This window comes from Ischnura elegans, chromosome 4 (genome assembly GCF_921293095.1).
Source record: "Ischnura elegans chromosome 4, ioIscEleg1.1, whole genome shotgun sequence".
NCBI lineage: Eukaryota > Metazoa > Arthropoda > Insecta > Odonata > Coenagrionidae > Ischnura > Ischnura elegans.
Window position 1 is genome coordinate 6,155,020 of NC_060249.1, and position 144,179 is coordinate 6,299,198.

At 39.3% G+C, this 144,179-nt stretch overlaps 1 protein-coding gene and 1 long non-coding RNA gene across 2 annotated transcripts; both read left to right on the plus strand.

Moving 5' to 3' along the window:
- Nucleotides 1-2,281: 2,281 nt before the first annotated feature.
- Nucleotides 2,282-60,163, plus strand: LOC124157024 (alpha-soluble NSF attachment protein). Its single transcript, XM_046531490.1, has 5 exons — nt 2,282-2,493; nt 10,202-10,398; nt 18,351-18,649; nt 49,100-49,273; nt 56,687-60,163. The coding sequence occupies exons 1-5, from the start codon at nt 2,402-2,404 to the stop codon at nt 56,834-56,836; spliced, it is 912 nt and encodes a 303-aa protein (XP_046387446.1). The 5' UTR covers nt 2,282-2,401; the 3' UTR covers nt 56,837-60,163.
- A 33,271-nt stretch (nt 60,164-93,434) lies between these two features.
- Nucleotides 93,435-94,438, plus strand: LOC124158280. The gene is made up of 2 exons (XR_006864753.1): nt 93,435-93,916; nt 94,349-94,438. It is a non-coding gene; the product is annotated as an uncharacterized LOC124158280 (long non-coding RNA).
- Nucleotides 94,439-144,179: the final 49,741 nt, after the last annotated feature.

The window sequence follows — 144,179 nt, forward strand, 5'->3', positions numbered from 1 at the left end:
CAATTATTTTTTAAAAACAATTTATGACATTTTTTAGATATTTTTCATGATGCGTAAGAAAAGAGGATGCGAATTCGAAGATCATCTAAGAAGTGAATCTCATTTTATCAAAAAAATCCAGAAGCGATTACTTTGTCAAATGTTTGAAACGTAACGTATAATTTTCTATTTTTCGCAGCAGTAGGAATGATATTTTGAAGCACTTGGAGACGCAAGGGCATAAAAGATATTTAAATACTCCTGCATCTTCCTCCAAAGTACAGAAATTTGTAGTAAAAACAATTTATGGAGACGAAGAAAAGAAACTGGCATTAGTAGGATGTCTTTCCATGCCATTTTTCACAGTCATTCCTTCAGATATAAGGCCTGTACATCACAATAGTTATCAAATCGGTTTTCGCAGCGCACATGATACATAATGCCTTTCAAACAGCTGCTAATTTGTTGCCCGCAGATGTGGAAAATGTTGTGTATATTTTTATTTCTACATTACACTGTGCGTGTTCAAATGCTGAGAGAATTTTGTGAAACTGAAGTCGAATTTCAGAAAATACTTGGTTACTGTAAAACGCGTTACCGATATCATAAATCACGTTAAAAATTTCTGTAGTAACTGAAAAGATTATTTAGAAGAGTGGAAGCTATATTAAAATTATATTGAACATTTTAATTGGATTACATTAAAACATAAACTATATTGGAATGATGTTTTAAAATCATTCGATCATTGTGATAAAATTTTCCATATAATAATATTTCCAAAAATGATCTAATTAATGAGGTATCATTATTAAAAAATATATTGGTTAGAAATGGGTGAAATCTTGGGCATCAGCACAAATCTTGATGGAGTACAAATGGTTATAAATATTTCATCAATTGATACGAAGCATATTCCATGCAAAAGTGCAATAAATTTAAGGAATATTCTTTGCCCTTACCATAAGCTAATGCTGCGACGCAACACGCTTTTTCTACTGTAAATGAAGTGTGTGCATCAGAAAAATCACCATCAATTGTTGAGACTTTGAATGCAATTCAATGTGGGAAATATAACTAAATAAATTCGTGTGAACAATTTCATGACCTTTTCCTCAAAAGAAATTAAGGAAAAAATCAAATATAAGAAATATGCCAAAGAAAAAATATACTTAGCTTAATTTTTAATGCGTCATATTTGTAAATTGTCAGTGTGTTTACATTTAAAAAATATATATTAAAATACTATTTTTGTGTTGTGAACATTCTTTTTATTGAAACCATTTCTGCGGTTGGATGGTTGACTAGCACAATGGGGTAGTTTCCTTCACAGAAAACGAAAGGCATTGATTGCGATTCGTTACCCAACATTAGTGTATTCATAATATACAAATTATTTGGTTTTAGAAACACCGGTTTAAACGAATGGCAATGGTCAATTTTATCCTCATTTAAAAAAGGCCAGATTGGCGCCCATGGGATGCCACTCCACGTGACGTCACAGGGACCTAGTTTCTACGAGTAGATAGGAGTTTAACATCGTCTGAGGTTACCAATGCATGCATGGGGCACAGAGCTCAGGGAAACATGTCTTAATAATCGCCAATTAAAACTGGCTAAAGTCGGAAAGTTTCCTTCGCTTGATAAGGTATTAATAATCCTTGTTTAAGCCAAGCGCTACTTGCTAGCAGGGTACTCTGCTACCTCACGACATAACCTATCCACCAAAACCTGTCGGAAAGTTTTCCTCGTTTTTAAGGTATTAATAATCCTTATTTAAGCGAAGCACTACCAGCTAGCATGGTGCTCTGCTACCTGCTAGCAGCCAGCATCGCAGCGGTGCACAATACCCTCGCCCCAAGGTCACCTCACACAGTGGATGCGGGAACCAGAACGACGTCACATGGAGTTTTCCCAGCATTCATACTTAGCTGTCGTGTTTTCGCGCGCTTGAAAATTTTCACTTTTCATCGCGAAAAATAGATATTGTAGTGATATTTTTTCAAATTATAAAACCCTAATACAGAGTAAATTTTTAGATACTTCTGCTTCAGTAGGTCTTATTCACCAGACCAATTTATTAAAATTAATGATTTATGGCCCATACAGCACATTCTCTCCCCGATTTGCTTCCGAACAACCGCAGCGATCGCGGTTAGTTCCACAGTCCCCCTAGTGGTAGCGTATCTGTTCCCCGAGTCGTGAAGCGTCGTCCCAGGCAACACACCCGAGCATGAAATCAGCAACCAATATATAAGGATCGTGGTAGTCGCATTGCTGTCATGTTTCATTTGTCGATTTTGCCTGTAGGTGGCAGGTCAGTGCAGCGAATTCACCGCCTCTGTTGAGTAACAGTCGTAACAATTTGTCAATAAGGAATTAGATCAAGTTTCTGGGACGTAATTAAAAATTTCCTTCAGAAATGGCTGATAACGAGCATAAAGCCATGCAATTAATGGCTGAGGCAGAGAAGAAGCTCCATTCTTCCAAAGGTTTTTTTGGGTCTCTCTTTGGGTTAGTAGAAACATATTAAATATTTATTTGCACGCAAGGTTCTTGGTTTTTGCTCTCATGACATTGTAAATAATTCATCTAGCTAGTCTTCAATTCGAAAGTTAGCTATTTCGAGTTAATAGTGCGTTACGTTGTTCATTAATAATGTATTCTGTCAGCTATCTGTTCCCTCTACTATTATTCCACACATGATCTGAGTCATTACATATTGGTGGTCATGGGGTATTTGTCATTTTGTCTCTGCTTAAAAGTTCAGGATGATTTAAGTGTAGATTGTATCCTCAAGTATTCCGTTTGAGCATGAATTGTTTCTACGTTTACCATCCATGGAAATCAGTCAACTGCTTAAATGGTATTTAGCTGGAATCTCTAACTAACAGCGGCCGAAGTACACGATCGTTTTTTACGTGTGCGTTCATAGCCAGAGTTAGAAATGGGTTTCACCGTAAATTTCTCCATCTTTTAATGAAAGTGTTCGGTCGTGACATATTACGTCTAAGAACCCCTAGGGTCCATTCCACTTCAACTCAACCAATGCCACACGACGTGTGATGTTCACTATCATAGATAAAGATTCTTATTTCCTTTATTCCAGTTGCATCCATCGTTAAGAAAAATGAACAATACTTCGCCCCATATACCACTGCATCCGACTTTTTGAGTATTTTTATGTACCAAGCCACAGCAGGAAATTCTGCTCCTTGGTTCGATCGACCATTTTTGCATTACATACTATGAAAACGAAAGTTACCATCACCAGTATCCGTGAGTTCACACACAGTAGTGAACTCACGGATATTATTGTGTGACGACTTTATGGTACAAAAATCAAGTTAATATCATTGTCGTGTGTTTTTCATGTGTTACTAACATTCGAACAAGGGGTCATTCCATGTCAAATCATCACAGCTCCCTTCCCGACCTTCTCAGATTTTCTTGACATTTGGTAGGAAGTTAAAGCACATGAAATTGTACCCGTACACAAAATTTTAGCCCTCAGAGATGCACGAAATTCATACAGCAGGGTTGCAAACATAACTGAACAAACAAAATTTTCCCTTGCGTCCTAGATTTAAAATACCGATTTTTTATTCCTAGGTCACACCTTAAATATTATTGGGAATAAATATGTAAACCAGTTACATCATTCTACCTTAGCTATAAATTTCATTTTGGGATGGCTTTGGGAACAGGAGTACAAATTCATCATGAAAACATCATACTTCACATTTAATGGAAAAACTTAGCATTTATGTATAGACATTGGCAGATAGAAGAATAAAATTTTAATGCTCTATACAACACTAACAAAAATATAAAATCAAAAACTAGTAAGTCTTCTTAAGTGCTTCTTCTGAACCCATTGTGTTTGAAGCTGTTATTGTGTAAGTTTGTCCAGTCGCAGTATGTGGATCGACCTTAGCAAGAACTTGTTCACTTGGAATATTAAGAATTTCTGTCTGGTGAGGATACACATGTGATGGTGATGACCCTTTGGGAGGTAGGAACTGACCAAAACTTCCTGTGAGGCTACATTCACTCTCATGACACAACCTAAGCACCGCATACCACCATAGACGCAAGTCAAAAAAACTTTAATTTCTTCAAGAGACATTTTTTTAGGAATATTTGTTTCATGCACTTCACTGGTCGTTTCTGTTGAACACTTCTTTATTATTAATTCATTACTTGTTCATGGAATGAAATGTTTGAGTTCCAGGTATTGGTCTTTCTTCTTCATGTCAAGTGTGTAACTTCCTCCCATTTTCCATTATTTCCTGTTGACACACATAAATGAAGTTTATATTCTTAATATTGTCTGTTGCCCAGACAAACAATAGGGTAGTTTCCTTCATCAAAGAAAACAAAATGCATTGATTGTGATTCGTTACCCACCATTAGTGTATTCATAATATACAAATTATTTGGTTTTAGAAATACCGGTTTAGACGAATGGCAATGGTCAATTTTATCCTCATTTGAAAAAGGCCAGATTGGCGCCCATGGGATGCCACTCCACGTGACGTCACAGGGACCTAGTTTCTATTCGAGTAGATAGGAGTTTAACATCGTCAGAGGTTACCAATGCATGCATGAGGCACAGAGCTCAGGGAAACATGTCTTAATAATCACTTATTAAAACTGGCTAAGGTCAGAAAGTTTCCTTCGTTTGATAGGGTATTAATAATCCTTATTTAAGCCAAGCGCTACCAGCTAGCATGGTACTCAGCTACCTGCTAGCATCCTGCAACGTATCAGTGCTCAGAGCCTCGCCCCAAGGTCACCTCACTTGCAGCAGCGGGAAGCAGAACGACCAAGGTTCCTTTTTAACCTTGAAAACCTTAAAACCGTGAATAAGCCGTGAATTTCGTATACTGTGAAAAAACCTGGAAAAAGCCGTGAATTTCGTCATAAAACCTTAAAAATATGTCAATCTTTAATTTATTGTTGTTAATGTCAACATGCCATTCTTGTCCCATTTTACTGCTTTGTCATAAGTCTTGGGATCATGTGCACATAGGGGGAAAGTAGTATAAAGTTCATAAACTTCAAATCTCTTGGATTTAGGAATTTGTGTTCTTTCCTTTCCTTGATACAAATTTTCCTCTTCCTTGTCTTCAATTTCAGATTCCACAGGCTGTTCCTTTTCATGACTTTTGTCTTCACATATTGTGTCCTCATTTTCCTCTTCTTGACCTTTGAATAATATATTGCTTCCATTAAAGTGCTCATCCCCAGAAACTACTATTTCATTGGTCACAGGATCCCACAGTCTATAGCCACATGGATGATACCCAACCATTCTGACTTCTCTTGCTCGAGTTTCTATTTTGTCACATTTGGGTTGCTTGTATGCCCATGCCTTGGACCCAAATATTCTCAATTTTTCAATATCTAGTCTGCCAAGATATATTTTACCTGGAATTTGTCTATTAAGTGCACTAGTGGGTGATCGGTTAAGTTGATATGCAGCACACCTAATTGCTTCTCCCCATAGTGCTTTCGGAAGGTTTGTTTCTGCTAGAAGGGTCCTAACTTTGTCTTGGAGCGTTCGGTTCAACCTTTCTGCAACGCCATTGATTTGAGGAGAGTAATTTAGGGTGTACTGTAACCTAATTCCCTTTTGTGTGCAAAAATCTGTCAGTTCATTTGAATGATACTCGCCTCCATAATCACATCTTATTTTGCTCACACATTCACCTCGTACAGTCTCCAGCTGCCGTATAAAGTTCATTAAATTGACAGAAGCTTCTGACTTGGATTTTAGTAGAAACACTACACACAAATGAGAAAAGTCATGTATGGTAGAATCTCTCACCATTATCTGTTGGTGGATTCACATATCCTCCTACATCGCTGGGTAGCAGTTCACCAATTCTGCGAAATCTTGGATGCCGTTCTGGCTTAAATGGAATTCTAGTTGCTTTTCCTCTCATACACGGACTGCATACTTTCTCACTGTATCGTAGATTCATCATTCGAAGACCCCTTCTATTAATACGGCCTAGTCTATTGTGCCATAAGTCTTTCACTTTAATTGACGGGGAGTATCAACTGGTGTCGAGAAATCTTGATGGTGCGAGACTTCTCTGGTCTCGTTAATACTCTCGATCCAGGCAAGACTCTCACCGTGCCGAGTCTCGTGCCGAGTCTCGTCCCGATGGTGTTGAGAAATTAAAGTCTCATCTCGCATGCGAGTTGAGACTCGAACACAGCACTAGTCATTTGACCCATTTTCAGAATTCAAATTAATTTTTCTCTTATTAAAATTGTTTTTTTTTTTAATTTTGAAACTTTTCACTTCCTGTACTGCACTGTAAAGCACTGAGTAAATGTTAAAATGGCATCTGTTGTATGACATTTTACTTTTCACAATATTGAACAACGCACAACTTAGAGCTCAGCGCAGAGAGCGAGAGCCCTTCCTCACTCTGTGAGCGTCGAAAGAAGAGTGACCTTAACATATTCACTGGGAGCATTGACTAGCCTCATGTAATAATTATGTAAACGTATCTATGTATATGCATCTTAGGAAATAACAGTGCATCAAGTCTAACATTCTTCCTTTAATGATTGGTGGTTTTCTGCAGCTCCAAGATTTCTAGTTTTGGGAATCTAAGTAACCCAATGGAAGGGGTTACACTGCCAAATATTAGGCTTTATTTATAAAGCAGTGGGTGTAAGAAAGTCTCTCACCAAATTTTACCATTGAGCGCTGAATAATTTCGCCCCTGGAAGAGTTTGAAGTTTCAACTTGAATTCCGCACCAAAAACGTATTTCTTGGGCGACGCCATATTGATGACGTGTGAACCTCATGATATCCGCATTGCTTGCATAAGGAGTGCATTATCATAGGCGTTATTTCGAGCATAAATAAATGGTAGATGAAACAGAGAATTTTTAATGAGTGGGAGGAAACCTAACGTGTACTGTTGTGTACCTAATGTGAATCTACCTCTCGTTAAACACAAGAAAAGTATTTTTTTGTTGTGCCAAATGACCCAGACCGAGGAAGGCGGTGGTATGACGCTGTACGGAGACAGCATACTCCTTCAGAGATGGGCTGTTATAGAATTTGTGAGGGCCATTGTAATGTATGTCTCTTCTGCTTCTCAATGGGATTTAGTTTCCATTACTCCTTTTGTTGTCTTTGGCCACTCATCGCAAAATTTCGTATGTGCTTAAATACATACACGCTCAACAGGAAATTTTACTTTTTAATTGCAAATATATCATTATGTTGGATTTAATGATTATTTTTTGTGCATTCACTACATATTTTCCCCGGTTTTCACTCTTTGTTTCTATCTTGCACATTAAAAGCCTACTACTGTAACGAAAAGGGTCTTTGACGCTAACCTGGTGTTGTGTCAAATAGTACAAAGTAATATATCATAATCACAAATTTGTACTACAGGAAATACTACGATATCGTATTACTTACAACAAGCAGAAATAAGCACATTTGAGTTATGGTGCTGCCAGATTTATAAATAGAAGCACAAATAGTAAACAATAAATTTTATTTTTTTTTAACTTTTCTAATCTTACAACAAAACAGAGAAACCAAAGGCAAATGCGTACTGAATGAATACTAGAAAATAGTTTGAACTATCATCAACGAAAAAGAATAAGTGTCAAATTATACAATGTACAGTGGAACCTCGTTAAAGCGAGTACGGGCTATAGCGAGACCCCCGCTATTACGAGAGATAGCCGATGCACCGTCAATTGACCCTATAATAAGCGTGTTAAAAAATTCGTTTTTACGAGACCCTTTCGGCGTTGGCTCTCGCCATAGCGAGGGTTTCACCGCCGGAAGACTTTCATCAAGACTCCTTAACCTCTGTAATTGCTAGCGATCTGTTAGAAATGAAGTTAATGGAGTGCTCAGTCTCAAATTTATTTGGTAAACTGTCGTTCGATAAATATAATGATGACGAAACAATGCTTTGCATGATTTTTATTCAGTGCGGCGCTTATAAATTGTTTGAATAGTTAGTCGTAATTTGAGTAAGGAAATTTAGTGATGCAAAAAAACATCGCCTTTCGTCCGGATTTATGCTTACGTTTATCGGATAGATGTTTATCTGTCGCCGCACATTTCCTGTTCCTGTATATCTGTTCGCAACAGCTATATTGGCTATTATATGCTCCACCTCCGGTAAAGCGACAATTCGCTATAGCGAGTGTTTATTAGCGCACCGTGGGGTGTCGTTATATCGAGGTTTCACTGTAATGTGTGACTCCTTTCGCCAAACTTCAAACTGGACGTTAATGCTGATGTCAGGATTTTATCCACCATTTTTTTCTTAATTAAAAAAAATTGCATTTGCTTCAATGAAAGCATATTAGCAATGGCAGTGAAATTACGAATACAAAAAACCTGTAAACAAGAAAGAAAACGAGAGAACAAGCTGAAAAAAAATATGAAAGGCAGTCCCGATCCTTAAGCCTTCACTAGCGCAGCTCAAATCGATGGCCACTTGGCCGCCTCGGTAACATAAAATTACTCAAAAAATAAGTATCATAAAAAGTTAGAGTGAAAACCGGTTCAAGTATGCAGTAAGTGCTAACGAAATAATCATTACATCCTGCATAAATAGAAGCAAAATGATACTTCTGCAGTATAAATTAATTTATCCCTTTGAGTGAATATATTTATATATTCACACACAAGCAGAATGTTAGTGGAGCATAGCAGAAAACTACGAAAGGAGTATAGGATACTAAATTTCCTTTAGAAGCATAATTGGTGCCACAAACTGTCCTAAAACTTTTGAAAGTGACTGTACATGTAACTCACATGTAAATATAAGGGAACTAATGGATATTTTCATGTAAAAATCCCCATCTCTGAGTTCCTCCGTCATTTTGATGACAACTGTTTACCATTTTTTATAGTACGAAACTGACTTGAAGAATTATCAGGAGCACAGTTGACCAAAGCGAGGCCTCTGCTTTAAAAATGCTGTTCCAACTAAAGTTGAATGCTAATCCTAAAAGAAACAGAGAGAACCCCGAGCTTCCTCACTTCAGAGAGCAAGAAAACAGCTATAACTATAGCATTAAAAAAAATTGATTTCATAGTTTACATCCGGAAACTAAAAACCATTAATATCTAAAGGATTTTACGATGGTATGTCCACAAATTAAAGCATCCACTATAATTGCCATGATTACTGTCTCCCTCAAAACTGTAAAAATTTCATCTTAAGAAGTTTCATTTCAATTAAATGATTCATTTTGGGACAAAAAAATTGTTCAGAGCCTTGGTTGGTAATGTCAATACATTTCGAGAATCAGCCAGAAGATAATTAACGTTTTGTTTCACCATGATGATATACTTTTGGCCACTATTTCCACGAACCCAATGTGTTTACGGCTTCTTCAAGAGTTACTTCCGTGGCATTCATGAGGTTCACACGTCACACGACGTCAGCCAATAGAAATACGTTTCGCGTCGTGGGCGTGGCCAAAGCTCCTAGCAGACTTATGAAGCCACTTATCTCAGTTAAAAATCGAATTTGAGCTCTGAAATTTGGCATGTGTGTTTTTCATTCATATCTTTTTGGTTTAAAATAACTAAATCCAATTTCTAATTTTGAGTGTTCCCTCCTATTATACAGAAGTTTTCCTTCCTTTATTGACTAGGTGAAAATTTTCAATTGGACTTTTCTCCTGTTTTGGTGTGAAGGGACCATATGGGGGAGGTATTTGTGGAGGGACTTTAGTAAATAGTTTGAAGGAATGAACATGGGATAAATAGGTCTTGTACTCTTCCCCCTTCTTTTTACAGTATTTTTTCCTGAAGGAAATTATAAAATGTTGCTGTTCAGGAAGCTGCAATTATTAAATGTGATTCAGATAAGCATACATTGATATTTTGGAGGACATATAGGCAACTAGGAATAGGTATTGACCCTGTTATTTTTCATGTGATTGTTAATATGTAATACAGAAGTGAATGAAATCCTCAGTTGGGTGCTGGTAGTATGTTTATTTTATGGGGTATTTTCTTTAAGCTGTCTTAGACTCCTCTTTTATTGGTGCCCTATAAATGGATGCTGCAAAAGTGTCATGTCAGTGTGTTGGTTTTGCCTGTCTTTTGAAATCCTCCCATTCTGCATTGTCAGAAGTCCATTTGTATAACAAGGTGGGCTGCACAATTGTCTTATTGGCTGTATGCGTTATACACTCACGCAGGGGCTCAGCCAAAGTGGAGGATGCCATCGAGTGCTATCAGCGGGCTGCCAACACGTTCAAGATGGGCAAGAAATGGGCAGCTGCTGGCAATGCCTTCTGCGAAGCTGCTGCCTTGCACGCCAAGGCTGGTTCGCGGCATGATGCTGCCACGTCGTATGTGGATGCAGCCAACTGCTACAAGAAGTCGGATCCCAATGGTTAGCATTGCATTGGAGCTCACCACTCTCCAAATCCAAGTATCTTTTTGTAGCCTTGGCCAAAGTGGAAGGGATGTTGGGGAAGGTTGCCGAGTTGTGACTCTCCCATTTCAGATGACAGCACATGTGTAGTATGGGGCATTCTGTCACTCTAAGGCATGTAAACTTAGTGAGTTTACTGGCACTGTGTTGTCTAACCTTCCCGTTACTCTTCTAAATCTATACTATACACTCAGGGTTCCAGTGGGAAATGGGCCACTCCTTGTGTGTATTTTGGGTGCAGGACTTGAAATAAGAGCAAACACCTACTTTTAATCCTTACCTAATTGAGTGTGTCATGTATGCACTTTTGGAAGTTCCCTCCCAAGTGTGTCTCTCTCCCCCTGCTCTCATTGGCTACTGATGACAAGGTGTGGGCTCGCACTAAGGGCACCTGTCTGTACTTGCTTTTGCCTCATGCCCTCACTCACAAAAACATATTTGGAGCAGAGTGTAGTCATTCCATGTTTATTCTATGATATGTAAATGTGAAGGTTTGCTTCATATCATTGTTTGGTGGTGATCAGGATGTGCCCTCTTCATGCATCTTGTCTCCTCTGTGTGTGCCGTAATCCATTTGTGGACATTCGTGCTTGATTCACTTAATTACCCTGTTTTCATGCTTAATTTTTAGAAATAGATCTTTTTTGTGGTCATAGTCTCATGTTTTTTTACATTTGAGTCATTCTTTGTCAGCCACAGCCACTTACTCAGATTTTGATGAGACTTTGTATTTCTCATCCTTTGATGTGGTCATGAAACAGTGTAAAAATTTTCTTCGATCTTTTTTTAATTTCATTTTCACAGCCATTAGAAGTTGGACTAAAACTGCTGTTTATGAAAGACTTTGGTCCGTGGGTGCACTTATATCTCAAGAGGAAAGTAAATTGTCCCATTTCATCCAATTCCTATGAAACTATGCTGATTTATCAAAGAAAGCACAAAGGCTTTATAAATTAATTGAAAAACATCCTCAGAGACATTGAAAAATTTCTAAACCATCATTTCTGAAAATAATTTTGAAAACTTGGTTGAAAATATGGTTCTATAAAACTTCAAACATTAACAAGAGGCAATGTGTTTATCTAGCTAATGTTTTTCCATTAATATTTAAGTTATCACTTCTACTTTTAAGAATATAATTTGGCTTTTTGCCTGCTTTGATAGAAAAAAATGTTATAAGCAAAAATATCCGCTTCTCACGATTCTGATTGTGTTTCTTAGACCTTCCACTAAGTATAACAAATTATATGTTACATTATAGTTTTCTTTTTTCAAAAAATTTTCTCGGCATGAAGCAAGTAATATATTTTCAGCATAAAATTTTCTAGTCATCTAAGACATTAGGGTTTATATAAAGTTCTATAAATCTGAAGAAATTTTTCAATTAATCCTTGAAATCCTCATGCTTTCTGTAATAATCATGCACGTGTTGTCTGGCAGCAAACCTCAATTGAGTGTTGCAGTGTTTATCTCTCAATGAAATGGAAAATATCACTCTGCCAAGGCAATTCAGTTTGAACTCATATTATTGAAATGCATTCTCTGTGTTTGCTTTTGAAATGAGGTCACGTGGCACGAATAGGAATCTTGTTTTGTTTGTATAATTCTTAATTTTTTTTGAACCTTTTGTCATATGACAATTTTAACCACTCATCTGAGTATGATGAGAATAGTGATCATGTCTATTTTTAATCAATATTTTTACCACATTTTTACTTTGATACTAAACAATTTCAATCCCTTTTGGTAACCTTTATTTTAATATCCCTGTCTAACATGGGATTTATTGTGTTTGTCTCATAAATCACTTGCCTTGTATCTCAACCCTAAATTTGTGTTGCAGGTTGCATTGATGCTGCACCAGTGTTAGGGCTGGAAGCTGTCCTACTGTTTGGTTTTAATAGAAACATGTCTTCTTTCGCCTAAATAATGACCATAAATTGACCTAATACAATCAAAACCTTACTGAAAGTGGCCAAACATACTTGAGTACATGTTTCCTAGAGTCCTGCATTCTCTGTCAAATTGCAAACTGGTGGGAAACTGGCTGACTAAGCAACAAAAATCTGTCTAAGGTGTGATTCGAACACATATCTGGTACTGTCACGCCTTCAATTCACACTTTTGCAAGGGATCCAGTCGGCAGCCAGTTGGGCAGTTAGCAGAGAATGCACGGCTCTGATATTTCCTGGTACAAATTGTGCCTTTGAAGAGGGGAAGTAATTGAACAACATATCAAAAAATGTGTCACAAAAAACTTTATTCACATGAACGTAATGCAAATAAAAGAAACTTACTTTCCAAAAATAACAACTTTCTAATTGGAATCTTAAATGCACTCTTTCTAGCTGGATACATATGGTAACAAAATAGTAAAATACATTAAATATATCATTTGTTGAGTGATAAATATACACCCATGTCTCGTATAGCGCAAGGGATGCGTTCCTTGGGGTCTTTGCGCTGTACGAATTTGCGTTATACGAGAGCGTTTTAACATTGGGAAGATAGGGATGCGTTCCTGGTGGCACAGGTCTTGGATATTGAATTTCCTCTAAAACATATATATTCCCATAAATAGCCTTAGAAAACATAATTTATATAACTGTTTATAGTTTAAAATATCTTTAAAGATAGTATGCAAGCTTTCCAATACTTTTATTCACGTTAAAAAAATTCTTATGTGCTTTTGAAATTCGCTCCTATCGTGCGGGTGGGCTAACATCTGCTATCTCAGGGGTTCGTAATGCATTGCCGGCAGTTGACGATTTTTCAGACCAGTCTAAAAACAACTATTGTGTGTCACCCAGGCCCTTTTGTCGCTCATTGAAATAACAAGAAAATGCTACTTTGAACGCCATTTCATAGCTAGTGGAGTTTATGAATGTTAAATCATTTTAATTTGAAGTCCTACGAGTCATTAGCAGCTACGTGAAACAGTCTTTAAATGCCCTGAAACCTGACCCAGGTTTTCCTTCCCTGAAAATGAATGAACGAGAATGCATTCTTTTCCAAAAGAATATCGTCTCGTCAACACTAAAAACTAGTCGAGGGGGAAAGGAGCCACTTTCAGTCACAGCTTGGAGTTCATCAGAAAATGTTGCGGTGACTGCGTTATCGACACTTGCAGATTCACCTGATATCGCCGCACTGAAAATACCTGCTTGCCGTTTAAATACTGGAACCAACCGGAGCTTTCACTAAATGTCTCTGAGCGATTGTCACTCTCGTCTTTTTGTACTGATTCACTATGAACTTTCCGTATGTGTAGACCGCATGGTTAAAGTTGGTGCAGCTGAGGTCACTGATGTTTTAACTTCGTATTTATTCAGAATAAGGCATCGTGCGTTTAAACTTCCGCGCAATATTGCTTTGACGCTCTCCATTTTCAAAGCAATTGACCTCTTTCAATTTTTCTTCTAGGCTTATGGTTTTACTTGATAAATTCTCGATTTTTCTACCCGCATTCCTATTTTTTGCCATTTTCTCTTGGATTTTACTCTGTATGGCTCTATCGAAATCACCCTCTACTGCTGAACTGTATTCCTGAGACGCAGAGGGCCTACGACTGCGGGGAGGGAACGAAGCCATTGTGTTTGAGACTCTATAGCCGACCCTTTTACGTGTTGATGCCATTCATACGCAACTCGGCCACCGCTCCATTTCTCCCCCGTGAAAATCCGATGACCTTGACGGCTTTAGCGTAGACCCTCTACCTGGAAGTCAATCGCCCGATAACCTATGACGGTAAAAATTACGTCTCAAACAGTATTGCTTAAAAAAAACTCATTTCCACTAGCCCCACGCTTAATTAATGATCTAAATTAACTATTATCACTCTGCTCAGGAGACAAGATAAATTACTTCGGTAGGCCGGCTATCTGGACCTAATGACAAGCAATACTTTTGGCCATTGCACAGCAACGGATTTCGATTAATAATAAACAAAAAAGAAGATTTGAGGCAAGCAATAATATTAATATGCGTAAAATGATAGCAATTTTGTGTGTACTTAGCGCAAGTTCACGTTTTATCATGAGAGCGTTTAAGATTTGTGATTAGGCTTCACTGCGTTGCAATGTTTCCCCGAGGAACGAATTTGCGCTATATCGAAATTGCGCTAATCGAAATTGCGCTATACGAGACATGGGTGTATTAGTAATTCCTGTAATTCTCCCAACATCAACTTCTCTGCCTCCATTGAATCGAGGCCATATTTTGTCTTTAAATCAGGGTTCACGGCTGTAGTGGGGACTTCTTGGGGATTAAAAACTGAAATCTTTTCAAATACCTATTTTTCTGCTTCGGTCTTTTACCATAAGAGAACTAAGTTTGGTTGATGCCTTTTAAGCCATCTGCATAAGTATTGACTTTACAGCAGCTGGTTTAGAGGTTGTCATGTTTTGCAGATGTAATAAGTGGTTTTATCGAAAAAGGTACTCTTAGGCCCCTTTCAGACGTGACGGCTTTTCGCCGGCCGCCGTCCACGGCACAATGCCTTTAAATAACCATAGTTAGCAATGGGTGTCTTCAGACGAGTCGAATCACGCCGTGGACGACACGACGCCGTGGACGGCCGCCGTGGACGGCCGCCGTGGTATCCACGTCTCCCATTTCAATCCGGCCCGGCGTACGCCGTCCACGGCGTGAAATAAACACTGTGGTGTATTGGACTGTTCAGACGCGTCGACTTATGCCGTCCGCCGCGTAGTTCTATAGAATTCAGAGTAGCGTGATCGGCGAAGAAATGCGGACATGAATAATATTTCATCGTTCCCATATTTTAAATTGTGTTTTTGAGCGAGATGGGAGATTTTATAGTGGACGTTGACACTTTTCTACCAAATCCAAGTCATGCAAGTACGTGTGCGATATGTCCAACAGCTATCAACCTATCTAGAGCTAATCATTTATTTAAATGGAGAAATAGAGAAAAAAGGCTAAAATTTGTGTATTCTATTAAGTAAATAATAAGACTAACGATGTACGGAAAAATAGTTACATGACTTTATGTACATATCAATTGTAAATTACACCGAGTCTAGACATTCCATACGATCGGGGAGCTGCCGCGGACTGCGCGCGCAGCAAAAACATCGATTTTTATTTTTAGTTGATTCTAATGGTCGTATTTGATTTCTTTTGATGGACACTCTAAAACGTTTGATGTAATTTAATGTAAATATCTTGAGATAGCACGGTGATCCTTTTCTTATAATCACAAATAAACACAAAATTTCGACGAAAAACAGTCACAGAAAACAATTTGTATCGTATCGACGATAAATATCGATAATTATAACGAAGAAATTAGGTTATATGAAATGTAAATTGAAGGTGGCACTAAATAAATTATATCTTATATGTAATTAACTTGCAAAAAATTCACTTTCCAACGTCCGTCTAGCACGGTATTCCCCGTGGACAGCTGAAAGCTCCGAACTGTGCCGCACGTTCGAAAAATCGATCTTAATTTCGGCGTCGCGGGTGGTCGCTTTCTCCTTTTGGTATCACTCTCTATAGGTTTTGTTGCATATGTGATGTAAATATCTCGAGGTAACTCGGTGATCCTTTTTTTATAATCCTACATGGACATAAAAGTGGAGCCTGAGGAAAAGAGGAGCCTAGTAATTTAAACTTTTTTAAAGGAACTCTACCAAGCATGCATAACCTCAAGGATGGGGAAACAGTTAACTACCAAATCGAGGTATTGAACATTCTGGAGAGGATACAGCAATTGCGAGCAGTTTCTTCTCCTCTAGCAGGATCAATTCATTCTCCGACATCACTTAATTCTACGCCGTCAAACCAGTCAACTTATTCTGTGAGAGAAGTGGTATAGTGTTTTGGGATTTGGAATGCAGCGAAAGGTTTCAACTTTATCAATATTTTATGTATTTTGTAAAAATTCTTTTTTTTTTTCTTCCTGTTTGATTTTTTTAATTATTTGAAAGCACTGGAAAGAATTTCTGATAGATAATGTTTTGAGAAGTAAACAATAAAAAATTCTAAAATCGGACTGAATGAAAAAATCACTATGATGCACTCCCCAGCTCACATGAAAGTGTTAAGATCCATTACATTATCTTTCTTTAGTAATGAAATTTTATGTTTCCTTAAATAATGCTTAAATAAATAATTTTAAAAAGAAATTAAATAATAATAACCTATCAAATGAGTTACTCATTGGCTAATTACAGATTTCATATTTGTATCGAGGTTCCCTAACCTAAATTTTATATATAAGCAGCATAGGTAAAATTTATATCAGCAGTAAAGATAAAAATAATAATTTATATTATTATTTTAAAATTCGCTCCTATTCATGATAACGACTCAAGAACTGTTGAATAAATGTCGCTGATGGCCGTGCCGATTGCTTGCCGTACTGTTCTCTGTATTTAACGGCGCGCCGCGCCGTGAACGGCGACCGGCGGAAAGTCGTCTCGTTTGAAAGCTGCCTGAATTTCACGGCGCGGTGCCGTGGACGGCGGCCGGCAAAAAGCCGTTGCGTCTGAAAGGGGCCTTATGAATATTCTGGAGACTCTTTCGAGACGGTGGAGTTCTCTCCTAAGCATGAATTGAGGACTGAGCTCCATGAAACTCTTTGGTCCCCTCTGCATGGATCATTTATGCTGGACATTTGTTAGAAATGGTATTGCGGATAATCACACACTCTCAACGCCAACTTTTTTCAATCCTTTCTAGTGGGAACTCCGCATTATCTTGGTCTCCAAGGGTAGTTGGTCTCCCTCCTTTCGTGGTTTATAACCCTACCAGCGGCATTGGTTCACTGTCAACTCATGCTTTGTTTATATTAATGAGCTATTCGGATGATTGTTGCTTGCACGTAAATTGCAGACTTCTAATTGAATTCCTCGTTTTATTCTGAGAATTTTCAAATTTTGAACGAATCTCTATCGTCTGTATTAACGAATTTAATGCATTAACAATTTCCATGTTAATTTTTATACTTAAAGAAAGGTATATATAAGTTAATATATATGGTAGAATTAGGTTTAAAAATTGTAAACACTGAGTTATGTCAATATAATCTTGAATCCCATATTCTTCATTATTTGTTACCAAAACGGGATTAGTTGCAGTGATTTATTCTCCATGTGTAATTGTCTCCAAATTCAGCCTGAACTTTTGCAAAATTTTATAAACTTTAGGGTGCAAGTGGGAATGGTTAATACTATTCAATTTTGAAAAATATTTTGGATCTGAGACCCTCAGAAACGTTCAAAACTTTCCTGCACAGGGCAAATTTGATCCTGTAAAAGAAGTAATTTTTTGGCCAACCCTAATACACAGTCCTCAAGGATGTCAAGCAGTGAGGTTTTCAGTGGTTCAAAACAATGAGTGTATTTATAAATAACTCATAGGCTAAATCAACATCAAAAGAGTCAAGGACTTCATAGCAGGATTCCTTAGATAGTGATTGGCAAAAGTCCTTAGGGCTGAAAAAACGCCTAAGCCCATATACGTGTAGGCTTGTCAAAAGTTGAAGCATTGGGGATTTTATATTCATCACTTAAGGATAGGTGGTCAGAAAGACCAGAGTACATCGTTCTACAAAAAATATCACTGTTCCTAGCCTCATCAGTGAAACGTAAAGTTAAGAAGGGAGGGAGGAGAGGGGCTTAAGCTTATGAGGCATTTGGTGGGAAACGTTTAGACTGGAAGTTTGGAATGCCCTCTCCTGCCAAGCAACTCGTGAGGTCTCTCTTTGGTACTGGTGGAGATGGCTTCAAATGCTTGGACAGAAAGAAACATTGATGTAAGGGTTGTTTATTGGATGCATTATGGTTCATGGTAGGGTGGGATTTTTATAGGTGGTGGAGTGAATGAATGTGGAAGTCCTCTTGTTGTGTGCTCGTCTCAAGTGATGTCTCCCTGTACTGCAGATGCTGTGACTTGTCTGCTCAAGGCGATTGAGATCTACACAGACATGGGGCGCTTCACGCTTGCAGCCAAGCATCACCAGTCCATTGCCGAGCTGTATGAGGGGGGCGACTGTGGTGCTGGTGGGGGAACTGGCGGCAACAATGCTGACCTTGACCGCGCCATCTCTCACTACGAACAGGCTGCAGATTACTTTCGAGGGGAGGAGAGCAACTCATCGGCTAACAAGTGCTTGCTCAAGGTTGCACAGTATGCGGCCCAGTTGGAGAAGTATGAGAAGGCTGTGCAGATCTATGAGCAGGTGAGTGGGGACATTGACACAATTGGCTCTCTCTTGTACTCTCCCTTCCTTTCTCTCATTATGTCAATTAAATCAGAATCCATTCCTTGTGGCTTGTATCCCACACTAGGATGGTCCTTGTACTCGATTTGTGATTTTCTTATGGGACACCCCTTTAATTTATGCCAATTGGTGTAAAAACGTGGCTATAAGAAGGCACTTGTATTTTTCAACTGATTACTCCTCGTAACTATCATGCTGCACCTAGAGTATTTCCCAATTGTTACCAGTGGTTCACACAGTGAGACAGAGGGACCCAAAAGTGAGTACCCAAGCGGCACCACCTCGCTTCAATACTCAAAGTTCCCGAGTCCACTTCATTCAGCGTTAGTCCTTTTTTTCACCAAAATGTATTCTTATGGGATACCTTCTGGACACAGTTTAAATTTATTTATCTAAATAAATTAAACAATGAACTAGAGATGGGTCAGTTCCGGTTCCAGGTTCTCAGTTCTGCCAGTTCTTGGCCTGTGGAAGCGGTATTGAGAACCAATTGCATAAAGTTGGTACTTTGGAACGTGCGTGCAACAGTGTATGGCGCGATATTCAAAGTATTCAAGGTTGTACCTTTAGCGTAATTATTCGAGATCTCGAATATTGAATACTTTCTAGTATTCGAGGTATTCGAGTATTCGCGGATGCTATTCTTACATCTCTTATAAAACCCCATTCTAATCATTAAGACCCTAAAACCTGAAAAAAATGGCGGGTCCTCATTTAGTGTTTTTCCACATTTAATGTTTTTTTTAAATTTTGTCCCCCCTGAAAAACTTAAAATCAGGATTCTACTGTATTGGGTTTGCTTAAACTTTTTTCAAACTCTTTCAAAATAATATTTTGAATCGTATTGAATATAAACATATTATGATGGCATTCCTCCATGCTTAATAAAAACCTTTCAATTACGTTCAATGCATCCTCAACCTCTTTTTTGGTGGGAACTGTAACTGATTCCTCATTATCAATATCTTCCTCTAAATCCATCTCTTCCGGCATCCTGCAATATACATCTCCTTCACCACTTTCTTCCCACTCATTTGGTGAATGTATGAATAAATCACTATCAACTATTTCTGACAACATAGTCTTCAAATGTTGAATTTGTATCAACTATTTTATTGATTTTATTCCACTCTGTAGGTTCATTCTCAAATATCTCACTTTCCTCCTGTCTACCATCCAAAGCTTCAGCCTTGATGAAGCATTTCTCAAAAACTGAGGGTACTATTTCCTTCCACGAAAGGCACAGCCTGTTCATCTGTGTCTGAAGGATGTTCCATGAGCACTAGCACTAATGTCATTTTCACTATCCACTCTCCATATCAAATAAATCACTAGCTATTTTCGGTAATGCCTTTTGACCAAAGAAATAATTCCCTGGTCTAAGGGTTGTAATTTACTAGTAGTGTTTGGAGGGAAGTACAGTGGAACCTCGGTCTGTCGTTTTTCAGGGGGATGGATGAAAAGAACGATGAATGCGGGAAAACGATCAATGCGGGAATGGTTGTCCGGGTTGCTGACAACGAGATTTCAGCTGATTACAGGAATATTATTACTTTATCGAAACACTTACGTCATATTGTTGATTTGACTTATCTCTCTTTCTAAAATCCTAAAGGAACAAGCCGCCTTGCTAAAAAATGTTTGCACTCCACTCGGAATTTTCACGGCTTATATGCATTTCTGTCTGATGTAAAAATTCTTATCCATCAAATGCCATTTCAAGTACGCGTATCTACGAGAGAAATGTGCATGTTATGCCTCAAACAACTGATTTCGCCGTCGCAGTGATTGGTTATGAAATGGATCAAGAAGGCCAAAAATAGTTTATTATTTGAAATGTTCCTTTCTAGCAATTAAATTTTTAATATGATTGAGGCAATGTGGCGTTAATCGTCAGCGGCACGCCCACCTGATCCTCGGCTTCATCGCACTCCTTGTTTTCACCAGGGATCTCGCTCTACCCCCACCCCTGCCGTCATGTGCTACCGGACATACCGAGGCGTTCTGCAATATTCACGCATTCTAGCCCGGATTCTTTTCTTCATCATCAATTATTTTCAGTCCATCTTTTAAAGTTCTCACTTGTGTCTTCGGAAGGGCCATGGTCCGAAGACGAATAAGAATAAAACTAATAAAAATGAAACCGGACTCCATATGGACCCATTCAATATTGAACCTACACGGAAAACACTCGCTAGTTTTAAGTCAACCCACCCTGGAAAGTACGGAACCACTCATACGAGGTGAAGTTCGGCACTAATGCTATCGCGTACGGCGTAGGCAGAGCTTACTGCAGAGGGTGAAGCATGACCATATGACAGCGCAATGAAATTTTTTATCCAATAGAGAAGGCAACTTACCCACTCATTTCTAACAATAAGTAGCGTAGCTCTAGATGAGCAGATGAATTCAGATTGCTAGTCGAGAGAAACAAAATATCCTGAGAAGATATCGCTTCGTTAGCAACTCAGACAAGTGAAACTTGTAGCATAACTCGTAAATTGTAACCAGACGCCCTGTTTTCGAAAAAAAATCGCTTCAACTGCCGTGAAGCTCACTATCAGCTGCGAGGATATCGTTATTCGCCAGAAATCACCATCGTATTATTCCAACTGTTTCCTTGCTTAAAATGCTTAAATAACGTTAGAAATACGTCGTGTTTGGTATCAATCTTTACTGAATTACGTGCATATCATCAATATCTCAATATAATAAAAGTATAATACCAATTGCCGAAATTCATTTTTAGTTACCTTTTGGGCTAATTGGTGATTCATGCAGCATTTGACCTCCACCTTTGAAGCGAGTCGGCTAAAAAAAAGTCAGCGGTCGAGAGAGGGGGAGGCATGAAAAAGGTTTCTTTTGCTCTCGAGTAACTTGATATTTTCTTTCGAAGCTAAGGTCGTCGTAATACGATCCCTGCTCGAGATGGGACCTTTTTTTTATTTCGGAGAAGAAGAAAGCTTCAACCGGGGGGGGAGGCGAGTGCTGAATGGAGGGGGATACCGGATCTTGGGAAATGCGCTAATGTAACTATCCCACGGCACTCTGATTCTCCCTATCGCATTTCAATCTCCTGGGGAAGATTCAAACTATGTGTCTGTTATTATTAGCCATAAATAACACGTTGTAAACACTTCGTCTCATTTTTATCAAACGATGAATGTGGGAAAATTATTCGACGGGACCGCGATCTCCAAACGATCAATGCGGGAAAACGATACTTCGGGGAACGATAGATGCGGGAAAAAATTACATTGTCTTTATGGAACTTAATTTGGGACCAGGAGCGGCGAACGATGAATGCGGGAAAACGATGAATGCGGGAAAACGATGAATGCGGGAACGATAAATCGGGGTTCCACTGTACACTAGTTTTATATTTCTTAACATAATTCCTTGATCCTCATATTTCACTGCCCGAGTTTTTTTATTTGTGCAGCCTAGATATACAATTTCTTCTGTTTTTCCTCGGTTGTTTAAAATAGATGTCAGGGTGAATGATGGTATTCCAAAGGTCACTGCTACATCTTTCTTCTGCCTGCCCTCGTCGATGGCTCAGAAAATTGCCTATTAAGTGGTAATGTCAAGCAGCCGCCTTCTTTTATTTGTCGAATCCATCATCAGCCTATAATTAACGAAGTAATTTTCGTATGTTTTCATATTTTAAGGAAAATAATTGAAAATATTCTTATAATATCTTTTTATTATTCTTATAACATGTGACTTTTTTAATATTATAAAAAAATAAATAAACACGTGACTACTACAAAAATTAGACAAGAAATTGAGCGTAATTTTGAAAATTTTGTTGAATTCCCTCCGTCCAAAATACAATGCACGTGGAGTTCCAAAGAAAAACTTTGTCGAGGGCACACAGAAATGCTAGGTCTGCGAAACGACGTGATTTCCCGGTGAGAATGCTGGGGAGCTACAATAGAATGCAGCGGCGATGGTAAAAAATTTCATTGCCACACCACGTATCAGCTAATTAGCTGTCTCCTTCACCTAGTATTGTTGTGCATAGAGTGATGTTTGTTCATTATTGCTAGAAATGGACGTCCCGGACTCCTGATGTAAGAGTCAGATTTCGTGGCATAAATACGCAGGCAAGATATATGACTGTTGCTAAGCACAATAAATTGTAAACTACAATCGTTCACGGAAGCATCGAAAAAATTTCCGAGGCGGTAGTAAGAAAGTGCTACACAGGGAAACATGGGAACGAAATAATTGCAAAGCTTAATTTGTTTAATTTCAAGTCGTGGTAAATTCATGAAATATTTTCATTTTAGAAGCGGACGTAGCAATATGGTCGAGTAATTCTGTCTCGATGGATGGGAGTGAAGTTAGTTGAAAAATTCCCGCTGGCAAGGGATTATCGGCTGCGCTAGTCACCTCTTTTATTAATTGTACATAGTATGTGAGAACCTTTTGGAAAATTAAGCCATAAAAAGCAGGAGGTGAGCGCTATCACACGATTGTTACCATTGATGGTTCGAGATAAAACGATGTGTGATACAATCACTTAAAATGATTAGGATAGTTGGATACCTTTTTTTTATGCACTGTTAGGTAAGTTCTCATATGGAAAAAAATGGCCCTAACCATTTCTTGGGGGTGTCTCCTTGGTGTGATAGGTAGAGATTTTATGAGATAAAGAGGTTCACTACACATGTAGAGGTTTTTCTGTATATTTACATGTAAATCTGACGGAACCAGAGGGTTGATACGAAGCATGGAGGTTTACGATTTAAAGAGGTTCACTACATAGAGGTTTTACTGTAATAAGTCTCGTGTAGCCTAGCATTAAAAAGTGCAAATATCCTGATGCTTTTGCATAATTTTAATTTTTTTTAAACATGTTTGAAAAAATCGAAAAAGTGTAAAACTCATCCGTGGATAATATAAGCTGCAGCTGGATGATCGGGAGTCTTCTGTACATACTTCGTAACCTAGCAACCAGAACTTTGATAGTTTTCCCCAATCGGCCGGAGTTGAGATCCAAATGATCGTTAAAAGGTAATAAAAAAGTATTTCATAGACACAGGAATAAGTTCCAAGTACTACTTATGCTGTATTTACTCTACTTCCTGTTTTGAACTGCAAAAATGAATCGAAATTTTATGTTTTGCGTTGACATGCAGCAAACGTTGTGGGCATCACAATAGCAAATATTGAGTTTACCTCTCCAAAATCCTCTCCTCGCATAATCGTTATTTTTCCCTGTGGTTTAATTGTAATTAGCATTTATTCAGGTGAAAGCCACCTTCCTTTATATTTAATTTCACATTGGGCAGACTAATGGTCACGTTTCTAGGTTGGTTTACAAAGTGAAATGAGTGATATAGTAAACTCTTGATTTTACAAAGCAGAATATTATGAAATTTTCGATAATATGAAGTGAAATTGTGGTCCTAGATAAAAGTCTCTGCTAAATACATGGCGCTATTTGATAGTATGAAGTTTTGATAATACGAAATGCTTTGAAATTTCGAACATCGGGCTCGTTCCTTAGGAGAAAATGGCATTCCTTCATATAAACTACGGCAAAAAACTTGTCAATAAAACAAGTTATTCTGGTGAAAGCAGCCAAAAAATCAGTGCTTCTGACTGTGGTGCATCAAACTGTGAAATCTCAAATGATAGTGCAACTTTGGAGGGAAAGGGTTCGACTAAAAACTTACGGTAGGAATGGAGGAGAAGTAGGAGTTCAGTAAAAATATTGTGGCTGACACAATTTCCCCATTTACGTGCTTACTTGTAAACATCGCGTTGACAATATTTCGTAGATTAACATGCAAAAGGAAGGTCGCACGGGGTATTTCTTACACTCCTACTTAACCCATTTCTGCCAAAGGTTTGAAAAATGCAAATTTTAACCTGATTTTTACATATTGTACATAGAAAATGCTTAGGAAAACAATATCTCAAAGAAAAAACAATGTATCTCATGCCAATTATTAATTACGAGGTGTTCCAAAAATCGAACACTAGGCAAATCGACTACTATGGCGTACTCATTGGTAACATGCAAAAAATTTGAATCAGACTTTTATTAACTCACTGTTAAGAATGATATCCAGGTGAACACTTTACAGGCAAGGATGTATTGCAATTTTTACATTGAAAAGTGGTATTTTTGTGACATTGGACACATCTAGTTTACTTTCCCTGCTTTACGTTCTATTAGATTCATGCCGTCATGATGTGAGTCAAGTTTATGATTCATAGATGGTCTCCCTTTCCCACCAGGCTCAGCAGTCTGACCATGGTGACTGGCCATACGGCGACGAAATTCTAAAAGATCCATTGTTTCACATAGTTTATTTTATGCAATTGCCAAAGATTTTGTGAAGCCAGCTCAAAGCAGAATAACCGGAGGGCTCGAGTACCATTTATTTCCACGGATTGATGTTTGATACTTGTCAATATTTTCATTAGCTCGGTCCACTCCTCCCATATACTGATTATAGACCTTGATTACATTTGGCTGAGTAACATGTATCTTTTTTTTTCTGCGTTTGAGAATAATGACTGACTGTTGCAAAGGATTGACACCAGCACTAGAAGATGCAACAGTCACAACACTGTTATCATTCCATCAACAAACAATATTACCTTTCCCATCAATTCGGTAATCAAATGTGCCCCTATCTTTTTTCTTTAGGGTAGCATCAGATAGTAAAGGTGGTTTGTCTACGCGATCTTTTCTCACTGTGCCTGATGGCCCATTGAATGAAGTTTATCAAGGAGTGCAATGCTTGTGAAAAAGTTATCGAACACAAAATGGTATTTACCAGGATGCTGCGTTGTGAGTGCCTCAGTGAATTGCGAAACAACTGAAGCACCTAGACCATGTTATTGGGATTGAGTGTTGCTTGATAAGGCTGAAACCAGCAAATGAAGCCTAGAATTGGACCACACCAGAATTTATACCCAAACCGAAAAGGCTTACCTCCAATGAACTGTTTGCACCTGTGACGACCAAAATAGGGAATCATGGCCTCATCAAAGCAGAAGTGTATTTCATTTGGTACAAATATCATACGTCTGTCATTCAGATGCTAAAGTAGAGGTTGCAGCTTGGAAAACTTGCCAATGTGGTTCAAGTTAGAATTGTCAGCAAAATGCAAATTTGAAAATATTGTTTCAAATCGGCCACGTCTCATTGCACCACCAACTAGAGAATAATGAGAATCTGGTCTTTGCTCCCAAAACAAACATCGTCTCAGAACAGAGACGTAACCACTCAGGAAAATTATTCCCAAAAAACACCGACAGTCAGTTCAAGGTTCACTTCAATATCTAGAAAGAGTTTTTAATAATCTGTTGGGGTTTTCATTTTCGTGGTTTGTTCTTCTGAAACTCTACATCCTACTGGTGGGACAGTTAGATCGGCTTTCTTCCATTTTCAAACAACTTTGTTTACCTTTTTCCTTTTAGCAAGGAAGTTGAGGTGAAGCAGAAGCCGATGCACCGTAATTTTCAGTAGTTTCACCATCCAGTATAAGCAAAAGGTCAGCATTATCAAAGTTCTCGTCAGAAGAACCATGAGTGAGATGAGCAAACGCGCATAGCAATGAACCGTGAAGATCATTAATTGTTCCACATCTATTTGCTTACTTGACTTAAAATTAAAGTAAATATTTCGGTTCGCCTGAATGCACACATAATAGTAGTGGATTTGCCTAGTGTTCCAAAAATTGAACACTGTTAAATAAAAGCTTATAACTAAAACAAAAGACGTTGTTTCAAAATTTTCTTCATTAAGCACTATAGGTTATCAATTGCTGAACATGCAGGGAAAAATTTACAACATTTGGGCATAATGGCAAATAGTTATTAATATAACAATATAGGTCAGATCTCAGAAAAACTGCCTTGAAAATAAAGACTGATATTTCTCAACACACTGGCTGTGATGGGTTGGCAAAGCTGACTAAATCTTTGCACCCCATAATACAATACATATATGTATCTTTATAAAGAGGTACAGAAAGAAAAACCGTGGCATATTGGTTTATCATGAGTCGTAGTCATTAGACTCGCTGCACTGCGCGCGCTCGTTAAGCGCGCGCTCCGCCCCTTAAAAACCCCAGTTCCAGCTTCGCCGTCTACATTTGTGATCGTTCGAAGAATTTTAGTTTGAATAATCTCACCTCAGCTTCGCCGGCCAGGGGGTAGGGAAGCGCCCTACTCATTCCTCGGAATGACTTCGCCGTTCCTCGTTGAGAGGCGGCTTCGCCGCCCAGGGGTTGAGTGTGCCCCCCGGGGCTACCCCGCTTAATACTCGAAATGGCTTCGCCGTTTCTCGTCTGGGGTCGGCATAGCCACCCAGAGGGCGAGGGCATTTCGGAACTTTTTCACCGTTATTCGTTTAAGGGGCGGCTTCGCCGCCCAGGGGTGGATGGAGCCCACAGCGGCTGCGCCGCTTGAACATCGGGGTGGCTTCGCCCCCCGGGGGTTACTGAAGCTCCCCCTCGCCTACGCCAGTTACTCCTCGGAACGTCTTCTCCGCCTTGGGGATGAAGAGCCTCCCGCGGCTACTCCGCTTAGTCCTCATAAATGGTCTTCTCCACCGAGAGGGGTGCCCAGGGGGATTCGGGGTTTCAATGTGTTGTACATGCGGTCACCAATCTTCCTCAGTGATTATGTAGCGATGATTGTAAAGGGTAGTGCAATGCGGCGTAATAGTTGCGACAAGTACGGATAAAAGAAGACTTAATGGGAAGTATTTCATTTTTTGCAGGGGGTTCCAACGGAATACCGGGGGTTTTATACTTATGTTAAACCAGTGGTCACAAATCGTTCTCATAAATTCCGTGCTCATAAGTCCTCGGGATCTGAAATAGAGGCGGAATTCTGACGATTCTTTTACCCGGAGAGGCGATTTATTAGAATTTTTTGGGAGGTTTCACGGGGTTATTGGGGGTTTTAATAAGTAGTAGTGGCTCCGGCTAAATTGGGACGAAAACTACTCGGAAAGGCGAACTTAAAAATTTAATTTTTTTTCGGCGAGGTTCCAGGAGGTGATCGGGGGTTTTCTGGTATTTTTTCCCGAATGGTTTACGGTGGCCCGCCTTCACCAAACATTCTGGATCTAGAGCTCAGAGGGGACGGGTAGTGCGGCGTAATGTTTTCGAGAAGTTCAAAATTGGAGACTTAAAGGGACATTTTACATTTGGGGGGATTTCAGGAGATACCGGGGGTTTATATGTGTGTACTCCTGGCGGTCACCATCCGTTCACATAAATTCCGTGTTGATGAGTCGTTGGGGTAGTACGGAAATAGTCACGGAAAGTACCCAAAAAGGTAGAATTATATGCAAAATTTTATTTTTTGGGGGGTGTATGTGGGTTTACCGGGGGTTTATAGGTTTTTACATCCAGGGGTTATCAATCGTCCACATCAATTCCGTAGCGATGAGTGGTAAGGATTGGAAATGCGGCGGAATTGTGACGAAAAGTACCCGAAAAGGCTACTTATATGCAAATTATAATTTTTTAGGGGTTTTCAGGGGGTTTAAAAATAACGATGTTATATGGTCACATCCATTTGCTATCAAATCTAAGAGAAGTTGCCCCTATGACATCCATATTTCGAGAGTAAAAAAATAAAATGTAAATCTCTCCCCGGAAAAAATTAGTAGTGCCCGCCATTTTTATTTTTTCGCGGTTATATCCATTTAATTTTTTATTAAATATTTATTTTTTCTGAAAGATAATGCATAGCTGTATGTAACTACAAAGTTTGAAAGGAATCGGTGAGGTATAAATTGACAAAATCCTATGTTTATCTTTTTGAAATCGTAATTTGCGGCGATTTTCGGAATATTTTATTTTTTTCTGAGTAACCAAGGACGACGAAAGAAAATTGTTACCAAATTTTCGTAGACGATGTTATGAACATGTATAATAATAATTTTCGTTGTCCAAATCATAAAATTAGGCCGACGGCAGTGGAAAATATTAAATATTTTCGGAGAAATAGATATTTGGACGCCTTTTTCAAAGCGTTTTAGTTGGAAATTAACTTAAAAAATTACATAAGTAGGTGGCGACATTTATGGGCTTTCATAATATACAACAACGGTCCGTGTGACGGAAATGTATCGCCTGTATAACGATAAATAGTAAACGAACTCCCGGGAAAAAATGGGAAGTGTCCGCCATTTTTTATTTTTTGCTGGTTTATCGATGGCAATATTGTAAAAAGGTTTAAATTTTCTGAAACAAAATGCATAGTTTTATGTAAATACAAAGCTTTAACGAAATCGGTCGCGTAAAACTGGACGAAATCTTGTGTTTATCTTTTGGAAATTGTACTTTTTGGTGATTTTTGGCATATTTTAATTTTTTTCTCGGCAACCAATGGTGACAAAACAAATTGTTGCCAAGGTTAAATGGAGAATCATGTAAGCATATATAATAATCATTTTCCTTGTGCAACACCCAAAATTAGGTCGATGGCAGCGGAAAGTATGAAAATGTTTCCGAAAAATCAATTTTTGCACGCCATTTTTGCGACGTTTGACTTAAAAATTAACTTACACCAATACATTAGTACATGGCAGTACATTGGCTTTCTAATTGTACAACAACGATCCGTGTAACACAAACGGTTTGCGCGCAGTAAAATAAAAACCAAAAGACGGTCCCCGAAAAAGGGCGATTTCGGCCATTTTGTCGTCCTAGCGACGACACGTGGCGGAAACTTCCGGTTTTCGGATTTTTCCTCCGAATCATTTCGGGTTCCCCGCACGAGTGCCAAATTTCAGCTCTCCAACATGTCTAGAAGTGGTCTAGAGTTTGTATCCATGAGTGGCTGTATTTAGTATAACGTGATGGGGCGAATTCGCCGCCCGAGGGTTCTCGGAGGTTTTCCGCGCCTCTGACTCCTCGGAATGTCTCCGTCGTTCCTGGAGCGGGGGGAGCTTCGCCGCCACGGTTTTCACTCCTCACAGAGCAATGCGTACTACCAGCTATCCCACATTGTTTACAAAGGCTGCCAGGGGATAATGTGGCAGATGTAGACGCATGCTAGCTTTGATTGTGGCATTTTAGCTTATGACGATGTTTTGAAGGCGGTGCGGGGGGTTTCCAAGGGTTTTTATGAGTGTAGTGACTACGGTCACAATCGTCTAAGGAAATCCTTAGCGATGATTCATAGGAGAACGGAATTACTGCTAAAATACGCGAAAACAACATAGAAACATGCTATTTACGGAGAAAAATAATTTTTTCACTGGTCTTCGAGGTAGCCACGTGAAATTTCTAGGGGTTTTCCTGCATAACATTTGTTTGCCTACCTACAATAAAAATTCCAGCTCTCTTGCTTTAGGGGTACAATGAATTTTCCCCTATTACTCACATATAGATTACATATTCTCTGTTCTCCACATAGCGGTGCATAGGCGCTGTAATAAGGCATTACTCACGCGACTTTCGTGGCCGTACCTTATGAGGAAGTGGTTTAAAAAAATCGCATTTAGGTGTCAATGCGCCAGGACTTTCAATGTGCCACTACTATTTCGTTAAGAAATATACATTTAAAAATTTGAAGTTTTATTGCGGGTGTGTAAATGGGCATGACGAACATAACGAGTATATAAAGCCGACACAATTCCCATTCGGAATCAATAAAAACGATACAACTGGGAGGAATGGTGCACGAAATGTACGACTTCTTATGTAATTTATATTTTTTGGGGGACTTAAAGTGCTTTTTCCGTATAACGCGGCATCGTTTACCTTCGATAAAAATTTCGACTCTGTAGCTGTGGTGCAAGCATGGTTTTTGACGGTGTCACCCGTTCAAATTAAATATTCTGCGTTCTCCTGGTAGCGGCACGTAGGGGCACGAGAAAGACGTCACTCACGTTAATTTGGTGTCCGTACTGTTCGGGGAGTGGCAAAAAAAAAATCCGAAAAATTTGAAATCGTGTGTTGAGGGATGCAAACTTCACGGCGGATGTGTTGTAAGTTACCAAACGTTGTAGGAGTCGCAATTTCAATGGAAATACATAATCGTTAATTACTCGAAATTCATTGAACTTATGGATATGAAAAGATAGCCAAAAAATTAAGGAAAAAATCTAGTATTTTGCATTGAATGGAATTGGTCCTACGATTATTGCAAATTGCTGAAAAAAAATCCCAAAATGAGCCCATAAGAAAAGCATTGGAAATTTTAAAAGGTTAAAAAAAATACTTAAAATCAAAATATTGCAAAGAAAACCACACCAAAAGTAGTATGAAAATAGCGACTTTGGGACAAGGTCAAATTAAACGTTCCCTTTCACTCCCAGTGAATTCCAGACACGTGCCGAGCCCATAGCTTCTCCCACTCGAGTTGGATATGTTCCCATTGGTAGTTAGCAAGATCTCCTCATACGTGGAGGTAACGTGAATCGTATTTCCCCGTCTCGGCATCGGAAATAACCGAAATAATACCTCTAACTACTTTGTTATTGAACATTTTGAAAATAAATGCTTTTCAATGAGAAAACGGGGACAATCCAAAGTCACTTCCGCGTAGCAACCGCGGGGAAAGGCGTCTCGCTGTACAAGTCCCCATTAGACGCACGTACCGAGGTCGCCTCCGCCCTAAACATGATCATACGCATTTCAAAACTTGGTTTTCAAACATAGCTACTGTCGACATAAGAAGTCAATAGAAATTGGGAGGACCACCTCAGAGAGTGAATTGGTGGGTGCCAACCTGAGTCCATATTCTTTTGGCAATATTTTTTAGAAGTCCATGCAAATGTAAGATCATTAAAACCGATTAAATTGATCCGAGAGCTTCAAAACACCTTACAAGGGAAATTCTGTCAACTAGCATTAATCCCTGATATTTTTCTCGAAAATACCCTTTTCAGGGTATTTAAGGGTATTCAGGGTAAGGGAAATTTAATTTTGTCCTGACACCCCCTATGTACCCCTTAAGGGGTCGATCAGGGCGGGGGGTATTCACTACTACGTAGTGAGTAAATTCCCCAAGTTTCAGACCGATTGGACCTACGGATTTGGCCCTATGACCAAAAAACCCGAAAATTTCGGGAATTTTGCTCAATAACTCCTTTATTTAAAGAGATAAAAATATAGTTTAAATTGGAAAGTTGTTCAGTAAGTAACTGGTCATCCATTGCGTGTATTGTTTAACACCTTACACTTCGGGTGTGACCCCTACACTCTGGGGGTAGGGCATGAGGATAAAACTTAAACCTCAATATCTTTCTTATTTGAAGTGATAAATGAAAACTGTAAACGGCAAAAGTGATTTAGTTTAACTGTCCTTCGAATACACTAATCAAAATTTCTCCGACTCCCAAGGATTCAGGGTCAGGGTAACCATGTACCCTAATTTGTAGAGTTAGCATTTTGACAATAAGTATCGAACTTGTTCATCTTTCAACTTTATATACGATAAATTAATTTATTTTTCATAATTCCCTCTTAAAGTGCCCAAAAATCGATTTCAAATGGAGTTTGGCCTTCGAAAATTTTTCTCGTTTGGGGGAAACTTATAAAACCTTAAATATCTTCCACATTTGAATAGATAAAGTTTTGCTTTAAACGGCATAGCTGTAAGCATTTTATCATCCTTCGAATGCAATCATCAAATTTTCTAAGACTCAGTCAGGGTCCAAAGTAAGGGTACTAGGGTATCCAATTTGAAGAGTTAGCGTTTTGACCGTTATTACAAAAAATGTTTCTCCTTCAACGTTATACACGAATCACTGATTATCTTTTACGAATTCAACCCGTAACTCTCAAAAAGTGAATGAGGTTTCTGGCGCATGACGTCACAGCGTCATTTACCTTAAATATCTTCCACATTTGAATAGATAAATTTTTGCTTTAAACTGCATAGCTGTTAGCATTTTATTATCCTTCGAATGCAATCTTCAAATTTCCTTATACTGATTCAGGGTCCATAGTAACTGTACTAGGGTATCCAATTTGAAGAGTTAGCGTTTTGACAGTTATTACAGAAAATGTTCCTCCTTTGTCGTAATATACGAGTCACTGATTATTTTTTACGTATTCAACCGGTAAGCCTCCAAAGCTGCATGCCGAAGCTGGCACATGACGTCACAGCAGCATTTAACTTTAATATCTTCCACATTTCAATAGATAAATGTATGATTTAAACGGCATAGCTCTTAGCATTTTATTATCTCTCGGATGAAACAATTAAATTTTCTCAGACCCTTGAGGCTCCATTGCCAGGGTGCAAGGGTACCCCTATTTCACGATATATCGTTTTGGCGTTTGTGTTAACATTTCTGTTCTCTAACATTAATACTTTCTATTCTAATATTCCAAATTAGTGTTGAATTTTTCACTGTTTTTTAAAATCGAAAGTTCATCTCCATCCTCCTAATGCAATTTGTAACATAATTCAGGGTTATTGTTCTGGGTAAATAAATTAAAAAAGAAATAATACATTTTTCATTCCATTTGTAATGTTTTTATTAATTTACATACACAAAAATTTTCATCCCCGTTTAAGTTGTAAAAACATACTCCCCCTTCAGTCATCCTTAACATCCGGGGATAGTATAGATTTCTCTCTCCCCCATCATATTTAATTAGGGTCAACAACCCCTCTCCGTATCGGGTACTATCCTCTCCATCCGATACTTCACCCATCCTCCAACTCTTACTTCTTGAGGAAGGTGAACACCTCCAGTACATCTTGTAGTCTTCTCCTTAATAATCACTGCCAGAATAAATGGATAGAAAAAATATCAGATATTTGATAAATTAGATACATTATCATATATTTCACAACGAAAAAGAAATAAACCCTTTTAAATGAGTAGGAAAAGCTTGCCGTGTTGGTGAGGGTATGGGGTGGCGGTCGTGTAAGAGGTGCTGGTCGTGGTAGTAGGGGGTGATTCCCATCCTTCCATAACAAAAGGAAGCGAATAAATTAACATCATAATGAACAATGAGATTTAAGAACTCCGATTCTTTCCTCCGTGATCTGTAATATATTTTTTGAATAAGCAGATCTCATCAATTATTTCATTGATTATTATAGCAATAAATTATACTTTTCTTCCTCCCAACTCGTGAAATTCCGTATATTTCACTCATAATCAACTTAAAGTTGAATCTCAACGTTTACAACACTCATAAATAACACTTTTCACCCATTTCCACGAAACACCACATGGAAACGGTAGATTACATTTCTTCTTCTTTATTTTAGGTATTCTAGTTGACATTTTTTCCATTTCCTTTCCTTTCTTATTTCTGCAACTTTTTCTAGTGAGATTTAGGGGTAGGGTTAGGGGTAGGGGTAGTCTAAAAGTCGGAAAAGATGTTAAAAATTGACAACACCTCAAAATAAAACAGAAGCATTACTAATAACTAGAGATACGTGTAAATAGCACTTTCATTTTAATTTTATAGCACCTTCAATTATAGTTAATAGCATTGAGTAGCGTCTATCTTTTTCTTTTTTCATTATACATTATCAGTAGATGACGACAAAGTGCGGTGAAACACGGTTATTTGAAAAATACGGAACAGTTTTAATAATGCGTTGAAAAAAATTAATTAAGGAATAAGATTTATACTAAATTATCTCACCCCCGGTGAACTTCGTACCACCTGATAATCAATGAACGGTTTCAAAACACCAGTTCTAAATCAAGAACGGTTCTACTGATTTTAATAATTTTTGAATTATTATAAAAATACTAGTAAAAATGTGCACTCAAGAAAACTACAAGAATAAGTATTACAATGGCTTGTTAGAAAGACATTTTTATTTATTCTATCTATGTTGGGTAGACGGGAGACTTAACTTGCCCGCTCTTGGGACAAGCTTACATAACGCTAGACCGATGCTTGATTGACGTAACAATCTCGTGAATCGGCCCTAAGGAAGAACATTAATATGTTATGACTTATGGCGCGTTATAGTTTTAACTCGGTTAGGTAAAGTGCACCGCGTAAATCTACCCCATGTGCAAACGTACCTCTGTCTACCCTACACATTCGGGTCTATTCCATTGAGCCAGGCACCTTCCGATATACAAGGCAAAACACAAAATGTCATCATCGTATACAGTGCAACCTCGATATAACGACACCCCACGGTGCAATAATAAACACTCGCTATAGCGAATTGTCGCTTTAACGGAGGTGGAGCAAATAATAGCCAATATACCTGTTGCGAACAGATATACAGGAACAGGAGTGGTGCGGCGACATATAAACATCTATCCGATAAATGTAAGCATAAATCCAGACGAAAGGCGATTTTTTTGCATCACTAAATTTCCTTACTCAAACAACGACTAACTATTCAAACAATTTATAAGCGCCGCACTGAATAAAAATCATGGAAAGCATTGTTTCGTCAATCATTATGCCAATGCACAACCGACGAAGTCATTTTTCTATGCACTTAATTAGTTCATTTACGTGATCATTCTATTATTTTGGTATTTTCCACTGAAAATTCAAAAATTAACTGATAAAACAGTATCGCGGTTATTTAATGCCTCAAAGGTTTCCATTGGTGTGTGTTTATTGTTTCTGTACGTTAAGCGGCAGTGAAGTGTAATAACGCATTACATTTGTTTCTGCAGGCGAAAACGGTGGCATGTTGTATAACGTTCCCGCCTTGGAAGACTTTTTCTATCAGATAATGTAATATCTTCTTCATCTACGGTAAAAAGTATGCTAAGCCTGAAAAATGACGTGATTAAAATTGCCGTTGTTGAAAAAGTTTCTTTTTGAGTGTTACGCTCGCGACGTTTTTGAAATGATACACCGAGTTTACTACGGCACTGCAAACGAGAGTTAGTTGTTCTGTGAGTTCTTCCAGCGGCCACCAGGGGATGCTCGGCTACCCACGTGACAGAAGAAAGCGCCAGTACGTCTCCGACCACTGACCCGGATAGTTCACCCTTGTAAATCCGCAACGGAGAATAAATACGTCCATCTGGACAATTCATGCTGAGTATCATTGCTTCGTACATCCTACATCATCGCTAAGGCGTACTACATTTAGAGGCATCATTGCAAGAAATACCTCATACTGCAAGGGTTTTGTCGGGGAGTTGTATGTAAAAAAAAGTTCCGTTTCGTCTATGTTATATGACGCGGGGAATACTTCTAAAGATACTTATGATCGGAGTCCTTTCTTCATCGACTTCGGGTTTACACCACAGGCATCACCAGCAATTATGAGGGGAGATTGGGTGCTTTGCATTAGTATAATCAACCTTCCGAACTCTTGAAATTCTCGATTCGCAATCTATCCCTGAAATACTCCGCTTTAGTCTTAGGCATAGCCCCTTTCTCAGGAGTTCCCGCAGATTGGAGTGGGCAAAACCACCCGAACAAAGCTCCTTATAACTCTTCATCGTCTGCATTCCTTGGGCGCTTTTGTTTTTTTAAATTGTGAAGAGCGAATAGGAAGATAAATTAATTTCGACACTCTCATATTACTCCTTTATTTTTATTTTCTGGCTTAGACGTGTTTGGTGTTTTTTTGGCCATGGTGACTGCCATTAAATGCTTTCTATTCACGCAACTCACGGACGTGCGGGTATGCTGCCGTGTGCTTTCTGCCGCCTGAGAAACAAAAGAAGATGAAGCATTCGCGAATGCTAATGCCACAATATTTTCACCAAAATTAACTACTTATTTATCGAACGACAGTTTACCACATAAATTTGAGACTGAGCACTCCATTAACTTCATTTCTAACAGATCGCTAGCAATTACAGAGGTTAAGGAGTCTTGATGAAAGTCTTCCGGCGGTGAAACCCTCGCTATGGCGAGAGCCAACACCATAAGGGTGTCGTAAAAACGAATTTTTTAACACGCTTATTATAGGGTCAATTGACGGTGCATCGGCTATCTCTCGTTATAGCGGGAGTGTCGCTATAGCCCGTACTCGTTTTAACGAGGTTCCACTGTAGATCGCTAACGATCTTTGGTAGCGTTTTTAATAACCGTAGTCAAGGTGACAGTCTGAAAAAAAACATTCTCAGGAAGAAAGGTAAAGAGGGAGAAATGCTTCTATATTCCAATTGGTGAACTCGCCGATTTTTGCGCCTTTTAGACGGAAGCGTGCGAAAATGGGCTGGCGGGGGCGGTGATTAAGCCTGTATGGTCTAGTTTGAGTCTCATTCAATTAGCAGTAAGAGCCGGTAGAGCATTTCCATAGAGCTCGTGACTAAATTTACGAATTTTACCATCGAAAAGACAAATTTGCTGATTAAACATCGTAAAAGTCCAGTCATGGCGCCTATGTCGCATTTATTCACGTGCATCGCATCAATATCGCATTTATCACATTAGCAATTTTTACGTATCACTACAAATAACTTATTGGTCATGAAGCACACTCGTTGGTTCAGACAGGAGATACCCATTTCCTCTCGTTTCTCATTGTTCTCTAAGCTCTCATGCTTTCACTTATTCTGTTTTTATTTTGCTAACTATGTCAACAAATTGAAGTATTTTCTCAGTTATCATTAGGATACATCTATGCTGGTAATCACTTATTTATTCGAAAAGTCAATGGTTTTCATTCAAAAAGTAAGCACAATCTTCTACCATAATCAACGTATTTTAATGCGCATCATCCTAATGAGATTTTTTTATTTTGATATTTCGTACAGATAATTTTCGATCACAATTTTTGTTACGTATCTCCAGCTTAATTTAGCTAATTCCACAAGCAATATAAGTGTCTGCATTTGCTCCTTCGGAATATAATAGGGATTTCCTAGTAGCACTTTTTGATCTTGATTCGAGTTGAAAATTACTCAAGAGTATCGAGTCGAGTCGAGTATGATGATTTCTGAACCAGGCAATACAGCAATGCATACTACAATATATTCTACTCCAATTTTCTATGATGAATGTCTAGTCTAATGTAAGAAGGAAAATATAATGAGGATCATTGATGGTTATTGTCAGAAGTAGGAGATGAATGAAAACCAATGTCTCTTCAACAGCTCCATAGAGAAAATTGAAATTAATTAACCCCAAGTAATATGTCGACCATTTAAGTCGTATATGTATGCAAACTACAAGGGAGAGTATATAGTAATTTCCACAGCTATAATAAAGATTACATACTACGTCTATGAATCATGTAATATTTGGCCCTTTCACATTCTCAAGCAGAAAAACCAATTATTCTAGGCTAATGTTTTAAAAAACTTGAAAAATCGGCCTCAGTTACCGAGCCTCAGAGTTCCGCAGTGTGTAGCTCCGCCTTGACGCGCGATTGAAAAATCGCTCTTATTTCCTTCGTCGCAAACTTTTTTTTCCAAGATTTCTAATTAGTATTCTTTATAAATCTCTACTTTATATTGTGATTCAAATTTTCCGAGTTATATTTTTTGTAAGCGAAAGATAATGTCTACGTTATGTCAAATTTCACGTGAAAAACGGGTCGGCCATTTTGCATTGTAAAAGCAGACAGATGAGAGCCAAAATCTTCAAAAGTCATTGAAAGTATAGGCAAAGCACCAGGTCAAATGAATATTGCATTTTTTATTCCATAAAACTCATACCCGTGCAAAACCACCAGGATAAATTCAAAGATTTTTCAGGAAAAACGATATCTCGCGTGGCATTGAAAAATTGGTCATGTTTGGGCCACTGTATCTCACTAAAGGGTCATATTTATGTAGAATGGCATATAAATCTACATCTGGTAATGATTTATGAGTATTTACGCTAATTTCCATGTCTTGATCCCCAAAAAGGTCATTTTGGACTTTATTCCAGCTTTTTCCGATTTCGGACCAGTGTGCTCTGTGCAGGAACTCTGAGACCGGGTAGGAAGACGATCGGCCGCCGCGGCTGGCGTAAAGGTATTCGGTGCCCACGTCGACAAATGTATTCGGCAAGCTGAAACTACCAGGCCAAGGCATTAGAATGACTTATCGGCTTTAAAAACTGCATTATTACATGAGTTTCATGATAGCGCTTCGTTCAAACTGGAGGAAAAATATCAATAAAGTTCAAAGCTCATGCCCTAGAGACATAGGAGTAGGAATAATTAACATATTTGAGTAATTATCGAGGATTCTGACTATGGAAAACATAAGTGACTTTTATTCATCTAATCAATGAACAGGTAACATAATTTTTTTGTAGTTTATATATTTCAAGCCGTCATGAATCATATGTTGATATCTGCACTGCTTGGTTTCTTTTCTTCAATCAAATTAAATAATTATCTCCAAACTTCTTTGCAATACTCTGTGATTAGAATTGTTTTGGTTAATATTGTTGTGTCCGTAGACGTCCAGTCGCTCTCGTTGCGGCTCGTGAGAGAACAGGATGCATTCCAAGTGTAAAAGGACGAGTATTCTGCTCCACAATTGTCAGTTTTTGGTCCAAAGCCGAATCTTAACCTACGGAGCACTAGCCTCCCAGTGAACTAGAGAGAGAGAGACTAACTCAGACGGTTATAAATTCGTTAAGTGCTTTGACGTCTTGACCCTGATTTCTCCCAAGCTCCTCCGGTTGTAGCCCGGACGGTCCACAACCCCGATTTTCAGGGTCCTGTCCTGATCGTCGTAGGGATGCGACAATATTTTATTCCAATAGATCAGCATTTCTTAGAAAAACAAACTTCCATCACGGTGAAATGCAGGTAGGTAATTTACAGTACATATTACTGTAATGAAGTTTATTATGAAGAATACTTAGATAGTTTATCTTCAGCGTTTAATTGCAGGCTATGTTTTATTCACGGAGCCTTGATATTGAAATTTTCACTTTAACCAATTTGTTATACTTGTAGTAACTTGAGTGTTTTTAAACCAAAGCTCCTAAGGCACATACCATTCTTATCATTGGAATAAATGGAATTAAAAGTAACGGCGATTTGGATATATCGGTGAAAACTAACGCCATCTATTACTATGTATCCGAACAAGGTCGTTATCTTCAATCGCTTCGTGCAATGTGATTGGTTGGATATTTCACCATCCCCTCCAGGACCAACATCCTATTATTGCCGAGCATAAATGAAGGGGTAAAGGCTAGAACTCCATCAGTGTGTGGTCCAAGGCGTCGCTGATGTGACATCTTCTTGCATACGGTGATAAACAATCATCAAAAACAAGCTATACTATTTGGTTTGGAATCCTACGGTACACTTTGCAAATGGAGTGAAAAATATTTGCATTCAGGAAGTATCGGAAAATCAGTAAAATGAAAAAATATTCAAATTTAGCAAAAATGCCAAATGCCAAAGTGTACCGTAGGATTCCACTGGCTACTATTTGGTTTCCAAACTGGTTACTACTATTATTACCAAACAGAGCACACTGGTCCGAAATCGGAAAAAGCTGGAATAAAGTCCAAAATGACCTTTTTGGGGATCGAGACATGGAAATTAGCGTAAATACTCATAAATCATTACCAGATGTAGATTTATATGCCATTCTACATAAATATGACCCTTTAGTGAGATACAGTGGCCCAAACATGACCAATTTTTCAATGCCACGCGAGATATCGTTTTTCCTGAAAAATCTTTGAATTTATCCTGGTGGTTTTGCACGGGTATGAGTTTTATGGAATAAAAAATGCACTATTCATTTGACCTGGTGCTTTGCCTATACTTTCAATGACTTTTGAAGATTTTGGCTCTCATCTGTCTGCTTTTACAATGCAAAATGGCCGACCCGTTTTTCACGTGAAATTTGACATAACGTAGACATTATCTTTCACTTACGAAAAATATAACTCGGAAAATTTGAATCACAATATAAAGTAGAGATTTATAAAGAATACTAATTAGAAATCTTGGAAAAAAAAGTTTGCGACGAAGGAAATAAGAGCGATTTTTCAATCGCGCGTCAAGGCGGAGCTACACACTGCGGAACTCTGAGGCTCGGTAACTGAGGCCGATTTTTCAAGTTTTTTAAAACATTAGCCTAGAATAATTGGTTTTTCTGCTTGAGAATGTGAAAGGGCCAAATATTACATGATTCATAGACGTAGTATGTAATCTTTATTATAGCTGTGGAAATTACTATATACTCTCCCTTGTAGTTTGGATACATATACGACTTAAATGGTCGACATATTACTTGGGGTTAATTAATTTCAATTTTCTCTATGGAGCTGTTGAAGAGACATTGGTTTTCATTCATCTCCTACTTCTGACAATAACCATCAATGATGCTCATTATATTTTCCTTCTTACATTAGACTAGACATTCATCATAGAAAATTGGAGTAGAATATATTGTAGTATGCTTTGCTGTATTGCCTGGTTCAGAAATGATCATACTAGACTCGACTCGATTCGATACTCGCTAGTAATTTTCAACTCGACTCGAGATCAAAAAGTGCTACTTGCACATCACTATTATATTCCGAAGGAGCAAATGCAGACTAAGGAGCCTGTGACAGGTATATGGTCAAGATACAGTGATGCATTTGGAAAAGTACCCAAAGTCACCATAGCAAACACTGTTGAAGCTGAAGTGGAAGCTTATTTATCAGAGATGAATGCACCACCAAATTCCTTCCCTGGGAAATACTGGAAGACTTGTATCTCCTACCCAAGGCTGAAAGTATTAGCGAAGAGGTTTCTTGCCATACTACTATCCCCTGTGTTCAGTGAAAGACATTTATTTCTGCAGGAAAAATATGTTAAGTAAAATGCAACAGGCTTTATGCTGACAGAGGGAAGATGCTTTGCTTTCTGAGGAAAAATTTAAAGTCTGTAAAAGGTGACTAAATTTGAGAGACATTATTGATAATGATAAGATATCATCAATAAAAGATAGATATTAAAGGAGATACTTTTATTTTAAATTTAAACATGAGTGCTAATATTCTAAAGTAATACCTATCATGTAACAACACTTTTCAGGTATATTCAGTTTTGAAATTTAGCTATTATATTTTAATTACATAGTGATGATATGAAAGATGCTTTTGTCAACTGACTCTTTCACAGTGTAATATTTTTTTAAGTGGTTTTCTTGTTGCCTGGAATTCAGTGATATTTTTCTTGGAGCCTATGGCATCAGAATCGATGGAATTGGTATCAGTAGAATCGGATTCGAAATCTCAGAATCGGGATCAGAATCGATAAAATTCTGGAATCGACCCATCACTAGTTTTCACATACCATTATGTATTCCCTTCACTGCAGGTGCTTGAGATGGGTGGCACTCCCCTTTCGAGATTATTTTTCGACGGTGTATTAGGGTGTCTCTTGACGTGCACCACTGGGCACTGAGGGGGTACGGAGATGAAGCGATGGGTGATAGTAAGATTTAGTCGGTCCGCTTGTAAGAACTAGGAATAGCTTTTTTGGGAGTGCCATCAGCACATAAAAAAGATTGGGAAGAGATGAGGAAAGATTTTGCTGACAAGTGTCCTTTTTGGGTCATTGGGGTAGACACTCCGGTGCCGAAATAAAAATTGATGTAGAAACAGAAATAATCAAGCCATAACTTCCTCATTACTATCTTCTGGACTCAAGCCAATAAATTATTTTTCAATATGATGTAACCGAGTTAAAAACTAATACATACATAAAAACTGGAAATAATAGTATTTGCAAGCAAACATCTCACGAGTAATCTTCATTTAGGCCACGTATCGCTGTTCTTACTACGAATATTCTGCGAAAATCTGAAAATAATGTAAATTTTTACCGCAATAATAATATTTTTTCATTTGGTGCATAATAATATCAATTCAAGTAAACCATTCAATAACATGTATTGCTAGGAATAGATTTGCAGCATCTATGCCCCTTATTACGTACCCCATTACTGAAAGCAATGACGACGTTTTCTTTCTAATTGCACGTGGGGAAGACTAATTCCATCGTGCTTGGAAATGTCTAGTTACTTCTTATTTATGTATGAGCCCTGGTCTATTGCAAGAAGGAATCACATGACATGAAAAAAATATTATATTTACCCAAAACAAATTCAATACAATCGAAATGATGACCATTTTTAAATTATATATTATATACAACTACGTACGTCATGTATGTTTTACCAATGTAGGAAATACGTCTCTCACAAATTTTATAGCAATATATTTAACCTATAATACTATTTACAATATATGATACTAAAATATATACAATTCTGGTGATGGTTTTCCGGGTTTACACCGCGTTGATACATGTTTTGCGGACGACAGTTTCGGGCGCGTTCCAGCTCCCGTCTTCGGGTCCAAACTTTGTTCTTTGGACCCGAAGACGGGAGCTGGAACGCGCCCGAAACTGTCGTCCGCAAAACATGTATCAACGCGGTGTAAACCCGGAAAACCATCACCAAATAACTAACCGCGGAAGCCTCCGTAATAATTATATACAATTCTATTCATGCCTTCTTTTGAAAGTAAGAAAAAAGCTCGGGATAGAGTAGAGGGGACCTAGCAGCCAATGTAGATATCTGCGGTCTCTTCCCTACGCCCTTGCACCGCAATAGTGCAATACTTGCACCATTAATACTTCTTTCTGCCACCTTCCTCCTGGATGAGTTCAGGGAAGTGAGATTGAGATATTGATGGTAAAAGTGGCTTGGGATAGGGAATGTAGGATGGAAGAATAAAGGATCTAATGACAGAAAGATGGAATTTGTAAAGGGAAATCTTTGCGGTGGTTTCACGATAAATGAAAAATCGTGCATAGCTTTCGGGAAGGAATTATTAGGGAATCAATGGAGGAGTGAAATGAATCTATAAGGGACGGATTTTTTTAGAGGAAATACCGTATAAGCTTGTGTAAGAGGCGCACACGTGTAAGAGGCGCACCCCTATTTTGAGGATCGAAGCTAAAAAGAAAAAACATTTTTTTTATCCTATCGTGCGGTGTTGCAGACGTATGCCTGGAATTTCGACAGTTATCGAAATGTCCTCTTTCAGTACTATTTGAAAGAGGAAATTTTGATAACTGCGGCGGCATAAGAGGGAGTAGAAAGAGTTCCGATCCTCTCTTTGCATACGCCATCGCTCTACGTTGCTTGTCCTACTCACGAACAATTTTGTTTAAAAGCTCTCGCAGGAGTATTGCAATAGAATTGCAGCCGTGGAAAATTTTAAGGCAAAACACGACAGGCAAATGGCATGAGCTTTCCCAAGAGATTGAACAACAATCGGGGCAATCTCAGCGCCGTAGGCTAATAACCACGTCGTAGATTTAAGGCCCCTTGCACACGCACCGATTTTGGACGGCCGGTAAAATATCGGCCGTCCACATTCCAATAGTGAACAATGGGAGAGCATTGGAGCTTGCACACGTACCGACCACACGCCGGCACCGGCAAAATGCCGGTTAGCTGCCGGCTATTGTCACTGTGGATCGCCGACGCCGGCTCAAAAACTTAGCAACGTATCGTTTGACCGGTAAAAATCCGGCGTGTGTGCAAGCATCGCTTCGCCGGTAAAATATCGGCCAATATTTTACCGGCCGACCAAAATCGGTGTGTGTGCAAGGGGCCTAACGGAACTACACTCGGCTCTCCATCAGCTAATGCCTCTGCCGTTTTTTTCCTTTCCGAGACTACACAGGAAAATATCAAGTTAAAGGGGAACAATGGAAACGTGTTTCATCCCTAACCCATTCCACCAACTGACCTTTTACCTCGGTCTACCAGGTTCAATTCCCCGAGTTTCTGAAGGTCAAATGCTACGTGAATCACCTTCTGAGCTCGAAGATATCTCAATATCTTTCAGCAATGGTATGACACGCACGAGGTTCTAAAAAGAATTAGACCTAACGCGACGTATATCTGACAGCATTTAAGTTTTTTGAGCTCTAATTGATTGACACAAAGATTTATAGCTAAAATAAGGCTACTAATATTCAACATAGTCCAAACAGCACAATTTCAGAAGAAACAAGCGTAGCATAAGTGCATTCAAACAAGACGAAACGGACTGGAAACTCAGGCAACGCAAACTGCGTATATCACATTGCTGTGCCTTCGCCCCTTCGCTTTAAAGGCAACGACGTCACATGCAAGATCGGACGTGTTCTTCCCTTGCTCCTTCGCTCGTAGCTTTAAATACGGAGGGGAGGGAGCCCTCTTCCCCTCGACCTCTCCTTCAGCGCTCTTCACTTATAAGCATTTCCGATTTCTTCTATCCACCATTAAGTCCAACAATGAGCACACTCGTTCGAATGTTTTCAACCGCAGGTTGTGACACCAATATTACTATATGCAGTATAAATGCCGCGGGATGCCCACTCGTGGCAATAAATTTAGCGCGCGCTCCGGAGCGAATCATCCCGCGCGATCTTTTCAATGTTCACCTCTGGGGTACCGACGTGACGGCGCGATGCTTGCAAGAAATTCAAACAGGAGCATTTTAAAAATACATCACTTAGGGAGAAACTCCCCTGCCTGCCGCTTGATTTTGACCCAGGGTTTCAGATGACTGACTCACGCTGAAAACCAAGGCCACTCAGTTCCCCTTGAACTTGCAACCGGTGAAGGGGAGGGGGGGAAGGTAAGAAGTTTGTGTAAGAGGCGCACCCCCATTTTCGGCTGCAATATCTGGGAAAAAAGGTGCGCCTCTTACACGCGCTTATACGGTACTCAGGCTCTGAATCGTTTGGGACAGTGTTCGGTGAAAAATAAAGGACTTGAAGAATGCTAAATAATCAATCACGACTCATGTATTTCTGAAAGCAAAGCAGGTCAAACAAGATATCAATGCATTATTCGGATATATAGTTTATAGGAATACTTCCCTTGTGAAATAAAAGAGGAAGGTAAAAAACCTATTCATAGGTCAATTGTTTCCAATTCCTTACCTTTTCTTTTGGAGATTATAAGAAAGTATGTCTGTATACGAAAGAGGGTGTCAGGGAAAAGAAGACGCAAAAAACACTTGGGTCCTTGGAAGGGGGTGGAGTGGTAAGAGCTAGGTTTTCTATGAAAGTGATATTTTGAGGGGTCACCGAAATACTGGTTCAGCACAAAAAACCTTGGGATGGAGAAGGACTGACGGTATAGTTAGAGGGTTCATGGAAAGAATAGGGCAAAGGGGATGGGCCAGGGATTGACATAAAGGGATCGGGCGTAGAAGGAGGCAACGGAGTATCTGACTGTGAGGGTTCATCCTCCTCTCCACCCTCCTCCTCGCTAGTTTCTAATTCGAAGTCTTCAGAGAATGCCGGATCCTGCTATCTTCCAGGAGCTCCCACTATTCCTCCTTTGTGTACATTTGCCTAGAGAAGGCAGAGAGCTAAGAAGGAAATGTTTGTGTCCTTGGGGAGGTTTCCTCCGTCGACGTTGATGGCTGCAGGTCCTGATGTGAGGTCAAAGACAGCTTGTCATTGGCAGAGGCTGATGAATAGGGAATTTCACCTCTTTCAGGCGGCATCGACTACCAACCAGCATGCAAAATTTTCCGTTTTACTCCTCGCTTCCGTACTATTTGCAATAAATACATTCCATATTTTTGTAAAAAATTCTGATAAATAACAGGATCAAAATAAACACTCTCGGTGAAATAGGCCAAAGCTGAAATGCTACTAACAGCTTTACTGATGTAAAACTATCTATAGGAAAATATTTACAATGGTGAGACTAAGAATTGAGAGCACCCATAAGCCATTGATTTCACAGTTATCGAGAAAATAACAGCATTTTTATGAAGCAACTCCTTAGAATCACTTCTTCGCCAAGCCATGGGATAATGTGCAAACAGTTATTTGCAGTTATATCAAGAATGTTTATAGGTGCATAATATACATATATCAACAATAAATGTTATAAATAAATTACACTTTTTCCATAAATGACTTTCTTCACTCTCATAATATTGCTGCTTGACGATCCCCTCACTGCTTATGAGTTGCACTGGCAAACAAAGGAAGGGTGCAAAAGTTTGAGATATGTTACATTGCATAAATAAAATGTAATGGCAGTTTCAAATGTACATTAAAGTTTAACTGATCACAATACTTCATGTATTATTTGAATAAAACTTATTAACATCAGACAATAAAGGTTCGAAAAATACTAGACTCGCAAGAAGAAAAAAGGAATGATGGAAAAAAATATTTATATTCTTGCTAAACATTATAAAAACGGAATATAAAATTAATAAACACACCTAATTAAGTTTCAGATAGTAAATACATATAATTTTTAAAATAAAACTCGAATTAAATTTGTCATGCTCACGCATTAATAGAAAGAAATAAAAATAATAGCATGCAATACAGGGGGAAAATGAATGGAAATTGGCTTACCATAAGATAAAAGAAAAAAATTTCCACCGATCCTCCCAGGTAAGTTTGCTTGAAACGGTCTTCACAAATGAGCTGCTACATCCCTGCTGAGCAACTTAGGAGTGCAAAAGGTCATAATAGAGCTGAACCGAGCTCTTACAGAGGGCTGGAACCCTTGGGGTATGCATGACATTATATCACGTCATGCCGCGCTCAAGGTGTTAAGCAACATTGTGAGTAGGACAAGCATTGCAGTGCAACGGCGTATGCGAAGAGAGGATCGGATCTCTTTCTACTCCCTTTATAGGACGCTGCATTCATGGAAGCATTGATTGAAAATTTTGGATTCAGATTGAATTTCTTCAATGAATTTGGATCCGAAATATTAGGTGAAGGGTATTTGATCCCAAGTATCCGATGTGACCATCCCTAGTAAGCATCATAAGGTTAAGACTACAAGTGAATACCTCTGATAATCATACATATCATGTAAATTTACCTTAAAAATTAAATTATTAAAATTAAATTATTAGTATTGAAAGTGGAAATTTTGATAACTGTCGAAAGTACAGGGAAACGTCTGCAACACTGTGCGATAGGATTAAAAGAAATGCCACAAAATTTTTTTTCTGCAGCTGTGATGCTCAAAATAAGGTGCATCTCTTACAAGTGTTTATACGGAAGAACCTTTCTTTTATGATTGTAATATCATGCTGAACTTGTAAAAGTTGTACAATAATTTTCTCATGGGCCACAAGGCCCACGAAATAAACGAATTTATTATTATTATATCTTTAGAACCCCATCAGAGAGAGCCATGAAACGCAGGCAAAGGGTGTGAAATGCTGAAAATGGAAATTTCTGAGCGTTGAATGCATTTTGCGGTGGACAAATTTCGTACTTCCTCCCACTTATTGTTTATTATGCATGCAGTGCGTGTGAAATGTGGTCAGTGATATTGTTGATTGTTAGAGGCAGTTTATGGGCTGCTGCACTCTGCCCTCCAGAAAGACATTCCTACATCCAAATGGCTCTCATGGAAATAGTCAAATTTAGGTTGTGTTCCAAAGTCCAACTTTCAAGTTTACTTTCTGAATTGTCAAGCATGCATGTGCTACTAGACGTAGCAATGATTGCATACCTAGTGGTGAGAATTTCTCAAGAATGATCGAATGCTTTGATATGTGAATGTCAGTGGCTGAACCCTTACAGTTGACTAACTAACCACTTATTTGGTTGTTACTTGCAGATTTTAAGCAATTTGCTTGGCTAACCAATTCATGATGTGATTGGTAGTGTATTTTGAGAACACACTACACATCACAATGTGGCACAAGCAGTAGAAATACAGTGTCTCCCAAAAAGAATGACCAGATTTTAAATAAGACCATTTATTAGGAAGAAGGGCTTAACATCAACATATTGTATACTAAATTACTCACAAAAGACAAAAGTTTATAAAAAGCCATCATAGAAGTTCAATATGTCCGTCATTGGCTGCGCGGACGACATCTAGCCGTTAGCTGAATTCATCCCAAACTGAGCGTAAGGTGTCTTCTGTCACTGAAGCTACAGCAGCTGATATTCTTGTTTTTAGTTCATTAATGCCACGAGGTAAGGGAGGAACGTAAACACACTGTTTAACATTTCCCAAAAGGAAAAAATCGAATGGTGTTATGTCAGGGGACCTAGGAGGCCAAGAGTGTAAAGGTTGGTCTCGCGATCCTGTACGTCATCTTCAGTGAGACTGGCTGCACCTTATTGTTAGACCTAATTGTTAGACCAATGGTCTAAGGGTTGCACGCTCCACATCAGCGCTCGTAGTGACATTCAGCGGATTTTTCTAAAACTCTAAACAAAGCCAATAATATTGTTTCGCTTGCCTAGTGATATTTGTTTCAATATTATTACAAGTTAAAATTGGGTCATTCTTTTTGGGACACACTGTATAAGTATCCAATTATTGGATTAATTAGTAATACCCACATCAAAATATGTCATCTCTAAATTGTCTCATTTATTTGATGCATTTGGTTTTGATCTAGTGTTTTGGTTGGAATTGGATGTTGCTAGTGTGCTGGGGTGTGAACCAACTCTTCTTGCCTCATAATTGTTGGATGTGATTCGATATGGTAATAAACACTTGACTGAAGTTACATTATCTCTCTTGCTCAGGTGGCCTCTTCATCACTGGAGAACTCATTGCTCAAGTACAGTGCACGCGAGTACTTCTTCCGTGCTGCCCTCTGCCACCTCTGCATTGATTTGGTGAATGCTCAGCAGGCAGTTCAGAGATATCAGGACCTCTATCCTGCATTTCAAGACTCCAGGGAGTGCAAGCTGTTGAAGGTAAGGGCTATTCTCTTAAGGTTCATGATTATATAATACGTATTTGTCTTCATAAGTTATTATTGGAAGTCAGCCTGTGTCATTGGTTTTAAAAATCAACCAATGTTTCTTGCACAATAATTAGCAATTTTTATTTTTCATTGCATCAGGGTGTGAGTGAGTATATACACCCATGTCTCGTATAGCGCAATTTCGATTAGCGCAATTTCGGTATAGCGCAAATTCGTTCCTCGGGAAACATTGCAATGCAGTGTAGCCTAATCAAAAATCTTAAGCGCTCTCGTGATAAAACGTGAACTTGCTCTAAGTACACACGAAATTTCTATCATTTTACGCATACAAATATTATTCCTTGCCTCAAATCTTCTTTTTTGTTTATAGATTAATCGAAATCCATTGCTGTGCAATGGCAAAAAGGATTACTCGTCATTGGGTCCAGATAGCTGGCCTACCGAAGTAATTTATCTCGTCTCCTTAACAGAATGAGTTAATTTAGATCATTAATTAAGCGTGGGGCTAGTGGAAATGAGTTTTTTTAAGCAATACTGGTTGGGACGTAATTTTTGCCGTCATAGGTTATCAGGCGATTGACTTCTAGGTAGAGGGTCTACGCTAAAGCCTTCAAGGTCATCGGTATTCACGGGGGAGAAATGGAGTGGTGGCCGAGTTGCGCATGAAGAGCACCAACATATAAGAGGGTCCCCTATAGAGTCTCAAACACAATAGCTTTGTTCCCTCCCCGCAGTCGTAGGCCCTTTGCGTCTCAAGAACACAGTTCAGCAGTAGAAGGTGATTTCGATAGAGCCATGCAGAGTAAAAACCAAGAGAAAATGGCAAAAAATAGGAATGCGGGTAGAAAAATCAAGAATTTATCAAGAAAAACCATAAACGTAGAAGAGAATTTGATGTAGGTCAATGGCTTTGAAAATGGAGAACGTCAAAGTGTTACTGCTCGGAAGTTTAAATGCACGAAGCCTTATTCTGAATAAAGACGAAGTTAAAACATCAGTGACCTCAGCCGCACCAACTTCAACCAAGCGGTCTACACATACGGAAAGTTCATAGTGAATCAGTACAAAAAGACGATAGTGGCAATCGCTCCGAGACATTTAGTGAAAGCTCCGGTTGGTTCCAGAATTTAAACGGCAAGCAGGTATTTTCAGTGCGGCGATATCAGGTGAATCTGCAAGTGTTGATAGCTCGGTCACCACAACATTTTCTGATGAACTTCAAGCTGTGATTGAAAGTGGCTCCTTTCCCCCTCAACTAGTTTTTAGTGTTGACGAGACGATATTCTATTGGAAAAGAATGCTCGTTCATTCATTTTCAGGGAAGGAAAACCTGGGAAGGCTTCAAGACATTTAAAGACTGTTTCACGTAGCCGCTAATGACTCGGAGGACTTCAAATTAAAATGATTTATCATTCATAAACTCCGCTAGCTATGAAATGGCATTCAAAGTAGCATTTTCTTGTTATTTCAATGAGCGACAAAAGGGCCTGGGTGACACACAATAGTTGTTTTTAGACTGGTCTGAAAAATCGTCAACTGCCGGCAATGCATTACGAACCCCTGAGATAGCTGATGTTAGCCCACCCGCACGACAGGATGGAATTTCAAAAGCACATAAGAATTTTTTTTAACGTGAATAAAAGTCTTTGAATGCGTGCATACTATCTTTAAAGATGTTTTAAACTATAAAAAATTATATAAATAATGTTTTCTAAGGCTAATTATGGGAATATGTATGTTATGGAGGAAATTCAATGCCCAAGACCTATGCTACCAGGAACGCATCCCTATCTTCCCAATGTTAAAGCGCTCTCGTATAACGCAAATTCGTATAGCGCAAAGACCCCAAGGAAAGCATCCCTTGCGCTTTACGAGACATGGGTGTATACAAACAAGCGAACAGTGCTTGAAAAAGTTTTAAATCTCCACAGAACTTCATCTACATAGTTTTCTTCTGATGTAATTGATTTATTGGCAATTCAAGATGTTTGTCCATTAAAGTAAGGTCAAATATTTATCCATTAAAATGTGTATATTTAGCTTCCAATTAGGCATCTTCTCCGCCAATCCATATGTCACGACCAATAGCAATGAGATCAGCACCTTTTACCACGTCTAGTGTGGTGAAGAATATGGTTTGTGGGCAAGTTGAGAATCATTGGTCTGGTTCGCCATTGCATCAAATGATAAATCTTCATGCTATGAGCCATTTCTTCAGTCTTGGGGTAACTTAAAGTCACGCCTGGCCATGCAATGCACTGCCTTTGGAAGGAGTGTATTTGAGAATATTCTTTCAATGATTTAGATTACTTTTATACAATTCAAATTTTGAATTTTAACTGTTTCTGAGTGAAGGTAATACACTTTTAGAGATTATGTAATAACGTGTAAAAATCAAAGTTCACTAAGTCGTACCATGTGAAAAAAAAACTCGATTAAATATTACTTCTTCCCATACAGCAACTCTATAAATTCTCCAGTGTCCTGAAAACATGAAATATAATTTTTTAGCTAATAAGGATAAACAAATTAATTAAAACATAAATTAAAAAATTAAAACATCCTTATAATCGGATGGTTCTTTTTCAATCAGTGCTAATACCAAATAGGTTTGTCGGTAATTCTCTGATCGCCTGATATATAATGGCATACAGTGAATAACGAATAAGTCTTTTCTGGATGCTTATTTAAGGATGGCCTTTACATGCACTATGATCTCGTTTCTCACAAGGTATTCTATTTACATTTTAAAATGTAAACATGTAAGTTCCCGAAGGCCAAGGAAGCTGAGGGTCCTTTCAGCATTCACCCTATCTTTCGGTCCTTGATAGAAATTGACCTGATGGCCACAACGCTTATCTTTGGTAGTCTCTTCCGTTTCCCCTACTTACAATGCATATTCGTCCCCCCTGGAACATTCTTGCGTTCCTATTTGCTCTCTTCGTCAGAGATCTGAAGTCACAGTTTACTATGAAATAATTTCCTTAGGTGAAATTTTCTGTGTGTTTATCCATTCATTAGATACGTGAATGACCAGTGATTTATTTTCTTTTGCACACACAGTGGAAGCCCAGTTTTGCGAGTATGGCATTTTACGAGAATCACATTTTTGCAAGTGATAGTCTTTGTACCACCAAATGGCCTATGTTATGTACATGTAAAATAAATCTGATTTAGTGAGGTCAAAAAGTTCCTTCCACTGTGTACACTCGGTTTTATGACAGATATTTCTCTAGGGCAATGCACCGCTGACCAAGCATTAACTATTATGTTTTGTATTATCTGTTTATTACTTGAGTACGCTCTGCACACGTTTAATGTTTTCAGAGCATTCTTCGGCGATCAAAAAATACAAGAACGGGAGTAAAATCACCGAAACTGGGGGAATTATTATTTTATAAAATTGAAAATCCCCCTTCTTTCTTTAAATATGTTCATACTCAATTATATTGTGCCTGTTAATGACTCTCTGCCAGTTTAACTTCGTTAAATACCATGGAAACAAAAGAAAAACTGTAATCTAAACGTTCTTTTCTATTCAGACTTCCTTCTTCCATTAACTCCTTCGCCAAATGTGTTCCAAATTTTGCTCCTTTTTTTGTCATCCCTCATCCATCTTGCACCCTCACTATCGTAATTTTCCCCCTATTCCTCCCGCCACCCCATGAAATCTACTATTCTTTGTTATTTATTAGTAAATACTGTTGAATATATTTTTTTGTTCATTATTGGTTACGTTGCTTAATATTATTATATTGTTTCTCCTGTTGTTGTGAGTCCTCTGTAATTGGCCTTGTGCTGTTTTTGGACTGGATTAAATAAATGAATAGAAACGATTATGAGACTTAGATGGGTTTATTCAACTCCTTTGGATACAACGAGTGCTTGGTTTTGCAAGGAATTTCCGAGGGATTATGAGCACAGGTAAAACCCGGCTTCTACTGTATATTTATGAACAAGTTGGTACATATAAGGAACTTACCTCTTCTCTTACCCTTTGCTTCATTATAGTGCGAGGTTATTTTTGGTTGTCCATTCTGCATTCTGAATGATGCATTGTGGAAAGAAGTACATATTTACCTATAAAAATCAAAGCACCTGTTAAGTATTCAAGCAGCAACCAAAACAAAGAGCTAAAATTCCATTTCTGAGTGCATAGCAAAATAGTTGTTACCATGAAAATAGTATGTATACCGTCAGTCAACATAAAAACATAAGAGCTTTCTCATGATGCACTTAGTTTTGAAATTGAATGTGTGGTCTTTGAGATACAGTAAAACTTCGATTTTACGCACTTTGATTTTACATCAAGTCTCGTTTTTACGCAGCGACATTCAATTCCGGCCGGAAAGCATAGGGAAATGCAATGGTGAAACTTCGATTTTACATCTTTTCTTGATTTTACGCAGTTTTTCGATTTAACGCAGCATAATCCCTGCCCCAAAGAGGCCGCTAATCTTGATTTTACGCAGTTGTCTTTCGACTTGTTTTGAAAATCTCAACGAGCAATATGAAGTTAGGTTATTTATTCGTCTCAATGAGTTGCAAAAATGAATATAGGAACGGATGAAATGACATCGTGCTGTTGAGCGTGAAACTAAAAATATCGCGAATCTAATTATTGCTTCCCCCTGTGCCCTCTCAGTAATATTTCAGGCTCCTATACGAACACGAATGTCGCTCTTAGATCAAATTCGCAGCATGTATTGTCTCATTCCGCAGGCTAACCTCACAATTGCGGTACAAATGGAGGCGAGGGAAAGGTGCTTGCACGGTGCACTTATCAGAACTGACTCAACTTGTATCTCATTGTCGGTGGGTTTAGATTAAGCACAGTTGGCACTTGAATAGCTATTAGCTTAACTCCACTAGGTGGCAAGCGTTTATTTTTAACGGAGTTTATGCCCTCGGAGAATAACTCCTGTCCTCAATCGTCATGTTATCATTGAAGTCTAATTCAAGACGTGAGTGATAAGGCAGTCCCTTTATACTAAAAAATGGCTTAGCACCATTAAATCGAAATACAAAAAGTGTCCGGTGTTGTTATCAGATATGGCATTAGCCAGGTTGTAATGATAGGCTCCAAAGGGACCAGGACTTAACCTCCCATCTGCTGAACAGAGTGGTGCACTGGAAGTGCCCTCCACATTACACTCAAGTAGGGATAGGGCCATCTCTGATAAGTTTCTGCTACTGCCAGGACTTGAACCCAGGCCCACAGGGTGTAAACCCTTTGTGATATATGTATTAGCGAAATTTTGCTCCCTGTTAATGGGGTTAATTTGGATGACTATCCTCAGATACCTCATTTCTTCAATCTCCAATCTTTGTCTGCAGGTGGTTAAAGGGATATCCTGAAAACTGCTTTTAATGAGAATATTTATTAAAATCAGCTTCTCTGCGAGCATTTAGTACATATCACCATTCCAAAATTTCTCGTGGGTAAAAGAAGTAATCTTAGTGCCAGAAATGCTAGCAATTCAACCGTGTTGTTCAACCATGGGAAACATTGTTCAGGAATGCAACGTTGTTTCTCTAAAGATAACACGTCATCTGTGGTGTTGCTTGTGAATAATTAAGATTATTAGGCTTCATTTTTTTTGCCTCCAAATGAGTAATTGAATCGGGGAAACATATATCTGACGCAATTGAAGAGGATTTCATGCTCGTTTACCATAAAACCTCACATATGAGACTTTTTCTGGTTCCGGATCTGGCTTAAAACTGTACAAAAGTGTATGTCTAAGCCTTCTAAAAATAAGGAGCAAGTGTTATCCTGAAAACTATACTCCTCCTCAATACCAACCCTTGATTTTACACACTTTGATTTTACTCAGTGCTCATATTTCGGTCCCTGCAATTGCGTAAAATCAAAGTTTTACTATATTGGTTTTCAACCTTGGTTGACCAAATTTTGCAACAGATGATAGGGGTCATTGCTGCCATAATGATTTCATTGCTATGGACACTACGTTGATTATTAACAAGTGAGATCGTTGTCCTATGTCATCAAGTGAACTAGAAATCAAGCAACTTGATTTGGAACATGCCTCTTACTGTTGAAGTTCTCGACCAAGGGCTTGGAAGTAAGGACGGCATGCATTGAATGAGAATGGCTTGAGGCTTAGCAGTGGTAGGTGGTCTAGAACAAGCAGTTGAACATGTGAACTGCATTTGTACTATGTCTTCTTGGGTCTCAATCATCCCATTGCGTGTGTTGTCGTCACATAGCCACAGGGTGCTTGATTGGCTGTTGGGCATGGAGTGCCTACGCTCGCTTCCTTCATACTTCTGTTCAACATATGGTTCATTATCCCAAATGGCTGAAGCAGTATATTCCGTCCCTCGGAACGAATAGGCTAGAGGCTGGCAGTCAATTCCAGCAAAGAGGGACCACCCATCGCACTATGAATACAAGCAGGTGCAATTGTCAGTCAGTCACTATCTCATTCCCTAAATGGCCAGAATGGCATTGGATGAATTGGCATACTTAAGACCTGAAATTACAATTTATGGAAAGAATTTGGTAGATAGAAGGGAAAGTTAAGTAGTGATGAAAACTGTATTTTCACCATTCAGCCAAAACATTGCTATTTTTTAACTTATAATTTCATTGTGGGAATATGATACCTGTGGCTCAAAAAGTGTTTTTACCACATCTCTGATTTTTTAAGAATGTCATGTGTGAATGGCCTCTAGCAAATGCAGTAGAATTTTGTAATTTTTGTATTAGAACCAAAACTTATTCCTTAAAAAAGGCTCTGCTCTATTTTCTATTGAAAGACTTTCAGGAAAGTGTTGTTTACACCTGGTATTAATGTTATTGATAAATATTAGAATTAAATGTACAAAATATTTGCTTTTCATTGGTGATGAGTCCTGTGTGGAGGTTTAATTCCTGGCAAGCATAGACTTGACAGCAACCTAGCAGTGTCTCTTCATCCTCAGGCTAGCTACCTTTGGTGCACTTCTCCTGGGTAGAAATTTAATGTACCAGGCAATGGAAGAAAAATACTAGGATGTTGTTTTTTTTCGTCCGAGAGGAGTAGGGTTGTAAGAGAGGTCTAAATTGATTGTGGTCTGATTTGCAGGACTGCCTTCTCTCAGTGCGATTGTTTGGTAATTTTCAAAATTGTTGGTTGCAATAGAGGCTGAAAAATAAAGCAACTGCCTTGACCCACTAGGAGATATGTTGATGACGTCTCAAACTCACGTGGACTTAGCCTGTGCTTCTCAGCTACTGCTTTACACATGGACCTCCCTCATGGTTTGAACTGAAGTGGGCAGCAGCTTTGCTATTCACTTGCATCAGCCATTTTAAATTGTGATGTCAAGTCTTTCCCATTGCATTGCTCATTATTTGAAGGAAATGTGTTGAGTAAGTGATCTTTGTTTTGTTCAGGTGCTGATGGATCATATGGAGGAAGAGGACGTCGAGGCGTTCACGGAAGCGGTGAAGGAGTATGATTCCATCTCGCGGCTGGACCAGTGGTACACCACGATGCTGTTGCGCATCAAGAAGCAAATCAATGACAACTCTGATCTGCGCTGAGCATGCATGGAGGACGCAATGGGATGGGGAGGGTGAGGTGGGGGAGGGAGGGAGTGTTGTATGTAGCAGCTGGTGGCGGCGGCATCATTCCAAGGACACAGTTAATCTAGCAGGACACACACTAGTTCTGTATTGAAGGGTGTGATTAAGAGATATCCTTTGTTTTCCAATATATATTAATTATATAAATACACTCACACACACACACACACACACTCTCTTTAGAAGATTTTATTCTGCAGAAGTTCTTTTGTGTGGTAGCTGCTGTATTCTGCCATGTTGAAGCCTTTTGTGGCTCTTTCTTGTTTTTAAAATTCTCTAGAGAATGCAATGCAAGTAATTTGAGTCCCTCAGAATGCATTTTAAAGGTTAGGTAGCATACATTGGCTGAAGCACTATCCCCCTATCTCTGCCTTGTGATCCTCCTCTGATGTAGTGGTCCTCAAAAGTACCCCCACTGTTATAAGCAAACCTCACCTCTCATTGTCCCAATGGTAATTTACATTTTTGTATAGCTAGCAATACTTCTAGTGAGTTTTCATCTTAAATTTCATGGTGTGGATCTTGTTATGAACTTAAGGACTCTTCCTTGTTTTGATGTATAGTTGATCATTGCGATTAAGAGTTTCCAAGGAGATAGGGGAGTGGAGGGGAGACTCCATTGCCTTGGAAGCTACCAAATGATCACTTTTGTCCATTATTATGGCACACTTTAATTGATTTCACTCTCTTTTCTTGGTTACCACGTATTGTTATATTGTATTTGAAGTGTCACAATTGGGGAGAGTACTGCTGAGAAGGAGTTTGTTATCTTGTAAATAATTATCTATGTGTACATATGCAAGAAATTACTGCTTATAAATATATATATATATATATATGCATATAGTGTGTGCACGTGTGAGTGAATGAGAGGTTGCGTGCTTGTGTGTGGTTTGGGCAGGAGTGAGTTGGGCTGCTTGCCCAGGTGCAACTGCCAAATGGAGTCAGTCTTAAGGTTCTCATTGGGATGGAGGTGGAGACTGAAATAGTGAGGCATGACCTGTTGCCAATTTCAGCGAGAATTCCTTTTCTCTTGGACGTCATTTTCGTTTTATTGTTCCAAGTGTTAAATTATTCTGCTTTCCTTGCTATCCAGCAGGATTGAGCTTTCAAATTTTTGGAATGTTTTTTTATTCAACCTGTATACCTCAAGTGACTACATGTAGTTATTGGTGGAATTCCTTGACAATATCCATTATTGCCTCATATGTTTTGTTACTATGTTTGTATTCATCTAAGAGTTGGTATAATGAAAACTACTTGAATCTAATTTATCTCTTAATTGAAGAAATTGTTGTTAATCATATTACCGGAGAGAAAGCTTATGTTAAATCTCTTTAGCTATACTCAAAGCCGTGAAGATCAGGTTATCGTCTTTAATATTTGTTCTTCATTTTTTGGTGAATCTTATATATAAGAACAAAAGTTAGAAGTCTATCCTGGAATGACATGAATGTGTCTGTGTCTGATTTGAAATGAAAAGGGATCCCGCTGAGTGTATACAATATAGGAAATGTCAAAAGGCCTGAAATCGGACAGTCAGGAGGGAACCAGTATATTGGGAAAATATATAGTAGAACTACAGTGAGGAACTGATGCCATAGAGTGTATGGAATTAGTATGAAACAGTTGTGAGGAGCTGATGTGGGAAGTGAAGGAGAAGGCAAGGGTTGAGTAGCATTGTGAAGAGACCAGCAAAAGTGGTGGGGAGCATGTTGGAATGGTTCAGAGGACAAGCAGCAAATAGGTAATAGGCAATAGGAGAGCACTCTGTTTTGCTGTATGGAATGTAAGGTGCAAACATGTATTGCCATGAAGGGCAAGAAGAACTGTTTGGATTTGGTCCTCATAACTAAAAGCCACGTTCCATATCTGAAACACTTCCACCTGTGTTCCATACCTCAGAACTTCTGACTTTGCAGTCACATACATCATGTATGCATACATACACCTTGGCTCCGTTTCACATGTGACTTCTTTGGTTGGGCACTGCAGATTGGGCCGTTTTATTGATTAGGGTTGTCATTTGGTTACTGTATTGTGTGTGTGAGTGAAATACTGTCATCTGATATTGTGTAGGGTATTTCTTTGTGATTGTGGAGAGTAATTTGAGGAGAGTTATTTTGTCTGAGCAAATGTTTCCGAGGTCACTCGTGTTTGCATAGGTGCCCACTCTTCGTCATTTGTCGCTGCTGCTCCGACGAATGGGAGCAGCTCCTCTTCCATTTGTCTTTTTCTCTCCTCATGCTCAGTGCCAACATGTAGTCCTCCCGGCATTTATCTCTCTTCATTTATCTCTTTTCATTTATTTATAGTAGAGAAAAATGTTTGCATTAAAACGTCTTCATCTCTCACGTGTGCTGCTCTAGCTTATATGTGTGTTCCCCTCAATCAGAAGTGTGAATGATGCGTTGTTTTCCTCCACCACCCTTTCGAATTCTTGTGTGCCCGTGCGCACAAGTCGACGCCTTAGTACCACCTCTTCCTCTGCAAGATGGCGTGTTTTCTCTCTGCAAATTTTCACTGTTACTGTCTAATTTTTATTCATTTGATTTACTGTAGTACCGTGACCAATGTGTTCCATTACAAAAAGTCATCTGGATATGACCGCCTGTTGGATTTTTTTTATCATTTTAGTTCCACATTATTTTCATTTAAATTTTAATAATGCTTGCGCAAAGAGCCAGCTTTTAACCACCTAAAGTAATAAGTAGGGGAAGTAATGAGCAAGATCTCATATTCAGCAAATGAGTTGTCAAAAAATAATTATAATAAACATATACATATATACATATATATACATCTATATTCTTACTTAAGGTCAAAAGTTAACTGGTCATTGGTGTGTATTCATTTCTTTGTTGTTAATGTGCGTTATCATTGATTTCAATGGCTGTGTCTGGAAGAATGTAGTAGTGATCTTCTATTGTGATATGTTCCAAGATAGTGCTAGTTTCTAATCAGATATTGCCTAAGTGTGTGGGTGTATATGCAGTTTGCAAATACATAACTATCTTATCACAAAACAATGATATACCTTGTAGCAATGTTAATATTTGTACGGCATATAATTTCAGAGAGTGAGAGTAGGGCTTAAATATGTAATAATGCGTGCTGGTTGACCATTGGGCAGTGTTGCTTGTCTTCTTTGTTGCTCTTCATTGATTTTATTCCCATTTGTACTGAAATTTGAACCCCATGTTTTGTATGGCTTAGTTCTACTCTAATTATAAATCTCTTATCTGTAATTATAGATGTTCGACCGAATAAAATGTAATTTAAGTACTAATGTTTTATCATCTCTCACTTAACCCATTAGTGCATAGCATCCGATATATCGAATATGCACATTTTTTTTATGGGCTCCAGTTGACTTGCGTTACATTTTAATACTACATATATTAAGTTCAAATGGATGTCTGTCTTTACCGCCCCTATTAATATTTTAGTTGACTCATTTAATTTATTGACTTAAGAAGTATTTATGTGAGACATTGAAAGAATTTTCAGTCGCCTGCACGGGGTAAGTGAATTATTTTCTATTGTAGTATTTTGCTCAATATGTTAATAACTTTTATCTCATTTTTTAGTCAAAAGGTTGATCCTTTTGTTTTCTCAACTATCAAAGTTTTTCGTACTACATATTTTGACTCTGTAATCAACACTGAAAACTGACTGTCTGACATATCGCACTATTATTTAAACTATTTAGGTATTGTAAACATCTAAAAATTGCAGAAATAAGTTAAAATGAGTGTTATAACGCAGAATAATTACTTTCTAAATGAATATTTGACAAAAATACCTTTATGCAATAATGGTTTAATCATATCCCACAACCACAGTATGTTTCTTTTGCTAAAACATACATGGTTTTACTACCATTTTCAGGCAGATTTTTGAATTTTGTTTGCTTTAACATTCTGAAGAAGGCTATTTACACAAATTTTCACTCCTGTTGGAATGGAACTCTAATGAATTGATGCCCATTTAGAATATATGTATATAATAATTGGACTGTGTGTTCGAAGTGTTGAAATGTTTACTGTGGATTGGTTCTGCTTCTTTCTATTATATTTTCAAATAGTGTATTAGAAAAGATAATTATGTATTATTATCTCATTACTCACTTATCTTGTATCATTGCCCCTCCTGATGACTGATTTACAGATTATGTTTGTCTTATTATTATCACTCAGGCTCTGATATAACCAAATAAATTTAATTATTTTATGAAATGTATTGGGCCCAATGTGCAAATAATGATATGTATTTCAAATTAATCACCATTAATAGCTGAAACACTGGCTGACAAACGATGAAATATCTAACTTTAGCGTTAGTGGCTACAATCTTATTCCCTCCTGCTGCTGTCAAAGAATGAAGTGTGGTGGCGTGTGTCGGTTTATAGTAAACCTCACATACGTCTAAAATGCTCATAATTCAATAAATCTGTAGAATCTGTGTTTGAGTGTGCAGTGTCCATCCTAGCAGTGAATTCACGAAAATGCATTATATTTGTGATAAACAGTACACGCCCAATTATCCGGGCTAATGATGGGAGAGGCGGCACGAATAATTGAAAAACACGGATAATCCAACCTTTGCTTATATTTCTTGTGATTTTCATAATTTATGTAAATCAAACAATTTATCATTGCTTACGCACATTGTCTATTATTATTATAGATTGCTTTCCGGAATCGGTAAGGGCTTTGTCCTCCCGACCGCGATCTTTTTCGCGGTGATAACGTGGTTGTACTCGTATTCCTACTGCTACATTTAATACGTGGTTTCCGAAAACCACGCACCCGTGCCTGCGAGGTCACGGGTTCAGAAAAGTGGTTTGCACGAATGCTTCAAAACCACTGCGCGACGTCGGGAATTACACTGACAGGCACCATGCCGACTTTCGCACAAGTTATATCGCCGGGATATAACTGCTGCGGGACGCGGATCCGTAATCACTGAACCCGATCCCGCACTTGGAAAAGAGGAGCACCGAACTTCCGTGAAGGCCACGGGCGCACAATGACGCCATCGCGATTAAGTAGCGGTTGTAGAAGACCAGGAGGAAATGCATTGCATATTTCATAATAGCATACAGTTACATTTCCCCTAAAGTAAGTAAGCTAAGGGAAGAGGCTGATCTCTGTCTTTAACATCAGTTCATAGCTAAGAAAAGTGCAATACATGTGTACTGGGACGCGGCCTAAGCTTCCAAAATGGTCTTTAAAACGCTACGCTAGGCTGATTTTTCGCGGTTTTTATTTTGGTCTCAAGTTCCCAGCTGTTATGGCTGTTTACCGAGAGTTACTTGGCTACTAGTGGTTTCAGTCGATTAAAATTCTCGTTGTGTTCATGGCGTATGTACGGCTTGCTTAAGTGGGGGATGGAACATGGGAGGGGATAAGTGGTATTTAAAAAAAAAACATTCGTTGCACAACCAGGCTTGATTGCGCCGGGAATGTTTTACACGTTGCCATGCAACCAGGGGCGGATCCAGGATTTTTTTCTGGGAGGGGCACAAGCAAGGCCGTATCCAGGATTTTGTTCTGGGTGGGGCACAAGGATACCTCCTGATACAAAACGAACGCAATGATAATGGGACCGAATTAAAAATCTTGCATATTTTTGAGGGTCTGGGGGGGGCACGTGCCCCCGTGCCCCCCCCTGGATCCGCCTATGCATGCAACGGCTTTCGCTCACCTGCCCGAAAATGAAAACATTAGAAGTGATGAATCGTATATCTAATATATTTTACTCTTCTTTGAAAATTGCGTCCTCCTCGCCTTGGTTGCAGGAAAATATTGTTTTGCATACCAGCGAATAACAGAAAACGCATCTGCTAGCTCCGCTCATATCCAGGTGATGGCGATGAAATGAATAAGCAATTAGCAAATTTACGGTCACGGTAGAATTGACCTCGATCGGCGATCTCCCCAATCTAGGCGAGGGTGGCTGGGTTTCATGAGTGACGATGACCCATCGGATGGGGTTCGTTATGTTTAAACTTATTTATCGATGAATGAACAAATTATTGAATTTCTAAGTCATTTTATGTATCTACTTTTAAAAAGGGTATGATGTTAATTTAGAGTGAACATTTGCATAAAAGTCTGCGTATACTGAAGTTTTTATTTCATACATTGAGGCTTACATAAGCCTCAAAAATCACGAATTTGCACCCATTTTTGTACAAATTTTGTGAAAATTCCCCTCCGGACCCCACCCCACTGATTGGCATGATACCCTCCGCTATCCCATTATGTCTTTCCAACTGGACCCCTCAAGTATTTTAAGCCCGGGCCTGAGCGCGATGCGACTGAAATAGAGTTATGACGGAGTTGTATCCAATCAATCACATCACGTGCTGTTTTAAAATAAAATTTACCGTGCAATCACAGTCAGTAAAGGAATGAAATTTTTGGCAAACCTTTAAATTTTTACCACAGGGTAATTACTGTATGCTATGTTCCGTATGATTGAACTAAAAATTTAATTTTTTTTGTACGAACCATTGCAAAGAGTGGCTAAGCCGAGAGGAGAAGAACACCTTCCTTCTACGCAATGCAAGACAATCGGTCGTAATGAAAACGAGGAATCGACGTTCAACTACTCGTGTGAATATAGTCGAAGGTACAGTGGCGGATAAAACTAACGTGAAACTAATTGGCGTGTAATTACGGCTGGCATACGGAAGACGTCCGTCTTCCAAAATTTTGACTCCTAATATAAACAGGAGTTTTCAAACTTCACAAATAAATTTTAATCATATGCGTCGCGGTAGGGCGTGACTGACTCCACTACGAATTGTTCCTCACATTTTTCGAACAATATTTTCATTTACGTCTCACCTAAAATGGAGTTCAATTTCGTCGGGATATTTGTGAACACAACGGACGTTTTGGCCATTGACACTGCTTCAGAGCACAATCGTTCCGGTGGTGTCGTGGGTAAAGTATCATGCTACGGAATAGAAGTTTAATGGATCAAATCTTGGTGACGGGTTATTGAGCGATGCATACCCAATGTGGACATTTTTTCTGATCTGTGAAACTTCGCAAAACGTCGCAAGAGGTCCTCCGGACGATGTCGCATGACTGTTTAGTTCTTAAAAACCTCTTTATTTGCAGAAATTTTACCTTGTATTGCCATCGGGGGAGTGGAATTTGGAGTGTATTTTGACCACCCCTTCCGCGTCGTCCAGCCCCACTTTTAGAGTCCTCCTAACCGGGGGCGCAGCTAGTAATTAAGGCTAGAGGGGGGGGGGGCTTCAGGGGGAACTAATACTGGGGGGCATGGGGGTAAAGTATACCCACCAGGGTAAGCGGGAGGTGCGGGGGCCCTCCCCCAGAAAAAAATTAAGATAAATGGTTCAAAATGGTGAGTTTTACGGCCTTCTGACGGATATTTTATGAATCCTAACACTATTCTATAAGTAATACTAATCCAGCTAAGTAAAATAGATATAACATAAACATTTCTGTGAGCTCTGGGGGGGGGGGGGGGGTTTAACCCCCAAACGCCCCCCCCCTCGCTGCGCCACTGCTCCTAACCAGTGCGGGCGCATGTGCGATGTCGTATCACGGCCTACGCCTCGTCCAGCATTTTAAGGGAAACATTTGTAAGACTCAATCCTCTGCTTTTACTGAGTTCTACTGAACTTGGAGGTATTTTCCTTGGAAATGGAGGAGACAATTCAAAAGAATGCAATGAAAACTACTCCTCCCCCTTCTACTCCAACCTCTCTCCCCCCATAAACCATCAGGTATAGATCCCTACTATAGAAGTCTTTGTTATTCCCATTGAAAAAGTGACCCTTTAACAAAATAAAAATCCCAATTTTTATTTTGATAAAGGGTCATTCTAAGCATCAAGACAATAGATACTGATGACTTAAGAGAAGGTTGACATTGTATTTTTAAGTTAACATTTTTAGTATTAATGACTCTATCTCCGTTAACACATTCATTCAGTGGTTTTATGAATGTGTTAACGGCTAATTTCTTTGCGGATAATTACTGCCAAATCTCATTTGAGTAAACTTCCTACTCTTAGATTCGAAAATACTCAATATCTAACCTGATAAATTCGTATTTTAAATCTTTTTGAAAACCGTAGAGTATGAGAAATGATTGTAATTAAATCGATTAATACTTTATTCTAACTTCTAGTACTTGGTAACGACAAAAATGTGGGAAGTTACGTGATTAAAATCACCAACGGTCTCCCTCCATTAAGTGTGCGAAACACAATTAGCTCCGAGGAACAGGTTGAAATGAATTGGTACAAGAACTTTTCACCTTAAATTATTTGACGACTATTAATAATTAAACATTTATCGCCGAATGGATATCATCCATTTCCTCAATATTTTAATGAGTTTTGAGTGATCGTACCGAACGATTGCTATTTGGAAATCTTATGGCCTAACTTTCTGATTTCACCACTAGCAACGAAAGAAGTTTATCATGCTGTATGATTTACCCGTACAAAACCCCATAAAGAACCCCCCATGAGAACTAAATGGGAATTATGACAAAGGAATGGAAACCAATGGAATGGAATTCAACACTGGAGGAGCGAGAGGCGTATGTCCACGACTTGTGGAATGAATTTCGGTCTGATGTATGTACATGAGAAATTAGAAGGATCAATGTCTAAACGTATTTGGAAAGTTGTGGAGACATCGAGTGATGCTACTAAATATTAACTAACTGAAAAATTGTATAGTCTTACTTATGAAGCACTCATTCTAATACAAAAAAAAATCATAAAGCATAATCACGTGTGAGGGCGAATAAAAAGTTTGATGACATTGGTGTCAGCCATTTTGATTAGAATAGATATATTGACGTTGAAGGACACATTATTTAAAAATCTTTAGTCATTAAAAAATTCAATGTTAACTTATTCTTTAGTCATTTGCATAGAATATGTTAGTTTTAAGAATTCCTCTTTCAAAAAAAAAAAAAAAATGAAAAGAGTATGATTACTTTGGACTCGAACCCTCCCAGAACTTTAGCACAACCACCGCGGTAACGTTGTGGGAGAGAAAAGGTGCTTAGTAAGCGGTGAGTCCAAATAGGCCTAAAGATAGGTAGAAAACTAGCCTAAGAGCTCGAAAAAAAAACACTCCGACGCGCAGTGGGCTGAAAACGAAAAAAGATGGCCAAAACGTCAAAAAAAATTTTTCTTGAACTGGGAAGTTGAAACATCGAATAAATATTCTATATGCATTTTTGTATAACAAGCCCAGGTTATTCTTTTTAGCGAAAAAAATTTAGCGAAAAACGACCACCCTCGTTTATTTCTAGAAATTGCCAACTTTATCTTCATCGGATTTTTTTATCCTACTAACGAAATATTTCATGTCCACCGATATACCCTCCACAGGTTATGCGTTGCACAATTGGGAAAGAAATACTTCCAGTAATTGTATGTTTTTCTAAGGCCTTGGATTAATTAACTTACAAACTTAATCCTCAGTCGTCAAAAGTGAGAATAGCACATAATGCAGTAGACTGTGAACAGGGGTACGTGCAAGGCCGGATTTAGAAACTTTTTCTTGGGGGATTAGAGGGAGCTATAGGGACTGACAGGCAAACGGTTTTCTTATATTTGAGATTAAAAACAACATACACTACAACCAATAGTATGTGAATATATTTATTTTAACACGAAAGGTATTAAAATGAAATTAAATGATTAAGGCTCCGTAATTCACAAAACAAAACGAGTTAAATAATAACTGAATTAAAAATGTTGTACTTTATTTTTTAATGGTTTAGGGGAGAGGGTGCACGTGCCCTCATCCTATATCCGCCTATGGGTACCTACGTGATATGTTAATGAGTACCTCAACTTGGGAAGAGGGAAAATTGAATGGTTCAATGCAACATCTAGGATTGTAGTATGGTAGTTAGAGCGAACCTTTAGACCATGTGAGATCCATCTACTTTTAGGGGATGAATAAATGCCATTCTACCATTCCATCGTGCACATTACTCTACATCCCACCCATCGCCAGTCTACGTCGTCGTGAATCACTTCCCTCATCCCCATGGTACCTGCGAAAACCATCCACCCTTCAATATCTCACGAATCAAGCAACCTCGTTCCACGAAACACTACCCCCACCTCACTACCAGACCGTTGAGAGGCATGAATAGGCCGTCATCCAAAAATCGCGTACTTAGAAAATGCCGTTATGTGCTTATCCCAAGGCCCATGCTCACGTAATACCCAAACCGGGAGAGGTCGTTTTTTTGCCCATCGGCGTGACGCTATTCGGAAGTGAGGGTGGATAAATTATTTGAAACAGCCGTGAGGAGCCGGAGTTAGCTAAGTTGCTTGGTGACAAGGTGAGGAGAGTGTTGAATCTAGATACTTCGGAGTGGTTTCCTTTTTCCGGAAAAGTGAAGTTTTATAACGCATTTCCAATGTTCTTTCAAGCAAGCATAGTTATTAGTGCAGGTAATGCGTTCCAACTATTCGTTGTGCACCGTGAAGAAGTGCATTGCTCTATACGCAGTTGGAAATAATTTCAATTATGAAGGCTGTGCTTGGCATAGTGTTGATAGTGTGATTGATTGTGCATAAGTGTGGAAGCACATTGTGAGAATGGTGTGATGGCGTGTTTCTTCCTACCGTGAGAATTACAGAAGCGGAATAACAACCTCGGCGGTCCAGAATCTTAGAACATGGCTCCCTTCAATTGGAAAGTGGGGAAATAGCAGCTTATCAGAGGTAACTATACAATTTCATCATCGTATTTGAAAACTTATTCTTACCTGGATGTGAGAAGTTTTCGACAAGAAAACGATTAATTTACTCTACGAATAACATTGAAGGGCATTTCAATTTCTTTACGCGATGCGACCATGGTAAAATCGAATGTATCCAATATAAAAGTTTTTCTGAACATAACCTCGGAGATGTGGGGGGAGGGAACCTGTCTGGGCATTTCAGGAATATTCATAAGCGATACTCGAGCTAATAGTTTTGCGAAATTACTTAAGATGAAGGATCGATTAGAGATGGTATTATAATTGGTAGTCTTGTATAAATAAAAGCACAGCAATATGTTTTTCTATTCGAATCTTAAGAGATAATGAATAATATAAAGGAAGTCAGCTGTAAATACGAGTCTTGCTATACTGTCGATTCCGTAAGATGAGGTGACTAAATTTTGCTTTAGAATCAGTGATTAGGGACTCCACGAACTATCGTATTAAAATGTATAAGCATAGACTACGTATCCTTGAGGTGAAGAATTAAAATAATATTTTAGAGAGAGTTGACAAGCTGCTTATTAGCCTCCTTTTAAATTTGATGGCTACCGCCCTTGACAATGTTTTCTTGCAGAACGATATATTCACTTACTATTATTTATGTAACAAACTGTATTTCGGCCCATAAAATGCAACTTGTGCTTAGAATCGTAACGTTAAATTCATTGATGACTCGAATACGCTTACACAACAGCACGCGAGAGTTAGTGGAAAACATCTTCATTAATTCCAAAGGATTATTTAACTATCGTGCCCTAATGTTGCATATAGTCAACCATTACAAGGGTTTTCCGCTGAAATCATAGTCAACCAGATCATGAATAAATTAATTGTTTAATTATTAATAAATGAAAAACGTATTGTGCGCTTGAAGATAACTAGATGAGCCATAAACGGATCGGTTCTCGCTTACTATGATAAAAGTCTGTTCAGAAAACATAATAAAACGTTGAATATTTCAAGAGTAGATTTTTTTCTAGAGCCTACCCATACAGCACAAGCAGTGCGAAACCCGTGTAAAATCGTGATAAAACACGGGTAAAAACTTGTGTGTATCCCGTTTCTACTCGTGTAGAACTAATATCTTAGTAAACCGTGATAACGTGCGAATTAGGACACGACGTACTCTTACTCAATTCTTAATTATTTTTTTTAAACGTTTAAGATACAGCTAGGAAAGGATTGTATGCATACAAATGATCTAAGCTGGACAAGATGTAGAGTGCGAAAAGAAGACGTAAACAAAGCAACACGCGAGGTTAATAAGCTACCATATCCTTATCACGATTAGTATACGATGTTTAATGTAAATTCTATGGATAGCTACTCTATTTATGACACCACAAGCATTTCGATTAGCATGACGCTAGTGCACCTGCCTTTCCGACCTATCTCCACTACCCCCCTAACCTCAGTGTGCCTATTGGAGCACTCCCCCGCAAGAGAGTGCAGAACAACGACCCAATTCTGCCCCAGCGTGTGAGAACCGGGGACTCGGTTAGCCAGGCCACGCCATTGTCTGTGTGGGACGGTGTTCTGAAGTCGAAGCCCTGACCTGCCTTAAGAGTGCAAAAGGCGTGCAATGGTCAGGGGTGTGTGCTTTTGGGGCCCTCAGCCAGGCCGAACCACTGGTCGGTGGCGACTGAGGGGGTCTTTGTGTACCAGCCGAAGTCTTCTCGACCTCCGATCTCCAGATCAAAAAGCCATTCTCTCCGTGCCGGAACAGCGAGTCTTGTTTCCCCGGGCGAGGAGACTCCTTCGGAAAGTGAGTGCGAATGATCGGCTACCGTTGGTCGGACCTCTCAATCGTTCCAAATCCCTGTCCCTATCACGTCGTCTACCGTTGAATCTGCCATGACGCGTCGGTGTCCTGTCTGGAACGTGAGTAACCATCGGATTTCGCGGCTTTATATAGGTTGATAGGGGGCGCCGCTGTGATTTGATTGGGCCTTCCATCTATCTCTGGTGTGTCGTTTTGCATCGTCCAATCACAGAGCTGCAATTTCAAAAATCGATTCCTGGTTTTTCCCAACTGGACGCTTCGAAAAATATTGATGTTCTAGAACGTTCTCAATACGACGAACGAAGAAATTGTTTCCAAATGAATGCCATGGTATGTTTTGTATTACTCATCATTTTTGATGCATACAGTGTGTATTATTTCTTGGCGGCAGCCTTTGATATAATGTGTTAGTTGTAAAAGAGAGGGATTTATGTTCGTTTATCAAATTATAATTTCATATTTGTCGTGCGAAAACATAAGGAAGAATATTAACATCGTTTTCGATGGAATACCTTTGATCAAATTTAAAAAGTTTTTATATGGTTTAGCAATATTTCCAACGATGAGTAGAAATTATTGTATTCATTCTGATGCTGAGCGAATATCTTATAGCTTTTATTGTTTGTTTGTTGTAACAAAGTGAATACCAGATTTAATATTTTAATGAATTCAGCGTGCTTTCATTCTTGGCTGCAGACTATGTAAAGAATGTATTGGTCGGGTATGAGGACGAAATCGGAATTAACTGGTAAGTATCAGGCCCTAGCAGGTGCGGGGCTAGGGGCGAACTTTCAGTGCGGGGCCCTTCAATTGAAATATTTAACTCTATACCCCATCTACGAACGCTAGCATTCATGTCAAGTTCTCCCACTCGTTGTTATCACTCACACGACACAGTACTGTACTGACAAACGCAATTGCACAATAAAAACAACTGCATCATTACTCCTTTTTCATAATATTATTTTTTGTCTAGCACGGACTTAACAATACAGTAACAGTTGAAATTGCGTTTTCAAAACTATCGTATACTTAATTTTTTTTTCACGAACGCGGGCCCCCCCAAAGCGCGGGGCCCGGGGCGGTCGCCCCGGTCACCCCTGATTGGTATGACTATTAAAATAGACGAAGATCTATTAAATTACCCCTTTTTAATTAAATAATCTCTTGCCCTTCTTGCCTTCCACGACAGCTTGCATCCCTCTTCTTGTGTTCATTGTGAGTTTATACATGCGTGAAAGAAAGTTACCTATTTTGTATGTCTCATAATGTGCCCAACTATGTTCTCCCGTCTTCTTCTTAAGGATTTAAAAGACGTCTCATTTCTCCCACTCTTCTTAGCACTCCGTCGGTTCTTACAAAGTCGATCTTTTATATCTTCATCATTCTCCAGTCGCACCACGTTTAGAATGCTTTTACTCTTGACGTCTCTGCTGCTGTCAACGTCAAAGCTTCGCTTCCTTAGAGAAACATGCTCCATATGCAGCATCTGATGAACTGTTTTCTTTCTTCTACGTTTGTATTCTCAGCTGTAAGAAGGTTCTTCTTTTTTTAGTAAGGCACGCAGTACCTCTTCCTCATTACTTACACGGTCGATACAATTTTACTTCGTGTATTGGCCATTTTTCCTAAAGTTTCTGTAAGTGCCAAATGCGATCAAAATTATCACGACTTGAAAAGCCTAAAATGAGGGTTAAAAATGACTCACGATTAATGGTTGAGGAATTGCTAGGTGGGATAAAGTAAATAGTGGTCATATATCTCCTTCGTAACGATTTAAATAATAAAAAGATGAAATACAAAAATACAGCGACATTAATTTGGAAACGATTTTCACGTTCCTTAGTATTGAGAACGTTCTGGAACATCAATTTTTTAGAATCGTTCAGTTGGGAAAAACCAGGAATCGATTTCTTCAATTGCAGCTCTGTGATTGGACGATGCAAAACGATACACCAGAGATAGATGGAAGGACCAATCAAATCAATGCGGCACCTCCTATCAACCTATAAAAAGCCGCGAATTCTGTGGTTTTCTCACGTTCCAGACAGGACACCGACGCGTCATGGCATTATCAACGGCAGAACACGTGATAGGGACAGGAATTTGGAACGATTGAGAGGTCCGACCCACGGTAGCCAATCACTCGCACCCACTTTCCGAAGGAGTCTCCTCGCCCGGGGACACAAGACTCGCTTTTCCGGCCTGGAGAGAATGGCTTCCGATCTGGAGATCGGAGGTCGAGAAGATTCGGCTGGTACACAAATACCCACTCAGTCGCCACCGACCAGTGGTTCGTTGTTTACTAGAGTTTTAATTGAAGTGCTTTTGAATCCGCAATGGCGTGATTGAGGAAATTATACGTAAAGGTCATTGATTCGCGTATTTGTTGGTTTCCGTGGACTTAAGAAACTATACTGACCATCGTACGTAGTTAACTTCACACGAATTCTATTTCTTTCTCAGCACATTTAACTTCAGTTTATTGAATTTTCGATATAATAATGTTTGTGATCGCGAATACAGTTTTAGAGATCGACAATTAACGGTTACCGAATGTAATGCCTTCTTGATATCGCGCGAAACCCACACTAATTATAGTTTGATTTGCCTGTTCAACGTCTTATCATGTTATTTCGCATTCCAATTGTGAGTTAGTTTTTCTCATCGCGTTTTGGATTTCTCGTTTCGTTGGTGACATCGATCATGCGCACTTCGCTCGATCATTTTATGTCTAATAAGATATTAATTATAATATGTTTCGTGGTAATATATAGTCGTGAACCGAGTATTTCACCAAATAGTTAGCACTAACTCTTATGCGATTATCAATGTTTTGGTGAAAGTGGGCGTGGCTATCCTACTTATAGCACTTCCCCATTCCTGCCACTCAACGCTCGGAACCAGTGGTGCCCCCTCCAGATATTTACAACCTCCTTGATTCCAGCAGATCAATCAGGACCTGCCATATAATAACCGACTCTTACAGTTGGAGAGGCCCCGGTTCCGTAGAAGTGTTATCGAACCAGTCCTAGGGTAAGGATTTTCGCCTCTTGAAGGCGGTCGATACATCCGTCTATGGTGCTCAGTTAGGAAAGGGAGTAAGCACCCTCACCGTTAGACCGACAAAATAACCGTTTTATTATGGGTTGGTTATGAGAAAGAAGCAATAGAGGCAAATTTGGGATGGACTTCTCTAAATTTTCTGCCCGACTTTCCTTTATGACTCTGAGGAAGCACCTTAGCCCTGAGGACGAAATCCTTTGGCTCTCGAGTTCCTTCGTTCAGTTACTCAAAACACTGTTCTGCAAAAAAATAGTTAAAAAAATGCCTGGCTACAATTTAGGGTGTTTCTGGCTAATTTTGGGTCGCTGAATTCGAAAATGACCTCCGTTTTTTTTATCACCCTCTATTTTTACGCAACCCCTAAATTGTGGAAAACAACCCCTTATCTAAACTTATCGCTTGTCAAGGGACTTTTACTCATGTTATCTGTTTCTGATCGAAAAAAATGACGTTTTCAGGCTATCAGGGTCAAGAGAGAGACAAACTTGACTGGGGTTGAAAATGGAAAAAAAAACATTAAAATAACAATTTTTCTTCGTTTTTTATGACATATGAATTGGTAGCTAATGGAAAAGTTTTAAAGGGATGAATACACTGTTCACCCCCCCTATTTTGTAAAGGATTAGGTAATATAACATAAAATGTAAGAGGGGGAGGGAGGTATACGAGTAATACCACTCGTTACCCCCCTTCCACTCTAGGAAGTGGAAAAAAGATCTGCCAAAAAAAATCTGAACACAAATTAGATTTGTCAAAATATTATTGTAACAGCGTTTGGGGGTTCATGATTTGACTTCGTTGTCCTCCTTACTTTTAAAGTAAGAGCTGAGACCTTTCGATTAAATACATAGAACGACGTTGGGAAGTATATTGTAAATACATGTGGAAAAATTGGTAAATACACTGTAGAAGTTATTCACCACATGTTTTGACACGCTTGGACACGTTTTAACGTGTCTTCATGTGTCTTGGCAGTCGCACTTGCTGATGTTCATCTATTAAATAAACCAGTGGTCTATTCAGTACGTCACTCTTTCCTGCGTGTCGGGTTATAATCTTCCAAGTTCTTTCTTAATTTTTCTAGCGTGTGTTCGATTTAGCGTGTTATTTTGCGAGCGATAAAGTGTTTTCTCGCGATCAATCAGCGATCCTGCAAAAATAATCCCAATTCATTTTGTAACACCTGTGGAAATTTAGTGTTTAAAGACCAAAGGAAAGCGATGACTGCAATTGGCGAAAATCTTATAAACTGTATTTCGGGTGAAAATTTCTTTCCCGGTTACGTTCTTTTCTGGTCAGTATTAAAACATAGAGAATGGTCGCACTTGCATTTGTACTCGCCACTCTTATTTAGGGGATTATCGATGTCCTTGGAATTCCACAGCCGTCGTCACAGTACGTTAGTAATGTAGAAAATGATCTTATGCGTGTCCTTGTAAGGATGGCTCGTGAGGTTGAATATGTTTGTTCACCAGTTTTATGCATTTGTACACCACGTTAATTTTTGCTGGATCCCAACAAGGAATCAATTGTTGTTAGTTTAAGAGATAGTTGCTTAATCCGCTTTGGTAACCAATTATCACCGCTGTAATATTTTCTTAAGATATTTGCTTTAAATTTTTGAGTTCTCTCTGAAAACTAAAATTAGATGAGGGTGTGTTTGTAATAATGCGATTCAATATGGATTTCAAGCTTCATTTTGCGATTTTTCTTGAAATAAATACGAAATATTCACGAGGCACTTTCGTAGCTTGAGGATAGGCGTCAATCCCTCCGCTGAAATTATTATTATTTTTTTGGACTGCCCACGAAACATCCTCATAGACTGCCACTTTCCCAAGGTATCGTATCCTTTGACACTCCGTTTTTCGGTACATTTACATTTCGCTTACGTCCTATCTGGAATGGAGTTTGTTGTGTTGTTCACGCAATGTGGTCATTTTTTTAGTGTCCAATACTTCGCAGAACCCAACAAGAGGTGCAGAGGATTTCTCTATGGAATTCATTATCGCTTATTTATTTGTTTAAATTCAACTCTTACGTTTTATAATCATTTGTGAAGTTGACACTAGAGTTAATAATGACCACTTTTTCTTTGACGTTGAGTGCTCGTAACATGTGCGATGCATCACGCTGCCTCCTCCCGATTTCAAGTCTTCGAAGTTCGGCAGAATGGAGTGTAAAAACAGAGGTACGAGACACATAAACATAAACTTTTCGACTTTGAATTTTTGTGCACGCTTGTATGTATATCATCCAAAACGTTGAGCAAATGATTGAGTGATTAAGAATTTGGCCTTGCGCTTCAAGTTTCTGACGGAAGCGTATTACACGTAGATAAATATCCATTACTATCAAGGGACTTACGTTATTCTAGAGTCAAAGAAATAGTATGCCTTATCCTGCTGGATATTTAGTTCTTATTTTGAAAACGAAATCTTTTGCAACTATCTATTTAATTATGTTTGGGAATTTTCGCGTCAAATATGCGGAAATAGACAAGTATGTTAATTTGCATATCAAATTTTCACGTCTTTTTATCTCGTTTAGATTTTGATCGTATTAAGTTCTAAATATTTAAAATTCATAGTTTTAGGCGTATTCATGCAATTGAAAAATGACTAATACTGAGGTGCGATAGAGTTTCTTGATTATTCTGTGTATAGTGATTGCTTAATTATTCCATTGCTTCAAAAAAAAATGGATCCGCCGTATGAATGCTAAAACATTAGCAGAAGGAAAATAGAATTAAATCTGTTAAATTATTTATTATTACTACTTGGCATGAAACAATTCAGACACGAGAGAGGAGAAGACATTTACGCGGCCGTACGGTAAAGTATATATGCCGGGTTTGAAAAAGAATGTTAACATCAAAAATCGGGATTGATATTAAAAAAATCCACTGTTCATTCAAGAGGTCATTGATCCATGAATGATTAGGTAACGGCTTTAATTTATATAGAGAATGTATCGGTGCAAAAATATGCATGAGTTCTTCCAAAATCAAATATTAATTTGAATTCTATAAAAACGGAAAACAATTTCTAGAAATAAAATTACTCCTTCCCTATTTACTTAATCATGAAGTCAATTTCCATCATGTTACTTTTCAATAAATTGAATTTTTGTAGTGTTGTTTGATGTATCATTGACGTGGCTTTTTATAAAAATCTTAAATAATATTTTTTTCTGATTTCTATTTAATTTTATGTTATAGGATTTAAGAGACATTTAAAGCTATCCATAGACCCCATTACTGCCATAATATGGCCCGGAACGATCAAACAAGGTGCGATTTAGCCTACTCTTTAGGCTATTAATAATTTTACGTAATGTATTTCAGCATGTATATCTTATTATATCAGTGTTTTCATTTTGATAACTTATTTAGCTAATACATTATGCTTTCTCTTTCCTTTATTGCGCAATTATTTTGTTTAGCTATGCTATAGATTCCACCACTGATCTGTCGGAAAAAATTCGAAAAGCAAAAGGCTGCTTAGAGTACGTCAAAATTAAGTGCTACTACTCAATGCTCCATTAATAATTGGGCATTTCCATGAAAATGTCAACTTTTTCTCTCAAATTAAAATTTAGTTGGGAAATATTTTATTTGGATATATCAACAGTTAAATGATTGAACTTTATGAAATCGGTATTTAATTTGTTCAAATAACTTAGTTACTCATTTGTTGATTGTTGAATTCAAGATGGCAGCCAAGGATTGGTAATGAACTATTTTATCATAGTTTAAAGAGAACTATATATCAACAAAGAAGGGAAGCTGTTTTTTATTGAACTTTTTGTTTTATGTTGTATTGCTTTGGCTACGTTTTAAAACAAACATCACCTTAAATATGCAATGTATAAAGGCTTTAAAATATGTATGTATGTGCAGGTACATAAATGGTAATTCCGTCACAAAAACTCGAAATTGTTTTTATTCTATCACTATTTATTATCAAAGAGGGATAATTTTCCTCCTGGAAAGGTAGGTTCTGACACTCTCTAAGGTTTTAATTTTAGATTCTCTCAAAAATGCTTATTCTAGGCCATATGGCAGCGTGACGGAATTACTGCTATGTGACGGAATTACTGTGTTATATATATATATATATATATATATATATATATATATATATTAATATTTCATGTTATATATTTAAATTTATCATTAGGTTATGTTAGGAAAAGGGATATTTTTTGTAGGTGAACTGTTAAAAATATTTTAAGTGTGGTTTAATATAGTCTCCTTATCTCTACCATGTGAAAATATAGCTTGAAATGGGCAACGTATATAGTAAATGTGCATAAGTAGGCCCTACAATAAGAATCAATGTTTAAATTTCCTTATTGAATCACAGAAATGGAAATTAACCTCTAGAAACTGTCCATAGAATCTTTATCATATCCACTTAATTCTTTCCAGGTAGGAGTGTAATACATAAATATGGCTAAAACACCTGCAGATAGACAGCGTGATAGTAGAAAGAGAAGAAAAGAAGCAGGATTACATGAAGAAATGAAAAAAAAAAGGATAGAGAGAGGAAAAGCAGAATAAAGTAGCAGATGAATAAGAGGCAAATGACAGACCAGAAAGAAAAAAATAGATTAGCTCAACGCCGCTTCAAACAAAAACTGAGAGACAGTGCATTAGAGAAATTAGGAGACTCAAATAGAATATCCACAACCCAACCAAGTTATGAAGCCCAAACCTCTTCCATTTTAATATCTCCATACAACAGTAGGCAAAGTCTAGGAAAAGCTGTAAGCAGAATCAAAAAATGTCTCCCTAAGAGTCCGCGTAAAGTTAACAAAGTTTTGCAATATCTCAACTTACAATATGATGAACCCTCTCCACCTAAGACCCAAAAGGTAACTCATGATGATATTGTAAACATAATTCAGAAATTCTATTTGCAAGATTCAATCAGTTGGATGTGTCCAGGACAGAAAGATTTTGTAATTTCAAGGCAGCCAGATGGCAGCAAAATAAAGCATCAGAAACGGTATATGCTTTTGACATTGAAAGAAGGATACTATCATTCAAGACAACAACATCCGGATCTCAAATGTGGATTTTTGAAGTTCTGTAGCTTGCGTCCTACCTACATAAAATGTTTGACGGATGTACCTCACACGACTTGCACTTGCAAGTATCATGAAAATCTAAGATTTTTGTTGAAGGCCCTGTCAAAGCCAGGAGATGCACAACTCGTTGTACCCACTGAATTCAGACCTTTTCGGATGCTATTTCATGTGACCAAGAGTTAGAATCCTGCATGATAGGTGAATGTGAAGGATGTGCAGTCAAGTTAAGAAACTTCTGTGATTTGTTTGAAAATCCCCAGACTGAAATCAGGTGGTAACAATGGGAGAAAAGAGGAATCAGATATGAAAAAAATATCCATGAGGGTACAATTGAAGATTGTTTGAATGTTCTCGAAAGTCAACTGATTTTTTTCAAAAGGCATACATTCATCAAAAGAAAGCAAAGTTCAGCCTTCAAGGATGCGAAGTTAAATTGCGACAAGGAGACTGCAGTCATTCAAGTTGATTTCGCAGAAAACTTTACCATAATCGGCCAAAATGAAATTCAAGCGGCTCATTGGAACCACCAGCAAGTTACCATCTTCACGGCTTGTATGTGGGCCCAGGATACTTGTCAGTCGTTTGTAATAGTTTCAGATGAATTTACTCATGAAAAATATGCAGTAGATGGTTTTTTGAGATCATTACTTCAAGAACTACGCACCATGCATCCAAGCATCAATAAAGTGAGATGCTTTTCTGATGGGGCAGCAAGCCAGTTCAAGCAGAGGTACTTATTCGAAAGCATTGCTTTTTTACATGAATTGTTTTCTCTACAAGAACTTGAGTGGAATTTCTTTGCTAGTAGTCATGGTAAAATTGCAGTGGATGGAATTGGAGGTGAAATTAAAAGACAAGCAAGACTTGCCATATTATCGGGAAAAGCCAAGATTTCATCAGCCAAGACTTTGTTTGAATACTGTTGTGCAAAAAATGAGGAAATTAAAATATAGTATATTTCAAGTAATGAACTACGGGCCAATAGAAAAGAAAATCAGGAACGATGGGAAAGTATGTCATCTAGCATATTGGGTACCAGAAATACCCATAATGTTGTAGTAGTAGACAGGCATACTGTCTTACTCAAACCTTATACCGAAGCAAAAAACTACACGACATTTCATTTGAGCCATCAGAAATCCATAAAAAATATAATAGGTGTGATATCGCTTTAATGAAGACCTTGGCAGTTGGAACTTATGTATTGGCCAGCTATAGTGGCAAGAAGAAAAAACTTATGTATGTAGCTCAAATAGCTTCAGTATCAAATGACGATACCGATTGTTATGAGGTACTGAGCCTACGCCGAAATGACGGCAAGGGGATGGTGTACATATTTCCGGAGAGAGAAGACAGATGCTGGATTGACAAAATGGACGTCGTTCACCTTGATCATCAGCCTAAACTTCACATGGTTGGAAAGCGCACTAGTTACTTTTTTCATAATGCAGTGAATGGGCAGTAAAATAGAAATTAGTGTTAAAGAATAAAAATATTTTTCACCTTTAACTATTGTTTTATGTCATTACTTGTTATTTGATTATGCAGAAGTTACATTTTTTGTTTTGCCTTTTCATAATTATTGATTGTTAATTCAGAGTTATTAAAAGTTAAATGGTCTTATACTTTGAGTTTGAAACAAGTCTAAACAATTGGTTATTCCGTCATGGTAATTCCGTCACAGTAATTCCGTCAAGGTAATTCCGTCACGGTAATTCCGTCACGTGTTTGTTTTTGACTGTTATATACATATAAATAATTTCTAGTTTTGACAAACTGTGCGATCATAAGCAATGCCTTAAACATTGTTCATAGCCATATTGAAAGTTTTAAAATTCATCTTAGATTCACAGAGTTTGAAGATGTTTGAAGTCTTTACACCTAGCAGGTTGACGTGGGAGTAATTCCGTCACAGGCATACTTTAGACAAATTTAGAAGATATTTGATGATCAATTTCTTTTCTCTACATGATCATCATCTTCATAAAAGACTTTTGACTATGCACAGTGAGAAAGGTTTCAATATTTTATTATTTTACAATTTTATCTAAATATCCTATTGCACAATTCTCTCCAAAGGTAATTCCGTCACGCATGGAATTGCCCAATTATAATTTTATGTTCGAATGGATATCATACACTTCCTCAATATTTTAGTTTTGCGGGCATGTTGGAATGTATATTAGGCCTACTGCTGGTTTTTGTTTTAAGAACATCTACCTCAGTGTATAAAGGGAAATCAAATAACAAATTAATTTTGTTATTCATTGTTCTTCACATTTGTTATTTTTCTCTTTGTTGATGCGCGTGTGGTATTGAGGGCGCCAGCGTGGTAGCGTACCTTCTGAACTGTTGGCACAAATTTTAATTATTTTTTCTATGCCGTGTTCTTAAATATTTTTATTACTGCTAATATGAGCTGTTGATATATTTTTCCATAATTCTAGGATATTTCGGGTAGGAAAAGGTGAAACGGGAGCTGAAAAATGATGAATATAATTGAAAAAATTGCGAAAAAAGGAAAGGATGATGATTTTTAATTCGTTTTTTTTAAATCATTAACGGAAACTAATCCCCCCAAATCTACATCCTTATTATTAATTATTATGTTTTAGAACTTCTCACCTCTCAAAAACCTAGTAAGAAATATAATTGTCAATATAATCCTTTTCATTCATACAAATTATTGCAAAAGTGATGAAAATCAGAGGAAGGCCTGCCCCCCGAAAATGGTGGGTGATGGAGAATAACGGATGTCATATTCGGATTCATGAGGTCATTTTACATAAGAATCAGCAGGAATGGTACCAGGGCTCGATAAAAAATTATTTTTTGCCGTCCAGTGTATCATACACGTTCTCAATATTTTTATAAGTTTTGAAGGATCTTACGAACAATTTCTATTTGGAATTCTTATGGCCTCACCTTCTGATTTCACCAATAGCAGCGAAGGAATAACACCATGCTATATAATGTACTCGTCCAAAACCCCATGGAAAACTTATAGGGAATCATGACAAAGGAATGGCTACCGATTGGGGTTTCAACAATGGAGGAGCTAGAGGCGAATGTCCAGGAATAGTGGAATGCATTTCGGTCTGATCTACAAGAGAAATTAGAAGCATCAATTTCTAAACGTCTTCGGAAGGTTGTGGAGACTGCGAGTGACGCTACTAAATATTAATTTACTGAAAAATTGTATAGTTATTTAGCACTAATTATTCTTATCCCAAAAAATTCATGAAAGGGAAATCACGTGTGAGCGAGAGTAAAAAGTTTGATGACATTGTTGTCATCCATTTCGATTGGGAATGAATATTTTGACATTTATAGAGTCATTATTTTATAAACTTTAGTCGTTAAAAATACCAATATTTACTCTTTCTTTAGTCATCTGCATAGAATATGTTTTTGTTAAAAATTCCTCTTTCAAAAAAATGGAAAAAGAATAATTACTTTGAACTCGAACCTGCCAGAACTTCACCACAACTACAGCGGTGAAGTTGTGGAAGGGAAAAGGCGTTTCGTAAGCGGTGAGTCAAAATATGCCCAAAGATGGGAAGAAATCTCGCCAAGGAGCTCGAAAAAAAAGCACTCCAACGCACAGTGGGTTGAAATCGAAAAAGATACCCAAAACCTCAGAAACAATTTGTTTGAACTGGGAAGTTTAAACATCGATTAAGTATTCTCAATGCATTTTTGTTTAACTTGCCCAATATATTCCTTTCCATGCCCCCATGTTAACGTGGTCAAAGTCGAGCAAATTTATTGAAAAACGACCACCCTCGATTATTTCTTAAAATTGAAACTTTATCTTCTTTTAACGGATTCATTTATTGACAAAATTTATATGATAACATAAGGAGGATTTCTTTGTCTTCCATTTGTATGATTGCTAAAGATTATATTTTATCGTTAATCATGTTGTTAAACATTGACAAAGCTTGGTTTCAGCGAATGGTTTTTACATAAACGCAGAGGAGATACTTCTGACGAGTGACCTAAACCACACCTGTATATGATGCCTCTACAGTGTGAATCTAATGTAAAATTTTACTCATTCTGGAAACCATAAATTTTGCTTGTTTTGTTCGATCGTGGCGGTCGACTCCGGCTGTGGCTGGCGGCGGTGCGCAGTGGTCCCAAAACGAAAAAAGGTGGCCAAAAGACTTTTTTTTACTTTTTAAAAGGAAGGATTTACTTTTAGTAATTACCTGTGTTTCTAAATCGTTCACTCGGCTAACTTACAAACTTAATTCTCAGTCGTCATAAGTGAGAATAGAATGCAATGCAGTAGACTCGGAACAGGGGTGCGTGCAAGGCAAGATCCAGAAACTTTTTCTGGGGTGGAAGGGGGCAAGGGCTTGACAGGCAAACGGTATTCAAAGATTATTTATGGAATATACTCTTTATTTTAATCTGAAAGTATTAAGTGATATGTTAGTAAGTACCTCAACTTGGGGAAAAAGGAAAATTGTATGGTTCAATGCAACTTCTACAGTTGGAGAATGGATAGTTGAAGCGACCCTTCAGAACACGTGAGATCCATCTACTTTTAGGGGATGAAATGATGCCCTGATACCATTCCATGGTGCACATTACCCATCACCTCTCACCCATCGCCAGTCTACGTCATCGTAAATCACTTCCCACATTCCCATTGTACCTGCGAAAACCCTCCAACCTTCTATATCTCACTAATCAAGCAACCTCCTTCCACGAAACTCTACCCCCACCTCACTACCAGCCCGTTAAAAGGCATCCAAAAATCGCGTACTTTGAAAATGGCGTTATGTGCTGATCCCAAGGCCCATGCTCACGTAATACCCTAACTGGGAGAGCTTTTTTTTGCCCATCGGCTTGCCGCTAATCGGAAGTCAGGGTGGATAAATTATTTGAATCAGCCGTGAGGAACCGTAGTTAGCTCAGTTGCTTGGTGACAAGGTGAGGATAGTGTTGAATCTTGATGCATCGGAGTGGTGTGCCTTTTCTGGCAAGTGAAGTTTTATTACATACTTTCGATATTCTGTAACAATAGGACAGTGATCAGTGCAGGTAATACGCGCTAAGTGTTCGTTGTGCACCGTGAAGAAGTGTATTGCTCTATGCGCAGTTGGAAATAATTTCAATTTTGTAATGGCAGCGTCCGTGAGTGGCATAGTGTTGATAGTGTGTTTGATGGTGCATAAGAGTGGAAGCACATTGTGCGAATAGTTTAAAGGCGTGTTTCTTCTTATCGTGAGAATTACAGAAGAGGAATAACCAACTCGGTGGTCCAAAATTTTAGAAAATGGCTTCATTCCCTTGGAAAGTAGGGAAATCTTCATCTTATCAGAGGTAACAATACAAGTTCATCATAATATTTGAAAACTTATCTTTACCTGTATATATGAGAAGTTTTCGCTAGAAAAACGATAGCGTTGAGGGTATCTCAATTTCTTTACGCGATGCGGCTTTGGTAAAATTGAATGTATCCAATTTAATATTATTTCTGAACGAATCTATGGTTTTACCATTACAGCCAATTACCAGTGAAGTGAAGGATATAAGGATTTAAGAATTATCCTTTGCGTTGTAAAATACTGATTCTGAATTGGCGAATGTATTGAAGGGTGCACAACATATTACCGTGTGGATTACATTTTTTTGGTGCTCTGTAAATCGAAACAGTACACTATTTTTCATACGGCAAGAGACGGAAACAAAATATTGATCCCATTCTATTAATAGATAAGACTCAAAGTCCTGATGTAAACAGGCTTTAGGAATTACTCCAAACATTGTGATCCATTTGAAGGGATGGGAAATGAACTTCATTTTGACATTTATCAATCATCGTATATTCTATGAATATAACAGTAATTTTATTTAAAACGCGCTACAGGCCCACACGATATTTCGGAAAGCTTTGGCGCGTATAACGGCGGAAACCTGATTCCATTAGAAATCGTTCCTGTATGGGGATTATCGCCATAATTAACTCCATATATTGGCTTGGTCTCGAAGCAGAGCGTAACCTCGGAGATGAGGGGGGAAGGCACCTGTCTGTGCATTTCAGGAATATGAAAAAATATAGTTTGAAGCGACAATCGCGCTAACATTTTTGCGAAATAACTTAAGTTGAAGGATCGTTTATAGTTGATACTATAGGTGGGGCTGTATTGCCTTAATAAGAGAACAGCAAGGTATTTTCTATTCTAATCTCAAGTTGTTTGATGAGTGTATCAATGATTCTAAAACAATTTTTTAATCAGAAACCTCGTCAATAATTCTAAAGGATTATTTTATTTACATTTCTTATGAAACAGATATTCAGGCATTGCAAGGATATACCGCTTGATTCATAGTCAAACTCGTTATCAAATAAATTTGTTTCTTATATTAAATCCAAGTGAAAAACAGTGTACGCTTGAAGATAATCAGATTTGCCCTATAATGATCGGTTCTCGCCTACTATAATGAAAGGTTGATCAAATAACAATGTTAAACCTTCAATATTTCAGGAGAAGACATTTTTTTTCGAGAGACTATTCGTAAACATTGATAGGGTGTGAATTCGGACACAACGTACCTACTGCTCATTATAAATTATTTTTTAACGTTTATAGATACAGCTAGGAAAAAGATTGTATCTATAACTAGTGATTTAGGCTGAATAAGCGGTATAGTGTAAAATAAAGACGTAAAGAAAAAAGAAGAGGTGAAAAAGTTACCAGGTATTAATCACTATTTAGTATACGCTTTTTTTTATAAATTTAATGGATAGCTACTCTTCCTTTGACACCACAAGCATTTCGTTTCGAATGACGTAAGTGTACCTGCCTTTTCGACCTACGCCCAATACCCCCATGACCCCAGTGTGCCTATTGGAACACTCCCCCGCAAGAGAGTGCAGAACAACGACCCAATTCTGCCCCAGCGTGTGAGAACCGGGGACTCGGTTAGCCAGGCCACGCCATTGTCTGTGTGGGACGGTGTTCTGAAGTCGAAGCCCTGACCTGCCTTAAGAGTGCAAAAGGCGTGCAATGGTCAGGGGTGTGTGCTTTTTGGGGCCCTCAGCCAGGCCGAACCACTGGTCGGTGGCGACTGAGGGGGTCTTTGTGTACCAGCCGAAGTCTTCTCGACTTCCGACCTCCAGATCGGAAAGCCATTCTCTCCAGGCCGGAACAGCGAGTCTTGTTTCCCCGGGCGAGGAGACTCCTTCGGAAAGTGAGTGCGAATGATCGGCTACCGTGGGTCGGACCTCTTAATCGTTCCAAATCCCTGTCCCTATCACGTCGTCTACCGTTGATTCTGCCATGACGTGTCGGTGTCCTGTCTGGAACGTGAGAAATCGTCCGATTTCGCGGCTTTATATAGGTTGATAGGGGGCGCCGCTGTGATTTGATTGGTCCTCTCCACAATCTATGGTGTATCGTTTTGCATCGTCCAATCACAGTGCAGAAATTTCAAAAATCGATTTCCTGGTTTATCCCAAGTGAAGGATTCTAAAAATATTGCTGTTTTAGAACGTTCTAAATACCACGGTACATGAAAATTGTTTCCAAATGAATGCCATTCTATTTTTGGAGAGTATTTATCGTTTTTAATTCTTACAGCGTGTATTAATTTTTGGTTGAAGACTTTTGACAGAATGTATTAGTTGCAGAAGTGAAGGATTTATGTTGGTTTACGTATTTAGAATTTCATATTTGTCTTGCAAAAACACAGAGACGAATATTTTCAACATGAACGACCTTTGATCCAATTTCAAATGGTGTTATTTGGTTTAGCAGGTTTTCCAAGTGAGAGTAGACATTTTTCTATTTAGTCTGATGCTAAGCCTATTTCTAATGACATGTATTGCATTTAGTTGCAATAAAGTGAATGGTGTAATTGTTCAGTATTTAATATTTTTAATTGATTAAGCGTGCATTAATCTTGGTTTCAGACTATTTACAGAATGTATTGGTCGGGGAAGAGGGAAAATATCGGAATTAACTCTTCTGACTAATAAAATAGACGAAGAAATATTTACTTAGCCCCTTTTCATTAATAAATTCCTTGCCCTTCTTTCCTTCCACCTGTCCTTCGACGACAGCTTGCATCACTCTTCTTGTGTTAATTGTGAGTTTATACAGGTGAAGGATAGTATCTTATTTTGCATTATTAGTCGAGGAGAGGAGTATTCACGGTGACATATTTCTTCTCTTTTATATCATTCGTAATCTGTTCTATGTATCTAATTCGGGGCCATCTCCTGCCCTCCTTCCATCCTACCTGTCCTACTACGACTGTATTTATCAGGCAATCAGGCCTCATAATGTGGCAAACTAAGTTGAGGAGAGCATACGTTAAGGTCATTCGTTCGCGTAGTTGTTTGTTTCAATCGACTTAAAAAAACTACGCTGAGCATCGGACGTAGTTAACTTCACACTATCTTTTTCTCAGCACATTGAACTTCAAATTATTGAATTTTCGATATAATTATGTATTTGTTCTCGTATATAATAATTTTTTAGAGTTTTTTCGAAATAATAATGTTTTAGAGATCGACAATTAACGGCTACCGAATATAATACCTTGTTGATATCGTGGGAACCTCAATATAATTTTAGTTTTTTTTTGCCTGTTCAACGTCCTATCATTTTATTTCACATTCCAAATGTGAATCAGTTTTTCTCATCGCGTTTTGGATTTCTTGTTTCGATGGTGCCATGGAACCTGCGCAATTCGGATGATCATTTGACAAACCTTAAAGTTTTCATTTAATAATTAAAGTGCCCTAATTTCATATGCATTATTCCGAGTATTTCTATTTTAGAATGACCCTTTTTTGATTTGCACTTTTGTTCTCACTTTCTGCTAATCATACCAAAAATGCAATTCGAACGAAAGGTTGGTCATGCTTTACTGTACTCCAGTGGCAGTTATTAATGGCTTTCAGCGTTTGTTTTTAGATTGTGATAGAGTACTGTAACGTATTACTTCTCTCGGGGCTTCGGCGACTGCCCGCGATGCACCCCCTGAAGTGGCCACACTCCCACTCTCTGACACATGAACGTATACAGCGGGGAGTCAGAAGGGGGCGCTACCCTCCTCTAGGAGCGATAATTAATTAAGTCAAAAAGCGGAAGCTTAAAGATTTTTTGAAGAAAAATGTTTTTAGTATGAGAAATGGGACTAATATGAAATCATTATTTTTTTTGGAGCAAGTAATTCTAGAGCTTAATAAAACGCTCTCAAAATATTGGTTCCTTAACTTTTTCTGAGCAAAATTGTTGCTACTCGAACAACCATGGCTTGCCTCCAGTCCCCCTTGGTTTGGATCATCCTTACGCCCATGCTCTGACAATATGTTTTTCGGTAGATTTAAATTTCATGCTGACCGCCATCAGACCTCTTAAAATAAGTATATCAATAATTGCAATAAAGGGTTTTTTAACCTACTTTTCATGCCACCAAAATTCAATCTAATGCATCACCGTGCAAAAGACAGCCACGAATTCTTCCCCAAATTTTTTCGACGCACGTCTTTGTCAATCTCTTTTTGGACTGGGGGTTAACTTTGCCGAAGTATTTACGAATGTAGCCGGTGCACCTGGCATTGCCCCTAGTTTGAAAGCGTTAAAAGCAGGGCTGGGAAAAATACAGGTCGAGGAGTATTTGAAATACAAAATACCTTTGACTTAGGTATTTGAAAAACAAACAACAAAATAGTATTTGAAATACCTTTCAAAATACAAAATACATTTGAATGGAAACTGACATATTTAAAAAAATATAACCTGCATTGGTAGTACGTTATAGCTAGTTGCAAACATGAAGGAAACGATTGTAATGATGGCATTCAATGAAATAAATATATAATGTTAAATATATTTAGCAAGGAACGGTTCTTCCTTAGTAGGAACAGGATAGATTGGCTTTTTAATTCTCCCTATTTTTCGGTATATTTCCTTTTATTTTCTCCCTTAATCCCGTCGGCCATACTTATACGGGAAATGAAGAATAATTTTACGTCGTCTGGTAAAAACTTTTCTTCTCATTTATTGGGAAAATTAAGCCTTCACTTTGCTCTATCTTCTATAAAGATTCTCATCCTAGTATATTGCGAACGCGGCAATTTTTATCATAACAACCCATCGAAAATTGTTATACCTTACGCTGTACTGCATTTATTTCAAATATCAGTCCTACTTCCTAAGGGTCTCAAACGCTTGCAGCATACACCAAGTGAGGCCTTTATATGGTCAGGTAGCCTTGTGTCTTACACCATTCAATGGCATTTACCGAGAATCTCTTCAAATCCCAGTCTACGGTTGGCTTTCCCATATACTTTGCGTATACATTTTGCACCACGAGAGATCCCGAGTAATGGTGAGCCCAGTGAAGTTAATATTTTACGAAATATACATTCGATAGTGGGATCCCGATAGAGAGGTAACTCCTTCTTGGCGAGAAATCTTTTCTTTTTTCAAAAATTCATCGCCTACATTTATCAAGTATTAATTCTAATTCCCAAGCATATATATTATTGATATTATTGATTCTAATTCCCAAGGAAACATAGCATTGATTTATGGCTGAGAGCTTTTGTTCTAATGCCTATCTCTTTATCCGCGAGAAAGAGAGGGAGAGAGAGATTGAGGAGTTGACCTCAAGTGGTTGACGTTGTGGATTCGGACTGGTGTGAGTGGGGTCCTAGTGGAATGTGTGTGGCATTGATGACTGTGGGATACAGGTTGTAAGCACTTGTAATGGACTTTTGCCGAGTCTTCTACACGTAGTTCACATTTTCTACGTTCTAATGCGTCCTTTTGGAACCAGATTTCGTGCTTCGGGTTGAAAGGTATTGCTGTGACCTTCATCCAAAATGTGTTCTTCGAAATTTGAAGTGGCGTCTTCGCCTTGAGTGGCCGTGAGCCTCGTTAAGAAATTTATTTCTTTTCTGGTTAGTAGTAAAACATAGACAGTGGTCGCACTTCGTCGCAGTGTCTCTAATCGCAGTCTCTAAAGTAGAGATCGTGATGTATTTCGAGGTTGGCATGCTTACGTCATACTTCTCCCTCAGGTCCTTTCCTTAGCTCTCCGCTAATATTTAATCTTGATAGTATTTAAAGTTCTCATGTTCGCAGCTGCTAATTGACGTCAGCGTTGTCCTTGACAATGGCGATGGATTTCCTCGAACTCGCTGTTCAAGGCCGCTCTTTTGTACTCTTCACTCTTATTGATCGATAGCTTCCATAATTGGTTTTAGCCCACTAATACGGTAATAGTCTTCATATTTTGTGTATTGTCTCAGTGAGAATATTGATCGTATTATTTTTCTTTCGCTGATTTCCATTTTCTGTAGTGTTTCTTTACGTAAATAACATCGCCAAGCAGGAGCTGCGTAAAGAAATACCGGTCTTATGTGCGTCGTGTACATTTGTACTTTAATTGCTTTGGTCGTCTCCGTGGATCTGATAATTCCTGCAAGATTTGCCCGTATCTAATAAGATTAGTTAATAACGTGCTCGACATGATTTTTCATATTCAATCTATTATTAATTTTTACGCCGAGATATTTGGCATTTTCGCTCCATTCTATGGGTTGTTGTCCTATTCGTAGGCAACTGCCTTTTTCTATGTTAGTGCGAGTCCTAGAGAAGGCAATTACCTATGTTTTTTATTTAAATCCAGACTCCACTTCCTATACCATTTCGTGGCTTTGTCTAGAGCGTACTCTTTCGCCAATTATTAATTCTTACTTCTTGCCAACAGGCATACATCATCTGCGTAAAGAGCACGATTAGTCATCCAGTTATCGTCAATTGGGAAGTCAGTCATGTAAAGGTTGAAGAGTGTTGGTCCAAGGACTGATCCCTGTGGAACAGCAGCTCTTATTATTTTATCGGGGCTTAGATTTCCGTTGCAATTTACTTTGAACGTCCTGTTTTTGAGGTACGAATCGATGTATAGCAGAGCCCAATTAGGAAAGTTTTTCTGTTCTATTTTTTGTAGCAGGCCTTCGTGCCATATTTTATCAAAAGCATTAGATATGTCAAGGAAGATTCCTAATGCCATCATTTTCCTTTTGAAGATGTCAGATATATAATCATTTACTCTATGAATCTGGTGTGTTGTCGATCTTCCCTTCCTAAACCCAAATTGGTCCACGTTGTCAATAATCGGTGTTATGAAGATTGCAATGCATCTTCTGAGTATTTTTCCAAGATTTGAGATGAGAGAGATTGGACGAAAGTCCCCAGGCTTAATCTTTTTCCCTCCTTTCTTGGGAATCCACTTAATTGTGGATTTTTTCCACTCTTTTGGATAATATCCAAGTTTTAGAGAGGTGCTCGCTATTTCCAGAAACAAGGTTTTTGCTTCTTTCGGCATTCATTTAATTATTTAGTCTGGCAAGCCATCTTCTCCAGCTGTTTTTTAATAGGCAATGTTCGAAGTATTTCTTTTAATCTCTCCATTTTTACAAACGGTATTTCTTCGTTTGCCGATTTTTCTTGCCATGCATCTCTATCGAGACTAATAATTGGCGTTTTAACTCCTATCTTTCCTTGCATAAAAGTTTGTTCTAGTATTCACTCATAAGTTTTGCTTTTTCTGCCAGATCCACGACTTCTTTTTCCACATTATTTATGATGGGCTCCTCTTTTGGCTTCTTCCTCATCCCATTGACTACTTTATAGATCCATCCGTCCGTGCTACCATAGAGTAAGTATTATCTTACTTACTTATATACATACTCTATGGTGCTACTTAGATTTTCAACTTTGTTCTTCCTCTTCTCCAGTCTTAGGGCTTTAATTACTCTCTTAATTTCTCTATTTAGGTTTTTAAGTTTACGTTTCAATGTCCTCGTGCCTACGCCGTTATATCTTTGGCGTATTTGATTTCGTCGTTTGATAAGTTGCTTGACTTCGTCAGTTAGTCGCAAGTGCTCAGCTGTTCTCTTTTTTTTCTTTGCAATTCCCTTTTCCATTCCTCGTTTAAGAGTCCTCTCGAGTATCTCGACGAGTTTGTCTGTATTATCAGTGGTGACGTCACGCACTTCGTTATTAAGTTTAATATACTCTGATATAGTATCGTCGAATACTTTCCATGTAGCTAGGCCATAACGGTCTCTCGGCCTGTTATCAAGTTGTGAAATAGGAATGGTGCCAATATGCAATAGAACTGGAAAGTGGTCGCCGGTCAGTTCGTTAACGATATATGCTTTCTTGCGTCTATGGATATTCCGTGTAATGACGAAGTCGATAACACAGTTTCCCCGGAGTCGCGTTGGTTCAGTTGGGGCAACTACGTCAAAGGCATTGTCACTAGTCCATTCGAAGATCTTTCTGCCGTTGGCATTCGTCTTAGGACAATTCCAGTATGGGTGTTTTGGAATTAAAATCCCCTCCGATTAGTGTCGGTTCGTCATCGAGAATAAAAAGTTCGAAGTCTTTTCCATCGAATTTTTTCGTCGGCGGCAGGTGGCATGAATGTATATTTATTGTGCCCATGTCCGTATTTACTTTCATTCTTATAGTTTTGAGCGCACTACTGTCATATGTTTTGAGGATGTAGGCCGAGATAGCCTCTCTTACGATAACAGCAACACCACCATCTGCTACATTTCCAGGTCTATCTTTCTTGAAAACGTTATATCCTGGAATTGTTCATGTCTTCTCTTAAGTGAGATGCGTCTCTGAGATCAGACACACGTTTGTTCGATACTTTAGAAGAAAATCGTAAAGTTCTTCTGTTTCGTTAATAATGTTTCCTTGTGCATTCCACATTCCAAATGACCAATTGACTTCTTTTGTGTTTAAGGGCCATAATTTGTTATTTTTGCAAACATGTCCGTCATCTTTTGCATCATGCTTAGCACGAAAGTCAATTGTTGCATGAGCATGCTCGTCATATTTGTCACCGCTTCGAGCAATGCTTTCTTGTCGTAAATGTTACGTGGACCTTCCATTTCTTCAGAGTTTTACGGGGTCGGCCTCCCCTCGTCCGCTTTCGCTGTTTCCTGTGTGCCTTGCCCTATTTTACTGGGGCCAGCTCTAGTTGGATTCCTACATTCATAGTCAAGCCTTCTCTTCTTCCACGGGTTTTCTGTCGGAATTTTTTTCCGCTTGAATTATTCGCTTTTTCCCTGTTTTCACGGGTTCCTGTAATTCATTGACGTGTTATCCGTCGCTGATTTTTTCCATTTTCGATATTTTTTTTGTCGTCTTTCTTTTTTTCTATCGGCCACTTGGTTAATCGCTTCACGTTCTTTTTGATATACATCGCATTTCGTGGAGAAGGCTTCATGCCCTTTTCCACAGTTGCAACATTTAACTGGATCAACTCTTGGGCAGTCCTTGTCTTCGTGATCCTTTGCGCATCGATAGCACCTAGGAGTAAGGGTGCAGAGGCGCGATCCATGTCTGAATCTGTTGCATCGGAAGCAGCGTTGCGGCGTTTTATATTTAAAGGGCACGATGAATATTGTGTGATTGCATACACTCGTTACGTGCTCTAGAACTTTACGGTTAAAATACTTCCCTTTCTGTATCGTCATTGTATAAATTTCGGTGTTTTCTCTGCCGATTGGTTTCACATGAATACAAGGAATGCTTTGGAGATTTATATCTTCTTTGATGTATTTCAAGTCCATATCTGCTTCTAATCAATGGATGACATATTTGGCCACCCCTAACCCTTTTTGTGCCCAGGAATACTTTTGGGCACCAGATTTTTCGAGAAAGTGGTTTACTTTATCGTAATCTTCTCTTGTTTTTAGCTGTAACCTGGAGCCGTCACTCAACTATTTAATGAGGAAGGTTTTATCCTTCACCATCTAACTAAAATTAAATCATTATTTTTTGGAGCAATTAATTGTAAAGCTTAATAAAACGCTGTCATCATTTTCTTGAAATATTAGTTTCCTTAACTTTTTATGAGCAAAAATGTTGCTACTCGAAAGAACACGGCTTTCCCCCAGTGCCCCTAGTTTTGATCATGGCTTCACCATTGCTCTGACACTCTGTTTTTCATTAGATTTAAATTTCGTAATGACTGCCACCCAACCACATAAAAGAAGCATTACAATCTTTGCCATGTAGGGGAATTTTTAACCTACTTTTCATGCCACTAAAACTCAATCAAATGCATCACCGCAAAAATACGACGTGCGAAGGACCAAGCCACCAATTATTTTCCTAAGTTTTTCGATGCATGTCTTGGCCAATCTCCTTCATGGAATGAGGGTTCTTTTTGCCGGAGTATCTAAGAACGTAGCCGATGCACTTGGCATTGCCCCTAGTTTGAATACGTCAAAAGCAGGGCTGGAAAAATACAGGTCGAGGAGTATTTGAAATACAAAATAGCTTTGACATGGGTATTTGAAAAACAAACTGCAAAATAGTATTATGATGCTTTCCCAATACACCGCCGGAACGATTTCGATAGTAAGCTGTATATACCCGCAAAATGTCGGTTGCGTCCACTAATATCCCAACAAGATAACACTCCGTTTTAGGTGATACGTGAGCGAAAGCGTAGTACGAAAAATTTAAGGGAGAATTCTTATAACTTCTTGTTATATTGTGTGGTATATTACGTTTTGTCTCACTGCAACTCATGCCAGCGGCGCAGCGAGGGGGGTTTAGTGGGATAAACCCCCCCCAGAGCTCAGACAGTTTTTTAAGCTTAATCTATTTTATTTTATTGGATTAATGTTACTTATAGAATAGAGTAAGGTTTAATAAACTATCCCTCAGAAGGCCGTAACACTCACCATTTTGAACCATTTTTCTTAATTTTTTTCTGGCGGGGGGACCTCGCACCTCCCGCTTATGCCTTGTTTCCACTACGCCCTTCTTACGCGGGTTAGCGCTGACCCGGGTTACATATCGTTGTGGAAACGGCAGTTAGCGCCAACCCCGGTCAGAATTGTAACCCGGGTTGGCTGACGCGGGTTAGCAGGTAACGCGGGTTAGAAATCGTAGTGGGAACGCAAGTTTCCTGATCTAGTGAGCAATGGACGAACGTATTTCGTCTAACAACCACGAGATCAGGCAATTATTGAAGGCAGGAAAAACGTTGCGAGTAGTTATTTTTTTAAATAATAGCGGGGATGGCCAATCCTGAGAGAAATAATTTTTTAGACGACGAGACGGAGATCTTGCTCTCGATTTATGAAGAGGAAAATATCCAACGGAAGTTTCGGGGTACATTTAAAGGCCACAAACAGGTGTGGGCAGACTTAGCTGCTCGGGTATAAAAGCGGCCTATGTTGACATCGCAGAATACCTCCACCACTGCAAGATCTGACCCAAACTTGAGGTAGTACAGTGCAATCGCTATCCTTTAGGGACGAGAATAGCTTCTCGCGTGCGCGTACTTATTTTAACGATGCAAGTCCTTATTCCATTGCACAGCATTTGAAATGTATCCCGCTGGATACGATATGTTTTTCGAAAAGCATCGGGTAATTTGGGAACATCTCAATCCCAAAACCCCTGACTGCTAACAAACCGCCAACTTTTTCTTATATCATGCCGGGGTTTTCTTCGTAATCTATTTATAATATAGGCCCTCAGGTTCCTCCTCCGTCGCATTTCTTCTTCCATTTGTTCCGGAGGCGGATCCAATTTCGTCACAGCATTAAATAAATGTTGATCAAAGGAAACAATCTAGCTACTTGAACCTCCATTTTCATCACAAGCTTTTTCGTAACTCAACTATTTACCTCCCCCAAGCTTCTGTTCCCGGCAGGGTATTCGGACAAACTTCCCGTTGGAACGCTGGTCAGGTTACCCATCATCCCCTAACCGCTGTAGACCCTTCGTAGTGGAAACAAGGCATTACCCTGCCAGGTATGCCATACCCCCAGACCCTTATTAGTTTTGCCTAAAACCCCTCATAGCCTTAATTCCTAGCTGCGCCCGTGACTCATGCCACTAAATTTCTTCGGTGCAAATGGGGAATGTTGTTTTTTGAGAATTACCTAGCCGTTGTATGAGAACATTAAGTGGACAATGTTTTGGACGTCTTGATGTAGTTCCTGAACTGGCCGCATTCAGAGGCCATTGAGCTTTGCGTTCATTTGTTTCGGTATTGTATTACGTTCAGGTGAGGGTTAAGGGCGTCCGTATGAGAGGCGAGTTTTGCCAACGAGTGAAATCATAATTCCCGTTATCCTATAGCATTAAGGCACTGAGCCAAGCACATTAAATAAAAACTGTCCGTTGAATAACTGATGGGATTACTGTGGGATTTATGGAGTCCTCTGTGCATATTAAGTTTGTAGCGGGTCAGTCTGTCTGCGTTGAAGGTTAACTTGGTGGCCCCCTGCTTTGCACCCGCGATTGTCGAGAGCGGCAGGAAGAGGAATCGTGGATTGGAGTCCAAGAGGTCCGCTCGCATTGAATGCGAAAATAAAATGCTATCCGCCGACGGAAGATTGGGCGACGGACGTTCACCACATCACAACGGCAGGAAGGCACTCCGTGGCATTAGTCGAATTGGTCTGGTTGCATTCCAATGCAAACACGAAATTCTCGTCCTTAGTTAGAATAGTGAAAGGAATATTAAGTTATCCCTCGGAAAGCCGTAAAAAACACCATTTGAACTATTTGGCTTTAAAATCCGCAATTTATTAATCTCACACCTGCCGCTTATCCTTGTGGGTATACCATACCTCACACACGCCGGTATTAGTTGCACCTAAACCCATCCCACCCTTATTCCTGGCTGCACCCCTGTTTGTGCTCACATGACACGATGCATTCTTTCGAAAATAGCTACATCGCGTACTTTACGTTCGACGTAGAATCCCTAGTACGACTTGGTCCCTGCCCTATAGCTCGACATATTGCGTAAAGTCGCGGGCAAAAAACGTGCAAAATCAATAAGAAACTGCCTGCCCGCTAAACGGGAGACAAACAGTGGCTATCCATAATTAATTCCTGCGATTGCGCAGCCAGGAATTTCCTTCGGGGATTCGCGGGGTGGGACCCAAAACCAAGGGGGAAAATTTTTGAGAGACCGGGGGTCAAGTATCGGGTTTTAAAACTAATTTTAACACTTATCATAATCGAAAAAACTGAATTTGTTAAAGAAGCATTTTGTAAATTCCTGATTTTTCAATATTTAGTTTTCTTTTATGAAGGACAATAATTGTGTTTTTAAATTTCGGGGGGGGGGGGGGGGGGGGGGGTCCGGAACCCCAGACCTCGCCCCTGGCTACGCTACTGAATTCATGTCTCCCTACTGTTTATAGTGTGCCCAAAATCGACGAACTAATGTTTGTTTCTGCTAGAAGAGTAGTCATTTTTTTTCTTAAATGTGTGCGTCTTTTGTTACGTAAGTATGACACGTAATTTTTCCATTGCTGCATTAAGAGCAAATCATTTTCTCGTTATGATGTGCTAAGTCGTAATAAAGGTTTGTATAAGTACCAGTCGGACGTTGTCATTGTTTAAGAACAGAAGATTATTAACACCTATTTCGCTTCTGCTTTGCAAAACCGTAGCCACCAGCAACAGGCGTAACACACTGTGGTTGGAGGATAGTGGGGATAGGTCGAAAGGCAGGTACGCTAACGGTATGCTAATCGAAATGCTTTTGGTGTCATAGGAAGAGTAGCAATCTAATAATCTATAGTAAATCTAGTAATCTAGTAAATCTAATACTCTAGTAAATCTAGTAATCTAGTAAAATTAATGTGAAATTTACAAAGTTTTTTCATTCTAATATGAGGCAATTTCAAGAAGTTATGCCGCAAACCATTCAATTGAGTAATAGTCCATTGAATTTACAAAAAAATCTTATACTAAATAGTGATAAAGACATGGTAACTTTTCACCTCGTTTTTTTATTGCATGTTTATTTCACACTTTACAACTTGTTCAGCCTAGATCACTAGTTATCTACTAGTACGTATCACTACTATCACTAGTCAGTGATTGTACATGTACATTGTACAACATGTTATGACAGGAAATTATTATTTTTACCTGTTCATGCTTTTATGATATATAAATGAAATAAATTACTACTTTTGTAAAAGAAAAAAACATACATTCAGCTGTCCCAATGAAACTAGACGTGATGGAAATAATCCAAGCCCAGATTACGAATCAGCAAAAAATACGCCCGAGATCATCCAACGACGTCTCCAGGACAAAATCTTTGTTCGCCAGTGTGGGAAGTTATGTAATTAAAACACCAACGCTTTGCTTCCAATAGGAGTGCGAAATACGAATATCTCCAAGGATTAAATTGAAGTAAATTGGTACTTGAAATCTTTCACCCTTAAAAAAGGACGAAGGGGCGGCCTGGGGTGATTGTGTGACCTCGGCTGGGTCCCATGATAGGGGGTCCTCCACCGGAAGATTTTGGGAAATCGCATGTCCAGAAATGGATTTTGATGCTATTCTGGCTCCTAAGATTTAGATTAAAGTTAAAGAAAGGTAGCAATTTCGTAAATAAAAATACTAAGAGAAATGAAAATTACATACCTTAAAAATTAAGATAGGTGTGATGGTTCCATTATCTATTTAGAAAATTTGTACCTCAAAACCGCACTGAAATCTAATAACCCTCCAAAATAACTTTCGAATAACCCTTTCAAAAAGCATAAGGTTCTCTTTTATCCTCTAAATCCTTTATTTCATTATTTTTTTACAAACTTTGTATGCTGATTAAGCTGTAAATAAAAAATAATCAAAGCTTAGAATTTTATAATTGTTAAAAATAATTTGGTTCAAGTAATCTGAGTTTTTATTACTCCTTTCATATACACTTCGAGATAGACGCGAGCGTTGTGGGGGCCCTATAATCTCGGGGGCCTCGGAGATAGCCGACCAACCAACCTGACCACACCGCACTTATCGGACAATAATAAATAATGATAAATTTATGACCGGATGGATATCATCCATTTCTTCAACGGACAGTAGCAAGGACAAATTACAACCTCTGCCTCTTCCCCTGCTTATTTCCACTCTTTGAATAAATTTGCTTAGAAAGAAATGTGTTAAGGCGGATTGGGGATTTTTAAAAAAATTAGTCGCTAAAAAAATTCGGTGTTAATTTTTTTTATTGAGTCAACTATATCTATTATGTTGATGTTATCAATGGACCTTTCACAAAATAAAAAAATAAAATTGGCTCAGATTCGAATCCTCCCCATAAATTCAGTGCATCAAATACGCGTGAAGTAATCCTACTCAGCTACGAAGCCACATACACATTCCGTGTTCACGGTGAGTCCAAATTTGAATCTAAAGAGAGGAACAACCAGGCCTCGCTCACTCCCATAAGGCCCTATAGTATAGCTTTTTGCCCTCTCTCTATCTCTCTTTCGACGGTGGAGACATCTGGCTCGGACTTATTTGGCAGCTATCGATAGAAGGTCTCATGATCGATTGTGGCTCTCACAATCGATAGGGGTTGACACTATCGATAGAGATGGTCACCGATTAGGATCGAAGTGTCGTTACCCGGATGAATTCCATTGTTTGTTTTGGAAACGGTGATGCATGTGTATCAGTGTGTATCGTTATTTTGATCCCATTACGCGCTCCTATTTAATTATTACTTGTTTTTGTGTGCGTGTACCTGTACTCCGGAGTGTTTTCTTGCTCGATGGGAGTGGTGCCGAGCTTTTACAATATTAATAGCGGACTTTGAAAGAGATGTATCTGGCGATTATACCACGGACTTGTGAAGTTGAAGTTTTGTGCCTGCGAATCCCATCAGTTTATATCATGATGAAGGACAAAAGAAGAAATAGTGACTTCTTCAAGAAATCCAAATTTGATTAGGTTGGCTCGTTAATGATGCTGTGACTTTCGCATGTTCAGTGAGTAACGCCATTAACAATGTTGTAGTAAAGTAAATCATTCTCTTTCTCAAATTGGAGGACACTAACATAGTGAAGCAATAAGATTGGATGAATCGAAAAAATCCATGATTAATGTAAGGTATCCAGCAAATAAATTCCTAAAAGACGATTGCTGTCTTATTCTTTATCCTTGTGATATTATGTTAGTAACATGGAAGGAGTAGGAGGATTTCGCTCCTCTCCTCCTTCTTCCATAGTAGTAGTCTATTTCCTTTTTTTTGGAATTGATTCTTTTCATATTATTGGTTTCATTGCATACAATACCATTTACTGAGATTTTCCTCACATTGCGTACTCCTAATACTATTTATGCATATTAATTTAGTAATGTCGTTTATGATTAAAATGTAACTTGGCTATTGTTAATGTAAAGGCATGGTATTCTAGTTAACTGCTTACTTAGTCTCAACAGTGGACAGGGTCCCGGGCGACATAGCTAGGGGGCGACCAAATTTGATTGTGGGCTATTCCATACCAAACCCCATGTAATTCGGGGATATCTCATGCCAAAACCCCCAGTAGGTGGGCGACAAAACAGTAGTTTTCCGTGGTAAGTATTTTGCCTTGAGCCGGCCCTGACAGTGGACGTCGAGAAAAAGAGTGCTGTAGGTCAACGAAGTCACCAGTAGTATTATTTAAATCATAGAGGTATCTTGGCTACCTTCGTTTCCCAGCCGGTGAACAACATGAATGTAATGCCTCTTGCTACAAAGTTGCGGCATTATAGCGAGAGAAAAATCTTAGTCAATAAAGACATAAACTACGTACAAGGATTTCCCGATTTCCCCTGTGGATTTTCGAATTCGCGCTTTAATCAGTGCCGAGCCGCCAGAGGCGCTGTTCGCGGCGACTGCCCTGACATCTTCAGGCATTCGTTAGCATCTGCCTAGTGAGCGGGGCCTGGGAACAACCTCGCCACGGAGCCCAAATGAAAAATCTCCATACGGCCAAAACGTGTGCGTGGACGTGAGTTTCCTCAGTGTATTCTATCCGCTTGGGCTATAGCGCCTGTAGTTTGACTCCTGTCTCGCTAGCCCGGTCGCCCCCGCGTGATCCTTCCGCGTCGGCTATTGCTGGCGTACTGGTGAGGGATGCAGGCTACCTCATGTGCCAACCTTCCAAGTTTTTACCGACCCTACCACATCAGTTAAGTGGGGCTCGTGGGTGTCTACAAACTTTTGAAAACGATAGTACTATTGCGGCATTGCAAGACGTATGCTGGAAGACTTAAAGAAAGATCAATCCCGTCTTTTCTATAAATGAATTTTGGTTTAAAAGGCTTCGAGGAATAAAAGCTTAGCTTTTCTTTCTCGAAGTACGTCTGAGTGGTTTCCACGTGCCTACGAGAGAGATTTGATTGTAGTATTATATTTAAGAATTAATGGCAAAGCATTTTCCCATTTGACGGTTTCTTTATCTGCCATACCTTGAAATCAAGACGAAAATATCTATGCAAGATTCACAGCAGAAATCTTATATAACTACGTGGATTTGTATTTACGAATTCTGATCCCTACTCGCTGGTCTTTGCTTCTTTTCGTTGAGGTTATTCATTCCGGATTTTTTTATCCTACTAACGAAACATTTCATGTCCACCGATATATCTTCCACAGATTATGCGTTGCACAATTGGGAAAGAAATACTTCCAGTAATTGCATGTTTTTCTAAGGCCTTGACTTAACTAACTTACAAATTTAATTCTCAGTCGTCAAAAGTGGGAACAGAATACAATGCAGTAGACTGTGAACAGGGGTACGTGCAAGGCCGGATTTTGAAACTTTTTCTTGGGGGGGGGGGGGGGGGGGGTTGAGGGAGCTAGGGCCTGACAGGGAAACAGTTTTCTTATATTTGAGATTAAAAGCAGCATACACAACAACCTTTAGTATGCGAGTATATTTATTTTAACACGAAAGTCATTAAATTAAAAATAAAGGATTTAGGCTGCATAATTCAAAAAACAAAACGAGTTTAATAATAACTGTATTAAAAATGTTGTGTATTATTTTTTAAGGGTCTAGGGGAAGAGGGTGCACGTGCCCTTATCCTATATCCGCCTATGGGTACGTGATATGTTAATGAGTACCTCCGCTTGGGAAGAGGGAAAATTGAATGGTTCAATGCACATCTACGATTGTAGTATGGTAGTTAGAGCGAACCTTCAGACCATGTGAGATCCATCTACTTTTAGGGGATGAAAAAATGACATGATACCATTCCATCGTGGACATTACCCTACCAACCACCCATCGCCAGTCTACGTCATCGTGAATCACTTCCCTCTATCCCATTGTGCATACGAAAACCATCCATACTTCATTACCTCACGATTCCAGAAACCTCCTTTCCCGAATCTCTACCCCCACCTCACCACTAGACCGTTGAGAGGCATGAATAGGCTGTCATCCAAAAATCGCGTACTTAGCAAATGGTGTTATGTGCTGATCCCAAGGCTCATGTTCACGTAATACCCAAACCGGGAGAGGTGGTGTGTTTTGCCCATCGGCGTGACGCAAATCAGAAGTCAGGGTGGATGAATTATTTGAATTTGCCCTGAGGAACCGTAGTTAGCCGTAGCCACCGAGAGACAAGGCCTGAGCAACCGTCCGTGACGTCACGACAAGAAGGGTTAGATTCTTGCCACTCGTCGTTCGCTTGAACGATCGCAACTGGACTGAGCGTGATTCTTTCCAATTAGATATTCGAATTCCTTCGCATTTATTTTGCTGTATAAAAATCTTTACTTTAAATATTTCAGATTTACTTTATTGAGCTCTCTACGTCCTATTTATTTACGATTGCAAACTAAACCACCGGAAGTAAGCAAACGCAGTACTCGAACTTCTTATTCAATAACACATTCTTGCCGCGGGGAATTCTTTGAAAAGCAACAACACATTAGATCCTACAAGTATTATGATAAATTATTCCACGAGAAATTAATTAATATGTTTTAAAATGTAAATGGAATGAAGAAGCTGGCAAAGGCTTTAACCAAAATTCTCGGTAAATCACTCCGATAGTTTGGGACAGCTCACTTACTTGACGAGCTCCTCTCCGATATTGATTATCTGGATACCATGGACCTGTTTAAAAATAAAGATCATAGGAGAGTGGAAGTGATGCATAAATAAGGATGTCATCAGTTGCGTATGAAGATGTTTATTATTATCATCAAAACAAGAGTGTAATCGTACACATCGCAGAGGACATTCTCGAATGGTGTTGTACACATTTCCCTGGTATTTTTACTTTTAAGCAGAAGCTGAGAGATAGAGAGAGAAGAATTGCACTGAATATCTACATATTTGTGGAATAGTCAGGCTTATTATCAGATTTCAAGGACAGATGTTCCCCAGTAAAGTGATAACAGGGATCTCTATCTGGCATGACAGATTTTCCATAATCAGAGGCAATGACTAAGGAGTCAATGCTATATCTACCAGAAGAGGCAGATCAAGACATTTGGGAGAAAATCTAACCTAAGATTCCAACATTATCAACTTTCTTGGGTAAGCTAAACTTCCCTAGTTTAAAAATTTGAACTTTTTCAAAATTAACTCTAACATTGCGTGCCTCATTTACCACAGCAGAGTGCCAAATTCAAGGTATGGGATTGAGGACAATGTGTTCGGAACAAGTATGCCGTCATGCTTATGAACCACTGTCCAAACATTTCACAAATCAAGAAACTGAAGCTTTTCTCCAAGATTCACTAAGCTTGAAATAATTTTCTCTCGGTCGTATGCTTCACCCCAATGCTTTCCTCCACCGCCTCTTCCAATGCACAAATTCCTTCACCCTCCGTGGACTCTCCCGTATGCTTGCCTGGGAAGACAGGTAGCTGGGGCAATAGGGAAGTAAGGATGGCACAGCGTCTCAGTCGTGACCATTCCAATGGTGCGGAAAGTAATCTCGCTGTCCTCTCATCATACTTCTCTAATTCACGAATTATGCCATGAGGAGCAAAATTCTCTTCACACAAACCTGTAAAAGTAATGCAATTCACTATTTAGGTCCCAGTACAACAATCAAATTAAATATTTTACATCTTTACGCTCATATAAAAATGCAATCCCTCACTTCCCATTACATGATATTTTTGATGACTATTAATTTATTTTACAGCATTTTTGATTCTCTAGTCTACTGTTTCTATTCCCTGATGTCTTTAATTTTTAACCTAGAGAAAACTAAGGCGTGTGTAGGGACACCAATGACAACAGTATTTATTATTACGGGGGCTTCCGCGGTGAGTAAATTGGTGATTGCGTTTTTCGGGTTCATTCCGCGTTGACTCATATTTTGCGGACGACAGTTTCGGGCGCGTTCCAGCTCCCGTCTTCGGGTCTAAATTATAATCAATGATAATGTCCAATCATTTGGACCCGAGGACAGGAGCTGGAACGCGCCCGAAACTGTCGTCTGCAAATTAGGAGTCAACGCGGAATGAACCCGAAAAACAATCACCGATAACAATATTTGTTTAACTATGAATAATTGGGAATTATGACTTACAGGAATTAATAAGAATTGATTCACCAAATAGGAGTCATGAATAAATACAATTTGACGAATTGCCCAACTTTTTAACTAGAAAGCAATGACTTTTCACTCGCTGCGATCAATACAATAAGCCTTCCAATAAAAAAGTGGTTAATAAATGCTACTCTAACCAATTGGATTACTTTATATTTGTTTAAATGCTACCACGGACGTGCTCCTATTATTCACGATTAATTAAGTTAGTAATTATTTGAATAATTGGCTAGCAAGACTAAATTGACGCTCTTAGACTCCACTAAACAAAAAAATTAAAATAATTTACGCACTTCCAAGTATAGGAAATCTTGGACTCCTGTTAATTAAATTAAAAGAAATTCTACTTTTTTTGTGAGTAGTATGTGAATGTTGCTATTCAACTCCTCATCTCTTTATTTATAACCTGCAAGATTAATTGTACAGAGCCGTACAAAAACATCATCGACCTCTGAGAAATTCCATGTTCTGGGACGTCTACAACAACGATGTCAGGTAGTTTAACAAAAAAATGATAAGAGTAAATATTTAAATTAAATCATGAAAATATATCATTCACATCAAAAAGTGACATAAAACAGAGATCTTTTATGCACTGGAGTAATTTCACAATGACTGTGCTACCTTTACTTATTACCGTACCTTTCAGTAATTGCTTAAAGCAAGCTGAATAAAATGATATCCTTCGATTCACCGAATGGGATTCATCACTAAATTAAATTTGGCGAATTACCTATTTAACAAGGAATAACTTTTCCGTCACTGCGATTATTACGAAAAGACTTTCATTAACTAATGCAGGAGCGTTTAATAAATGTTTTATCACTCAGGAGACTTTAAAAGTATCCATCGATTCATGCCCTTAAAATTTAAACTCGGCAATTTCATCGAGATAATTAGTAGTCAACTTAAAACAGAAAATTCTTTTGAACACACTTTCATCAACACCTCTATAATACGTACCTTTCTGTTCTTTGTTGGCTCAAATTCTTCTCTCATAATGGCACGAATTTTTCTCAAACTTCTGGATCGCTCGGGAAATTGAAAACAGACACCTTTGGCCCCGTCTTGTAATTTCCTCGGTAGTCAGAAACACTGCGGTAGTTAGGCTAATTGCACCACTTTTTACACTTTAGTAGAACTTCAGTGACATCCACTGCTACCGTCGAACGAACCGCTGCTAAAAACAGAAAACGCGAAAACGCGACGGGTTAGTAAGAATGCCGGGAAAAAATCCGCGTGACGTCGTTTTGCTTCCCGCTGCCGCAAGTGAGGTGACCTTGGGGAGAGGCTCTAAGCGCTGATACGACGTAGGATGCTAACAGGTAGCTTAGTACCATGCTAGCTGGTAGCGCTTGGCTTAAATAAGGATTATTAATACCTTATCAAACGAAGAAAACTTTCCAACCTTAGCCAGTTTTAATAGGTGATTATTAAGACATGTTTCCCTGAGCTCTGTGCCTCATGCATGCATTGGTAACCTCAGACGATGTAAAACTCCTATCTACTCGTATAGAAACTAGGTCCCTGTGACGTCACGTGGAGTGGCATCGTATGGGCGCCAATCTGGCCTTTTTCAAATGAGGATAAAATTGACCCTTGCCATTCGTCTAAACCGGTATTTCTAAAACCAAACAATTTGTATATTATGAATTCAATAATGATGGGTAACGAATCGCAATCAATGCCTTTCGTTTCCTTTGATGAAGGAAACTACCCTAATCCAAAAATCACATAAATTTCGATTTATAAAAGATTCACAAAATATATATCGTACCGAGTCCATACGAAGGCGGCTCTAGTGGGCGGAAAAGAGGTGCATTGGACTTCGTGGACAGAGCTTCGACGAATTACGAGGCCGTTCCGAAGATTGCAACGCCGAAGCCGACAGTGGCGTAGCAGAGGGTTGGTTTTCGTTCAGCATTTGGGGTCAGATTATTCCTTAAAAAAATTCTTCAGACACCCACAAAATTAGACGGCGAAGCCGGATCCGGGGGTTCCAAGGGGGCGGAGCCCCCTAGCGAGCAAAGCGAGCCTTCTCCTTATCTTCTCCTTATATATACAATCGCATGTGTAACCACTCACTCACTCATGTATACTAATTCCCGACCACTTCCAGAAAAGCTGGGGAGCTGAAATTTGTTGTACAGGTGGAGAAAAAATATTGATCGGGAGGAAAATTCCGAAAACTCGAAAAATCGATTAGTTTTCGAAATATATCGACTTGAATTAACATGGGAGCCTTATGGGACTAAAACTCTTTTCCTTTTATTGCGTATTCAAGAATGTCTGATGAAAATGAAATTCCTCCGACGAAAACTAGATTTTTTGTTTGATTTTTTGATGTGGTTAACATTGCGATACTTTGATAAAAAGTATTTTTTATGATTTTTTGAAAATTTCCTATGCTTTTCTTACAAGCCTATCTTTGGAATTTTTTTTAACCAACTTGCAATAATTGTAGGGCAAATTCCTTGAAATGCAAGATACTAGATTTTTTGCTTGATATTTTGGCTATCCTGGAATATTCATTTGTCGAATTTCGATTTTCCATTGTTGAGATGACGAATTTTCAAACTCGGATATCGGACTTGAGACATGTGCCATATGAAAATTTAGAATATTCACTATGCTTCGCACCCTAACGTTTTCGGCTACTTTCCCCGTAACCCTCTTGGTTAATGAATAATAAAATTCCGAAAAATATACTACACATGAAAAATTATTGTCGCCATTATTTTGTGAAGCACACGATCTTGAATAACTTGGCAACCGTTCAAGTTAGCCGAATGAAATTTTCAGGGTAATACTAATATTAAAAAGGACAACTTTGAAATGATAACCATTCCACTCGATCGATTCATGTGAGAGTTATATCGATACCAATCTCCTTGGATACGCTTTATTCGCTAATAACGTTTTTGTTATTCAAGGTATGAATACGAAATCCAAATATAATACTAAAGTTGTCGTGCTTAGTCTGAAAAAGTTAAATCAAGCGGATCGAATAATTAGAGGCGAAGTTATTATCGATCCAAGTGTGCATTCGATATATGTCTTTTTCAGACTTATTTACATAGTTACGGGAATAATTGTTTTAATTATTTGTTTAGACAGCAACGTACTAAACGTACATGTAAATTATTTTGATGAGTAATGATTCTGTATGAGGATATATCGAAATGAAATAATATCGATAGGTCTCATTTTCTCCTTTGTTATTGATCGTACCTGTCCGAAACTTTTTGGATAGTACGTGATTGGTGATATAAAATTTCTGTTATCTTTTGGTCTCCATGGCAACCATAGTTTTAACTTTATGCCGGAATATATTTTCAATGTAAAGTAAAAGGGGATGTATCATAATCGTTTTATACAAGTTTCCTCTTTTCCGAGATTGATAAAAATAAAAGGACATAATCCTTACCATAGAGGTCACATATAGCAATGATGAACATGCCGCTTGACCATTTTCCTACAAGAAAAACCGAATCGAAAATCCTGGAATTCGATTTTTCCCTTATTTCTTTTTTGTTTAATTAGGCAAGGGGATGAAACTCTTACCGGTAGATAAAAATAAGGTACAAAACAAGATAGAAGTTCAAGAAAACTATCGCAGTAGTTACAGTTGAACTTATGATCGATAACATTGAGTATTTTATAGATCGCATTGGCAGACCTGTTACTGTAGTTGCTGGGATAAGGCTTTTAACGGTATGCTATAAGGCAACATAGCATACATACATATTAAGTATTTTGCAGAACTACATTCTCTTATCAACATATGTCGATATGAAGTTATATCGATAGGTGTCATTTACTGCTAACATATCAACCGTACCTGCCCGAAATGTTTGTCTCTTAGTGCATTGAAGTGTACGTTATATATAGTAAGTCCATCTTTAGCCAACACAAACAAACTGAATGGTATACCCACGCGATAAAGCATGTCACATAAGATCGCGTCTGTGTAAAAAACACGATTTTCCCATATCTAAGCCACAACAGATATACTTTGGTATTCTTTATTGTCATTGCGAATTCCAATCTAATTGGAAATTGAACCCGTTTGTATTCAATTGGCAAATCTGTCGGAATAATAGAAATTCGTGGTAGTAATACATCTTCTTGGAGCATGCCATTCATAATTTAGTGTGATAGAAAGAGATTTCAAACGAAATAAACAATACTGACGGTCGTCAAGAGGACAGTAAGCCAAAAACGCTCAAATTTCAGTATTTTTTGGATGTTGTTTATAAATTCACCGTAAATCAGGTAGAAAACGAGAGTTGAGTTTAGTTGCCCGAGAGTTAGTCCAGTTGAGTTGAGTTAAGTTGAGTTCAGTTCAGTTCAGTTGGTTGAGTTGAGTTCAGTTCGACGACGAGAACGAGTAAACAGCGATCTTCTGTGCTCTCCGCGGCAATTGATGTTCTTCCGGAAATTGAATGAAAATGAATGGAATGAATTAAAAAAGAAGAAACAGCATTACCATCTCCTATCAACCCATAGAGAACCCTTTTTTTTCCTTTTTTTTTTCCAACCTTCACCTTCACCCGAAGCCTTCACCTTCACCCGAAGACTCCTTCACTCTTCACCTGAAGACCTTATCCTGCCTGCAATCCAGCTGATCATCAAATCATCCTTACTACCGTCCCGGTAGCTCTCTTTATTTTTTATTATTTTTTATACAATAATCTAACGTGAATAACATTACTTGCACTCCCAAACAATTACACGTCCCTCAACGGCGACGTGACAGAGCCCCGGGGGGAGGCGAGCAATACTGGACGCTCGTTCCCTCCCTTCGGGTGGTGTCTGTTTGCGTCTTTCCCTGGGAAGTCTCGCCCAATACCTCAGGCACGGGTAGCGCAAGCACGCCCATTGCACGCCTGGGGGACTTGGGTGGGTCCCCTCGCTAGGTTCCCATGCCCTCCCGATCCCCCGCACCACACCCAGACATGCACTCACGGAAGCAGAGGCAACCAATTAAAAATCCCTCCCCAACGGTCAACATGAAGACTCCAGCGACGCCGCTAGAAGTTCCATCGGCCCTCTTCAGGGCCGTCCCACCACCGACCTCCGCCAGAAGCACTCAAGAATCTCCAGCGCCTTCCACCAGCAGCCAAAGTCCGGTTCCGGCCCCCTTAAGGACCTCATCATCATCAAATGCACCTTCTCCAGCTCCAGCCGCCGTCAATTCGAGTCAACATGACTCCATTCCCTCCCTGATGTCCGTCAACACTGCTCCTACTCCATCAACCGCCAATCAGCCTGCTCAGCCCGTTCCTGTGGCCCAAAGCTCTGCTTCCGTGTGCTCACACGCCGCCACTACCGCCTCTAACGTTGCGCCCATGCACGATAGGGAATTTGAAGTCGTACAGAATAAACGCCGTCGCCATATGGCCAACGGTAGTCTTTCCTCCCCACCTCCGATCAAAATTAGCAATCGATTCACTCTAATTTCCACTCCAGCTTCTGCCCCCGTAGCCAATCAGCCTTCTCAAACTCCCGAGGACATGGAAACTTCCGCGCCCTCCCCCCGAGTTCGTCTTCCGCCCTTCAGGCTCGCCAGCACCGAAAACTGGCCAACTTTGTATAGCCGCATAAAAAATGCCTGCACCTTCCCCCCGGCCGCCCATTCAACAGGACCTAATTCAGCCATTATTAAGTGTTCCACCCCTGACGACTTCCGTGCAACTGACCGAATCCTGAAGGAATTAAACATTCCTTACGTTACCTACGCTATATCTGACGAAAAACGAAAGGAATATGCCATCACCGGCATACTCCAATCAGTCCCGACAGAAGACGTTATGACTGAACTGGAACACTTAGGCTTCCCTGTCGTTCACGTCGAACGAATATTTTCTACTCGACCCAGTAACTACGAGCGACAGCTCGGACATAATGCCGTACCAAAATACTCGACCAGAACCTGCCGGGTCTCATTGGCCCCTCATGCCGACCTTCAAAAATTTACTTCCCTTCACCTAATTGCCGGACTAAGCGTCCGTATTTTTCCCTTCCGTAAACCCCTTCAACCCGTTCAATGCCATAGGTGCCAACGCCTTGGGCACACAAAAAATCACTGCCAACTCCCTCCAAACTGTGTCAGATGCGGTGCTGACCACATAACCGGACAGTGTACAAAGCCCCAAGGAGCCGATCCCACTTGTTACCTCTGCCAAGGCGGCCACACCGCTAGCTACCGTGGCTGCCCCATCCATAAAGACGCCAGGAAAGCACTAATTGCTGCAAAATTCCCCTCTAGACCCGATTTTCCTACCCAACGTTCAAACTTAATTCATAATTCCCGCAGCTTTGCCTCCACAGTCGCTAATTCACCTCAGCCAATCACAAGCCCCGAAGACCCAAGTCACTCCGAAATGGTACGATACCCCGAATACCCTCAAAATTCTCCTTCTTTTCACTAGATTGCGCGCCGAAGGCGCGTTTAAAGCCGTTCCGGTAAAGCGATGTTTACCCCTACCAGCCAGTTTACAATACAATAATTTTGGGCGCAGTTGTATATGTTGTCGGGGTAGTGTGTTGTTTGTGTTAGCAGAAACTTACATATTAAACATCAAAATACACTAAGCTACATACATCTTGCAATTTCTTTTACAGAAGAATGATGAGTACAAGGTAATTAAAACGGAGTTGGAAAGAACGTCCACATTTGTAATGGGCTCTTTTGATTTTTTTTTCCTCCTCTGTTGAATACGTTTTATTTTTTCATTGTTTTTAATAGTTTTTATATATATTTTTTTTTTTATTGGCCCCTTTTTTTTTTCTTTTTAGTTAGTTTTTTTTTCATATTGGTTTTGTTGCTTTGTTAATTATTATTATTTATTTTATTTTTTTTCTTTTTGTTCTTTTTTATATATATATTTTTTTCTTTCTTTTTTACTGTGGACACACAAAACAATGCTAACCTAGCAATACTAATATCTAGAAGAAGGAAAGATATAGGATAGACTCATAGAAGAGTAGCTTGTTGAGGCAGTCTGTATGTTGTTGGGATTGTAGGATCGTAATTCCAGATGTCTGTAAGGAGAGTGTTGTTTGTTTCCCTGAGCCTGGACTTAAAGTTTTTTACTAGTTTGTTGATAAATTCTCCAATGGACGGAACACCGTGAGCGCAGCGAATATCTTTGGTCCTTGTGAGTCGGGAGAGGTTAAGTAGAAGGCGGAGGGATTTATTTTGGAAGGATTCCAGTTTATCTCTGATGGATTTATTGTTAGCGAAAATCTCGCAGCCGTAGAGTAATGAAGGACGGACTATTGCAGTATAAAGCCGGATTCTAGAAGAATGCGGTAGCGGGGAGGATGAGGAGCAAAGGGAATAAACCGCTTGCCGTGCCTTGATGGCTTTAGCAGTACTGTATTTTAAGTGGGGTAGGAAGGTGAGTTTGCTGTCCAGATAGACGCCGAGGAATTTGTGTGATCGGGCTCTTGGTATACGGATTTTGTTGATGTGTGGTTGTGTTTGTGGGCCGAATTTTTTTCTGCGTGAAAAGTGTATGTGTGTGCTTTTGGAGGCGTTGATGCGAATCTTCCAGAGATTCGTCCATTTATGGATTAGTCTAAGGTGAGTGTTGAGTTTGCCTATGTTTGTATCTCCCTTCCATGATGTAGCGGCAATTGCTGTATCATCGGCGTACATGTGGAGCGATGTTTTGCGTGTGGAGGGCATGTCGTTTACATAAATTGTAAAAAGGAACGGGCTGAGGATGGAGCCTTGAGGTACTCCAGCTTCCATGGGTCGCAGAGATGATAACGTTTTGGCTTCGGCGACTCGGAATTGACGGTTGTGCAGATAGGAATTGATGAAAAGAATATCTGAGGGAGGGAATTTCAGGAGGTGAAGTTTGTACAGGAGGCCTTTATGCCAAACTCTGTCAAACGCTCTTGCAACGTCGAGGAAGACCGCGTCAGTTGTGTAGCGGCGGTTGAAACCGTGGCTGATTTTTTCCACTAGTCTGAGGATTTGGTGGGGCGCAGACATTTTGCGCCGAAAACCAAGCTGATCAGGTCGGATGAGGCTGTTTGCGGAAGAGAAAGATTCGAGGCGGGACAGAATAAGAATTTCGAGAATTTTTGAAAGATTAGAGAGTAAGGAAATGGGACGAGAGTTTCCGGGGATTTTTGGATCTTTGCCTGGCTTTGGGATGAGGATGACTTTGGCTTGTTTCCAAGCAGCGGGAATATATGGGGCAGAGTAACAGTGGTTAAAAAGATCAGTGATTGCAGAGAGAAAATTTGGGGAACGGCTGGCATATTTCAACTGGGAGTTGGAAATGTTATCCAGCCCGGGAGCTTTCTTGACAGGAAGAGTGTTAAGAATATTGCGGACTTGAGAGGGATTGGCGATGGTAGTGAAAGTGGAGGAGGGGGGAAGGTTATTGTAGAATGAGTTTATTTGGGGTTCTATTGGAGAAAGTGAGGAATCAAGGGATGTTGTTTGTTGAAGATGATCAGCTTGGATTTCGACCTTCTGGGCGGGATCGAATATCAAGGTTGAGTTGGAGGAGATTGGATGGAATAACTGTTTGTCCGTGCGTTTGAGAGCGCGGATGGTATTCCAGATTGGTTTCTTTTGGGGATCAGTCGGATTTTCTAGGGTAAGTGTTGAGATGTGGTTCTCCCAGAGTCTTATGCTATATTTTTTAATTTCTTTTTTCACAGAGTTTGCGAGGTTATTATAGATGGTTTTGTCGGAAGGGATCCTGAACTGCTGCCATACACGACGAGCGGTGTTACGGCGTTTGATGAGGTTGACTAAGTACTGTGGAAATCTGTCTGGCCTTTTGGCGCGGGGAATAAATGTACGGGAGGCGGAAGTTTTGGCCGAATGAAGTGCAGTGGTGATGGCTTCTGTTTGTTTTTCTATCAATTCCGGCGTGGGATTGGATATTGGGGGGAGAGTAGAGAGAGAGTCATTTAGAAACGTGACAAATTTGTCCCAGTCTGTGACAGTAAATTCGGAGGGCAGTAGCGTAGTATTCGTTAAGGGAATGGAAAATGAAAGAGGTAGATGATCGGAAGTGAAAGAATAGATTAGAGAGGGAGTGAATTGGATGGGAAGATTGGAGGAGAAGCCGAAATCGATAACATCGCTGGAACGGGGAGCATAGTGTGTGGGTTGGAGTGGAGAGAGAGGAAGGAGGTTTCTGTTTTTGACGTAAGAGTACAGGATTTTTCCATTTTTGTCGATTCTATTGCTGTTCCAGTACGGATGTTTGGCATTCCAATCGCCGAAGTATATTCCGTTTGAAGCGGAGAACAGGTTATCAAGGTGGTCTTTGGTGATAAGTTTATTTGGCATGTGATATACTGTGTAAATGTTTAAGGGACCGGCTTGAGTGTGTACCGATACACCAAGAGCTTCGAACACTTCTGGAGTGGGGGAGTTCAGGAGGGAATGGGGAATGTTACTTCTGATTAGGATTGCAACTCCTCCGCCTCGGCGTGTGTTGCGGTCCAGTCTGTATATGTTAAAGTGTGGAGAGAAGAAAGAACGAGTCGGGTTTAGGTGTGTTTCCTGCAAGAGTATGATATCTATGTTGTTGTCTACGGCGTACTGAAGGAGTTCGTGTTTTCTAGTCAGTACGCCGTTGCAGTTCCAAGAGATGACCTGTAAAGAGTGTTTGGTGGTATGGTGTTGGTTCATGGCGAGGGCTGGAGGAGAAGCATTTGGGAGAGAATGTAGGTTTTTCTCTCCTCAATAGTTTGGAGAGAAGACAGGTGGGAATTGATGCTGTTGAACCATGAGAATAGGTCATTGGTTTCGGGTTGGTCGGTGGATGATAGTGAAGGGAATTCATTTGGATTGGTGACAGCAGCGAACGAGCGGGTTAGTGGAGCGGGTTGCGGAGCAGTTTCTAAGTTTTTGCGGCGGGCAGCCATGGCTGCTTTTGCCGCACGAAATTTTTCACAGCCGCGGTAGCTGGCGGTGTGATCACTGCCACAGAGAGCACAAGTAGCCGGAGTTTGTGTGTCTGTCTTTGGACATTCGTAGGAGAAGTGTCCTTGGGCGCATCGTACGCATTTGGGCGGCTGATTGCAGAAGTTTTTTGTATGGCCGAGGGCCTGGCATCGATGGCATTGCACAGGTTCAATTGCCTTTTTAAAATTATCAATGCTGATTTTCAGTCCGGCTACATATCTGGTTTGAATGAATTTGGCAGCGTCGATGGAGGAGTCTGTGATTACGTGGACTACTTGTGTAGGGTATTTCGGGACTGACGGCACTCCCCTGTCGCGCTGTGTGGCAGAGGGCCGGGTTGAATAGATACGTTTGCAGGATATTATGGGGAAGCCTAGGTTCAAAAGATCTGATTTGATTTGCTCGTCCGCCACGGAGGTGAGGGTACCGCGCAGAGCGAATTCTCGGCGTCTGTTCTCTGGCAGGCAGTAGGTATTGTATGGAATGTTCATTTCTTTTAGAATCCTCTTGGCTTCATTAAAATCAGGGACAGAGCTGCATTTAATGACGGCAGCAGATTTTGAGGTAGCATGAGATATTGGTGGAGATTTACAGAATTTAAGCAATTTTGCGTGAAGGGCGGACCAATTAGTGGTATCAGAGATAATGATTGGAGGAATTTTGGCTTTGGTAGGAGGAGAGGGGATGTTTACAGATGGAGTAGAGGTTGACGGGATGGCAGCGGGAATGGAATTGGTTGAAGGTGCAGATGGAATAACAGTATTTTCATTAGGTTCGGTACTATTGAGTGCAGGCTGGATTATCTGATCAGTTTCCGTTTCGCAAGTCGTTGCCAGAATGGAATACTTATTGCTGACAGCAATGATAGGAGTAACTGAAGTGACTTTACGTCTGGTAGAGATATTTTCGTCCAGGCTCTTACATTGGGAGTGCGCATGACTGAACTGGCTGGCAGGAGTAGCACGGCTTTCTGTTTGCTCGAGAGCAGGAGACTGCTTGATGGCTTTTGATAGGCCTGAGGGGCCGGGTTGTGAGGCAGCAGGCTGAAGAGTAGATTTTACTTTTGTTTTATTCCGTGTAGTTCTGGGGCTAAACTTATTGGAGTTTTTCTCTGTTATAACCGGGCATGGCGCTGGCGTCTTGGAAGAGACGCGCTGTGGAGCGGCTTCTAGTCCCGCGGAGGATACTGCCAGGCGGAGTTCAGGAATGGTCCTCTTTAGGACCGCGGCCGCTTTCGATGACTTTTGCCCTAGTCTGGCTGTTAGGCGCGTGATTTCGGCGAGGATTGCCGCTGTATCATCGTCTTCCGGCGCCGCCGATTCCGTGGGGGAGTCGGCGACGTCGGTTTTGGCCGCCATTGCGGCCTCTTTGGCGGGGGAGGGCAGGGGAGGGGCCTAATTCCCTAACGAGGGGACCCGGCCGTTTCCCCCGGACTGTGCAATGAGCGATGCTAACGGCTCAGAAGGGTGTCCGGGGTAGCGGCCGAGAGCGACCGGGGATGGTTGCCGTGCAGAGGGGGCGACACCCGAGGGTGAGAACCGCAGTGGCCGAGCTCGAAATTAGGTACAAACTCGGCCAGCCGCGGCCCCCCGGTTGATCCCTTATGGCAACGGGAAGGGACTGAAGAGTTCTCCGATGATTTTGATTGAAGTGCGAAAATGGCCCTCTTTAGGTCCTACGGCCTTTCCTCTTGCCGCCTTCTACGGTGATGACGGACGCCGGCGATGGGAAGACGACGCGCAGATGGTGTCGGCCGATGACTGGAAGCCGCCGGGCGCGGTCTCGGCGGCCCGAGCGACTCGGTGCCGGTTGACGCGGCTCCCTCGACGTTGTCCCTCGCTGATGCTCCCTCGTTGGCGGCGTGCCGCGTCCAAGAGCCCAAGCCGTGACCAAGCAGAGGAGAATAATCAGTAAATAAGCAATGGAGCTACCCCAACAAGCATTGAATAATCATTCAGATCGAGAAAATCCCTCAAAATTCTTCTTTTCACTAGATTGCGCGCCGAAGGCGCGTTTAAAGCCGTTCCGGTAAAGCGATGTTTACCCCTACCAGCCAGTTTACAATACAATAATTTTGGGCGCAGTTGTATATGTTGTCGGGGTAGTGTGTTGTTTGTGTTAGCAGAAACTTACATATTAAACATCAAAATACACTAAGCTACATACATCTTGCAATTTCTTTTACAGAAGAATGATGAGTACAAGGTAATTAAAACGGAGTTGGAAAGAACGTCCACATTTGTAATGGGCTCTTTTGATTTTTTTTTTCCTCCTCTGTTGAATACGTTTTATTTTTTCATTGTTTTTAATAGTTTTTATATATATTTTTTTTTATTGGCCCCTTTTTTTTTTCTTTTTAGTTAGTTTTTTTTTCATATTGGTTTTGTTGCTTTGTTAATTATTATTATTTATTTTATTTTTTTTCTTTTTGTTCTTTTTTATATATATATTTTTTTCTTTCTTTTTTTACTGTGGACACACAAAACAATGCTAACCTAGCAATACTAATATCTAGAAGAAGGAAAGATATAGGATAGACTCATAGAAGAGTAGCTTGTTGAGGCAGTCTGTATGTTGTTGGGATTGTAGGATCGTAATTCCAGATGTCTGTAAGGAGGGTGTTGTTTGTTTCCCTGAGCCTGGACTTAAAGTTTTTTACTAGTTTGTTGATAAATTCTCCAATGGACGGAACACCGTGAGCGCAGCGAATATCTTTGGTCCTTGTGAGTCGGGAGAGGTTAAGTAGAAGGCGGAGGGATTTATTTTGGAAGGATTCCAGTTTATCTCTGATGGATTTATTGTTAGCGAAAATCTCGCAGCCGTAGAGTAATGAAGGACGGACTATTGCAGTATAAAGCCGGATTCTAGAAGAATGCGGTAGCGGGGAGGATGAGGAGCAAAGGGAATAAACCGCTTGCCGTGCCTTGATGGCTTTAGCAGTACTGTATTTTAAGTGGGGTAGGAAGGTGAGTTTGCTGTCCAGATAGACGCCGAGGAATTTGTGTGATCGGGCTCTTGGTATACGGATTTTGTTGATGTGTGGTTGTGTTTGTGGGCCGAATTTTTTTCTGCGTGAAAAGTGTATGTGTGTGCTTTTGGAGGCGTTGATGCGAATCTTCCAGAGATTCGTCCATTTATGGATTAGTCTAAGGTGAGTGTTGAGTTTGCCTATGTTTGTATCTCCCTTCCATGATGTAGCGGCAATTGCTGTATCATCGGCGTACATGTGGAGCGATGTTTTGCGTGTGGAGGGCATGTCGTTTACATAAATTGTAAAAAGGAACGGGCTGAGGATGGAGCCTTGAGGTACTCCAGCTTCCATGGGTCGCAGAGATGATAACGTTTTGGCTTCGGCGACTCGGAATTGACGGTTGTGCAGATAGGAATTGATGAAAAGAATATCTGAGGGAGGGAATTTCAGGAGGTGAAGTTTGTACAGGAGGCCTTTATGCCAAACTCTGTCAAACGCTCTTGCAACGTCGAGGAAGACCGCGTCAGTTGTGTAGCGGCGGTTGAAACCGTGGCTGATTTTTTCCACTAGTCTGAGGATTTGGTGGGGCGCAGACATTTTGCGCCGAAAACCAAGCTGATCAGGTCGGATGAGGCTGTTTGCGGAAGAGAAAGATTCGAGGCGGGACAGAATAAGAATTTCGAGAATTTTTGAAAGATTAGAGAGTAAGGAAATGGGACGAGAGTTTCCGGGGATTTTTGGATCTTTGCCTGGCTTTGGGATGAGGATGACTTTGGCTTGTTTCCAAGCAGCGGGAATATATGGGGCAGAGTAACAGTGGTTAAAAAGATCAGTGATTGCAGAGAGAAAATTTGGGGAACGGCTGGCATATTTCAACTGGGAGTTGGAAATGTTATCCAGCCCGGGAGCTTTCTTGACAGGAAGAGTGTTAAGAATATTGCGGACTTGAGAGGGATTGGCGATGGTAGTGAAAGTGGAGGAGGGGGGAAGGTTATTGTAGAATGAGTTTATTTGGGGTTCTATTGGAGAAAGTGAGGAATCAAGGGATGTTGTTTGTTGAAGATGATCAGCTTGGATTTCGACCTTCTGGGCGGGATCGAATATCAAGGTTGAGTTGGAGGAGATTGGATGGAATAACTGTTTGTCCGTGCGTTTGAGAGCGCGGATGGTATTCCAGATTGGTTTCTTTTGGGGATCAGTCGGATTTTCTAGGGTAAGTGTTGAGATGTGGTTCTCCCAGAGTCTTATGCTATATTTTTTAATTTCTTTTTTCACAGAGTTTGCGAGGTTATTATAGATGGTTTTGTCGGAAGGGATCCTGAACTGCTGCCATACACGACGAGCGGTGTTACGGCGTTTGATGAGGTTGACTAAGTACTGTGGAAATCTGTCTGGCCTTTTGGCGCGGGGAATAAATGTACGGGAGGCGGAAGTTTTGGCCGAATGAAGTGCAGTGGTGATGGCTTCTGTTTGTTTTTCTATCAATTCCGGCGTGGGATTGGATATTGGGGGGAGAGTAGAGAGAGAGTCATTTAGAAACGTGACAAATTTGTCCCAGTCTGTGACAGTAAATTCGGAGGGCAGTAGCGTAGTATTCGTTAAGGGAATGGAAAATGAAAGAGGTAGATGATCGGAAGTGAAAGAATAGATTAGAGAGGGAGTGAATTGGATGGGAAGATTGGAGGAGAAGCCGAAATCGATAACATCGCTGGAACGGGGAGCATAGTGTGTGGGTTGGAGTGGAGAGAGAGGAAGGAGGTTTCTGTTTTTGACGTAAGAGTACAGGATTTTTCCATTTTTGTCGATTCTATTGCTGTTCCAGTACGGATGTTTGGCATTCCAATCGCCGAAGTATATTCCGTTTGAAGCGGAGAACAGGTTATCAAGGTGGTCTTTGGTGATAAGTTTATTTGGCATGTGATATACTGTGTAAATGTTTAAGGGACCGGCTTGAGTGTGTACCGATACACCCCCTCAAAATTCTCATTTTCCGCCGCTTATGTACCAAAATCCCAACCAACTGCCGATGCCCGACAATGCCACCGCCCCGTCAGCCGACCCCGACACCGCGGAACTGCTCCGTTGGTGCCGGGGAATATTCTCACAGCTCCGCCACTGCAATTCCGTGCAGGAAAAGAAAATTTTCATTCTTGAGCAGCTACTTACCCTCACCGCTACACCATGAACAATACGACACACTGCATACCTACACTCAAGTTACTCTCGTGGAACTGTCAAGGCATCACGAACAAGAAAAACGAACTCCTGCAATATGCATTTGATAACATGATACACGTAATTTTATTGCAGGAAACACACTTGAAACCACATAATACACTATCTAACGCCCATTATAACATACACCGCCTTGACAGGGACACGCGGGGAGGGGGGGTAGCTGTCTTAGTTCATAAATCGCTTAATTATTCCATTCTCAACGTCCCCGTCCTAAATTCCCTTGAGGCCCTTGGAATCGCACTTGACACCCAACACGGTAAACTTAACATCTTTTCAATATATCAACCTGCCACCAAAAAGCTCAGCAGCGACGACCTTGAGGAACTTTTTTCCATGTATTCGAGCGGTCTTTTCATAGGCGACTGGAATTCAAAATCCCCTTCATTTAATTCGTACGCTACGAATAAAAACGGCAAAACTCTGCTTAAATTCATTACCGGCAAACCATTCTCCGTTCTTGCTCCAACTTCACCTACTCATTATTGCTCTTCCCACAGATATTCTGCCGATATTCTTGATTTTGCCGTTTGCAATAACCTTCCCATTACTTCAACTCCTGATGTAATTCATTCATTCACTTCCGACCACTTTCCAATTCTTTTTCACATTCCCATTCAGCCGCGTAAAATAATTCCTCCTGCAAAACTTTTCACTAATTGGTCTCGTTTCGTTAATTCCCTTACCATCAATCTCGATTCTATTCCTCTCCTTGATTCCCCCTCCACGCACGATCTTGATCAGAGAGCTTCACTCATCAGTTCCACTTTAACCCAGGTTAAAGATTCCGTCACGCGATCCATTCCCGTCTCCGCGAGCGCGCCCAGTCACTTCGATCAATCTATCGTAGAACTGATTAAGCGTCGTAATGCCGCGCGTAGGCGATGGCAGCGCTCCAGAGATCCGTATGACAAGCTGCGCTATCAACATCTCTGCGCAGGCGTCAGAAGGGAAATCTCAAAACATTCTTCCGAGCGTTGGAACACACATGTATCTACACTCTCATTCGAAGACAACACCCTTTGGAAAACATCAAAGTCCCTCAGACGCACAGTTAAAGTAATTTCTCCCCCAATTAAACATGATAACAAATACATTTACGACCCGCAACACAAACCCGAAATCCAGGCGGACCATTTGCAACAAACCATGGCACTAGATCCTTCTCATTCTCCCCTTGATAGACAAATTGCCTTGGTTCTAAGTACTTTTTCTCTCCCAAAGCCAAATTTTGATATTACCTCTTCTTTTGAAATCGAATCTATTATCAATAAATTCCCCAAACACAAAGCCCCCGGTTTAGATGGCATCACCAATCTTTTATTGAAAAACAGTTGTAAAGTTCCCCGCTTCAGTCTTCTCCTTGCTGATCTATTTAATAATTGCTTCAAATCCTCCCATTTTCCGGCTGCCTGGAAAGTAGGCAAAGTAATTCTTATTCCAAAACCCGGAAAAAATCCCACCATCCCAGGAAATTCACGACCAATCACATTACTTTCCAACATTTCCAAAATTTTTGAAAGCATCATACTATCGAAATTAGAATTACACGTTCAACAAAATAACACATTACGCCCTGAGCAATTTGGTTTCAGGAAACGCCACTCTTGCACTCACCAAATCCTTCGCCTCGTTGAACAAGTTACACGCGGATTTAACCTTCGACGCCCTACAGATGCGGTTTTTCTGGACGTTGCCAGAGCCTTTGATCGCGTTTGGCATGACGCGCTCATCTACAAAATGTATCTTAATCAGTTCCCGATGTCTCTGATCGCGCTCGTCAGAAGTTACCTCCGAGGCCGCTCGTTTAAAATCTCCGACTTCAAAATCTTGTCGTCGGAAAGACCAGCGCAAGCTGGTGTTCCTCAGGGCTCGCTGTTGAGTCCGTTATTATTCAACATTTTCGTAAACGACATTCCCACAGACGATGACACTACACTCCACATGTATGCAGACGACACAGCCATTTCAGCACAATCCAAATACACCGACACTAACATCAGAAAACTCAACAGACATCTTAGCAAAATTCATAAATGGACCGAAAAATGGAAAATTCAGATAAACGCCTCCAAAAGCAGTCATTTACACTTCGAGAGAACCCGAAAACACGAACCTAGAAATTCAGTACTCATCCACAACACACGCGTTCCAAGGGTCGACAACCACCGCTTTCTTGGCGTCATCCTCGATCAACGTCTCTCCTACAAATCCCATTCCACTGCAGCAATAGCCAAAGCCCGGCAGGCACAATACGCATTAAACGGACTTTTATGTAAAAAATCGCCACTGACTAAAGACAATAAAATACGGCTGTACAAAGGAATAATTCGTCCCATCCTGCTCTTCGGCGCAGAGATTTTTGCAAATTCCCTCCCAATTCAAAATAAATTAAATACATTTCAGAATAAGTCCCTCCGTTTCATCTTGCATTTTCCGCAGAGAACCAAAATTTCCCATGTCCTCAGAGCTCACAACCTAACCACCGTTCAGGAATTTATCAGTCAACAAGCAAATCGCATGGGCGCTCGTCTTACAGCTACACAAAATCCGCTTTTAATTAATATCTGGAATTACAACGAAAATCTGCCTACTACACATACACTGCCTAAGCATATCACTCGTCTATGAGTCTTTCGTATGTCTTTTCTCCTTACGTTGCGTTCTTTTTTAATAAAATTCACATAAAATCGTTATAAAAAAAATTATAAGAAACGTTAAAAAACTTAATAGAAAATCTAAAAAATACTTCGAAAAATCCTCAAAAAAAAAAAAATATAAAATATTCAAAAATGAAAAGGACTCTAATCTAAAACCAAAAAAAAATAATAAAAAATATACCATTTAGGCACCGAAAATACAAAAATATTGTTGCGAAAGCTATGTTCATTTTTTTTTCTTTCTTTTCTCATCAACTTTGTTTTTAATTATTTTTAGTTTTAGTTCTCCAGTTCTATCAACAGTTACTTTAGATTATAAGTTTCCTCTTCTCACAAACATTACACTACACAAGTCACGCAAACCTCCGTCATTTTTATTTTAATTATTTTTGACAACATTGGTAGTGGTGGCTAATAGCTACCGGGACAATTTTTCTTGCGCCTTCGGCGCGTCAGAACGTCTGCTCAGGTAGAAAACGAAATGTGATTGCTGGAATAAGGAAGTGCATTTCTATTTCCTTTCAATAATATATGGCTTAACTTAATGTGACAATTATCACGAATTTAAATATGCAGAAGCAAATTCGTCTGCAGGCATTTAAAACTAACTTTATATGCATTTCTTGTGGAAATGACTCAGGGCCCATTCCAGGGCCTCATGGGCCCAAGAAGGTCAATGAGAAACCAATCAACTCTTCTTTACTGGGTTCCATTTTGGTAAATCTCGGCAAGGGAAGATAAGATCGAAAGCTATACTGTACAGGGAAAGACATGAATGCAACTATGTACTGTTATGAATACCAGTGGCGCAGCGAGGGGTGGGTTATGGGGGATACACCCCCCCCTCCAAGGCTCACATAAATTTTTACGTTAAATCTATTTTACTTAATTGGATTAATATTACTTACGGAATAGTGCTAGGATTAATAAAAAATATCGCTCGGAAGGCCGTAAAAATCGCCATTTTGAACCATTTGTCTTAATTTTTTCCGGCGGAAGGCCTCCGCACCTCCCGCTTACACTGGCGGGTATGCAATACCCCAAGCACCCCAGTATTAGTTGCGCCTGTAACCCCCCTAGCCTTTTTATTCCTAGCTGCGCCCCTGATGAATACATTCATCTAATATATGTATACTTATGGGGTTCTTAGGAGAGATTTAATAACTTAATTCTAATAAAGGAGTTAATTAAATAAGCCTTCCTTTCCTCTCGACGTAATTTCAGGTGTAGGATAACAAAAATGATTATTATATATGTTCATAACATTATCTACGGAATGTAGGTAACAATTTTATTTCTCCGTCCTTGGTTACTCAGAAAAAAATGAAAATATTCCAAAAATCATCGAAAATTACGATTTCCAAAAGATTAACACAAGATTTCGCCCACTTATTCCTGACCGATGTAGTTAAAACTTTTCAATTATATACGGCTATGCATAATGTTTTGGAAAACGTAATCATTTAAGAAATGTCTCAATCGATATACCCGCGAAAAAATAAAAATGGCGGACGCTACTCATTTGTTTCGCGGGAGAGACTTAAGCCGTGTCCCAACTCGTTAGCCATTAGGCATCATGTATTTAGCCAGCCAGATTCTGGGCAGCCAACCACAAGGGAGCATGAATTGGGACATCCTTACGCAGGTGCTGCCATCTACTGGGCACTAGGCCAATGCAAAACAAGAGATAATCGGAATGATTTGAACAAATGATGAACAAAACCCACCCTAAATTGTTAAAATGTGATGTGTCAAGTGATTTTGAGTATTAGATGTCGGAGAAGAGTATTTAATCATAATTTTAGTATCTTAGACAAACTTTTTGTAATAGTAAAGTAGGGGTATACTTTCAAATTCGTATTTTTAGTTCCGTATGGTTTTGTTAAAGAGGTTTTAGCTATGTTTGTGGCGAAATGTTAGCTTATATTCCTTTTAATTGGTTTATAATATTTCAATCGTCTCTCAACCAAGTACTTTTTCGAATTCCTTATATTTTAGCAATTTAATTTCTAGTTTTGTATTATTAAGAACAGGTCTATTTAGCCTACTCAAACGGTTACCGTCTGACTTGGGAATTATTTTCAAAATTTATTTAGAGTATGGTTTACGTACATAAATCAGGTTTCGGTATCATATATTATAATCACTATAGATTTTAAATATTGTTACTTATTCCGATTCCAATTTCGGGACTTTGTCCAATAACATATAATAATAATAATTGTTTATTCTTACGGGTGTTAACCTAATGTACAAAAAGTGTTAAATAAGAATTTAGACATAGTGTTACATAATTAAGCATTATTTAACACGTTAAAAAAAGTAAACGGTTGCAAAAGAGAGCATGTGATCGGTATAAAAATTATAAAATAACATATACATATATATGAAGCATACAAACATTAATTAGCATTAAAATTAACGCCGCCTTCTCATTAACTAATTTCTCCGTAATTCTTACACTTCCATTAACGCAATTTCATTATTATAAACAAAATAAAAATTCATAATTATTCGAACAAGTCTCAAAATATCAACACTACTTGCAAACAAGTACTATCCCTTGTTGACAGCCATGATGCCCTTTCTTCTGAAGACGCTTTGCACGCTTTGAATCATGGGAAAAGTCGGGCGAAGGATGCACTCCTCGATGCCTAAATCTGGCGGCCGCGTTAGCTGCCTAATTTCCCTCCCTTATGCTGGCTAACGAGTAGGGACATCCTTCCAAGATGGCGTCATGGCTAAATCCTGGAATTGGCATAGCCAAATGGCCAATTGGGACACGGCTTTACTCTTTACTGTATTACTCTCGAAATATGGAGTTCATAAGGGTAACCTCTTTTAGATATGATAATAAATAGATGTGGCCATATAATACCGTCATCTTTGAACCACCTGAAATCCCCTCAAAAAAATTAAAATATGCATAAAAGTCGCCTTTTCGAGTACTTTTCGTCACAATTCCGCCGCTTTTCCAACCCCTATCACTCATCACCACGGAATTGATGTGGACGATTGGTGACCCCTGGCAGTGCAAACCTATGAACCCCCGGTTTCCCCCATACACCTCCAAAAAATCGACCAAACACGTTCCGTTGGATAGTTTTGGTTGGTTTAGGTTTCGAAAGATCATGAACACATAGCCTACCTTTAGCTGTAAATCGTGCCGTGGTAAGCCACGTGCGTCCAAGGACTTTAAATATTCAGATAGATAGTTGGTGGCTTCGTCTTCGTTTATTACAAAGTTAAAAGATTTGAATTCATGCAGAGTACACGGATATTACTGATAATCAACAATTGCTTGGAGATTTGTTTACACAAACGGTAGTTATGTGTTTGTTGAAAACTCAATTCGAGCTGAGCTTACCTCTAATTCAATTATTTTAATATAACTTTAATATTTTTAACATGCTTGAACATTTTATTTTTTTAATATTGTTAAAAAGATCAGTCAATACATTAGTAAAAACGAAAAAAAATCTTATTTTTTTGACCGTCTTAACAATCAACTCCTAAAAACATATCTCTAAGATAAAGTTGAATTTTTTTTGTGAACTTTTCCTATTTTTTAATGTCCTATATGTTATCCGGGGCTGAGATGAATTCAAAGAGCCTAATGTCACTAAAATTGGTGCAGCCGTTCTCGAGTTATAAGTGTTCTAACTAACACGATTTTCGACTTTCTTTTATATATATAGATTATACAAATAATTGTTATAGTGATTCAATTATTCTGTGTATAGTGATAAGTCAATTTTTCCATTGCGTTTCCAAGGAAATGATCCGCCGAATGAATGCTAAACGTTAGCAGTAAGGAAACAAATTAAATGAGTTCAATTATTGATAATTATTGCTTGGCAGGAAACCATTCAGGCACCAGAAAAGAGAACACATGCATGCAATCGTACGGTAAAGCGTATGTGCCGGGTTGGAGAAAGATTGTTAACATCAACTATCGGATTTGATCTAGAAAAAAATCCATTGCGTCATTAGACGGAAACAAAATATTGATTCCATTCTTTCGATACATAAGACTCGAAGTCCCCGAGTAAAACAGGATTTATTAATTGCTCCAAGCATTTTGATAAATTTGAATGGATGGGAAATGCACTTCATTTTGGGTATTTGTTTTGGAGGAAACCTAATTCCATTTGCGATCGCCACTGTGATGGGATTACCGCCATCAGAAACTCTAAATTTTGGCTAGGCCCAGAAGCAGAGCGTAACCTCGGAGATGTGGGCCGAGGGCACCTGTCTGGGTATATCCGGAATATTCATAAAAATACAGTTTGGAGCGATACTCAAGCTAACTCTAAATTTTTTCAAAATAACTTAAGATGAATAATCGATTTAGTTAGTATTATAGGTGCCAGTCTTGTATTAATAAAAGCGCAGCAAGATATTTTCTATTCGAATCTTAAGAGAAAATGAATAATATATATGAAGTCGACAGTAAATACGTGTCTTGAAAGACTGTCGGTTCCGTAAGATGTGGTAACTAAAAAATGTTTTAGAATAAGTGATGAGGGAATCCACGAGCTATCGTATTAAAAGGTATAAACGTAGACAACGTATCCTTGAGATTAAGAATTAAAATAATATATTAGAGAGAATTGACGAGTTGATCCTCAACCTCCTTTGAAATTGGATGGCTACCGCCCTTGAAAATGTAATCCTACGCATTGATTTACTCACTATCTAATATTTATGTAAAAAAACATTATTTCGGCATATAACCAGTAAATCGTGCTAAGAATCGTAACATAAATGCATTAATTTTTGAATTCGCTTACACAATAGTGCGCGCAAATAGTGGAATACCCCGTCACTCATTCCAAAGGATTATTTTATTTACGTTTCTAAAGAAACAGGTTGACATCCTTTACAGGGATATACCGCTAAATTCATTGTCAACCTCGTCATCGAGTTAATATGTTTGTTATATTTATATCTAATTAAACCATAGTGTACCCTGTTAGATAAGTAGATATGCCCTACATGGATCACTTGTCGCCTGCTATGATAAAAGGTAGATCAAATAACAAATTTAAACGATAAACACTTCAGGAGTAAATATTTTTTTTCAGAGACTAATAGTAAACATTGCTGGCGTGCGAATTCGGACACAACGTACTGCTCATGCTAAACTAATTTTTTGAACGTTATTTTATATAGCTATGAAAAGATTATATGTATAACTTGTGATCCAGGCTGAACAGGCTATATAGTGTGAAAAAAAGACGTAAAAGAAAAATAATACGCGAGGTGAAGAAGTTAACATGTCTCTATCACTATATCGTATACGCCGTTTTCTATAAATTGTATGGATAGCTACTCTTTTTATGACACGACAAGCATTCCGTTTCGCATGACGTTGGTGTACCTGCCTTTCCGACCCATGCCCACTACCCCCCAAAACCCAGTGTGCCTATTGGAGCACTCCCCCGCGAGAGAGTGCAGAACAACGACCCAATTCTGCCCCAGCGTGTGAGAACCGGGGACTCGGTTAGCCAGGCCACGCCATTGTCTGTGTGGGACGGTGTTCTGAAGTCGAAGCCCTGACCTGCCTTAAGAGTGCAAAAGGCGTGCAATGGTCAGGGGTGTGTACTTTTTGGGGCCCTCAGCCAGGCCGAACCACTGGTCGGTGGCGACTGAGGGGGTCTTTGTGTACCAGCCGAAGTCTTCTCGACTTCCGATCTCCAGATCAAAAAGCCATTCTCTCCGTGCCGGAACAGCGAGTCTTGTTTCCCCTGGCGAGGAGACTCCTTCGGAAAGTGGGTGCGAATGATTGGCTGCCGTGGGTCGGAGCTCTCAATCGTTCCAAATCCCTGTCCCTATCACGTCGTCTGTGGTTGATTCTGCTATGACGCGTCGGTGTCCTGTCTGGAACGTGAGAAATCATCGGATTTCGCGGCTTTATATAGGACGATAGGGGGCGCCGCTGTCATTTGATTGGTCCTCCCAACAGTGTCTGGTGTATTGTTTTGCGTCGTCCAATCACTGTGCAGCAATTTCTTAAATCGATTCCTGGTTTATCCCAACTGAACGTTTCGAAAAATATTGATGTTCTAGAACGTTCTCAATACTACGGGAAGTGAAAAATTTTTTTAAATGAATGTAATGGTATTTTGTGGAGTATTCATAATTTGTAATGCATAAAGCGTGTAGTTATTCTTGGCAGCAGACTTTTGGCATAGTGTATTCGTTGCAAAAGAGAGGGATTTATGTTAGTTTATCTATTTAGAATTTCATTTTTGTCTTGAAGAAACATAATGAAGAAATTTACGTCGTGTTCGATGGAATACCTTTGATAAACTTTCAAAAGGTTTGTATATGGTTAAGCAATTTTACAAACGTGAATGGGAATTTTTCTACTCAGTGTGATGCTGAGCTAATATCATATGGCTTATATTGTATGTTCGTTGTATCTAAGTGAGTACCATATTTAATATTTTAATGGATTCAGCGTGCATTCATCATCATCCCTTTCTGCGTTTCCGCAGAGTTTTCGGCGTTGGTGTGCACTCTTCACACTTGTCCCCCATGCTAGGTGCTCAATGTTGTTTCACAAGTGCCGCATTGTCTGCCTACTGACTGACGTCAGTGGTGTCCTTGAATAAGTTAGCGATCTTGCTTTTCGTAAGTTTTGGTTCTTAGGCCGCCGCATGACGTCAGCACTGTCTTTGCGGCGCGGGGGACGAATTTCCTCGTGCTCGCTCGTTGATATCGCTCTATTGTAGTCTGCGATCTGTTTTTCAATGAACTCAATTATTGATGGTAGTCCACTAAATCTATAGACTTCCTCGTTTTTGGAATAATTTATTATTGAGAAAATTGAAGAAATACATTTGCTTTCGTTCATCTCCAGTTTTGTAAGCGATTCCTTCCGCAATCAGCCAAAACAGGTAGCAGAAGTATACAAAATTATGGGTCTTACGTGCATTGAGTATATGTGTACCTTAATTTCTTTCGGCGTCTCCTGGCTTTTTATTATGCCAGAGAGATTGGCGCGCGTCATAAATGTTTTCATAATTATGCGGCTAACATGATCACTCATGTTTAGTTTCTCGTCGATTTTTATTCCGAGATATTTGGCGCAACTTTGCCATTTAATGGGCTGTTGTCCAATTCTTAAGGCTCTTCCTGTGTCGATATTGGCCCCCGGTCTGTGGAAGAGTGTGTGTTAGCTTGTGTCCTCGATTGATTGAGCTCAAGCCTCCATATTCTATACAACTTTGTGGCTTCATCATGTGAGTCTTGAGCTTACTCTTTTGCCAGCGTCCAATTCTTACTTCTGGCCAAAGCCATGCGTCGTCGGCATATTAAGCACGGTTTATCATCAAATTCTCGTCTACAGGAAAATCTGCCATGTACGGGTTGAATAAAGTTGGGCCCAAAACAGATCCTTGTGGGACGCCTGCGGCAATGTTTTTTCCTCACTTTGATTTCGATTCCGGTTGACTTGATTTGTCCTATTCTTATGGTACGATTCTATAAAAAGTATTCCCCATCTAGGAAAACTTGTCATTTCTAGTTTATGCAGTAGCCCATCGTGCCATACTCTGTCGAATGCTTTGCTAACATCCAGGGTGATTCGTATGGTCACTATTTTTTCTCTTAAAGGATATATCAATATATTGAAGGACCCTCTGAACTTGATGGTTTGTGGATCTTCCTCTTCTAAATCCAATCTTATCTTTTGGAATAAGATTTATGTCGTCAATTTCCGAGGTTATATGTGTTGCTACACATCTTTCGAATAATTTACCCAGATTCGAAATTAAAGAGATAGGACGAAAGTTACTAGCTTTTATTTTCTTTCCTCTCTCCTTTGGAATGCACTTAATTATTGATTATTTCCAAGTTTTTTTTTCAATAACTGGTTAACTATTTCTATGAATAGTTGTGTAGCTTTGTCTGACATTCGTTTTATGACTTCATTGGGGAGGCCATCTTGGCCAGTTGCCTTCCTAGTTGGAGGGTTTTTTAGGATCTCAGTTAGAGTATCCATCGTCACGCCCGGAATTTCTTCTTTGGCCATTTGTTGCCGCCGTTGAATATCGATCCGTCTTTCGTGTTAAGGTTTTCGAGTTGCGTTTTTCATTTTTCAACTCGTAATTCCTTAATTTCTCTTTTAACGTCTTTATTTAGGCGATTGAGCTTTAAAATTAGGCTCCTCGTACCTATATCGTTATATTTATTCCTAATGTGGTTTCGCCTTTTAATAATTTCATTGACTTCATCTGTTGGCCGCAGGTATTCCGACGGTCGTTTCTTTTTCTATGGGATCGCCTTGTCTATTCCGACTTTAGTGGCCCTCTCAAGAGCATCCACGAGTTTGTCGATGTTTTTGGTAGTGACGTCGCGTTCCACATCTTTGGACTTCGTAAAATTAGTTATAGCTTCGTCAAATAGTTGCCAGTTTGCTAGGGCATAGCAATGTCTAGGTCTATTTTCAAGCTGTAGAACCGGCATAGTGCCAATATATGTCACTACCGGGAAGTGGTCGCTCGTCAGATCATTTACAATATCAGCCTTTTTGCGTCGGAAATATTGCGTGGCTCAAGATCGAGAAAAATGACTGCTAAGCAGTTTAGGAAACCCAGCGTAGCGTAGCGTAATATTGCGTGTTATTATAAAGTCAATTACGATACCTCCCCTAAGTCTAGTAGGTTTCGTTGGGGCAACTATGTCACAGTTATTTTCGCGAGTCCACTGAAACAATTTCCTGCCATTGGCATTGGTCTTTGGACAATTCCAGTAAGGATGTTTTGAGTTAAAATCACCTCCAAATATGGTAGGTCCGTCCGTAAGAAAAAAATTGTCAAACTCTCTATCCTCAAACTTTTCTTTGGCGGCAGGTAACAAGAGTATATGTTTATCGCCCGCGTGTCAGTGCTTACTTCCGCTCCGATTGCTTCACGTGCGTCAAAATCGTCATTTGGAGGAATGATATGGGCCGAAATATCTTCTTTAATGAAGATGGCTACGCCGCCTGTAGCCACATTGCCCTGTCTATCTTTTCTAAAAATATTATAACCTGGGATTGTCCATTCATTCCCTTCTGTAAGGTGCGTCTCTGATAATAAACATACTTTGACATGGAATTTATTTAGAAACTCGTAGAGTTCTTTTGTTTCATTAATTATGTTTCCCTGTCCTTTCCACAGGGAATTGACCAATTGGCATCGCTTATGTTTATGAGCCATAATGGGTTAATTTGGCAAACATATCCGTCATTTTCTGCATCATGTTTTGCATTAAATTGCCATCTGTTCCATGAGGATACTAGTCATGTTGGTTACTGCTTCAAGTAATGCTTTCATGTCACCATTGCCATTGTGCTTTACTTCTTCATTTCGTTTGGGGGTTGGTTTCCCCTCGTCCTCAATAACTACTTCTACTCTCTCCGGCCCCGTTTAACACGAATCCTTTCTTGGGCGATTTCTACGCTCGAGCTCAAGTTTCCTTCTCTCCCATGCGTTTTCCGAAGGGAACTTATCGATCGTTTTTTTTAAGTCTCTGTCCGCTGCTTAGTACCGCATAGACCCTCAATTGTTTTTCCTAATGTTGTCTCTCGTGATCGTTAGGTACTTCTTGAGCTTCCTCTCTAACAGATATCTTTATTTCCTTTTTCTCAGTTTTTTTCTCGATTATTTGATTTGTCTCCTCGATCTCTTTCTGATAAACTTCGCATTCGGTTGAGAATGCTTAATGTGGTTTACCGTAGTCGCAGCATTTTATCGGGCTCTCTCCCGTGCAATCCTTGCCTTCGTGGTCCAAGGCACATTTGATTTGTAGCACCCAGGGGTCAAAGTGCAAAAACGGGAGCTGTGTCTGCATCTGTTACACCTAAAGCATCGAAGATCAGGATAATGCTCAACTGCTGCGTCAGAATACGCTCTTCGTCTGATGACATCGTTCGTCTTTTCATTTTGGGCAGTTATTATTGCCTCTTCGTCGTTCTTTTCTCGTCCTGCGGCCCTGTCGTTCTCATCGGCCTTCTTAGAGACTGCATTGTCTGGTTTAAACAGTACATTGTAAGGATTCGCCGGAATTTGTACTCCCTTTTCACTTCCTTTTTGGAGACGAGGATCACGTAAACTGAACTGTTTTTGCTTTCCATTGTCGATTTTCTATCCACTGGAATTGTCCATCTGTCCACTGGAAACAGATGTTTGCGGTCTTGATTAAGCCTTAACTGGTGATCGGAGCATGCCTTGGCTAAAGACCGTGTCCTATCGGGTTAAGTGTGTGTGTGTGTCAAGTTTCTCAATGAGAGGCCCTTAGAGATCCCGCTGATTCTTAGCCGCGAACGGAAGGGGGCACAGAGGGTCTTCACACACCTCTCCCTATCCTACACTCTATGTCCCTATGAGAGGACTGACACGTCAACCGAGAGTGCAATGAGGTACACCCCAAATGATTAGCTCCTTTAGGGGCCCTCTTCTCGAATCGACTGTGAGACGACCGGGTGTAAATGGCGTGCAAGTCTACCACGCGGGGATGAGCAGGTGGACCTCGGTTAGCCCCCCTCCCCGAATGAAACTTGCCCTCGTGTCGTGTACGTGAGTCTCTTGCCGTAATTTCATATGACATATTTCTTCTCTTTCATAGCCTTTATAACCTGCCCTATGTAACTCATTCGGGACAATCCCCTGCCCTCTTTCCTTCCACCTGTCCTTCTACGATTGCGTTTATCAGGCCATCATTTCTCATAATGTGGCGAACTACATTGTCCCGTTTTATGTTTAAGGATTTAAAAGACTTATCTTTTCTCCCTCTATTCTTAGCACACCATCGTTACTTTCAAGGTCGATCAATAATATCTTCAGCATTCGGTAGCACCACGTTTAGAGTACTTCCACTCTTGAGTTCTCTGCTGCTGTCAACGTCCAAGCCTCGCTTCCTTCCATAGAGAAACATGCTCCATACGTTGCATCTGATGAACTGTTTCCTTAATTCTACGTTTATATTCTCAGTAGTAAGAAGGTTCTTCTTTTTGTAGTAAGGCACGCACTACCACTTCCTTATTACTTACACGGTCGATACATTTTCACTTCTTTTATTGGCCATTTTGCTGAAATCATTGGTAGGTGTGAGTGCCTAATGTGGTGAAAATTATCACTACTTGATGTGCCTAAAATGAGGGTTAAAAGATGACTCAAGATTATTGATTGAGGAAGTGCTAACTGGGATAATGCAAATTAGTGTCAATTATCTCCTTCATAATGTTTTAATTAAGAAAAAATTACGAAATACAAAAATAAAACGGCAATGATTTGGAAAAAATTGCACGTGCCGTAATCGTTCAGTTGGAGAAAACCAGGAAATCAATTTTTGAAATTTAAGACCTGTGATTGGACGATACAAAATAATACACGAGTGATTGGAAGGAGGACCAATCAAATCACAGCGGCGCGGGCGCCCCCTATTGCCCTATATAAAGCCGCGAAATCCGATGGTTTCTCACGTTCCAGACAGGACACCGACGCGTCATGGCAGATTCAACGGCAGACGACGTGATAGGGACAGGGATTTGGAACGATTGAGAGGTCCGACCAACGGTAGCCAATCACTCGCACCCACTTTCCGAAGGAGTCTCCTCGCCCGGGGAAACAAGACTCGCTGTTCCGGCACGGAGAGAATGGCTTTTCGAACTGGAGATCGGAGGTCGAGAAGACTTCGGCTGGTACACAAAGACCCCCTCAGTCGCCACCGACCAGTGGTTCGGCCTGGCTGAGGGCCCCAAAAGCACACACCCCTGACCATTGCACGCCTTTTGCACTCTTAAGGCAGGTCAGGGCTTCGACTTCAGAACACCGTCCCACACAGACAATGGCGTGGCCTGGCTAACCGAGTCCCCGGTTCTCACACGCTGGGGCAGAATTGGGTCGTTGTTCTGCACTCTCTTGCGGGGGAGTGCTCCAATAGGCACACTGGGGTTAGTGGGGTAGTGGGGATAGGTCGGAAAGGCAGGTACACTAACGTCATGCGAAACAAAATGCTTGTGCGGTCTGGTCAATACCATCAATGAACTTTTATTCACGCGTACATTATCCGTTCTTTAGTATTGTTTTAATGCAAGTGCTTTTGAATCCGCTATAACGGGGTTGAGGATTTCATATGTAAAGGTCGTTCGTTCGCGTGTTTGATGGTTTCCGTCGACTTAGAAAACCATACTGACCATCGGACTTAGTTAATTTCACACGCATACAATCTTTTTCTAAGCATATTTAGCTTCAAATTAGTGATTTTTCGAATTGGCAACTTTTTCGATCACAAACTGGACGCTAACACTGACTAAGGACTCATCAGCAAAAACCTAGTGTCACCCTTGGAAAGTTTATTTTCGATTATACAATTATTTACGCCATTTCGGTGAATTAACACTCTTGTTGTGACCTTTTGAGATGGAAGTAGCAATTTTTTTTAAATATTCAGTGTATTAGTGATCGGCAATTGACGGTTACCGAATATAATGCCTAGTTGATATCGTGGAAACTCCAATATAATTATAGTTTTATTTGCCTGTATAACGTCCCATCATATTTATTCACACTTCAAATGGGAATCAGTTTGATAATCTCGTTTTGGGTTTCTCGTTTCGTTGGTTCCATCGAATCTGAGTGCTTTGCATGATCATTTGACAAACCTTTGCCCCTTTTTGTGTCTCTAATAATCTAAAGTATAGTTTAAATACTGTCTTTTCATTTTCATGAATCCATTTCAAACGAAGAGGAAAGTTTTTACTACTTTCTGTAGATATTAAGCAATAATTACGTCAGTTACTCCGACAAGGTATTTTAATCATGCATCACTGTACTTGAGAGACAGTAATTTATAGCTTTCAGCGTTTTTGTTTATATTGTTATACAGTACTCTTATGTAACACTTTCCTCGGGGCTTCGGCGACTGCCCGCGTTGCACCCACCCCCTGAAGTGGCCACACTCCCATCCTTTGACACATGGGCGTATCCGACGGGGAGTAAGGAGGGCAGCTGACCCCCTCTAGAAGCGAAAATTAATTATGTTCAAAGAAAAAAAAATTTTTCGAAGAAAAATGGTGTTAGTATAAGACATGGAAGTAAAATTAAATCATTATTTTTTTGGAGCAATTAATTGTAAAGCTTGATAAAACGCTATCATAATTTTCTTAAAATATTAGTTTCCTTAACTTTTTATGAGCCAAAATGCTGCTACTCGAAAGAACATGGCTTGCCCCCAGTCCCCCTAGTTTTGATCATGGTTACGCCCATGATCCTACACTCTGTTTTGGGTGGATTAAAATTTCATAATGACTGCCACCTAACCATATAAGATAAGCTTATCAACCTTTGTCATGCAGGGGAATTTTTTAACCTACTTTTCATGCCACTAAAACTCAATCAAACTCATCACCGCAAAAATACGACGTGCGAAGGACCGAGCCACCAATTATTTTCCTAAGTTTTTCGATGCATGTCTTGGACAAGAGCAGTGTCTTTTCATTTGCATTTTAGATAAATTCAAGAGCAGTGTCTTTTCTGACGAAGTTAACCATATCTTGCGGACGCCAACGTACTACGGAAGATCAGATCAGTGCAGTGCAATCAGACAAGAGCAGTGTCTTTTCAGTGCATTTTAGATAAATTCAAGAGCAGTGTCTTTTCTGACGAAGTTAACCATATCTTGCGGACGCCAACGTACTACGGAAGATCAGATCATATAAATAAAATAAGAGAGATAGATTGCAGAACAGACAGATTCCGAATGTCATTTTTTCCACGATCAATAAGAGATTATAACGGCAGCAATAGAACGCGTAAATAGATTGCATGACTTGTAGTGTAGCCTACTAACCTATGTTAAACTTACTGCATGTTTCTGAATTTCTATTCTATATTCTATTTCTAACAGCATATAGTAGTATAGTTTGCTATTATACGGGACGTTCTTTCGACGGTGTGGTGTGCATGTGGGAGTCCAAATGCATGCTGCATGCTGGTGATTGATCACCCCCTGCCAAACACCCTAGAGGTGGCTCGCAGGGTAATTTGTAGATGTAGATGTAGACAATCTCGTTCATGGAATGAGGGTTCTTTTTGCCGGAGTATCTACGAACGTAGCCGATGCACTTGGCATTGCCCAATGTTTGAATACGTTAAAAGCAGGGCTGGAAAAATACAGGTCGAGGAGTATTTAAAATAAAAAATAGCTTTGATTTGGGTACTTGAAAAACAAATACAAACTAGTGTTATGATGCTTTCCCAATACACCGCCGGAACGATTTCGATAGCTTTAAGTAAGCTGACCCCAAAATGTCGGTTTCGTCCATATTATCCCCACAAGAGTGCACTCCATTTTAGGTGATACGTGAGCGAGAGTGTTGTACGAATATTTTAATGGACAATTCTTACAACTTCTTTTTGTATTGTTTGGTATATTATGTTTTGTCTCACTGCAACTCATGCCAGTGGCGCAGCGTGGGGGGTTTAGGGATATAAACTCCCCCCTCTGAGTTCAGACAATTTTTTTAAGGTTAATCTATTTTATTTTATTGAATTAATATTACTTGTAGAATAGAGTAAGGTTTAATTAACTATCCCTCAGAAGGCCGTAACACTCACCATTTTGAACCATCTTAATTTTTTTCTGGCGGAGGGACCTCGTACCTATCGCTTACCCTGGCAGGTATTCCATACCCTCAGACCCTTATTAAATGCGCCTGAAACCCCCCATAGCCTTAATTCCTAACTGCGCCCCTGACTCATGCCACGTAATTTCTTCGGTGAAAATGGGGAATGTTGTTTTTTGAAAATTACCCGTTGTATGAGAACATTATGTGGACAATGTTTTGGACGTCTTGATGTAGTTCCTGAACTGGCCGCATTCAGAGGCCATTGAGCTTTGCGTTCATTTGTTTCGGTATTGTATTACGTTCAGGTGAGGGTTAAGGGCGTCCGTATGAGAGGCGAGTTTTGCCGACGAGTGAAATCATAATTCCTGTTATCCTATAGCATTAAGTTACTGAGCCAAGCACATTAAATAAAAACTGTCCGTTGAATAAGTGATGGGATTACTGTGGGATTCATGGAGTCAAATGTGCATATTAAGTTTGTAGCGGGTCAGTCTGATTGCGTTGAAGGTTAACTTGGTGGCCCCCTGCCTTGCACCCGCGATTGTCGAGAGCGGCAGGAAGGGGAATCGTGGATTGGATTCCAAGAGGTCCGCTCGCATTGAATGCGAAAATAAAATGCTATCCGCCGACGGTAGATTGGGCGACGGACGTACACCACATCACAACGGCAGGAAGGCAGTCCGTGGCTGGAGTCGAATTGGTCTGGTGGCATTCCAATGCAAACATAAAATTCTCGTCCGTAGTTGCTTCTCGTGAGACGAGAACATTTGTGCTCAGTGGAGCAGCGAAAGGGGGGGGGGGGGGTTTGGGATAATAAACCCCCCCCCCCCCCGAGCTCAGAGAAATTAAAGTTAAATCCATTTTACTAAATAGGATTGATAGTACTAATAGAATGGTGAAAGCATTAATAAGTTATCCCTCGGATAGCCGTAAAAAAAAACACCATATGAACCATTTGTCTTTAAATTCCGCAATTTATTAATCTCACACCTACCGCTTATCCTAGTGTGTGTAGGGTATGGAATCCTATACCATATCCCCACACACCCCGGTATTAGTAGCACCAAGTAGCACCTAAACCCCCCCCCACCCTTAATTCCTGGCTGCGCCCCTGTTTGTGCTTACATGACACGATGCATTCTTTCGAAAATAGCTACATCGCGTAGTTTGCGTTCAACGTAGAATCCCTAGTACGCACATTTTATACTTGCCCAGTAGCTCGACATATTGCGTAAAGTTGCGGGCAAAAAACGTGCAAAAAGCAGGCCAAAAACTGCCTGCCCTCAAAACGGGAGACAAAAAGTGGCAAGCCATAATTAATTCCTGCGATGGCGCAGGAAGGAATTTCCTTCGGGGGTTTACGGGGGGAGGGGGGGGGGGGGCAAAACTAAGGGGGAAAGTTTTTGAAAAACCGGGCGTTAAGTAATGGCTTTAAAACTAATTTTAACACTTATCATAATCGAAAAAACTTAATTTGTTAAAGAAGCAATTTGTAAATTCCTGATTTTTCAATATTTAGTTTTCTTTTATGAAGGACAATAATTGTGTTTTTAAATTTCGGGGGGGTCCGGAACCCCAGACCTCGCCCCTGGCTACGCCTCTGAATTCCTCTCTCACTACTGTTAATAGTGTGCCCAACATCGACGAACTAATGTTTGTTTCTGCTAGGAGAGCGGTAATTTTTTTTTCTAAAAAGTGTGAGTCTTTTGTTACGTAAGTATGACACGTAATTTTTCCATTGCTGCATTAAGAGAAAATCGTTATCTCGTTATGAGGTGCGAAGTCGTAATAAAGGTGTGTATAAGTATGTACCAGTCGGACGTTGTCAGTGTGTAAGAACATAAGGTTATTAACATCTAATTCTCTTCTCCTTTGCAAAACTGTAGTCAACAGCAACAGGCGTAACACACTGGTGTTGGGGGGTAGTGGGGATAGGTCGAAAGGCAGGTACGCTAACGGTATGCTAATCGAAATGCTTTTGGTGTCATAAAATGCAACTATCCATTGAATTTACAAAAAAATCTTATACTAAATAGTGATAAAGGCATGGTAACTTTTTCACCTCGTTTTTTTATTACGTCTTTATTTCACACTATACAGGTTGTTCAGACTAGATCACTAGATATCTACTAGTATCACTACTATCACTAGTCAGTGATTAGGAATTTGGCCTTGCGCTTCAATTTTCTCTTCCGAAGCGTACTACAGGTAGATAAATGTCCTGTTATTATCAAGGGACTAACGCTATCTTCAAGTCAAAGAAATACTATACCTTTGATGTTTTCTGTCGGATATTCATTTGCTATAATTAAATTGAGTTCTTTTGTAACGTTCTATTTATTTATGTTTGGGAATTGACGCGTCAAGTATGCGGTAATAACACAATTACGTAAATTTGCGTATCAATTTCTCACGTATTTTTATCTCGTTTATATTTTCGTCGCATTAAATTCTAAGCATTAAAATTGATAGTTTAAGGCGTAATTTGGAGAATGTGCTTAATGATGAATAATAAACCTAGTAATTTATGTTAAATGAATTTAATGTAAATACTTAGTTAAGACAGAAATTTTGCATTTAAAAATGGCTAATAATGAGTCGCGATAGATTTTCTTGATTATTCTGTGTATAGTGTTTACTTAATTTCTCCATTGCGTTCGCAAAAATATTGATCTGCCGAATGAATACTTAAACATTACCAGTAAGAAAATAAAATAAAATTTGTTGAATGATTGATTAGTACTGCTTGGCAGGTAACCATTCAGACAGGAGAAAGGAGAAGGCACAAATGCGACCCTACGGTAAAGCACATGTGCCGGGTTGGAGAAAGAAAATGAACATCAAAGATTGAATTTGATACAGATAACAAAAACCACTGTTACGAGAGGTCATTGATCCCAGAATGTATAAGTATTGGCTATAATTTATAGGGAATATGTATCAATGTATAAGTATTAATGAGTTCTTCTTAAATCAAATATTAATTTTATTTCGATAAACACTGAAAAATAATCATAGAAATAAAATTATTCCTTTCCTATTTACTCAACCATAAAGTCAATTTCTACCAAGTTACTTTCCAACAAAATAAATTTTTATAACAGTTGATTTTTTATCACTAACTTGGCTGTTGATAAAAATCATAGATAATACTTGATCTGATTAATATTTCATGTTAAGCTATAGAATTTACGAGACACTTAAAGCTAATCTCTAGTAGACGTATTTTATCAAGCTTGCTCTGGTTTTTATTTGTTGTATTTTACAAATATTGGTTGGCTTGGAACGCATGTGATTATGAAATAGGTTTTCTTTGATGATGATGTCCATTAAGGTCAATTTTCGCATCAAAATTGTCTTTTTAGAAAAATAATTTAGCTTCGCGTTTCTGACGATTTAAGTATTCTACGTAATTATAATGCAATACACGAGAAAATATTACTGGTGATAGAATATTGCTGCAGAGCAATGCAGTACTGAATTGAAAACGGAAAACTGATTCCTCCGAGGCTTCAACGTGGCTTAAATATAAGCATTCGCTCTCCTTTGACAAGCTGTAAGGAGATTTCCCTTGATATGGGTGAGGACGCAGAGGGTGTGATTCATCGCAAAGGAGGACTGGACGACGCGGATAAGGCGGTCAAAATTCACTCAATAGTTAGGTGCCCCTTCGGCAAAAAAACGGTAGGAATTCTATTTCGTCAAATAAATAAGTGGTTAAGTATCGAACAGTCACCACATACGAGATTATACGAAGTTTCAAAGATCATATCAGGAGAGAAAAATATCCACAATGGGTGTGCAGCCATCAACAAACCCATTTTCCTTCACCAAGACTTCATCCGTAGAACTTATGTTCCTTAGCATGATACTTCACGCAGTACACCGCCGGAACGATTGTGCTAGTAAGCGGCGTAATTCCCCAAAATGTTCTTCGCTAATTTGGGTTAGGTTGCGTTCAAAAATATTTCACCAAGAAGAGGAACAATTCATTTTAGACGATACGTGAGCGAAATGGAAATACGGAGATTTTGAGGGTGTATTCTTAGATTGGTATTTTATGTTTGGTCTCTCTGCAACTCATGCCTCTGGATTTCTTCGGTGTAGATGGGGTATGTTGTTTGAAAATTCCCCGTTGTATGAGAACATTAAGTGGACAATGTTTTGGACGTCTTGAAGTAGTTCCTGAAATGGACGCATTCAGAGGCCATTGAGGTTTGCGTTCATTTTTTTCGGTATTGTATTACGTTCCAGGTAAATGGGTACAGTTTGTCCGTATGAGAGGCGAGGTTTGCCGAAGAGTGAAATCATAATTCCCGTTAACATATAGCATTAAATTAGTGAGTCAAGCATATTCAATAAAAACTGTCCGTTAACCTTTCGACTGGCGCAATGTGCCTGATAGTTGCAGATATGGGCTTCTATTCTGGATGAGCGTTGCAAAAAATAGCATATGCTATTCTGCGGGTCATTATTGCAGCGACCCCGTATTCTGAATGAAGCGTAGTAATAATTTTGTTCAGAATAGCAGCATGCTATTTCTTGCGCGAGCTATTTGGAAGCTCCGCCTCTTCCCGTATGAAAAACTTTCTGAACAGTTTTCGCAACCAATGAGGGAGAAAATATTTTATAAAATTTTCTGTATTTTACGGAATATCGACTTGCAATTATAAACAATTGCTTTATTTACATTTAAAAATTATATTAAAATCTTTGATTTATATAATACGCTTTGAAAATCTCATTTAGGAAATCAGCTGTTTGTTATGGCTGTGATAGATTTCACAATGGCTTCAGACAGGTGGGTTAGATTATAATTTGATTATGATAATGATGATTTATCGGGCATAAATATTGAATCAATTACCTGTATCCGATCGGTTTTTTAACGTGAGATATTTTCTATGCGAGGTAATCATTGAAAGCTAAATATATTTGATTTTCTTCGTAATTGTCTTAGGCTTCGAAGTCTGTTCGTTGCATGTCAAAATAATTATGTATCAACTTTTATTGCTTTGCTCGTGACGATATAGCTTTACTGTATGAACTAGAAGCTTTCGTTTCTAATACTAGCTTTATATTATATGACTCCCTAATTTCAGTATTCATTCTCTGTTTAGGAAATGAAGTTGGTGGCAACGTCACCGCTGTGCTTTCATGTAATATCATGGAATAGTATCGATATTTCAGTTGCAGATTTGGAAAAAGCAGAGGGAGGTGATGGTGAATTTGAGGATGGATGGAACAGCTCTGAAAAAGTGAATCTAGCAATAGTGAATCGTGTAGAAAGTGCTGTTGTGTCAGTTATTATTGTTTTCGTATCAGCTGATTTTAATGTGCTCACTGAAATTTTTGATAGACCCTGAACTCTGCCGATGCACTGAAACTTAATTGTGTGAATAACTTACTTGTCTATAGAGGAAACAATTTGTATTGAATTCCACATGAAATATATTGCATTAATGATGTACATGGATATTCCATTAAACGTTTGTGGCGAATCATATTTGTTCGGAAACTTTATTGGCGTTCGGAGAAATCTTTTATTTTCAAGCAAGTAATTCAAGTCAACTGCCCGTGTTTTAAGTTTGTAAATTTTAAGTTTTAATTGTAGAAGGTATCGAATAGTGGGGAAAATAATTTCGACTCGTTGCATGTATTTCTATATACTGTCCAATTGAGGAAATGAACGGCTGATCAAAGTATATGGTATTATTATGGTAATATATGGTTTTCATTGAAAGCTATAACTATTATTATATTTGGCGAGTTAGTGTGTTAACACAAGCTTGAAATTTTTCAAGAATCGACCTGATAGCCTACATTGAGGATATTTTTATTAGCTAGTCAAGTGATGAAATAAAATTATGAATAAAACACGTAAATTTTGGGCTAATCGTAGTAATTCTTTGCATTAATTGTTATTGTTTTCGTACTGTTGATGAAGCAAGCTTGTGCTTCATATATTAAGCGCGAATGTTAATTTCTACCCAATTCACTTCACTAGTTAAATATTCATCACTTATGCTACTATTATTTAATTAAAATAAAGCAGATATCATTTTATTTTTGGCTATTATTCCATTTTTCAATGCTTGATTAGGTTACTTTAACCTCAGAAAAACAATTCGACATCGCAATGCGCACGTTTTCTGGGTTGCAATACCGAATAGCTCGGCCTCGAAGACCGCGTAATATTATTGCAACCCTACCGGTTGCAATTCGCCGTTCAGAATAGTGAATTGCTACGGGCCTATGCTATTCTGAGAATTACGTCTTCCGGTGTAGTAAAAACACGAATTGCAACCGTTCTGAATACCAAATAGCATAGGCGTTGCAATACGCTATATTATAGCAACATCGGTTGCAATATCGGAGAATAGCATAATGCTGTTCCATCCAGAATAGCAGCCATGAAAAAACGTTATAAAATGGTTCGCTCTGGTACATCTTTAATGTGAAAGCCACCGTTATCAATGTACTCTAATCTTTTACGTGGTGTCATATGCACCCGAACGATCCAATAAGGTGATATTTAACGTGCCCTGTAAGCTATTAAGTATCATTACATGTAATGTATTTTAGAATGCGATTTCTATAAAATCAGCGATTTTATTTTTATTACTTATTTAGCAAATACAGAATGATTTCACTTTGATTTATTGTGCCATTAATTTGATTAAGTATGCTTAATAATTTAGATGATTGTTAAAGATTATATTTTATCGTCAATCATATTGTCAGTAATTGCCAGAGCTCGGACGAGTGACTTAAACCACACCTGTATAATAAGCCTCTACATTGCGAATCTAAAATCTTACTCATTCTGGCAACCATAATTTTTCATATTTTATCGATCATGCGGTGGACTCCGGCTCTGGCTGGCGGAGGTACAGCGACGCGGAAAGCGCGTGGATTCGATATGGTCATATTCACTTTTCTATCTTGATAACCCATGTAACAGAGTCAACATATAGTATAGTATAGATATAAAAAGTCAACATAAAGTAAAATTTATAACAATTCCTACGAATCACTCGTATTATGTACTCTTGGGGCATTGCAAGACGTAGGCTGGAAGACTTAAAGAAAGATCAATCCCGTTTTTTCTATAAATGAATTTGGCAGCTTAGCTTTTCTTTCTCGAAGTACGTATGAGTGGTTTCCACGTGCCTATGAAAGAGATTTGATTAGAGTATTGTATTTAAGAATTAATGGCAAAGCATTTTACAATTTGACGGTTTCTTTATCTGCCATAGCATGAAATCAAGACGAAAATATCTACGAAAGATAAACAGCAGAAATGTTATATAAGTACGTGGATTTGTATTTACGAATTCTGATCTCTACTCGCTGGTCTTTGCTTCTTTTTGTTGAGGTTATTCATTCCGGATTTTATTATCCTACTAACGAAACATTTCATGTCCACCGATGTACCTTCCACAGGTTATGCGTTGCACAATTGGGAAAGATATACTTCCAGTAACTGTATGTTTTTCTAAGGCCTTGACTTAACTAACTTACAAACTTAATTCACAGTCGTCAAAAGTGAGAATAGCCCATAATGCAGTAGACTGTGAACAGGGGTACGTGCAAGGCCGGATTTAGAAACTTTTTCTTGGGGGATTAGAGGGAGCTATAGGGACTGACAGGCAAACGGTTTTCTTATATTTGAGATTAAAAACAACATACACTACAACCAATAGTATGTGAATATATTTATTTTAACACGAAAGGTATTAAAATGAAATTAAATGATTAAGGCTCCGTAATTCACAAAACAAAACGAGTTAAATAATAACTGAATTAAAAATGTTGTACTTTATTTTTTAATGGTTTAGGGGAGAGGGTGCACGTGCCCTCATCCTATATCCGCCTATGGGTACCTACGTGATATGTTAATGAGTACCTCAACTTGGGAAGAGGGAAAATTGAATGGTTCAATGCACATCTACGATTGTAGTATGGTAATTAGAGCGAACCTTTAGACCATATGAGATCCATCTACTTTTAGGGGATGAATAAATGCCATTCTACCATTCCATCGTGCACATTACTCTACATGCCACACATCGCCAGTCTACGTCGTCGTGAATCACTTCCCACATTCCCATTGTACCTACGAAAACCCATCACCCTTCTCTTATCTCACCAATCCAGCAACCTACTTCCCGGAAACTCTACCCCCACCTCACCACCAGACCATTTAGAGGAATGAATAGGCCGTCATCCAAAAATCGCGAACTTTGAAAATGCCGTTATGTGCTGATCGCAAGGCCCATGCTCACGTAATACCCAAACCGGGAGAGGTCGTTTTTTTGCCCATCGGCGTGACGCTATTCGGAAGTGAGGGTGGATAAATTATTTGAATCAGCCGTGAAGAGCCGGAGTTATCTCAGTTGCTTGGTGACAAGGTGAGGAGGGTGTTGAAACTTCATACTTCGGAGTGGTGTGCCTTTTCCGGAAAAGTGAAGTTTTATTACGCATTTCCAATGTTCTTTCAAGCGAGTATAGTTATTAGTGCAGGTAATGCGTGCACCGTGAAGAAGTGCATTGCTCTATACGCAGTTGGAAATAATTTCAATTATGGAGGCAGTGCTTGGCATAGTGTTGATAGTGTGTTTGATGGTGCATAAGTGTGGAAGCATGTTGTGCTAATGGTGTGATGGCGTGTTTCTTCCAACCGTGAGAATTGCAAAAGCGGAATAACAACCTCGGCGGCCC

Excerpts from the sequence above, each read along its gene's own strand:
- LOC124157024 (XM_046531490.1), top strand. The coding sequence starts at position 2,402 with ATGGCTGATAACGAGCATAAAGCCATGCAATTAATGGCTGAGGCAGAG. Across the intron at positions 10,399-18,350 it reads CAAGAAGTCGGATCCCAATG|ATGCTGTGACTTGTCTGCTC; the intron begins GTTAGCATTGCA and ends CCTGTACTGCAG. Across the intron at positions 49,274-56,686 it reads GGGAGTGCAAGCTGTTGAAG|GTGCTGATGGATCATATGGA; the intron begins GTAAGGGCTATT and ends TGTTTTGTTCAG.